The 144179-nt window shown below is 42.5% G+C and overlaps 1 protein-coding gene across 1 annotated transcript; it reads right to left on the bottom strand.

The window, feature by feature from the left end:
- Positions 1-37900: 37900 nt before the first annotated feature.
- Positions 37901-127903, bottom strand: LOC126252316 (myb-related transcription factor, partner of profilin-like). Its single transcript, XM_049953201.1, has 3 exons — positions 127762-127903; positions 126632-126791; positions 37901-38162 (listed from the first exon to the last, which is right to left on the bottom strand). The coding sequence occupies exons 1-3, from the start codon at positions 127901-127903 to the stop codon at positions 37901-37903; spliced, it is 564 nt and encodes a 187-aa protein (XP_049809158.1).
- Positions 127904-144179: the final 16276 nt, after the last annotated feature.

Raw genomic sequence — 144179 nt, 5'->3', positions numbered from 1 at the left:
GATTGTTTGTTTATTTACGTACAAGCATTTTCGGCCAAACTTTTATCTTCACATCACGTACAGGCATTATATTAGATTAAAGGAAGGTTGTCAAATTTAAGTATCTTCCGATGCATAAAAATAAACTTAAGACAAAACGAAATGACATAAGAAAAGGTACCGCAGGTTATTGCTCGTAGCCATCGGGCGGCATGGCGGGCGACATTTAGGGTTGTAGGCCACCGCTATCTGAAGCATCTCCAGACACGTCTTGGCTCAAGTCGAAGCGGAACTCATCACTGAAGACAATACCATTCCAGTCAACAATATTCCAGGTCGAAGACGTGTCTGGAGACGCACTTGACAGCGGTAGGACAACAGCATGAGTGTCATCTACCATACGGCCCGTCAACCAGGAATAATGGTCTGGGGTGCCATTTCACTTCATAGCATGAACCATTTGGTTGTCACCTGTCGCACCCTTACAGCACAGCAGTACGTCGATGATGTTGTGACCCCCTTTTTGTTGCCCTTCATGGGAAGACATCCTGGGTTTACATTTCAGCAAGACAATGCCCTCCCGCACAAGGCGAGAATGTCTACTGCCTGTCTTGGCCACCAAGGTCGCCGGGTCTCTCCCCAACGGAGAACATGTGGACCATTGTGGGTAGGGCCCTAAAACCAGCTAATGATTTTGATGATGTAACATGCCAGTTGGACATAATTTGGGATGATATCCATCAGGAGAACATCTAGCATCTCTATTAGCCAATGCAAAGCCGAATAACAGCTTGCATAAGGGCCAGAGATGGATCAACGCGGTTATTGACTTGCTCAGTTTCTGAAACTTTCTCTTTATTAAAACACGAAATTTTTCTGACATTGTTATTCGTTTTTCTGAACGTGCTCATCACATCTACTGATTTCCGTCCCACTCGGGTCATGCCTACGTGCTGCGAGGCTTTGTTTCTTCTTTTTTTTGTTGTAGAGTTTATTGAAACAACTTACGGGTATGCAGTCTTTGACGTCTTCTCCAGCTGCCAATATTTCGACAAGAGAACACTCCTTCATTTTCAAGGCACAAATGTAGCGAGACAGCTCTGTGCAAGGAAATTTGAACACGCGACAGGCGGGACTACATCGACAGAGAATCATGAAACAGCAGATGAAAGTAGAAAACACAGACACACCGTAAACAAGTAATGCCACCACACAACCAAAGTTGACGAACGTCAGAAGTTACTGATAATACTCATTAACTGCCAACGGGTGAGCCAGTAGCAGTAGCTCTATCCCTCTGTTGTTCGACCAAGAAGAGATCGGGATTCCAATACCTTCGTCCCCATTTGTAAGGTCACTTGCCACTTTAATCTCTATTACTTCCCGAATGACAGTATCGTAGTAGCAGGAGGGGTACACCAAATCTCTACGTTGGTATATTCCATAGGATGACCCATAAATATCAATGTTACACAACAGCTTATTTGTTCGGCTGTTGTAAGCATGCGTGACGCTTATGCTCTGCATATTGATCCTCATGGTTCAAATAATGTATCACATGATACAACTGCATGGGATACATAATCCTAAGGAATATAACACGGAAGATTTCGCGTGCACTCGCAGTTATTATGATAGTGTTATTGTGTATTGGTGTTTGTTAGTACTCGTAACTTTTTCTCTACCGGTATATTAAGGCTACTAACGTAATCATATTACTACGTATATTTTTATTTATAAGTTAGCGGCTTGATACGATGGCAAGAACATCGATGCGCATAATTTAGAAATAACAGGAAAATAATACTAGGGATTTTCGACGAAAATCTGGAATGTAGAATTCCATCAATAACTACTGAATCAAAAGAAAATAGCGAAAGAACTAAATCTCTCAGAAATGTACTAAGATGGAGCAGTATGCCAATTTAACGATTTATATGAGTTTACAAAGATAAAAGAACTCTTCGTTAATTTGGAAACCTGATAATTGGAAGTTTATTAGTGAAGGGAATAGCCGCTTTCTGTTCAAATAATACTTTTGAAATAGTCCAATGGTGACTTTTCCAATAGTTGGACTGTTTTATAACCGTCAGGAACTATTCGCTATACTTCTTTAGAATATGGACAACCATCAGTTGTATAATGGAATAAATACAAAGAAAACGGGGCTCAAAGTCGCATTTCCCGTTTATCACGCGCGGTCGCCTTACCATTCTCTTTTTGGTACAAAATAATTAAGTACGCATTCTCATGACAAATGAAAATAACTAACTTTCAACGTTATGCCAAATAAAAGAACTTCCGAATCTCAAGCTCTCAAACAGAGAAGGGTCAGTCGAAACCACTAGGCTATCCAAACACGCTCCAGGACCAGACCCAATCTTCCGTATGTCGTCAACCATTTGTCTACAACCTGTACTTGTAAATTCATTATGTATATTTCCGTAGAGGGGAGAAATTTTAATCGAATGTCACTTGCCCGATGTTGACGAATAAATAAGATTTTGTAGCAGTACTTGTGTTTTTCAGAATTACGACGTAGTGTTCCTTCGGACATACATGCATGGCCGAAGTAATATTGCATCGTAATTCTGAACAAGACAGGCACCACGGTATCGTATCTCGGGAAGACTGTGGACGGGGAACGGAACACAGATCGTCCAGTTCGTCGTCTTCAGCTCGACGCCACCTCGCTCGTACGGTGCTGACACAGGAATGTAGCATAGCGAAGCACTGCATCGTGACAGTAATACGTCACAAACCACACTGTGCTGCTAACCTGGTAGGTGTCACGGCGTGTTTTCGCGTTTGTGACTAAGAACTCATTTTGGAGCAGAAAATGAGTGAATATCTGGATGAGTCAGTAGGGGAGACCACCTGTCTGATGCGTGTAATCTGCGAACATATTTTTCATCAGATACTTTTTGACCGCGTTATTTAAATACATGACGTCTCTTCCATATTTATCCCGCTTAAGAGTACGGTAATGCCGCTTGTAGGCAGCGATATTCGTAACTGCTGTCCCCGGAAGAAAATTATTAGCTCATATTTCGTAGTAAATGCACAGGAACAGAGTGCGCAACACCTGATGCTGCATTTACTTTGTCTTCATTTGTGAGAGTCTGATAAAAATGTTCAGCGCACAACGAAATATAACTGCAGCAGTTTAGATGACCAGTGACGCTTTGTTGCTCAGTTTACGATTCTATTGCCCAGTGCATTTTTGATCAGAGTTCCAGAACGCTGTAATGCGAAAGTCTAAAAAAGCCTGAGCTCTTTTAATGCACTAAATACACCCTGTGAAAGAAGTGATTTGCATCTGGTTTGTTTTTAATACCAAAATATCTTCAGTGGTTCTTTCAAAAGATCATATTTTATTTCGTGTTTGTAATAAGATATTAAATAGTCCTAGGGTTTAGGTAGCCGATTTGTGTTAATTACAGATATTATTCTCTTACTTCGCTCAAGTAAGTTATTGCTCAATATAAGTTTCAGTTTTACGTCACACACTATACTGTATTAAAATTCTCTGTCATAGTATTACGTTGTAAAAATGCCGTTCCGCACAAAGATGTAAAACAGTCATTGCGATATTGCTGTGCCTCTCGCTTGATTTTCTATTTGAACAGAGGGCTTAAGGTCGTTTTATTTGTGAAATGTGAAATATGAGCGTGGAGTCAAAAAAATGGCTCTGAGCACTATGCGACTTAACTTCTGTGGTCATCAGTCGCCTAGAACTTAGAACTAATTAAACGTAACTAACCTAAGGACATCACACACATCCATGCCCGAGGCAGGAATCGAACCTGCGACCGGAGCGGTCGCTCGGCTCCAGACAGTAGCACCTATAACCGCACGGCCACTTCGGCCGGCCCGACCGTGGAGTCGTAAAAAACACAAAATATTCATGGATGAGTTCTGATTATCTTGTGTGTGAACTATGAGTGTGGAGTCATAACAAACACAAAATATCCATGGTTACAAAATACACTGTCTCTTCCATTTTAGGGCGTAGATAAATTTGGCAACTAAAATCTAATTCAGTAAGATACTTTTTATCATCGTGCTTACATGCTTCATTTGCATGCGCTTATTCGATGCCATTACGTGCCACAATATAAAAAGCCTCGAAACATTGGATTGCGAAGTAAGCTTTCCATATCCATTAGCTATATGAAGCTATGTACGTCATTTCGATTTGGAAGTGAAAAATTATTCGTCGAATTTTGTTGTACCATGTTTTAGGGCAACGTGGAGATTTATGAATCTCCCTAACGAAATGTAAGATTACCGGACTGCTCTCTCGTGTAATACTTCCTTTAATAATGCGCTTAGCGTCGTTAATAGAATAATGTAAGCGCATAAGTTTTTTGTGTCTCATTGTTGCATAATTATTGAACTAACCCACTCCTTCTATGGGGATGTGATTACTTCCAGCGTTTTTCTCTTGAAAAACGCTAACAGATTTTTAAAAGTATTTTTAAAAAGATGTTGAACAAATGACTTTGCATCTCCTACGATACGTGCTTTATTTTTTCTCCTTTCTTATTTAAATTATTCCAAATCCGGCACTTACAAAATTTCTTCGTTATCAATGCGTTGTCTGTTGTTACGAGTTACTGTTCTACGCAAGTAGACGGGCTTTATTTGCTTCAGAGATATAGCTAACGTCTTATACGAGGGTTGGAACCTAAATAGTGGCAACTATTTATTCACAACCGATATAAAAGAGTTCCATGCTTGCACCTGTTACTGTCCTTCAAAGTAGTCACCAGCGTTGTGTAGAACCCGTTGCCAGCGATTTGGAACGGTAGTATACCGTTAACATAGCCTGTTCTGTTGATGGTGCGAATGGAGCGGTCTACTGCCTGTCGAATCTCTGGAACAGCTCTGAAGCGAATGCCACGAAGTGGTTCCTTCATCTTCGGGATCAAATCAAAGTCACAAGGACTTAAGTTGGGGGAATGGTGGATTGTACAGTGCTTCCCAGTCCCATCGAACGAAAAGAGCAGCCACAGCTTGCGCTGTTTGCGCCCGTGAATTGTCGTGCAAAATGAAGGGTGGGTTGCGCAGGAAGTGTCGCCGCTTCTTTCGCAAAGCTGGTCACAGGTTCAAAATGGTTCAAATGGCTCTGAGCACTATGGGACTTAACATCTGAGGTCATCAGTCCCCTAGAACTCAGAACTACTTAAACCTAACTAACCTAAGGACATCACACACATCCATGCCCGGGGCAGGATTCGAACCTGCGACCGCAGCAGTCGCGGGGTTCCGGACTCAAGCGCCTTAAACCGCTCGACCACCACGACCGGCGCTGGTCACAGGTGATGGTTACTTTGATTTGATTCCGAAGATGAAGGAACCACTGCGTGGCATTCGCTTCAGAACTGTTCCAGAGATTTGACAGGCAGTAGACCGCTCCATTCGCACCATCAACAGGGCTCTTCTAACGGTATACTACGCCTTCCACATCGCTGGCAACGGGTTCTACACAACGCTGGTGACTACTTTGATGGACAGTAACAGGTGTAAACATGTAACTTTTTTGTATCGGTTGCGAATAAATAGTTGCCACTATTTAAGTTCCAACCTCGTACTTCGCCCTTGCTTGCCGGTGAAATATTATCTACCAACATCGTTTTGTTTTTGTGTTTTTCCTTAGCTAATGGTTTTGTACATATTTAAGACTGTTGCTGCTGATCTCTTCAGGGGGTATAAAATATGTCTTCAGTGGGTATAAAGTAGATAAAAGGTTATTACAATAATTCCGTGTGCAGAAGGAATGATGTTCTAGCCCCACGCTGTACACTCTTATCTTCCCATTGTTTTTTCTAATATTTAGAGGTATCTTACCTGGGAATAGCCGTGTCGGTGATCAGTTTCTTTTGCATTTCCATCATTAGTTGTACTAGGGATCAAGAACCTAATATTTTATTCCAGTACCATAATAACACCGTGAATTTCATTTCACTCGAGAAAAAATAATAATTGCGTCTTCCTGCATTCATATTCTGATCTTCCTTTTGCACTTTGCGCTCCAGTTCGATGTATCATCGTGTTTCATAATTCATCGGGTAAGTATCTGTTTTGAAGTTATGAGAGCCGATGAAATAGTAGAAAACTGGCACAGTAACGGCATGCATACGGGAGAAAAAGTATAGTGACGCGCTTGCTATTCCAGGGAAGTAAAAAATACTTCCGGAGTGGTGGTGTTTTTGTGTTCGGCACGCAACGACCACAGAAAATTTGTACTTCCGTCAACGACTTGCGAATTCTACACTTTTTATCGCCGGACGTTTTCCAGTGCTGTGTGGCGTGCGACCTGCAGGGCAGCTGACAGCCGCTGATTGTTGGTGACAGATATAGGGGCCCGCTTTCGTCAAAGTAAACACAGGGACGACGTGTTAATTGGGCGTTGGCGTGATGGTGAGCGATAGCGGGTCACGAGTTTAAGTCCAAGTTGGACTAGCAGCACGGAATATCGCGTCCACACCATGCGAGCATAGGGTCTCTGCTCAAAGAGCACGAGACGCTGTATTATTGGTGACCAACAGCTCCATACACAGCGTATCGGCATGGTCAAATGTTTTGAGACTTAGGTTCTCTTCTGTGAGAAATACATAACCTTGCTGGTTGGAACGCGATGGAATCTATCGTTACGAACTAGAAGCCAATAGCCGTATGCTTTACAGCTGCTGTTTTTTTTTCTGTTCATTCGTCCCCGTAGTCCCCCAAGAGACGTAGGGGAAGGGGTTTCAAATGGCTCTGAGCACTATAGGACTTAACTTCTGAGGTCATCAGTCCCCTAGAACTTCGAACTACTTAAACCTAACTAACCTAAGGACATCACACACATCCATGCCCGAGGCAGCATTCGAACCGCGACCGTAGAGGTTGCGCGGTTCCAGACTGTAGCGCCTAGAACCGCTCGGCCACTCCGGCCGGCCGGGGAAGGGGGGCCGTGTAGTCTGTCATGAGCAATACGTACACCCATTCTTCGGAAATGATTTAAAAACGTCAAAATGAAGTTAAAATACGCAAAATATATAAGTTAAAATAAGGATGAATTTGATCGAGGTTATTTAAAAAATAACCCGTTTTTTACAAAGGCCTAAATTCGTCCACTGGAGTTCCGCATATATGATTGTGATGGTAGGACAAGACTTTGGTTTGCAAAGTTGTGGGGATGAGGGGACAAGCGGAATGAATTGAGAAAGAAGTCGGTAACATCCAGTCAGTACAAAAAGTTTTGAGACTGAATAAATAACAATAGAGAAAGGCTAAGATGCTTCAGGCGTTCTTATTTCCCTCTCCCCCCCCCCCCCCCCCACAAAATGATTACAATGCACAGAATATTGATACAACCACGTGAAACTGCCAGAAAGAGCCTTCTTTGGGATGTTGTTCAAGTCGCGCGTCGCACTGACTGGAATGTCGATTATGTTATTAAAGCGTTGAGCCCTCACATCTGTTTCTGCATTTGGTCGTTTGGTGGTAAGTTTGTGTAGATATCACCAATCTCATCAACCGTTATCAATTTTTTCCAGCAAAGAACTGTCCGCCCTTTGCATTTCAGTCAAAAGGCGTGCGAAACCAACTTTGGACACACTTTAATCTTCTTCATAACATTCAGGAGCATGCCATGAACACTTGACTTACACATGTTGCTTCACTGAAACTGTGACACAACAACGTTGACACATTACGGCCACACGTCGACTAGTTGCCACCGCGTGCTCACAGCTGCCTGGTAGAATGCACATCTGTCGTTAGATTAGTTGTTGGTTCAAGCTTCCACTGTAGTTACTGCGCTGACGTCGCTAGTACGCCAAGAATAAAATCAGGCTCTGAAATCTTCGGACGCTGCAGATAAGGGTTTTTGTATGAAAGCATTTCTGGAAATGATACGATGAGAAACAGAACCGTGAATGAAAGTTTTGTAAGACGTGGAGCACGGAGAAGAACAACCGCTGACGAAGAGAGCTAGAATCAGAATACTCTGTTGAGACTGGAGACATGAGTAGACTCGTGGGTACGTTTCACGGTCAAGTAGGTCGTCAGAGCCAATAGAGTGTAATTCACTGATGTGCACTTGAACCGCCTGACAATTATCACTAAATTAAAGAACAATAATTTTTCGTGGCTATAAGGAAATCATTCATAGAATCTCGAAGCGTATTTCGGAGCACTGGAATCATCGTTAACTTGCCTACACAGTCGTTATCATCAGAACTAACTTCAGAAAAATGCATTTACTGAAACTTGCTGACGGGTTAAATCCGTATGCAGGACTGTGGCTCCAGCCCAGAATACTCCACATTATGGGCAACGTTCGCACTTCCTCAGCTACCTAAGCACGACTCACGACCTATCTTCATGGAACCATTTTGCCAGGACCTCTCTCCCACTTTCCAAACTTCATACGAACTCTGCTAAAGAAAGCTCCCCTGAGAGAAAGGATGTTGTGGAGAAATGGCATAGCAATAGCCTAGGCGTGATTTTCCAGACGAATGTATCACTATGCAGCAAGCCTTGCTGAGATTGGCCCTATTTCTTTACGAAGTTCCCTATACATTTCCCTTAGATTCATTATGCACATTTTTAGGGTATACGTAAAAGGAACGAATAACGGAAGGAATATTATCACTTAAAATGAAATGATGAAAGAGTGAATAGAATACAATTGACAGCTATCGTTTTATCGCAGTTGTGTTGCACTGTATGATTTCTTGTTTACACATACATTACATGATCGAAATGTCCAGGCACCCATACGTAAAGCAGAATTGCTAACTAGATATTACGAAAGGCGAACACGTCAGTATGAAAGGAGGCGGAGAGGTCTGCGTTGCCAGTAGGGATGCAGTAACAACGCAATCGGGCGGGCAGGGTAGTTCCTGAAATCGGACGTGGACTACTCATTAAATGTCATTTATCTAACAAAACCATTAGGGGCATTTAAACTCTTTTAATGGGGGTAGGACGTCAAACGGGCCGACTTGGAGCAGGAGAGGCATCACAGGACATTTTAATTTCCACTGTCTACACTTTTACAAATAAATTCATAAAACTTTGTCAGCATGACTAGGAAGGATTCAGGATTCAAACTCATTGCAGTGGAAGTTCGAAAACATAACAAAATAATTTTTTTACGTGTGAAATTTCATCATTTCTTCACTTACTAATGGCTGCATTTGTTGCTATAGGTACACTTTTCTTCATAAGTTAGAGAGATTCTTCGATGAATTTTGCACAGCATACATACAATACTTAAAGGTGTATGAAACTCTAGAATTTATTTAACTTATGAAAAAACGAATGGTCTGTTGTATTTTAAACTTCGTGTTTAGAAAAAACACAAATTTTGTAGTTAATTACTTCAATTTTTACCACAGTTTTTAATAGATTTGAAAATTCTACTTTCATACACCTTTAAGTATGGTTTGTATGCTGTGCAAAATTCATCGAACCATCTCTCTTACACCGAGCGAGGTGGCGCAGTGGTTAGCACACTGGACTCGCATTCGGGAGGACGACGGTTCAATCCCGTCTCCGGCCATCCTGATTTAGGTTTTCCGTGATTTCCCTAAATCGTTTCAGGCAAATGCCGGGATGGTTCCTTTGAAAGGGCACGGCCGATTTCCCTCCCAATCCTTCCCTAACCCGAGCTTGCGCTCCGTCTCTAATGACCTCGTTGTCGACGGGACGTTAAACACTAACCACCACCACCACCACCATCTCTCTTACTTACGAAGAAAAGTGTACCTATAGCAACAAATGCTGCCATTAGTAAGTGAAAAAAATGATGAATATTCATATGTAAAAAAAAAAATTACTTCGTTATGTTTTCGAATTTCCACTGCTATAAGTGTTAATTCTGAATCATTCCTGGTCATGATGGCAAAGTTTTATGAATTTATTTGTAAAAGTATAGACAGTGGAAATTAAAATGTCCTGTGGTGCCTCTCCTGCTCCAAGTCGGCCCGTTTGACGTCCTACCCTCCTTAATACTTTATCCATACGGACGTGTGACGCGATATGTACTATTTACTAAAACCTCTACAGAACTGCAGTTACGTGTCACAGAGTAGGAACAGGAACCACTATTATTCCAGAGTACAAAATGTCTAAATCAGGCGATGAACTCGCTTCTTATCTTTACTCCAAGTCCCATTCTGTGAAAGGTTTCATAAGGTTCCTGCCGTAATTCTTAGCCCACGTTCTTTTGTAATTCTACATCATCTCCAACAACTCCAGCAACCAAGATGATGACATGTTCATGTTACTGTATTTACGGTAACGAGTGAGACTGAAATCCTTGTTGGGCTATCTAGTCTTGTTGTTCAGTCGTTTCCCTAAACCAATTAAGGCGAAAGCCAGCGTGATTTATTAACAAAGTATGTATCTTTCCTCCTCTTTATATCCTCAAATGGCTCTGAGCACTATGGGACTCAACTGCTGAGGTCATTAGTCCCCTAGAACTTAGAACTAGTTAAACCTAACTAACCTAAGGACATCACAAACATCCACGCCCGAGGCAGGATTCGAACCTGCGACCGTAGCGGTCTTGCGGTTCCAGACTGCAGCGCCTGTAACCGCATGGCCTTTATATCCTCATTTCGACTGATGGTGAGGTGACCGTGAAGTGATAACGCGAAGAAGGAGCCACTGATAAACCACGACCAGCCATATGTTATTTACTGACGAACAGGGACCCTTTAACATTGCCGAGGCTCCTTGTTAAAAATCGGATGAAATCAGCAAACCGAATAACTCGTGGGTTCTAAAGCGCTACCAGCAGTCCAGGTATCACCACTGTTGTGCTGAGGGAACTAAAATGCTTGAGGTACGATGGTCAAGCAGCCTGCTGTGTAGTCAGTGCTATGCGGCTTATGAGGTGGTCTAAGTAGCGACGCCATTGGGCAAAAATGAGAGGAAACGAGTGATTTGTGGTGATTTATCACGCTATACCGCTATGTCAATCCGATGAAATATCTGGCGATAGCCTCGAGAACGTCACCTGCCGTCAGGTGCAGTGCCAACAGCGATGTACGGAGCAACTTGCGTTGGGGCACGGAGGCGATTTTCGTAGTCAGGGTGTGGTCCCCTCACTGTGCTTAAGAAAATGCTAAATTTTATAGCATTGTGTACTGAGTACAGAACAGTTCGAAAATTGGAAATTTGTGGTAAGCACTATGGGACCAAACTGTTATGGTCATGTGTACCTAGGCTTAAGCACTACTTAATCTAACTTAAACTTACTTACGCTAAGGACCATACACACACCCATGCCCGAGGGAGGACTCGAACGTCCGACAGGGGGTGCCGAGCGAACCTCGACAAGACGGCTACTCTCCGCAGCTGAACAGTTCGAGGACGATGCTTGTTTCTTTCCTTTTTTTTACCATGATAAAGCACCCCGTCATAAACCAGCATCTGTTAGCCAATGGTTGGTGAAAATAACATTCGTGAAATGGACTGTCCTTCCCAGAATCCCGACCTGAATCTCTGGGATGAGTTAGACCGTCACCTTCCCTGTAGATCACCACAACCTACATTACTGTATTCAGTGGTTTCTGCTCTTGAGGCAGGATGAAATTCTTCTACAGATAAAGGCGTCATTGAAAGTACGCCCAGCAGAGATGAAGCTGTCAGCAAGGCGAAGGGTGGAGACAACCCATGTTGACGTCCACTAATAGATTTCCGCATATTTCTAAATTTCTAATGAGAAACGGTAAACGTCTTCGGTAAACTGTTTGCGTGACTGTTTTATGTGAAAATACACATTCACGATTCACTGTCGGCTGTAACAGCGACCAACACAATTAAAAGAAAAGAATATTTGCTGTAGTCTAGAGTTACACTTTAATTTCGACTAATGATTGCTTATTTAGATACCAAGTACCATCGCCTATCCATGCTACGATAAGAAACTCACTCTACATATTTAATATATTATTTAAGAAACATTTACAAAATTATTTCTCTGTTACAGCTAACGTATGATATAAAATGCAACCTTGAAATATCGGCTGCCCCCTTACCCATGGCGCACAGTCATGGAGTTCGCTTACCCAGGTAAGAGTGTCGTAGATTAAAACTAAAGCTTGGTGCTATGCTTCAAATCGACGAATACTGCAACCAGAAGTGCGACAGTTCCGCACTATGAATACAGATTTTTCGGTTCTTAAGATAATCACATTGTAGAAGATGTCTATATACAAAAATCGTATGAGCCATAGAATGTAGGACAATAAAAATCGAAACATAAACAATGAGCCAATCCCCATTGCAATAAAACATTAAATTCAGTATAATACATTTTATATATTTTAATTCACCGTTCGTATGTGGTACGTACCACTAAAAAACATCGATCTGATCCTGAAAACTCTAATCACGTACGTGTCGTCCGTGATAATAGCATCTGGTACTGAAAATCAAACTTGCTTTTACTGTAAACACTTGCCGGCTCCATAGAAAATAGTGTTGCAGTGGTGCTGTGTGTTACTTCCCATTTGCAGTTTCCTACTTGCCTCAGAAATGTCTATATATATATATACGATGAAGCGCTTTGTCATTATTTTCGACGCGTTTCGGAGGCTTTACTCCATCATCAGGTGGCAGTTCCGGTGCTTAGATCAGGTCCATTTGTCAGGTGAAAACTAAGATTTCGAAATACACTGCCCGATAAGGCAAGTGAATCAAAAAAAGAAGAAAACCATAAACCAGCCAGAAGAAAAAGCGGAATCAAAAATTAAAATTCATGTTTTGAGAAAGTATGTGATGTTACATCAGTGATCACAATACAGAGACAAATTTACGAAGAACTTGGACTCACTTATCAGTATCACATTGCACTCCTTCTGGTGTGGATTCATGTACTGATTTGTTTGGCAAGGGTGTCATAAAGCCGTCCTACCATATCCTGAGACAAGCTGTCCCACAATTGTAAATCGTCCTCGGTATGCTGTATACTGGCAGTGGGACGGAGTTGATGTCCGAGCTTGTAACACGTATTTTCTATCGGGGGCCTTGTGCTGGCCATGGGACATATCATCTTAACAGTTTACAGGGGCACGTGCCACTTGTGGATGAACTTATCATTTTGAAAACTGGCACCAAGAGGCAGTCGCATGAGTGATGACACATGCAAACTCGCTATGTCCGTGACATACCGTTGTGTCGTCATATTTCCCTCAGTCACTACCAGTCGTGACCTGACGTCATGAAAGATGGCTCCCCCAGCCATAACGCTAGAAATAATACCTTTGGGCCCCTCCAAAACATTGGAGGAATGGGATCTCTCCCCAGGTCGCCACCGCCGGCCGTTGTGGCCGAGCGTCTCTAGGTGCTTCAGTCTGTAACCGCGCGACTAGTACAGGTTCGAATACTGCCCCGGATATAGATGTGTGTGATGCCCTTAGGTTAGTTAGGTTTAAGTAGTTCTAAGTTCAGATGTTCAGATGTTAAGTCCCATAGTGCTCAGAGCCATTTGAACATAATAAATAGAGCATTTGACACAGAAGTTTTCTGAATATCGCATCGCGTCATAACGTACAAAAGTATACTGGAGAGACGAAAGTTTTGGCTATGGTTACAGTGGCTTTCTTCTGGGTCTACTGATCAGCAGTTACGTTGGTTTCTCCATTATAGTGTTTTTATTTTATGAAGCGGTATGATACTCAGGAAACTCTTTTACCAACTGATTCTGGCTGCGGGAACCTACGAAAATATAATAGAAGATCTGATTATTGGTTGTGTGTTTTTATTGTCATTTAAAGCATTGTACTGTATTCATTTATAGTCATGCGTGAAACTTCTTTCGTACTTGCTCCACGGTGGTTAGCACCTTGCCCGCCATCTACATTTTTATTGGACGTGATGTACACATTACTCATGATCAATGCAAGTCTTTTACTTAATATCTGTGTCAGATTTCTAATGCGCATTCTATCTGTAATCAACACATCGTACTTTAATTAAGGTTATAGGTGTCATCGTCTTAGAAACGAGTGTAAATTTTCGATATACATCTACGTATACCAGAAAGTATTGTATCTTACTTCTGTTTTATAGTTTCATAATTGGCTTGGGTTGGGTCTTTCAAATTTCGTCGTTTCACATACAACCCATATCACTTTATGTGTGTATACCTCGGGCTACAGCCTTGTACGTATCAACATTATACGACTAAGTGTCGGTCAACATCAATATGCTGTGTTACTTCGTGAACCTTTCCGTTATTCACGAAAACTCACATATCATTGTACTTATATGATATGTGATGTGCATACGATTTCATGATTTAATATCTTGTATCTAAAATGCACACAAGAGACGTGATTTCTGAAAAAAATTTTAAATGTGAAAGCATTGGATTGCCGAATTTTATCCACCACCTGTTTCTATACATTCATGTAATCGTTCAACATCTGTTAGGTGAATATTGATGTTAAAATTACGGCAATGTCGAATGCTTTGCTGTTAACGTTTACACATCGTGTTGTTGGTCGAGGAAGTTCTATGGATTTTTGCTTGTATTCTCCCATGCTTTCTCATTTCAAATGAAGTGTAATTACACTTTGTTAAACTTTCACGTCTAATATATTTGTGTTTATTGGTATTTCGGACACTTTCATGTTTTTTTTATAGAACACAGTTAGTAAATATTACATGTATCTTACTGTTTCGTTTTGAACAGTTAATTAGTAATGTTGTCATTATACTAAATGTCCTTGTTTCTGCCCAAAGAAAAAGCTGACAGAACTTGTCCTCCTGTAAACCATGACGCATAGGATCGGATAGTTTTCTGCCTGCCGCAGCACGAGCTCTTCTTGGTCTGCCGATGCTTGTGTCTTGGGCGACACCTGATGCTTCTGTCCATATATGGAGGTTACATAGTACTAGTTTCTAGTGTGGAACAGGCATCTCGTTTTACATAGTCCATTACAGTCAATGCTTCTGACGTTGCTTTAGAATAATATAGTGTGGCAAGCTCGGTCTCAGCGATCACATAAGAAAAATGACCGATTCTATCAGTGTGCGTTACCTATGACGACCTTTTATTCTGGGGAATTGATGTACTCTCAACGTAAATTTCATTATTACATGTTCTTGCACTATATTTTGATAATTGAAATACGCTTAGGTTAGATAACATCATTGTTCCATCGAATAACAAACGAGTCTTCTCACACAAATTATGTCGATGTTTTCCTCCGTTTGGCAGTTTTACACTAATCAGTGTATTTTGTTATGGATTGTGTGATGTAACGTTTATGTTAATAACTTACTTTTCTCTAATTCTTAGATGCAATTTTCTGCAGTGCAGCTGGGCGGTTTTAATTACAGTGCAGCTACTCGGGGGTCAGTGTTGGCTGTAATTTTCATGTTGAGGCGAAACTTGGCAGATATGCAAAAGCGTTAATGCAGAACAGTTTTACGCTCGAAGAAAATTAGTTCCAGTTTCGGCCACCAGGTGCACATCTGGCACTGCACAGCACCTTACCGACGGTGCTCATATTGAACAAATTGTTAATAATAAAATCAACAGTCTGCCTTTCATACTTATTTGACCTTTTCTGCTTGCATCCCGTTCCTTATCCATTACATATGGAAACATTTATAGACGTCTTTCTTGTACTTAAAGTGCCAGATTTGCACCTGGTGGCCACAATTGTAACTAACTTTTTTCCAGCGTAAATCGGTTAGTCATTAACAAATTAGAATGTCTACAAAGTTTGGCTGTTGGCTGCCATAAAATAATGTCAGCCCACACTGCACCCCATTAAGTAGCTGCACAATAATTATATGGTAAACACCCAGTAAATGCGTCAAAACTAGCATTCAGTAAAATTCCATCTGTTGTTTTGGCAGTTAGGGATTTTTCTGAATCCACACTCTAACACAACAGTTCTCCAAATCTGACCATATCAAATAGTAAGATATATTTCTCATTTGGAGGAATGTTCTGTCCTTGCAACTAAGTGAAAAACAGTTTGTTTTGTGCCATACGCATTTCGCTTCCTATATTTATGAAGCATCTTCGGTGACTGCAATACATGTTTCTTTTAAGACATATATAATAAATGTATTATGTAGTAATCATAAATATTTTAATATGTAAATTTACTCATGTTTTTCTCCTGCTTTTTAGATTACAGACAACTTTTCTAGCTAGTTTCGTGACTTTTTTTCATTTTGTCTTATTTACGATTTCCAGTGTTGCTAGTCCATGTGGGTACGCTCGCACTTTCATTGTGTAATCAACATGTGTGTTTTTACAGTGCATAGTGTTGCTCTGTATGTTCATTTTCGTCCTTTGTTTGTGTTTTATGTGTGGTTTCGTGTTTTTCTTTTGTTTTCTGTGTGTATTTGAGGGAGGAGGGGGACGGGGAAAGACATATATATATATATATATATATATATATATATAGATATATAGATAGATAGATAGATAGAGAGAGAGAGAGAGAGAGAGAGAGAGAGAGTCATGTTGAGAGAGAAGGGATGGAGGGGAGGAAGATTCATTACTTATTTATTCTGGTTATGTTTCAGATTACTGTTATTGTTATAGTATTAGCTAACATGATCAGTGAGTTTGCTACATATATTGATTTGGTCATTAATTCAAATGGTTCAAATGGCTCTGAGCACTATGGGACTTAACATCTGTGGTCATCAGTCCCCTAGAACTTAGAACTACTTAAACCTAACTAACCTAAGGACATCACACACATCCATGCCCGAGGCAGGATTCGAACCTGCGACCGTAGCAGTCGCGCGGTTCCGGACTGAGCGCCTAGAACCGCTAGACCACCGCGGCCGGCAATTCAAATGGTTCAAATGGCTCTGAGCACTATGGGACTTAACATCTATGGTCATCAGTCCCCTAGAACTTAGAACTACTTAAACCTAACTAACCTAAGGACATCACACAACACCCAGTCATCACGAGGCAGAGAAAATCCCTGACCCCGCCGGGAATCGAACCCGGGAACCCGGGCGCGGGAAGCGAGAACGCTACCGCACGACCACGCGCTGCGGACACGAAGTCATTAATTACTTTCGTTTTCATTGCAAGCGCTCTTTGTATCTAAGTTTTCCCAAAATGTCAGTTTTTTGTTGTGACTGTTGACTCTAATGATTGTCATGTCTTGTTTCATGTTGGATGGTACATGTATGTTTTGTCAGAAGTTCAGCAAAGGTAGAATCGCTATTTTCCTACTTTCAGCTTCTTATATGTTTCTTATACTTAGTTTTGAAATTCCTGCGTGTCATTCCCAGGCAAACTGATTAACATTCTTGGCATTCTAACTTGTATATACCTTCTCCTTGGTATTTATCTGGTTTGTCCGTTGTTGTTTCTAAATGTGACTGCAGTGTGCTTCCTGTTGTGTAAGCAATGAATAAAACGTGTTTCTTTAGTATATTTGGTATCCAGTGTGTTGATTTATGTTTGTACGTTAAAGTGTATCATTCTTTCTCTTAGTCATGTCATGAGTGTTAATGATTTATGTTTCTGTGAGTGCTGTAATATCTAAGGGGTTCTATATAGAAAATCTTGATTGTAGAAGAAAAACTACTATCTAACATCACATTCGCAGTACTTACAGAAATGTATACAGTAAAGGCATTGATTTGATCTCCTCTAACGATATCACAAAACTGAAATATGGTCCAACTGCTCGTTTCCAGACATACATAAATGCAACCTGTAAGTCATCGAACACGTACTCACACATAAACAAAAACAACATATCACACATGAGCACCCAAAAGCACAAAGACTCAGAAGTCAACCTAAGGTTCACAAACGCCCTGTTGTTAATTTCATGAATGGACCAGTTTACCACGTGACAAACATGAACAAAATCTTAATGCAACACTATGAAATGAAGAACAGCAGAATAGTGAAAAACACTAATGAACCCGTAACACAAATGAAAGACTTATACATTACACAAACAGCAGTACTCATCTCTTTCTACATAGAAGACATGTAGGCCTACACCTCGATATTTATTGCAGACACAATAACACTAATTGGAGAAAACCTACTGACATACAGCAAACTATCTGCAGACAATATTAACGCAATAACCAATACTCTTAAAGCACTCACATCCCAAAATTACCTCCAATTTGAACAGAAATTTTACCTACAAAAGAGCGGCTTACGATGGGATCCTGAATATCAGGAACATTGGCAAGCATATTCATCAACCACTTGGAAAACACAATCTTCGAGCCAGTCACCACAAAGAAAGAATGCAAAATAGTTTACTGGTGCAAATTTTCAGCATGAAAAATAAACATAAAAGCAAATACATTTCTTGGGTATAAAGATAGAGAGAGGAAGTAATAACCACACATGTGACGTCTTCAGAAAGCCAACAGCCGCAGATACAATTATACACGCTTCATCCAACCACCCACAAAATAAAGCATTAGCGGCCCTATGGCACACGGTACACAGACTAAATAATATTTCATTCAGCAAACAAAACAATGAAAAAGAATTACGAAAGGTACAACTCATAGCCACAAACAATGCTTACAACACGCATATAATACAAAACTCAAGCAAACAATCAACATACAATCAAATAAGGATAAAAACGAGTAGAAAACACGAACAGCAAAGAACTGCACAGACATTACAGAACACACAGGAACACAAAAGTTAATATTCATGACATGAGGAACAGAAAAATGGTACACATCAACATACAAACACAAATCAACACACGGGATAGTAAAAGAAGCCGAAGAAACAGGGATTACACATTACATACGGAACAAGAAACTCACTCCAATCACATTTACAAACAACAACAGATAAACCAAATAAATACCAAGGAGCAGGTATATACAAATTAGAATGCCAAGAATGTGAATCAGTATGTCTGAGAATGACAGGCAGGAATTTCAAAACTAGGTATAAAGATCATATAATATGCTGGCAGTATGAAAGAAGCCACTCTACCTATCCTGAACATCTGAAAAACATGGCCACGTTGCATCTGACATGAAACGAGGTATGAAAATTATTAGAGTGAACAATCACAACAAAAACTCCTGACATTACAGGATAAGTTTCATTTACAAAGTGCCCTTGCAATGAAAAAGAAGGTATTTAATGATCTAATCAATAAAGCAGTAACTCACTGATCAGGTTAGGCAATACTATAGCAATAATAAACAGAAATCTGAGACATAACTAGAATAAATAATTAATGAAACTTGCCCTCTACCCGATTCTCCCTCCCTCCCTCCCTCTCTCTCTCTCTCTCTCTCTCTCCCTCTATCTATCTATCTCCCCGCCCCTCCCACACGCACTAAAGAAATAAAAACTACCAAACCACACATACAACAAAAACAAAAGACGAAAAATAAACATACAAAGCGACAGTTGGCAACACTACGCACAGCAAACATACACGTTTTGTTCACACAGAGGAAGCGCAAGGGATGTGTTGCAATAAATGTGGGTGAAAAAGTTGGCCAACTGATGGAAACTGAATGCGCACATCTGCAGGACCACACACATGGACTAGCAGCTCTGGAAATCGTAAGTAACACCAAATGATAATTGAACCTCACGAAACTAACGCTACAAAATTTGGTTGTAATCTGAAAAACAAGAGAAAGGTATGAGAAAATTTCACGTGGTTACATATTTGTAGCTACTACATAATACATTTATTACACATATTTAAAATAAAAAGGTATTACAGGCCCCTAAAGATTGTTTATAAATAAAAGAAGCGAAACGCTTATGGAAAAAAACAAACTACCTTTCCTTTAGTTGCAAAGGCGGAGCATACCTCCATGAAATTTGAAGCAACTGAGGAACGACGGAAAACGAAATAAAGAGAAAAAGACACATTGCCTGCTAGTACATGAACTGCACGATGTGCGGTCTATAGCTTCGCTCCCAACGGCGATGGGTAGGTGTTGGTGACAGTATTTAACACTCTCAGAGTAGCAGGACGAGCGGCAACATGCGCGGCAGCAGTGCTGCGCTGGTCGGCGCGGTAACGTTTCACGGATTGCCCTTTAGCGGTGCGCCCCGGGGAACAACAGGTCCCCGCGAGAATCGGCGGGTGCCCTAATCCAGGGTTTAGCGGACGAGTGTGGCCCGGCTCTGCCCTGGGCCTGCGCCTGCGCTGCCGGCATTAGGGCGGCACGTGTTCGCCGCCGGCCGTGCCCTCGAATGGAACTCAAAGCGCGCACCCAGCGCCGCTAGAGGAAACACGCTAGCAGCTGCCGCCCGCTGGCGCTGTGTCCGGACAGGGAACTCTTTGTCGACTCTAGCCTACACTGATCTTCACTTTAAAAGCAATACAATATGCAAACACCCTCCAGTACAACTACACAACTGCCCATTAAAATTGCTACACCACGAAGAAGATGTACTACAGACGCGAAATTTAACCGACAGGAAGAAGATGCCGTGATATGCAAATGATTAGCTTTTCAGAGCATTTACACAAGGTTGGCTCCGTGGCGACACCTACAACGTGCTGACATGAGGAAAGATTCCAAGCGAATTCTCATACACAAACAGCAGTTGAGCGGCGTTGCCTGGAGAAATGTTGTTGTGATGCCCCGTGTAAGGAGGAGAAATGCGTTCCATCACGCTTCCGACTTTGATAAAGGTCGGATTGTAGCCTATCGCGATTGCGGTTTATCGTATCGCGATATTGCTGCTCGCGTTGGTCGAGATCCAATGACTGTTAGCAGAATATGGCATCGGTGGGTTCAGGAGGGTAATACGGAACGCCGTGCTGGATCCCAACAGCCTCGTATCACTAGCAGTCGAGGTGACAGGCATCTTATCCGCATGGCTGTGACTGATCGTGCAGTCACGTCTCGATCCCTGAGTCAACAGATGGGGACGTTCGCAAGACAACAACCATCTGCATGAACAGTTCGACGACGTTTGCAGCAGCATGGACTATCAGCTCGGAGACCATTGCTGCGGTTACTCTTGACGCTGGATCACAGACAGGAGCGCCTGCGATGGTGTACTCAACGACAAACCTGGGTACACGAATGGCAAAACGTCATTTTTTGGATGAATCTAGGTTCTGTTTACATCATCATGATGGTCTCATCCATGTTTGGCAACATCATGGTGAACGCACATTGAAAACGTGTATTCGTCACCACCATACTGGCTTATCACCCGGCGTGATGGTATGGGCTGCTATTGGTTACACGTCTCGGTCACCTCTTGTTCGCATTGACGGCACTTTGAACAGTGGACGTTACATTTCAGATTTGTTACGACCCGTGGCTCTACCCTTCATTCGATCCCTGCGAAACCCTACATTTGAGCAGGATAATGCACTACCGCATGTTGCAGGTCCTGTACGGGCCTTTCTGGATACAGAAAATGTGCGACTGCTGCCCTGGCCTGCTCATTCTCCAGATCTCTCCCCAATTGAAAACGTCTGGTCAATGGTGGCCGAGCAACTGGCTCGTCACAATACGCCAGTCATTACTCTTGATGAACTGTGGTATCGTGTTGAAGCTGCATGGGCAGCTGTACCTGCACACGCCATCGAAGCTCTGTTTGACTCAATGCCCAGGCGTATCAAGGCCGTTATTACGGCCAGAGGTGGTTGTTCTGGGTAATGATTTCTCAGGATCTATGCACCAAAATTGCGTGAAAATTTAATCACATGTCAGTTCTAGCATAATATATTTGTCCAATGAATACCCGTTTGTCATCTGCATTTCCTCTTGGTGTAGCAATTTTAATGGCCAGTAGTGTATTATATATAGAACGGCCGGTTATAACATGTTAATAAAGTAAACGTCAAAGTTGAATCTGGATGCGTGCAACTTCAGGCACACTTTTGGAAAATGTCATGATTCGTTCATTGAGCTGCAGATAAAAGTCTTTATTGGAGAACCAGTTACGTTAGTCAGACAATCATTGGGTTACTACACTGATGAACCAAATACACTCCTGGAAATGGAAAAAAGAACACATTGACACCGGTGTGTCAGACCCACCATACTTGCTCCGGACACTGCGAGAGGGCTGTACAAGCAATGATCACACGCACGGCACAGCGGACACACCAGGAACCGCGGTGTTGGCCGTCGAATGGCGCTAGCTGCGCAGCATTTGTGCACCGCCGCCGTCAGTGTCAGCCAGTTTGCCGTGGAATACGGAGCTCCATCGCAGTCTTTAACACTGGTAGCATGCCGCGACAGCGTGGACGTGAACCGTATGTGCAGTTGACGGACTTTGAGCGAGGGCGTATAGTGGGCACGCGGGAGGCCGGGTGGACGTACCGCCGAATTGCTCAACACGTGGGGCGTGAGGTCTCCACAGTAAATCGATGTTGTCGCCAGTGGTCGACGGAAGGTGCACGTGCCCGTCGACCTGGGACCGGACCGCAGCGACGCATGGATGCACGCCAAGACCGTAGGATCCTACGCAGTGCCGTAGGGGACCGCACCGCCACTTCCCAGCAAATTAGGGACACTGTTGCTCCTGGGGTATCGGCGAGGACCATTCGCAACCGTCTCCATGAAGCTGGGCTACGGTCCCGCACACCGTTAGGCCGTCTTCCGCTCACGCCCCAACATCGTGCAGCCCGCCTCCAGTGGTGTCGCGACAGGCGTGAATGGAGGGACGAATGGAGACGTGTCGTCTTCAGCGATGAGAGTCGCTTCTGCCTTGGTGCCAATGATGGTCGTATGCGTGTTTGGCGCCGTGCAGGTGAGCGCCACAATCAGGACTGCATACGACCGAGGCACACAGGGCCAACACTCGGCATCATGGTGTGGGGAGCGATCTCCTACACTGGCCGTACACCACTGGTGATCGTCGAGGGGACGCTGAATAGTGCACGGTACATCCAAACCGTCATCGAACCCATCGTTCTACCATTCCTAGACCGGCAAGGGAACTTGCTGTTCCAACAGGACAGTGCACGTCCGCATGTATCCCGTGCCACCCAACGTGCTCTAGAAGGTGTAAGTCAACTACCCTGGCCAGCAAGATCTACGGATCTGTCCCCCATTGAGCATGTTTGGGACTGGATGAAGCGTCGTCTCACGCGGTCTGCACGTCCAGCACAAACGCTGGTCCAACTGAGGCGCCAGGTGGAAATGGCATGGCAAGCCGTTCCACAGGACTACATCCAGCATCTCTACGATCGTCTCCATGGGAGAATAGCAGCCTGCATTGCTGCGAAAGGTGGATATACACTGTACTAGTGCCGACATTGTGCATGCTCTGTTGCCTGTGTCTATGTGCCTGTGGTTCTGTCAGTGTGATCATGTGATGTATCTGACCCCAGGAATGTGTCAATAAAGTTTCCCCTTCCTGGAACAATGAATTCACGGTGTTCTTATTTCAATTTCCAGGAGTGTAGATTGGTACACCTGGCTAATGTCGCGAAGGGCCCCGCGAGCACGCAGAAGTTTCGCAACACGACATGGCATGGACTCCACTAAAGTCTGAAGTAGTGCTGGAGGGAACAAACACCATGAATCCTACAGGGCTGTCCGTAAATCCGTAAAAGTACGAGGGGTTGTCGATCTCTTCTATACAGCACATTGCAAGGCATCCCAGATATGCTCAATGATGTTCATGTCCGGGGAGTTTGGTGGCTAGCGGAGTGTTCCTGGAGCCACACTGTAGCAATTCTGGACGTATGGGGTGCCGCATTATCCTACTGGAATTTCCCAAGTCTTCGGAATCCGCAGTGCACATGAATAGATGCTGGTGATCAGACACGATGGTTACGTACGTGTCAGATTCGTATCTAGACGTATCAGGGGTCCCATATCATTCCAACTGAATACGCCCTACACCATTGCCTCCACCAGATTGAACAGTCTCCTGTTAACATGCAGGGTCCATGGATTCATGATGTTGTCTCCATACCCGTACACCTCCATCAGCTCGATACAATTTGAGACGAGACTCGTCTGAACAGTCAACATGTTTCTAATTATTAACAGTTCCATGTCAGTGCTGACGACCCCAGGCAATGCGTAAAGCTTTGTGTCATGCAGTTATCAAGGGTACACGAGTAGGCCTGCGGCTCCGAAAGCCCACATCGATGATGTCTCGTTGAATGGTTCGCACGCCGACATTTGTTGATGGTCCAGTACTGAAATCTGCAACAGTTTACAGAAGGTTCTAGTTCTGTCACGTTGAACGATTTTCTTCAGTCGTCGTTGGTCCCGTTCTTGCAGGGTCTTTTTCCGGCCGCAGTTATACGGTATTTCTGATATTAACATTACATTCGTGAAATGGTCGCATGGGAAAATACACACTTCATCGCTACCTCGAAGATGCTCCGTCCCAGCGCTCGTGCGACGACTATAACATCACGTTCAAGCTCGTTTAAGTATTGATAAAGTAGCATTGTAGGACAAACAAAACAAAATTTAAGTATTAAGTAATTCTATTATAGCGCGCTGAAGACATAATACAATTTTCTATCTGATATAATCTACCAGCACACCAAGAAATGCACACAATTTCACAGATTTTCTAACGCAGGTTGCCAAGTAATCATCAATTAACTAGTTTCGTTAACGAAAAAAGTCTTTAACGCTTATACGAGTATGTTCGTAGAAATACTGTAGCAGTTTAGCAACCTCGTTATGGATACGTAAAGGCATCCTGGACAGTTGTCTTCAAAATGGGAATTACCTTACAGATCAGTTTATTCTGCACATGCACAGGAGTGCTTTCAGTTGAAACGGCAAACGCTATCGAAAACAGCTCAAAAAGAGATAGACGACTGAGAGTGTACTCAAAACGTTTAGGTACCTATAACATCACAACGAATTCTTCAAATGTGTTTCCCTTCATGCGAGTGAGCTAAGAGAATTAGTTTGTCTTTGTCAGAATGTGTCACTTCTACAACGCGATTTTCTTTTTAAATTCACCCCTGTCGAATCACAGACAAGTTCTCACCATACAATGTCTTAATGTGGACAGTCTGCAATGAAGTGCAATTAAAATGTGAAGTCTTCACTACATTTTGAAGTTCTAATCATCATTTCTGTATTCCTTCTCCTTTATAAATTCTATAGCAGTGAGCTTTAAATCTAAAAATGGTTCAAGGCATGATTCTTGACTTAACCAACGAAGTTTACGGTAATATTTTCGCTGAAGCGCCAAAGAAACTGGTATAGGCATGCGTACTGGAATACAGAAATATGTAAACAGGCACAATGCGGCTTTGCGGTTGGGAACGCCAATATACACTCCTGGAAATTGAAATAAGAACACCGTAAATTCATTGTCCCAGGAAGGGGAAACTTTATTGACACATTCCTGGGGTCAGATACATCACATGATCACACTGACAGAACCACAGGCACATAGACACAGGCAACAGAGCATGCACAATGTCGGCACTAGTACAGTGTATATCCACCTTTCGCAGCAATGCAGGCTGCTATTCTCCCATGGAGACGATCGTAGAGATGCTGGATGTAGTCCTGTGGAACGGCTTGCCATGCCATTTCCACCTGGCGCCTCAGTTGGACCAGCGTTTGTGCTGGACGTGCAGACCGCGTGAGACGACGCTTCATCCAGTCCCAAACATGCTCAATGGGGGACAGATCCGTAGATCTTGCTGGCCAGGGTAGTTGACTTACACCTTCTAGAGCACGTTGGGTGGCACGGGATACATGCGGACGTGCACTGTCCTGTTGGAACAGCAAGTTCCCTTGCCGGTCTAGGAATGGTAGAACGATGGGTTCGATGACGGTTTGGATGTACCGTGCACTATTCAGTGTCCCCTCGACGATCACCAGTGGTGTACGGCCAGTGTAGGAGATCGCTCCCCACACCATGATGCCGGGTGTTGGCCCTGTGTGCCTCGGTCGTATGCAGTCCTGATTGTGGCGCTCACCTGCACGGCGCCAGACACGCATACGACCATCATTGGCACCAAGGCAGAAGCGACTCTCATCGCTGAAGACGACACGTCTCCATTCGTCCCTCCATTCACGCCTGTCGCGACACCACTGGAGGCGGGCTGCACGATGTTGGGGCGTGAGCGGAAGACGGCCTAACGGTGTGCGGGACCGTAGCCCAGCTTCATGGAGACGGTTGCGAATGGTCCTCGCCGATACCCCAGGAGCAACAGTGTCCCTAATTTGCTGGGAAGTGGCGGTGCGGTCCCCTACGGCACTGCGTAGGATCCTACGGTCTTGGCGTGCATCCATGCGTCGCTGCGGTCCGGTCCCAGGTCGACGGGCACGTACACCTTCCGCCGACCACTGGAGACAACATCGATGTACTGTGGAGACCTCACGCCCCACGTGTTGAGCAATTCGGCGGTACGTCCACCCGGCCTCCCGCATGCCCACTATACGCCCTCGCTCAAAGTCCGTCAACTGCACATACGGTTCACGTCCACGCTGTCGCGGCATGCTACCAGTGTTAAAGACTGCGATGGAGCTCCGTATTCCACGGCAAACTGGCTGACACTGACGGCGGCGGTGCACAAATGCTGCGCAGCTAGCGCCATTCGACGGCCAACACCGCGGTTCCTGGTGTGTCCGCTGTACCGTGCGTGTGATCATTGCTTGTACAGCCCTCTCGCAGTGTCCGGAGCAAGTATGGTGGGTCTGACACACCGGTGTCAACGTGTTCTTTTTTCCATTTCCAGGAGTGTAAGATACCAAGTGTCTTGCGCAGTTGTTGGATCGGTTCCTGCGGCTACAATGGCAGGCTATCAACATTTGAGTGAGTTTGAACGTAGTGTTACAATTGGCACACAAACGATGGGACACAGCATCTCCGAGATAGCGATGAAGTGAGGATTTTCCGTACGACCATTTCACGAGTGTACAGTTAATATCAGATTTAAATGCTGGGCCATGAACATGTGTCAGCGTGCGAAGCATCCAACGAAACATTATCGGTATGGGCTTTCGGACGCTAAGTCACACTCGTGTAGCTTTGATGACTGCACAACACAAAGCTTTACGCCTCGCCTGGGCCCGTCAACACCGACATTGGACTGTTGATGACTGGAAATATGTTGCCTGGTCGGACGAGTCTCATTTCATATTGTATCGAGCGGATGGACCTGCACGGGTATGGAGACAACCTCATAAATCCATGGACACTACACGCCATCAGGAGACTGTTCAAGTTGATGAAGGCTCTGTAATGATGTGGGGCGCGTGCAGTTGGAGTGATATGGACCACTGCGGCGGACTTGGGCAGGAGAACAGTGCGGCATCCCACACGTTCATAATTGCTACATAGTGGCTCCAGGAACACTCTTCTGAGTTTAAACACTTCCGTTGGCAACCAGACTTACAGACTTGGTCATTATTGAGCATATTTGGGATGCCTTGCAATGTGCTGTTCAGAAGGGATGTCCACCCTCTCGTACTCTTACAGATTTATGGACGGCCCTGCAGGATTCATGGTGCCAGTTCCCTCCAGCCCTACTTCAGACATTAGTCGAGTCCAGGCCACGTCGTGCTGCGGCAGTTCTGCGTGCTCGCGGGTGACCAACACGATAATAGGCTGATGTACCACTTTCTTTTGCTCCTTAGTGTAAAGTCTCCATTCTCTTCCTTTAGTTCCACGGAAAGCTGTTGCAACTGACAGTAGAATAATGCGTGTGACTTCAGAAATTTCACTATTCGTACCAAGAATTCTACCACGTGCTCCATGTCTGCCAATTTAGTACAAAGTGCTTCTTGATGTATCAGACAATGAATTCTGTCTAGTGATAGTTGCAATATTTTGCTGTTTCATCAAAAACTAAATCTTTAATTTTTTCTGCTGTTTTCATGGCGAATTTACATTACCCTTCGCTTATGCGAGAATTCTCATCCCTCTCTTTTGTCATTAACTTTCATTTTTAGAAACTTATGAAAATAGATAGCCAGACTGCTGTTTTTTGTGCAAAAAGCCACTGGACCGAACTGAAGACTTTTGCCGACCTAAAATTACCACACAGCAATACTGAATCAAATGTCGCTCTATACATAGTACTTCCAAGGAGGGTCGAGTAATGCTGAGCCCCGGATTGCTCGCGGCCTGCACGCCAGCCATTTTGACATTTGGCACATCGTGGCCGGCACTGATGTAGAGCATTATATTAGGCGATTATAAAATAATTAATGTCAGATAACAAAACCATGAATTTGTCTTTTGTGTCACACTCACACCTCTCAGGGGACATCATGCAAATATAATGAAACAATGCCCCTAACGTTGATTGTGGTCTCAGTTCAACGAGATAAAGAATCCAAAAGTTTCTTCGTCATGCACTGTATAGCGAAAAGAAAGCGTTCATGACTGGATGCCATAGAGCTAGTAAACTGCGTTTATACTTATTTTCGCGTTTAATGCGCTGTTCCAAATAGTCACACACAGGTGATTTAGAGGGCCAGTGGAGGTGTGATATGGTGCCTTTATGTTCGTCAAACCTGGAGTGAGTGCAGTACCTCTCTCTCATATGAAGCTCGAGTACCGCGTCAGCTCACGTCTGCCATGAATTTTCTGTTTACGGGAAGACTACAACCAAAAATTTAACTTTTCTTCTAATTTTCATTTTTCAACCGGGTTTTCAAATCATGTCCCGCACGCAAAGGCTTACCAGTACCCAAATTTTTAAGCCCAGAACTTAATTGGTTTTTGAGCTTTGAATTTTAATACGATTTTAACGGTATTTTTGAAAACCATATTTTGGCACATATACCTAAATTTTCATATTACAGATTTTTATTTAAATTCACAATGCATAATTCAATAGTTCTATGTGTACATTTTGTTAGGAATGTTATTAATTTACTTTCGGTGTTTTCTTAAAATTTCAAACTTAAATTTTCTTTAATTTTCGGTGTATAGACTTGATAAAATACACAGTCCACATTTACATAATATTAATAGATAGAAATATGCAAATACCTCAAAACTACTTTCTGCAAAAATTTCGTTGAGGTTAGTTACTATTTAGGACAAAAACGTTGGCACTTAACTTAGAAAAACAAATGGGAAACCTAATTTTGAAATTTCATCAAAAATGAATGCTAGTTCGAGACACATAGGCATAAAAGTTCATCAGCGCAATAGGTTTTTCCTTCCTGCTCCTGTAAGGCTTCTTCTTCTTCTTCTTCTTGTAATTTCAAGGACAGGGTGCCATTCATCTTGAGTTTTTCCTTCTGTAAGAAGCATCTTGCGGAGTGATTTATTTGTCGTTGATTTATAGATTAGCATATTTTCTTTTGGGAGGGTGATAAAGTAGTGCTGGAACTATTGCCTTCCTCTGTCTTCAAAAATTTCATACTGCACCGAGAAGCAGTTTCTTTAAGACAGATAAGCAGTGTTTTTCCTTATTTCTTCTCCAGTTTCTTTGGAGCCCTTGGACCCAATGCCACTGTACAAACTTTCATTTCCATTTGTATCCTGCCGTCAGCGTGCATCAGATGCAAGTCTCTGATAGACATATACTGTCTTCACTACTTCGGCAACTATCAGTGTGCAACGGCCGATCACGCAGTCCTTATTTCAAATGTTTCTTAGGCGTACTTGTAATTCGAATACAACCAAATCGTTTTGGGATATAAGAACAAGCCGCCCGGAGTGACCAAGCGGTTCTAGGCGCTACAGTCTGGGACCGTGCGACCGCTACGGTCGCAGGATCGAATCCTGCCTCGGGCATGGATGTGTGTGATGTCTTTAGGTTAGTTAGGCTTAAGTAGTTCTAAGTTCTAGGGGACTGATGACCTCTGAAGTTAAGTCCCATAGTGCTCAGAGCCATTTGAACCATGTAAGAGCAAACACTCCAAAGATGTGAATTAGCTATTAAAGTTTTATAGAAAAAAAATTAGTTTTTGGATGGAGTCCCCCTTAATTTAGTAATTAAATGTGTAACTGTCTGAATAATATGAAGCGACGTGGTTCAGTGGTTACCACACTTGACTGGTGTGCGATAAGAGCAGATTCAACTCCTTCGAAACCTTCTTGCGTTATGTTTCTTGCGGTGTTACTGAACTATTATGTAAACCTTGTGATTACTCGTACTAAAAGCCTCCCTCTATCATTATCGAGTTGGGTTAGTTTTTCACGTTTGCGTCATCGTCGAGGTATCAGATCTTGTACTGTCTCATGTATCTCTTTCATTCTTTCATTTTCCGTAACTAAATCATAGGACATAGCTACGTCTGCTGCGCTTATTCACTTATTTCAAGTAGAGAAATAAAATATTTTCCTACACGGCTTGATCTGGTATTCATATCATGAACGCAGCCCCGAAAATTTAATTGACATTTCATTCTATAACTTATGGAAATGAGTTTCGACAAAATATGTAATTTGAGAAGTTGTTTTTTGCTGCGCTTCCCTGTGATATTTATTCGTGTTTCGAATACATCTCTTTTGGATCGCGGGGCCGTTCTCGTTAACTACAGACCGCCAAGTTTTAAAGTCATCGCAGAGCGCTGCGATTTATCACACCAAAACTTGAGGCAACACGGTTGCCTCACATAACCAAATTTATACTTCGCAATTTGTAACTTCTAAGTATCTCGCACAATCGATCAACACGAGTCTTAACTTTGCCCAACAGGAGAGAGAACTGTCAGAAGAATTTTAAATTAAGTGGAGACGATGATAACCCTGCGTAGTACGTATCTTTCACAGTCCGACGAACGTAAAATATGATGCACTTTTCACTGGAAGCAATCATAAAACATCTTTTAGTTGCAATGCAGAGATTAGACATGGAATCTGTTTGAAAGAAGATAGAGGCGTTACTACAAGACTAATAATTGTGGTAAACCATTCTGCTTCAGGTAGGGGAACAAGTTATATGAATTTGTCGACAGGGACCAAAACTGGCAGAAAGTGTCTGAATAATACAGGATGTTTCTGTAAGAGCGTGCAAAACAAGACAGAGAGAATGTTCCTCTGATCAATTTGAGGTACGTAACCTGGGATCGGAGAAGCCAGTTTAAGGAGATATGAAAGTAAACTTGTCTACCGCTCTGTCTAGCATTACTGTTTTCTAGTTTATTTACAACTAATAAGTGTACAAGTTCACTGTACAGTGCTATTTATTTACATCTACGTTCTTTATTTCCTGCAAGGAAACAAGGAGTACAAGCCAGATTACAAGGAAGTCATGATGCAGGTTTTGTTTACTTGTCCATAAGGCGGCTCTGTTGTACTGTATTTACATTGTCCAATGACAGAAAGTGCTATGAATCAACGAGAGACCTATTCATCACTCAGTGCTATTCAGAGACGTACAGTACAATAGGATGGGGCAATGCCGGTACAGTTTCGCAGAACTCACTTACGTGCATCTTGCATATGTTGCAATGCTCTCGCTGCTGAAAGGCTGTACAGGGAACGGTTTCCCAACAGGTATCATCCGTCACAACGAGTGTTTATTTCTCTCTATCGAGGAATGCGCGGTATTGGTTCATTGGAAAGAAGAAAGGAGGGACCTGGCAACATGAGCACCACTTGCACACCCGGCATTGAACAGGAGGTGCTGGAACATGTTTCAGCGGACCTACCTACATGTATTCGTTGTATTGCACATGACACGGGTGCTGCACATACTAGTGTGTGGCCAGTACTCGACGAACAGCAATTTCACCCATACCACCTACAACGAGTCCATGCAATGCTTGTGACTGACTTTGCACCAAGAGTCGAATTGTGTCAGTGGTTGCTCGAACAATGGATTGGTCGACCAGTTTTCCTCCAAATCGTGCTGTTTATTGACAAGACCTCATTTGATCATGATGGTATTTCGAACAGCAGGAATAGCCATGTGTGAGATGAGGAAAACCCTCACGATGTAGTGGAGTCACACTATCAAGTACGTTTTGCTGTGAATATCTGGGCCTGCACTATAGGCGACAGTCTCATTGGGCCATATCTTCTACCGGTCCCTCTGAAAGGCCACATGTACTTGAGATTCGTGCAAAGAGCTCCACCTGACCTGTTGTAGAACGTACCCTTGGCTGTTCGTGAGTGTATGTGGATACAACATGACGGTGCACCATCTCACATCAGTATGAATGTCCACTATTATCTCAATGCTGTATTTCCTGGTCGCTGGATTGGAAGGGGAGGTCCTATTCCATGGGCTGTGAGGTCACCTGAGCTGAATCCCCTTGATTATTTCCTACGGCGACATTTAAAGACACTTGTATATGAGACCCCAGTAGATACGGAGATAGAATTAGTTGCCTAGAATTGTAGCTGCCTGTGGTACAATTCGAAACACACCTGTGATATCAGAATGCGTCAGAACCTTGATCTGCTTGCATTTAGATTGATGGCCGTGAATTTCAGCACATTTTGTAAGATACATTACAAATGGTATGTTCATCTTGCCAGTGATGGTATTCGCAGTTAAGAGTACCTAATGTAAATAAAAAAGTACACAGTAATGTGATTTTATTCCTATTATTTTCTTAAGCTGGCTTTTCCGACCCCTGCTTCAAATTTTTCAGTGGAGCATCCTCTATGTCGTGTTAAATTTTTGCATGCTCTTACGGAAACACTCTGTAGGGTTTTACTACTAGCGCTGTCTTTGGACGAAGTAAAATTATGCTTTATTATGTTTCTATTGCTGCACGATGTCGGCATACATTTACAATTGTTTGTTTAAGTACTATCAATCGAAACGAGTAAATAAGGAGGAGTAAAGATACATACTTTGTTAATAAACCTCGCTGGCTTTCGCCTTAATCAGTTTAGGGAAACGACGGAACACCAAAACTAGATGGCCCAACAAGGATTTCAGTCCCACTCGTTACTGTAAACACAGTAACTTGAACATGTCGTCATCTTGGTTGCTGGAGATGATGTAGAATTACAAACGAAAGGGGCTAAGGATTTCGGCGGGAACCTTCAGAAACCTTCCAAAGAATGTGACTTGGAGTAAAGGTAGGAAGCAACTTCATCGCCCGATTTCATGATTCTGTACTCTGATTGAATAATAGTGATTCCTGTTCCACCTCTGTGACACGTAATTGCAGTTCTGTGGAGATTGTGGTAAATAGTACATATCATGTCACACGAACGTCAAACGGGCCTAGCCGGCCGCGGTGGTCTAGCGGTTCTAGGCGCTCAGTCCGGAACCGCGCGGCTGCTACGGTCGCAGGTTCGAATCCTGCCTCGGGCATGGATGTGTGTGACGTCCTTAGGTTAGTTAGGTCTAAGTAGTTCTAAGTTCTAGGGGACTGATGACCTAAGATGTTAAGTCCCATAGTGCTCAGAGCCATTTGAACCATTTTCAAACGGGCTGACTTGGAGTAGGAGAGGCACCAAAGGACACTTTTATTTCCACTGTCTATACTTTTACAAATAAATTCATAAAACTTTGTCAGCATGACCAGGAAGGATTCAGGATTCACACTCATAGCAGTGAAAGTTCAAAAAAATAAGAAAATAATTTTGTTACTTGTGAAATATCATCATTTTTTCACTTACGATAGGCTGCATTTGTTGCTATAGGTACACTTTTCTTCATAAGTATGAGAGATTCCTTGATCAATTTTACACGACATACAAACCATATTTACAGGTACATGAAACTCTAGTATTTTCCAAATCTATTAAAAACTGTGGTAAAAATTGTGATAACTAACTATAAAATTTGAGTTTTTTTCTAAACACGAAATTTAAAATGTAACAACTCATTCATTTTTTCATAAATTAAATAAATTTTTGAGTTTCATACACCTGTAAGAATGATTTGTGTGCTGCGCAAAATTCATTGAAGAATCTTTCTTACTTACGAAAAAATTGTACCTGTAACAACAAATACAGCCAGTAGTCAGAGAAAAATGATGAAATTTCACATTTTAACAAAAATATTTTGTTACGTTTTTGAACTTCCACTGCTGTGAGTTGGAATTCTGAATCCTTCCCGGTGATGCTGACACAGTTTTATGAATTTATTTGTAAAAGTTTGGACAGTGGAAATTAAAATGTCCTGTGATCCCCCTACTGCTTCAAGTCAGCCCGTTGACGTCCTACCCCCCCCCCCCCCCTTAAAAGATTATAGAAATTTTTAGACAAACAGTATAAGCGATAGGGAAAGATGTGTAGTAACAATATATTCGAGGGGAGTTCAAAAAGTAAGTTACACATGTCGTCCCAAGCTTAGAACATCGTGCGCTAAGAACGGCACCTTGTCAGAGGAAAGTGCATGTTGTGGGTTTCCTACATAAACAGTTCTGCTGCGGTAAAGATAACAGGTGCGTCACAAAGTGGGAGTGAACTGACGAGGCAACTGCAAACGTATTTCCGCGAGACAGTGCGATTCTCATTGGCAAAACGTCTAAACTGCGCACAGATTCTTCAAGAAATTCTGGCAGTATATGGCCCAAATGCTTTGTCGCTTCCAGCGTTAGTGAAATGGCGCCAGCAGCTTAACCAAGGCTGCAGAGACATGGGCGACGCTGATCGGGAAGGACGTTCATATCGACAACGACCACAGACGACAATGGTCAGACAACCGAGTGACTATCTCACAGCAACCGAAGATTTTCCGACGTGCAGGACGTTCACGCAGCCGTTCTCCAGTGCCTCCGAGACCACAGAGAGGATTCCTGTCGTCGGGGAACAGAAGAATTCTAGAATGTTTCAAATGCATTTTACAGACACTTCGTGACCATGCTGAAAAGTAATGTCATGTATCTGTCTCACTTTGAAGTGGAGTGCTGCATCCGTAAAAGTTACATGGTCTGCCATAATAACTTGTAACTTATTTTCTGAAGTCCCCTCTTACAAGAGAGTATAGGAATGATGAGAATGAGAGACCAAGAGAGAAGCACGTGGCAGATGATTTTAATGTAAGATTCACTGAGGATAGCAATGGCATCAGCTAAAGTGAGGAAGCAGTGTAGGAACTGTTGAATGGAATGAATAATCTAATGATCACAGAATATGGTTTCAGATTACATCAAAGAAAGACGAAAGTAATGAGGAGTAGCAGAAACGAAATTAGATATAAACATATAACAAAAGAAGCGAAAGAGATCTGTTATCTTGGAAGCAAAATAACGGGTGACCGAGAAAATAATGAACATATCATACTCAGACTACCACAGGAAGAGAGGTTAATCCTTGCAAAGGGAAGTCTACTACTACCAAACGTTGGTACTAATTTGGGGAACATATTTGTGGGACTGTACATCCGGAGCCCAGCATTGTGTAGAAGACGATCATGGACTGTGAGAAAAAAGGAACATAACAGACTGGAAGCTTCTGAGATGCGTATTATGGAAAGTTGCGGAAAACTAAATGGACTGATAATTGACTTTTGGAAAATAAGAAATACGATTACATTAAGCTTATCCATTAAGGATATTGTAAAGCCCCTTGACTAAGGAAACTAGATGAAGAAAATAAAGCAGTAGATCATGAATGACTGGTCCGATATTTCTGTAATTACATCAATACATATCATAAAAAATGAATGTAGGAGGAAGGACATCATCTTTACGCCAGTGACTGTTATAAGTTTTTATTACACTATTGCAATTTCGGCCATAGGCCATTATCATGTGATATTATGGATTTAAGCCATGTCAACGTAATGTAAGCTGACACGTTTGTATTTCGTTGTCAATACTGTTAAATACACTCGTGACGTTGTTACACAGTGCGAGCACACGTATTCATACATCGTAAAACACCATAATCTGTGAGTGCACATGTTCGTTAAGCCATCACTAGTCACAAATGCATTAGGCAACAGCTGCAGATCACTGTTGGCAGGTCTCGATTAAGCCAGAGACCTGACACTGTCGAAGTCCTACTTTTGCTGGTACCTGTTTCTCCTTTGTTACAAATAGCATATCACGATATTCTCACATAAAGTCAAAATTCAAATGACATATTGGAATGAGAAACCAGTTGCATCATCTTCTGTATCACAGGCAGATGTTGCCGCTTCTGTCTACTTTGTGCGATTGCGCTGAAATGCGAATCATTTTCTTATCAAACCAGACAATACATTCCATAGCACTTTGTTGTATGCTGTCTTCATGTTTTTGCAGTTTAAACGGCCAGCAGTCTAGTCAATGAATAATTATTTGAATAGAAAACACTTTTAATATTACACGCTTTTAAATCGCACTAAAAAGCATAATATAATTTCTCCTGGCCTAATACAGATTTCGGAACCGATACAGATAGTCCGGAAAATTGGTGCTTGTGAATCTGTAACAGTTACAGAGAATGCTTGTTAGAATTATGGTGAAAAATGTGGGGCACTTGCAGTACATAAATAAAACATGGAAAGTTCATTCCCTATTACGAGGGCTATTCCGAAAGTAAGGTCTGATAGGTCGCGAAATGGAAACCACGGTAAAAATCAAAAATGTTTTATTTGCAACAGTTAGATACACCTTGCAGCTACTTATCTCCATAGTCGCCGACCCGACTTAGACGTGTATCGTAGCGTTGTACCAACTTTCCCATACCCTCGCTATAGAAGGCAGTCGCCAGTGCTCTCCGCCAATTCTCTACGCTGGCCTACGGCTCGTTGTCTTGTGCCGAAATGTTGTCTTCATAACCAGCGGTTCATGTGACCTGAGCTGAAACTCAGAGGGAGACAATTACGGGCTGTATTGTGGGTAATCTCACATTTCCATTTGAAAACGATGCAGGAGCATCTTCATTGCCCCTGCAGAATGCGGCTGAGAATTGTCTTGAAGACGAAACAGCACGACAGTTATGTAATGTTAGCTGCATAGCTTCAGGGGAAATTTCTCACCAGGCCCCCGTACTTGGCGGCAGACACTATGTTCTAGACATCTTTACGCACTCACTGCGAGCTCAGAAATGAGAAGAGCGACGTGATGCTAACTGGGGTTATACTAGAGACACTACCCAACACATCTGTGCAAAGCTTTATCGGATTTTCATAGTCGTTTCCATTTCGTGACCGATCGGACCTTACTTTCGGAATAGCCCTCGTATCTGTTGAATGTGGCCCATGTTTTTCCTTACAAATCTAACATACATTGTCATAATTCATGAACACAAATTTTCAGGGTTATCTGTCTGGGGTTAGGAATCAGTATGGGGTTAGGAGAAATTATTTTTAGTCTGATATTGTATTAAAAATTTATTCTTATTTGAATAATTATTTTCTGCTTTTTCGTCTTAAAATTTCTCAATAGAATTTAAACATTTTTTGATGAGATTGTATATTTTCATACAAATAAAATTACTTAGTAGTTTTCACTTGTGTGTGTGTGTGTGTGTGTGTGTGTGTGTGTGTGTATGTACATTACACATAATTAACGCGTCTGTTCCTCCCCCATAGGGCCTGGATCACATTCCGATACTACCTGCGCAACATGCCAGTCATGCACGGTAGTCGTAATGTCAGGTGTTGTAAAAATTTTCAGTCTCTCCTGCATCCCTATAGAAAAGACTGATGACAAAGCGAGTTAATATTGCACTGTCTCAACGTGATGTCAAGTCTCCAGCTCACTGGGAAGTTAGTTTAAAAACACCCAAAATTTGTACCAAATTGACAGGCATGCACAATAGACAGACAAGAAACTGACCTGATAAAAGCGCGTTAAAATAGAGAAGTATTTGTAATTATATTTCATAAGAGAGATGGAGGAATGTACTCTTTTGACATTTGGCATTTAGTGGGTATCTGCTGCAGAACCTTAATTATCTCATCGCCTACTGTGTCATTCACGAAAGATATCTCAGGAGGATGTAGGCTTTCTTCCTTCAGCGTAGCCAGCAGTCGGAAGGACACCAGTCTCTACTCTCTCCTATCGGACGAAAAAATGTTGGGAGATGGCAGTGAAAGGGAACTCATCTCGGCGATGCTGAATGCCGATTCCCGATGGACGAGGCCAGTAAATGCGAGCACGGCGGCGACTGGAGGTGTAATTATGACGTCGGCGCTGGCGGAGGACAACAGACGAGGAGGCAGTCGGAGGCGGCGGCGGTGGCTTGATTAGTGGAGGCGCTGCGCAGCTGGCGCGGCCGGCAGCCAGCAGCCGTGTCCGTCACGGCGCATTTCCGTCGCGGCGGAGGCGGAGGAGGCGGAGGAGGAGGAGGCTGCAGATGGCCCCTGGGCGTGGCCGGGGCGGCGGAGGGAAGAGCAGGGACCACACAGGGCGACGCCCGCGCCCACAAGCCCACATTGTTCCTGCCGCCACGGCGCCCGCCGGATGCCGACGGCGTGAAAGGCTTACCTGCCCCACAACGGGCGCTACGGAGTGACGGGTCGCTTGTACGACCAGCGTGGGTTTCTTTGTGAACAGAGGTGACATGTGGCGGACAGAGAGACGTGGAAGTTGTCCGTAACGAATACTGGTACAAATGAGAGCCAGGGAGCCAGGATGCACCCTCTTGGCCCTGAATATCTGAGTAGCTAAATAACTCTTCTACACGTTGCACATCAAAAGGAGGGACCGTATAGGGAGTTCCCCTCACTTCGTTACATTGGCTACAATGCTCTTTAGCCCACACCAGCAACAATACTCTTCATCTTGAGAGTTGGTTCTTAAACGGCAACTTCCACATTTAATTTTCTGTTCTACAATTAAGAATTAAAATAGGATTTAATGTACCGTACCATTATACTCTGTTATATGCTGACGACAAGATAATTAAAAAGGGGGGAAAGAAAATACTCTACCAAGAGCAGTATATACAGTGATCCCAAAACGCAATATACCAGGGTTATCCAGAAAGTAAGTTCCGATCGGTCGCTAAATGGAAACCACTGGGAAAATCCGGTGAAGCTTTGCACAGTTGTGGTGGGCAGTGTCTCTAGTAGCCCGTCGATCGTGTCGCGTCGCCATTTTCAGTTTTGAGTGAACAGTGAGCACGTAAAGATGCCTAGGGAATAGCGTCTACCGCGAAATATGAGAGCCTGGTTAAAGATTTCGCCTGTGTCGTGCAGCCCACATAACACAACTGTCGAGCAGTTCCTTCTTCAAGCCAATTCTCGGCTCACACTGCAGGGGCAATGAAGACGCTCCTGCAGCGTTTCCGAGGAGAAGTGTTTGATCACCCACAATACAGCCCGTAATTGGCTCCCCCTGAGTCTCATCTCTGCTCACAAGAACCGCTGGCTATGAAGACAAAATTTTTCTACAGACAACGAGCTGCAGACCAGTGCAGATAACTGGCCGAAAGCACAGGCGGGTGCTATCTATGACGAGGATATTGGAAAGTTGATACAACACTACGACAAAAGACGAAGTTGGAGCGGCAACTATATACAGAAAAAGGTGGAAGGTGTACCTAACTGTTACAAACAAAACTTTTCTGGTTTTCACTGTGGTTTCCATTTCGCGAACGATGGGAACTTACTTTCTGGACAACCTTCGTATTACAACTTAACTATGTCTGCAAATAGGAGAAAGATCATTGCTTTCAAAGGAAAGAAGCTTGTCATATCGAAGATAATAATAAATGTAAATATTTTACAAGTATCCCACTTAAATTATATAGCATGTGATATGAGTTTTAACTATGACAAAGACCTTGAGAAGAAACTTAATATCAAACTATATGCGGAACAATTGGAAGAACTTTAGGAAGGAAATCAAGAAAAGAAACAAAAATGAAATTCTGTACAGTCATGGCTATACCTATTCTTGATGGTTCCGAATCGTGGACAGTAATGAAAAAGGAAAAATTACGTATACAAGCCACAGAGATGAATTCCATGAGATACGTAAGAGGCTGTATTAAAATGGATAAAATAAGGAATGAAACAATAAGGTAAGGTTCAAAAATTTCTTCAGTTAAAGACAAGATAGAGGAGAATAGAATGAAAAGGAAGGTGTATGTTGACAACATGACAGAAAAGAAATGCCAATAAAGATACTGATGTATCGTTCGACAGGAAAGAGAGAATTAGGTAGACTTCGTAAGAGGTGGATAGATGGATGGATGACTCAGACCGGAACAGCTGATTACAACACCTAACCCTTGGAAGAAGAAGAAGAAGAAGAAGAAGAAGAAGAAGAGAAAGAAGATGATGATCTATAATTCATTCATTTTCGCGTAGTGCTTACTTCAGTGGTACTGTAAAGACGCAGTTATGCACCTGGTATCCACTATAAAAGATTCAGTTATCTTTGGAGTTACTCTCTGAGCCTTTGTAGTGGAACGCGAAATTGAAGCGTCACCCATCCACCCGTGTCAGTCCAGTTTGCAGGTGAATATAAGTTTAATTTTGTTTTTTGTTGATGTATTTTTGTAATATTTGTAATGGTTGTGAATTGTCTAAAGTTTTGTATTTAATTTTTATGTTTCATTTACGGAGAGGGCGGCGCAATGAACGTAGACAGCATCTTCGCTGCCGGGACCAGAGAGAAAATTGCTGGCCACTATACGTCGCGGGTCGACAGCCAAAGAGCAACAGAAGATCCTGAAACCGAGTTGTTGCGTCGTGCTTCCAAAAATTGAAAATTAAGAATTTGTAATGTTTCTACAACAATGACGTCATAGAAAGTTTAATCATGTTGTAAATGTTCAGTTCTATCTTGTCAAGGCTCAGGTTCACGTCTATATGTAGGAAGATAATAAACTAGTGGATGCTACTAAAGTTTAAATACGTGTTCCGAGAATTTATTTATGAAGAATTATGTTACGTAATTTATTTGACAAGATTATTAATTTTTGACAGCGTTCATCGCGAGTTTGAATCTCGAAAGTTTATTCAAGGTGGTTCTAATATCTATTAAAGCACATAACCTGCATTAATATAATTTCTGTGGAGAAACAAACGACATTTAAACTGAAAAAGTTTACGCAAACCAATTGGACTGAGTGACGTAATTCTGCGCATACGACTCAAATGATGTTGTTTTAATTACAGTTTCGTTCAAGAACCATTTAGAGACAATTTAAAAAGAACTTAAATAATTTTGAAGTGTGTTGTAACTGACGTAGGTGACGAAGTCTGCACATGGTCATATGTCAAAAGAAAACCATTTATACAAAACTTACGTCGTTACACTACAGCTTCCAAGAAATCACGTTTGAGTTTCAGGTGTGCTGACCAACCAGGTCACGGCCCACTTGCTGGGAATTTTGGGTCATGAGTCTGAATAGGCACTCTCAAGTTCCGTGTAGTTGAAGGAGGACATGCTTGCTATTGAATGCCGTGAGTTGTCGAATGGTGGACAGTGAAGTCAGATGTAGCTGGGTTCTGTGCAGCAAGTGCGCACTTCCTGTGCAACATCATCATTTGTTCACGTCGTACATATCATTCATGCTTAACTATCTCTTTATTCGCAACGTGAAATTTTCATGCGCTGGACTCCTGTTGACATGTCATGCGTTGAACAGGTTTTGAGACTCGGTGCAGAATCTGATTCCTATTAATTTACCCGAATGGTAATGCAGTCAATTTAATGAAACACTCTATCAGTCAAGCTTTGCGGGTGCTTCCCGATACGTATGGATCATAGTTTCTTTGCTGACACCTTCCTCACAACAGATTTCAAACCAAATTGCGTAGTTTCGGATTATCGTCTCAGTTGTGGGACTGGACTTACATGTTGAAAGGGTACAGTACCGCCCGACATTGAAAATAGGTACAACTTACTTCATTATTTTTGTCAGAACAACACTTTTTTTTGTAAAATAACTCAATTTCAATTAATACAGCGAAGCCGGATACCAGTGTGGGGAAGAATGACAATTTATTTATTTAATTGATCACATGTGCACTCCTACAAAATAAATCCCTACATCCAGTTTGGTGAGATCTGTGAAATGAATGAATGTATGGTCGTCTGCTAACCACAGATAGTGAATGGGAATATATGATCATCTTTGAGTCGATCCTTTGGCCACCTTTGGTGGGACCAAAGAGATGAAATTTACCAGAGCTTTGAGCGCCTGAAATGTGGCTGACCAATACGATAGCCAGGTGCTTCCCCCACCTCGACAGAGATGGGAGATGACCTAGAGAACGGCCATATTTCAGCACTCTGCCGCTGGATCTTGTGCTGTTAAGACCTGTTTTAGTTGTGCTCCGTGATGACGAAAGAGTGGAGACATGGTATGCATGTGGAATATTAAAGAGTAGTTTGAAATAATAATTTCTCTATCTCAGGAACTGTTGTGTGGGATTGTAGTAATCTTCGGAGGTGATCAACGGTCACAATGAAACCACGTGTAGCTATAAGTTGAAATACTTCCGTGTGCTTAAGTAAAGCTGAACTACTAGCGTGTGTACAATAAGTTGAAATATTTAAGAAATAGCGTGTGTATCATAAGCTGAAATATTTAAGAAATGGCGTGTGCAGGACTTGAAATTAGAGACGAGTACTTCCACGTGGTGAGTACTGTGTGAGTCTCAATCTGTGTATGAGACAAAGGATAAAGAGAAGTACTCGTCCATGGTATCAGTTGAGGACTCGCGTGTGTGATGATTATGTTCTTAATGTTAAACTGCGTGTTATGATTCCGTGTGACGCTAGATTTAAACTCTGAGAGAGAATCAAGGTGAGTCGGCCGTCTATCCAGCAACGCCACTTGGCTTGCATTGCACAGGAAGACGTGCATATATCTCCAGAATTCACAGTAGGAAAGTAGAATTACAAAGTGGGGCAGTGTCGTGTGAAACTGGGATGAATATTAATTGAAGTTGGGAAAGTTGAAAGTGATAATGTTGTAACCAATCTCTGTGTAGTATTTCTTATTGCAGTGTGATGTATGTCATGTAATTTGGGTATGTGTGGTTTGCATGGGAGAGTAGCAAGGTAGTTTCAAAAGATTTGTGGGTTATGCTTGTTTCTTCTGTATCGCTCGATCTGGAGGAAAGTTTCGTGATGATGATTGTGAGAGTCGAAGCGTGAGATATAATAAAAGATCCACCATCCTATCCAGAAAATGCAATGTAGAGTTAAATAATTACGAGACCATAATATAGAGATTCACCATTGTAAAGCCATGCCCACTGGGCGGAATTTCTCATGTGTTATTGTTGTAGGTTATAGAATTTGTGTGTTTAGGTTAGAGAATTTATCGGAATAAATAAGATAGTGAAAAGAAATAGATTGTTGGACTTTTCCTTCGAATTGTATGTTGTCATGATGTCCCGAATTTATAATGTGTGCGCCATTCATATTCAGTACGGTGGCCACGTGTTGACAAAAGCCGTTAAATAAAAGACAAAAAGAAAATGTGGTATTGCCAGTGCGTAGTGTACAGTCAGATTTCTGTAAATAACTGATAGTCAGATGCGTGTTTCCGTTGCGTATTAATCATACAGGAGGATAATTTGTAACTAAATTGTGAGTACGAGAGTTCATGTTACTCGATAAATTAAGAATGAATCCACTCGCTTGGCAGACCACTCATCTTGCAGGCCTGACTGCTTGATGCCACAGTATGAGCAAGGCATGTGGGTGCCTCTCAATGTCTGATCGTAACGGTCAGATTTCGGAGCAGTAGACGGACGGTCACAGAGTAAAACACAAATAATATCTGCCATTCTCCAAAGAAGTTATATAAGAAATCTGCTATTCCCAATTTGTATACATGATTTAGGAGACAATTTGAGCAGCGCTCTTAAATTGTATGCAATTTAACGTCTATCAAAATAGTCAGATTTGCAAAAAGATTTAGACGAGATATCTGTGTGGTCTAAAACCTCACAATTGACTCTACATAACGAAATCTGTGAGGTTTATGAATGTGAGTAGTAAAAGAAATACGTTAAATTTCGGTTATGTGATAAATGATATAAGCCTAAAGGCTCTCAATAATTATGAACAACTTAAATTGGAACAGTCATATACATAATGCTGTGGGGAAGGTGAACCAAAGACTGCGTTTTCTCGGCAGAACACTTGGAAGATGCAGCAGGTCTACTAAAGAGGCTGCCTAAACTACTCTAGTCTGCTCTCTTCTGGAGTATTGTTAAACGGTATGGGATCCTTACCAGATACGATTGACGGAGGACATCGGAAAAGGTCAAAGCAGGGCAGCTTGTTTTGTGTTATCATAAAATATGGGAGAGGATGTCACGGATATGATCGCGTGTTGGGGTGGCAATAACTGAAATAAAGATATTTTTCGTTCCGGAGAGAAATTGTTCAGGAAATTTCAGTCACCATCTTTCTCCTCCGAATATGAAAATATTTTGTTGACGGCCATCTACATAGGGAAAAATGATCATCGCAATAAAATGAGAGAAGACTTCGCATGGAAAGAATTTAAGTGTTCGTTCTTCCCGCGCGCTGTTCGGGAGCGCAACGGTAAGAAAAAATCTCTCAAAGTCGTTTGATGAACCCCCTGCCAGATACTTATGTGTATAGTCGTATATGTAGTTATCAAATGGTTCAAATGGCTAAGCACTATGGGACTTAACATCTGAGGTCATCAGTCCCCTAGAACAACTACTTAAACCTAACTAACCTAAGGACATCACACACATCCATGCCCGAGGCAGGATTCGAACCTGCGACCGTAGCGGTTGCGCGGTTCCTGACTGAAGCGCCTACAACCGCTCGGCCACGAAGGCCGGCAATGTAGTTATCGGTTGATTTTGTTACGTTTCGGACTCTATGTGCCATTGTGTTATTATGATCTACTTGCTTTTACAAGTCAGTTATATGTATTAACATTCAAACATTCTTTACAAGCATCGTCCGTGCCATACATTTTCCTGCTTAGTTTAGGACGACTAGCACTCAGTAGCTTGGTACATGAAGTGCTGGCCACTGAATTCATCTTTTTGCTTAAACGTGTATGTTAATAAGAAGCCTGCAATCAAGAGTGTGGGACTTCTACCAGATTGAAGTAACTAGGAATACTGAATGTGTACAAAGAAGGCCAATGCAAAGCGTGACGCTTGTCTGCAGGAAAGCATCACCGGAAACCGAAAAACCTGAAATGATAACGCTTAATAATGAAGGCAGCAAAATTTCACAGCGGCTCGTGGAATATACTATAATCTCCTACGTAGCACTTACGGATCCCGTCGACAAGATTAAACTAAGTGCAATGCGCAAAGCCACGATTAAGGAGTTATTCTTCCCGCGCTCCATATGGTTGTGGAAAGGGAAGATGTGGTACAATGGGAGGGGTCGTCTTCCATACCGTTCATAATCGTTTGCACAGTATGTAGTCTATGTAGATGTTGGTGGAAAATCCATTTTAATAATCCACTACTGTCCAAAATGTGCAGGTGACAGAGAAAACAGTCAGAGAATTGGAAACGATATTGTGGGATGGTAATTCGCAGAATAGAGGCGAAGAACCGCAAGCAGCACGGCAGGTGGACGAGCTGAATGCGCCATTGGGTCTGGCGGGTCGCTGCGGGCAGAGTACTGTGTGTGTGTGTGTGTGTGTGTGTGTGTGTGTGTGTGCGCGCGCCTCGCCGAGCTGTCGGCTCGCGACATTAGCGAAGCGCGCGTCGTGTTGGACAGCCGGCCGCGGTCTCGCAATTAACATCGGCGAGCCGGGGGACTGGTGCTGCGGTGGCGCGGCGTACCGTACGGTACGTCTGGATTAGCGACCGGCGTAGTGGCAAGAGGTGGGGCGGGGGGGGGGGGGGGGTGACACGTGCAGTGCGGCCGCACACCACGTGACTAAGCTCCGCCTCCGTCGTTATTCCGTGGCCTTATACGTTGCGGCAACTACTGCACCTCGTCCCGCAAGGCAAATGCAGAACACAACGCCATGTCCAACCGATTACCTATGTCTTAATGTGACCGCCATCTTCAAATTAGTGCCTTTGGGAACGAATGTACCGATCCCAGCGTATCTGCCGCGTTTGAAATACGTCCTGGAAGCCTCCATTTGTTTCGGTGTTTAGTACCCTATGCACCTTAGTACCCTTGGTATCATCCAGATAAGAGAAACAAGTCTTGTGTTTACGGAATAGATAGACGACTCCATACGTATGTGTGACGTGTTCACACAAACTCTGATCAGTTTGATGATGATGTATAAATCGAAACCCGTAATTAAAAACAACAGTCACCATACAAACTGTGACTGTCACATATTTTATACCATTCACTGTAGCACCGATACAACCTTAAAATTACGCAAAAATGAGCGCTTGCGTCTTCTTTGACTTCACATCTCTTAATATGGTTGCCACACGAACGATAACAAAATCGGGTTAAGTGATTTTTTTAACCTTTCATTTTCTTCGAAGTTGCTTGATTACATACTTGTACAGAAACATAAAAACTGCGATTAAATGTAACAACACAATAGACGTTAGAAGGTGCTCATTTAGGAAAGAAATTGGAGTAGCTATGATATGAACCCAGGACTTCCTGCATGCGAAAAACTGAAAACACTATATTTTTTGTAACTTTAAATATGTCTGTTCAATTGCAGTGATTGCAACATACTGATCGTAAAATGAAAAAAAAAAAAAAATCTTAGACGCGTTTGTTTACTGTTGTGGGTGTTTTCGGTCAGTAAATCATAGACAAATGTGAAGGAACGTGGAAAGCAATACCAAATCGTATCTGTCAATGGTGAGCAAGGCCTTTATTCAGCACTTGACGGATGATATTCAGAATCACTTCGATGCTCACGTCGCTCCTGCCTAAAATTTCTCCGATTACGGTGAACAGACCGAAAGTCACAACAGTTAATTAATTTCGATTGTTTTTCACGATCACTTTTGCTTTCAAGCGTCTTTCATTCTGCAGAACAAATAAGTTATTTGTCACTGATTTTGTATCATGTCCAACGCTGCACTTTTCTTGGTTCCTCTTTTGTGTGCGCCGGGAAGTTCGTGTTTTCTAAGCGTGAAATGTACAGTATTTGCTGTTAGCCAATTTATTAGCTTGCGACACATGCACGAAGCAGCAACACCCTATCTTATTTAGCTGTCAAAGATTTTCTCTGGCAGAACGCATTATAATAAACAGACACTTCACCAGGTGTAGAAGTATGAAACCCTAATTTCCCTACAGATGGTGCTAGCCGTCAGTGTAGGGCCCGTGAGAACGCGTCTGCAGCGTCATCTGCTTCCTCTAACGGCTGACGTGGAATGTCAACACACTGTCACCCCAAGTTCCATACATGGGTATCTGTTTCAAATCCGTAAACGTATCAGGTTTTGTGCCTACGAGAAACGATTTGCGGACAACATTGGTTTTCTGTTATCATTTGAAGAAAACTGCTGCAGAATCGCATCGAATACTTGTCGAAGCTTTCTCTGAACACGGTCTTGGGAAAACACAGTGTTTCGAGTGGTTCAAAAAAATTCAAAAGTGGTGATTTGGACGTGAGAAACGATGCGCGCGGGAAACCACCGAAAACCTGGTGAAACCGTTAACACTGATCGCTACCAACAGCAAAAGATCGATTTAAAACGAGGATTACGTGAAAAACGACCGGAGTATGGAAAAAGGCAACACAAAGTCACATTGCTCCAGGACAACGCCCCATCACACACAGAAAAACGGGTCAGGGACACGATCGAGCAGTTCAGTTCGGAAATAGTAGGGCATGCGGCTCATTTTCCAGACTTGGCAGCGTCCGATTATCATCTATTTGTACCACTGAGACACGCTATCGCTGAACAACGCTTCAATTCGTATGAAAATGTACGAAAGTGGCTCGCTGATTGGTTCGCTTCAGAAGAAGAACTGTTATTTTGGAGTGCACATTCATAGCCTGCCGGAGACATGGAAGAAATTTATAAACAGCAATGGAGATCATTTTGAATGACCAGCCAGGATAGCCGAGAGCGCTAACGCGCTGCTTCCTGGACTCGGGTAGGCGGCCGGCCCCAGATAGAATCCGCCCGACGGATTAACTACGATGGGCGGTGTGCCGGTCAGCCTGGATTTGTTTTTTAGGCGGTTTTCCACATCCCGCTAGGTAAATACTGGGCTGGTCCCCACGTTCCGCCTTAGTTACACGCGTCGCAGACATTTGAAACACTTTCGCACTATTTCATGGTTTACACTGGATGCAGACAGCTGGGGTACACTGATTCCATCCCAGGGGGTATGGGGTGGCTGCAGGAAGGGCTTCCGGCCACCCCTCAAACTAACCTTGCCAAATCCGTTGTAACCACGCCGACCCTGCGATCGCTGCGGGACTATGGCGTAAGCGTAAGGAAAAAAAGGAGATTATTTTGAATGAAATATTGTTTATCAGTTTCAAACAAGTCATGTAATTATTGCAACCAAATTCCGGCTACATACTTGTACATCTGGTATGCAGGTAGTATTCCACTACCAGCATATACGCGAATTCCAGGAAAGTCACATGTCACATCATCAAGAACTGCTGATAAAATGCACTGTTTCGATCAGCCGATCGTCTTCAGGTACGACAAAATTATTTATATCAACAGTATGGGAAGCTTCTTAGTTTAGCATTCTTACCATTGTCAGTAGTTTCAGTGACACAAGGTGCCTCTTATTTTATGTGACGCCACAGTAACAACACATCCATACAGGATGATATAAGTAATTTTATGACACCTGATGATGATGGTCGATTGATCCAACCTAGCAGTTAATAAAGATTTATTGAAACTCTTGAGGACTTTGTCCAAAAAAGAACATACAAATTTCGCATTTTCGTAGAATATGTGGATAGAAAATTGAAAAGACGAGGATATTTATTTTGTGGTTCACTCGTGGGTCTGTGGTTCCTACAACCGTCGCAGAAGACCTTCTTCCATAAAGGCCACCGCGGAGAGCGCGACGACGGGCGGTTATTGGCGCGCAGGCCAGCACGTCGGACTGCGCGCCGGATGCCGGCGCGCGACTCTCGGTTCGTCCGTTTTTTCTAGCGCAGCGCGTGGGAAGCCGTCTGGGATGCCGAGCGAGGGCGGGGTGTGGCGCGGAGCTGCGCTAATAGGCGTCGGATTCCATTCCGGCTGCGTGCCGCGCCGCGCCGTGCCAGCACCTGAATAGCACACATCGCCAGTCGCCGCGCGTCGGCAGCCGGCTGCGACGCCCGGACCTCGCGGCAGCTGCGACAGCGCGGTGCTGGGCGTTTGTGGGGTGGGGAGGGGAGCGCGCGGTAGCAGCGCCGTAGTCGACCCATATCCTCTATTCTCCTACTATTCTACACTACTGGCCATTAAAATTGCAACACCAAGAAGAAATGCAGATGATAAACGGGTATTCATTGGACACATATATTATACTAGAAGTGACATGTGATTACATTTTCACACAATTTGGGTCGATAGATCATGAGAAATTAGTACCCAGAACAACCACCTCTGGCCGTAATAACGGCCTTGACACGCCTGGGCATTGAGTCAAACAGAAATTCGATGGCGTGTACAGGTACAGCTGCCCATGCAGCTTCAACGCGATACCACAGTTCATCAAGAGTAGTGACTGGCGTATTGTGACGAGCCAGTTGCTCGGCCACCATTATCCAGACGTTTTCAATTGGTGAGAGATGTGCTGGCCAGGGCAGTGGTCGAACTTTTTCTGTATCCAGAAAGGCCCGTACAGGACTGCCAACATGCAATCGTGCATTATCCTGCTGAAATGTATGATTTTGCAGGTATCGAATGAAGGGTAGAGCCACGGGTCGTAACACATCTGAAATGTAACGTCCAATGTTCAAAGTGCCGTCAATGCGAACGAGAGGTGACCGAGACGTTTAGCCAATGGCACCACATACCATCACGCCGGGTGATACGTCAGTATGGCGATGACGAATACATGCTTCCAATGTGCGTTAACCGCGATGTCGCCAAACGCGGATGCGACAATCATGATGCTGTAAACAGCACCTGGATTAATCCGAAAAAATGACTTTTTGCGATTCGTGCACCCAGGTTCGTCGTTGAGTACACCATCGCAGGCGCTCCTGTCTGTGATGCAGCGTCAAGGGTAACCGCAGCCATGGTCTCCGAGCCGATAGTCCATGCTGCTGCAAACGTCGTCGAACTGTTCGTGCAGATGGTTGCTGTCTTGCAAACGCCCCCATCTCTTGACTCAGGGATCGAGACGTGGCTGCACGATCCGTTACTGCCACGCGGATAAGATGCCTGTCATCTCGACTGCTAGTGATACGAGGCCGTTGGGATCCAGCACGGCATTACGTCTTACCCTCCTGAATCCACCGATTCCATGTTCTGCTAACAGTCATTGGATCTCGACTAACGCGAGCAACAATGTCGCGATACGATAAACCGCAATCGCGATAGGCAACAATCCGACCTTTATCAAAGTCGGAAACGTGATGGTACGCATTTCTCCTCCTTACACGAGGTATCACAACAACGTTTCACCAGGTAACGCTGGTCAACAGCTGTTTGTGTATGAGAAATCGGAAGGAAACTTTCATCATGTCAACACGTTGTAGGTGTCGCCACCGGCGCCAACCTTGAGTGAATGCTCTTTGCATATCACAGCGTCTTCTTCCTGTCGGTTAAATTTCGCGTCTGTAGCACGTCATCTTCGTGGTGTACTAAATTTAATGGCCAGTAGTGTAGACATACAGGATGTTCCATTTATCTTCAGCACCACAATAAGTAAAGGTATCAACTAAATGTTGTAAGTTTCCAGGGTAATATTAACAAGCATGATTGTCCTCCTCGTAGCTTTGTCCGTTACGAATATACGAATAGTAGTTCTTTTTTTAACAGCATCCTTTATATTTTTCATTAGGTTTTTCACTTTTGTCTTCTCATGACCGTTTCGAAAACGTAGCCACGACAGTATTAATAACATTTCACGAAATGGAAATGCCAGACTTAAATTTTTTACCAGATTATTATTAGTAAATTCTGTAACGCCTACACGCAGGCGACGTAATACTGTAGATACAGGCGTGAAAATAAATGAAACCTGGATCCTCGTACTGTGACACAGTCTCATGAGGGTCTTCACGTTTCCCTTTCTTTTTGGAGTGGAATCTCGTAGAGACAAAACCTAGTCAGACACAACGTAAATGTTTTTTAAGCAATAGAGATTTTGGTCGGTTACAAAAATATTCTGCTCAGATTATCTTGTAACAAACATCACCAGAAAAGTTTGTTACGTTGCGAAAACTCGGTCTGAGGACAAAAAATCATCACACTCCCAGACCAAATCTTACCATAAGCAGTCACTCCAAAAGCTTTCCATGGCCTCTGATAAGGCCCAAATCCGAGGAAGTTGACAAAAAAAAAAAAAAAAAAAGTGTGTGAAACCTTACCGGACTTAACTGCTAAGGGCATCAGTCCCTCAGCTTACACACTACTTAACCTAAATTATCCTAAGGACAAACAAACACACCCATGCCGGAGGGAGGACTCGAAACTCCGCCGGGACCAGCCGCACAGTCCATGACTGCAGCGCCTCAGACCGCTCGGCTAATCCCGCCCAGCAGCTGACAACATCCGCTCTTGTTATTATTGCGCAGTGATGATTGTTGATGGGCAGTAATCGGAGTATTTGACACCATGAACCTAAATACTACGTTCGCTAAATGTCACATACATGGGAAGTCGTTCTGTGATATGGAGAACAATATGGTACTAATCTGAGAGTGTTAAAGATCTTCTGGAAAATACTTCAGTTTGGCAGGTGTGTGAAATACATCTTGCAAGCTAATGACTTTTAGGAGGCTAAAAATGTTAGTTGATGATTAGCTAATAAGTCGAAAATGGGTTAGAATTATACAAACAGTTGTGGGAGAAAGAGCAGTAAATTTGAAGCTCAACTTTAAGTACTCATTTGGACCTAAAAATTACTTTTGAATGTTGAGAAAAGGTCGTCTTATGCCTCATGTAACAGCGAAAAACGTCTAATAGTGTGAGACGGATTTCGATAGCGGCAAGATCTTGTTATTTACAGAGCAGTTTATAGTTCCCATTACGAGATATTGCTATTTGTATTGGTTCAGATACCACGACATAAACTATGGCTTCAGGAGGGCCATATTCAAGTCCGCAGCTCGTCGTCTCACGGTCGCGTTCTCGCTTCCCGAGCAACGGGTCCCGGGTTCGTTTCCCGGTGGGGTCAGGGTTTTTCACCAGCCACTAGATGACTCGGCGTTTGTGTTGTGATCATCATTCATGCGTGGCGAGATTGGACTCAGTAAAGGTTGGGAGTTTGTACGGGCGCTGACAACCGCGCAGTTGAACGCCCCACAAACCAAACATCATCATCATCATTCATATTCAACGTCATGCACTATCAAGCAGTGACGAGCTCATCTTTCACCATGGACACAGAAGCAGTGCCGCATTTTCTTTTCAAATAGGTACCATTTCTGTGTACAGCATCACGATGAACGTATCCATGTATGGAGAAAATGAGGAGAACGGAAGTTATCAGATCGTATCAAAAATGGCTCTGAGCACTATGGGACTCAACTGCTGAGGTCATTAGTCCCCTAGAACTTAGAACTAGTTAAACCTAACTAACCTAAGGACATCACAAACATCCATGCCCGAGGCAGGATTCGAACCTGCGACCGTAGCGGTCTTGCGGTTCCAGACTGCAGCGCCTTTAACCGCACGGCCACTTCGGCCGGCTCAGATCGTATCAATCATCGCTGTAAGAGTCCAACATCTCGAGTGATGGTAGACAGTGCTGTTGGACGCACAACACTGTAACCTCTGGTTGGCCATGCCCTTGATTTGGACAGCACATCGTAAGTGTTTAGAGCGGTAACCGAGTCCTATCTTCGAAGTCCGCACGACATTTTCTTTCAACAAGACAGTGCTATAACGGAAGTTCCCTCTGTCCTGACCTACCTTGATACAGAGAGCATTGGCGTAATTCCCTGATCATCGCGTTCTACAGATCACTCACTCAGTGAAGACAGCTTCTCGAGGACTGGCGAGACACAGGCCTGTTGCCAGTCCCTAACTACTACGAGTGGCGAACTCTAGTATAAAGCTGAAGATACAAGGAACGATGTAGGCGTATCAACTGTTATCCATGCTCTGTTTGATTCATTTCCCAGTGGGATTAGAGCTATTGTTGTGGCCAGAGATGTACTGAATGTTGCAACCTGTATATCCTGCAAATTTAATAACATGCAGGACTATTAGTAAGCACATCCCGGGTTTAAAAGACTACTGTATAAAAATTTCACACATACAGCAAACAGATATAGACCAGTGATTAGCGTGTCTTTCCACGTTTTTAATTAATATTACAGATGCTCAAGAAGGGCACTCTTTGTGACACTGCAAACGTCAATATGTGCGTGAAATTCATTGAAATTACTGACACGAATTGTCTTGTGCGGTACTGCCGCAAGCGCTTTGGTAAAACGTTGGTTCGGTTCCTATCTGCAGGTGCGAACTAATACGATGCGACAATACGAAACAGTCGATTTGCCTGCATTGGGGCTGCCCAACATTTTGGCATACCTGAGGCGCATTGGAAGAAGACTAGTGTTTTCAGGCCATACATAATGGATCATTGAGAGAATAACATCATGTGGCAGGAGATTGAAATTGAAAATATTCGATTTATCATAACTTAACATAAGCAGTATTTCATGGATTTCCTTCTTTTATTTTTGCACCAGTCATATGATAGATGCTCACTTCTTGGGCCGCACTGATAACTGCTTCGGGCGGCATGCGGCTCGCCGGCCGCTGGGTGTACATCCCCAGTCTACATCTTCTGACACATCTTCCCCGTACTCCTCTATGTCACAAATTAAACTTAGGAAGATGCTCTATCTACTGGTAAGTGTCCTTCATCTGTATTCCTAGTAGTTCTTGCACAGTTGCCGTCTGAAATCGCGGAGGTAGTTATGAATGAGTCACTGATTTTTAACTAATGATGACGATAGCGGAGACATCTATTGAAAGCTCGAGGATTTTGTGCGAAACGATGTGGCTTGTGAAAGCTAGAAGACTTTACTGAAGTATGCCAGTGCGATAGACTTCGAGGAGACATGCTCATGAATAGCCCCAAATTCTTTCCACCATGATGTATACGTACAGTTTTGTTACTTGCTTTTCCCTCTCTGGTCTTGCAGTTTTAATGGCCAGCATCAGGTATTGGACTTCATCTGTTTTTCTAAAATATTCTGAGGAACGGAAGTGGACGCGTTTATAACTCATCTACAGTATGGTTGTATTTAAACATTCGCTACTTGAAAGGGCCCAAATAATAAACGTGTGATCCTACGACAACAGAATTTTGTGGAAAATTTGTAAGCACACGTGGAAGAGAAATAACGAATAAACCATTGGAAGAAACACATTTCTATTTTCATCTGAGACAGTAACATTTGTTAATTACGTACCAATTTTACGATCCAGGTTACAGACGTTGTTCAGCGTGACGACCGATAGCATCTAAGACAGCCAGGAACTTTGTACGGACACAATTTTACATTTGTTCGCAACGCTTCTGGAACGAGGGATCATGGAAAGTTTAGTTGTCGTGAAACAGCACGTGCATCGCTAGACGATCAAACATTGCGTCCAACATTCTCAGTCATGGCAACAGTAATTTATTCAACAATTTGTTGCGCAATTGGCCGTCGGCCTCCCCCCAGGAAAATTTCCGCTTCCGAATCATGTTCTTCAACCTTTAATACGTAGATACTAAAAATGGCTCTGAGATCTATGGGACTCAACTGCTGTGGTCATAAGTCCCCTAGAACTTAGAACTACTTAAACCTAACTAACCTAAGGACATCACACACATCCATGCCCGAGGCAGGATTCGAACCTGCGACCGTAGCGGTCGTGCAGTTCCAGACTGAAGCGCCTTTAACCGCGCGGCCGCTCCGGCCGGCACGTAGATACTCGCAAGCAGTAATAGCGCTATTACTGTTGTGAATAACGATAACAGCTCTCAGCACTCAATAATCATTCAGATTATCGTAAAATTATCATAAGAATTATAGCAATTAAAAAGTCAACAATGATGAGGTGTTTCCAAAAGCCGCATAGCTGTATGAAGGTGCTTTATTTGCAACTACCGATTTCACATAACTATAGGCGCATCTTCACGTTTATAAAGGTTATAGTTCCATTAGGTAGATGGATAATTACAGTGTTCCAGGTATCGAGAAGCTGTGCACGTTAAGAGTCAAACCACATTGGTGGGTTAAAATGGCTCTGAGCACCATGGGACTTAACATCTGAGGTCATCAGTCCCCTTAAACCTAACTAACCTAAGGACATCAGACACATCCATGCCCGAGGCAGGAATCGAACCTGCGACCGTAGCGGTCGCGCAGTTCCACACTGAAACGCCTACAACCGCTCGGCCACACCGGCCGGCCCGCATTGGAGGGGTGTCATAATATAATTTATTACCCCCAAAAGATTCTTGTCAGAATCACACGGGATTTTAAGTTTTACTTATACCGGTCTTATACAACTGGTGTCTGCTGGATCTTGTAATACATTCTACGGGGTTTATCCGGCCTGGCTAATTCAGCTGTCATCCTTTGCACATTTTGACCTCTTTTGGGTGTACTCAATTGTCGGCCACGGTGGCCGAGAGGTTCTAGGAGCTCCAATCCGGAACCGAGCGACTGCTACGGTCGCAGGTTCGAATCCTTCCTCGGATGTGTGTGATGTCCTTAGGTTAGTTAGGTTTAAATAGTTCTAAGTTCTAGAGGACTGCTGACCTCAGTTGTTAAGTCCCATAGTGCTCAGAGCCATTTGAACCATGTTTGCACTCAATTTTATTATGACAACACACCATCGTGGTTTGATCTTTAACGTTTGTAACTTTCCAAAAATTGGGACTCCGAACTTGTCCATTTTCGTTGTATAAATATAAACCTTACAAACCGAGGATGCATTTTACCGGCGTGAAACCGGTAGCTGCGAATAAATCATCTTCATACAGCTGCACCGGCTTCTGTGGCCGTGCGGTTCTAGGCGCTTCAGTCTGGAACCACGTGACGGCTACGGTCGCAGGTTCGAATCCTGCCTCGGGCATGGATGTGTGTGATGTCCTTAGGTTAGTTATGTTTAAGTAGTTCTAAGTTCTAGGGGACTGATGACCACAGATGTTAAGTCCCATAGTGCACAGAGCCATTTGAACCATTTCATACAGCTGCAAGGCTCTTCCAAACATCCCATCACTTTTGACTTTTTAATTGTTATAATTCTAATGATAATGTGAATGCTGTTTGAGTGTTGTCATTGTTGTTATCCTCAATATCTCCTAGCTCTGGTTGCCCTCTTCAGAAGGCTATTGCTGTTGTTGTGAGAAAACAACTTTAATAGTATAGCCCCTTGTTGACTTCCTGCTACTCTAATACACACTGACGGTTATATTTCAGCCCTACGTCACCGTACGACGAGTACTTACTCCTAACGGCACGTCATGGCGCTAACACTACTAACAACGCAAACCCTGCAGCGCACAGGCTGAACATCGTTCCTATGAAGTTGGGCACCTTTCGCGGTAAATAGTTTTCCGCCTATACTGTCTCAAGTAACGAAAGGTTAATTATAACTATCGTGTACTTTAATGGAGAGACTGGCAACTCGATAACACACTGTCAAGAATCGCTGTAGGCTTCCATTCAGTGCTGCCTAGAAACTGAGCGGACTGCACGAGATTGCAGGCGATATTACCCACGCCGCTGTAATTTCCGCCGCTAGTACAAGTAGCTCACATAGGCCGGTATCGGGGGCGGCGCCCTCGAACGGGCGGTAATAGCTGGAGGCACGGCAGACGGGAGAGGCGGTCCTCGACGGCCACTGCAGATGGCGGCCCCGCTACGCCTCTCGTCTCTCAGCGCGGCCACTTAAGGCGCCGGAGCACACTTTGTTTTTAATCGAGTCGAGGCGGGCTTCAAAGTGTCTCCAGGCCTGGAGAGCCGCCCCCGAGCCCTGGGTCGCGGCCGCTCTTCAAAGGCCACGTGTCATCGAAACCGTTTTTCATCTACCCCGCCGCCATTCCACTCTTCGCGACCCTCAGACTACCTCTGGACTTGTTTCGTGAGCAACTCGTTTCGCTCCCATACTTCACCTTTCCCAGACCGTATCTACTGCCTTAGCCCCTCTTTTGCTATTTTTAGATAGTTTCGGGTTTTAATTTAACAAACATTTAAGAGATTCTGGTCAAATGAAAAGTACACCAATTGAAAAGCAGTCAATACATTCACTATGCGATCGCAATGGTGCTGCTGCTGATGACAGTACCACTGAAGCAGACTTACTGAAAACGGTTTTCCGGGATCTTTTCAACAAAAGGTAAATATTCCACATTTCGGAATCAAGAACAACTACCATCGAGAATATACAGGGTCTATGAAAAAGAATCATCTGTTTTTTAAAAAAATCATAACTATTATGTTATTTGAGATATTGGAAAGAGCAAACTCTCGAGTTTTACATGAGCCCCGCTAGTTAGCAGCACTGTGTGCCCACTTCAGATCTAGTAAAAATGGTGTCGGGACAACAGAGAATTTTCTGTTCTATGTTTTGCCAGTGTGGGTCAGTAATAACTGTTTAGCATGACTTTCGTACTAGGTATGGTGTGGATCCTCCCATAGCATTAGACGATGGTATGAACAGTTCCGAGAAATTGGTTTTTTGTGTAAAGTCAAATCGTTGGGCTGTCTCCGAGTATCTGACACAGACGTCGAACGCATCCGCCATAGTTTCGTCAAGAGTCCTCAGAAATTAGTTCGCCGTGCAGCTCGACAGCTCAGAATGCCCTCTATGTCCGTCTGGCGTCAGCGTTTAGACACGAAACCATATAAAAGTCAGCTACTGCAAGCTCTTCGTGAAGGTTACAAACCACAACGTGTAGAGTTCTGTACTTACGTCCTTGGCAAGATGGAGGATGACAGTTTCCTTCCATCCTTAGTGTTTACAGACGAGGCAACATTCCATTTAAATGGAAAGGTGTAGCGTCATAATGTGAGAATATGGGGTAAGGAGCACCTACATCAAGTTGTACAACATGAGAGGGACTCTCCAAAATTTAATGTGTTTTGTGCAGTTTAACGGGAAAAGGTGCTTGATCCATTTTGATTTGCTGAGAACACTGTTACAGGAAGCACATAGCTCGATTTTCCTCAGAACTTTCTTTTCCCACAGTTGGAGACTTACCCGAACGACTTCATTTACCAACAGGATGTGGCACCGCATCACTGCCATCTGGAAGTGCGAGAATTTTTAAACCAAAGAATTACTGAACGATGGATCACTCGCACTGGTTTCAGCCTAACATTACTGGCCTCCAAGGTCACCGGATCTGACTGAATGTGATTATTTCTTGTGGGATTTTATAAAAGACTCTATTTATGTGCCTACGTTACCAACAAAGATTAATGAACTGCGACATCACATAACAGCAGCTGTGCAAGCTGTAACTCAAGACATGCTCGCTGCAATGTGGAAACAATCTGAATACCGCATTGACATATGCCGTGCACCTCACCTCAAGGGGAGCATATTGAACACCTATGAAAAGGTATGAAAAATAGTTTCTGAGTTTCCATTTCATCAAAAGACAAAATTATTGTATATGTTTATTAGTTTCAGAAGTATAGATATGCCAAATCGAATGAGTCTTTTTGATACACCGCGTATTAGAAGTAACACCCTCCGTGTGGCGAAGGAGCTTAAACACTCAAGGAGGGCAAAGTCCACGGCCCAGATTGTATGCCTTTCAGTTTCTTTTCAGAGAATGCTGATACAATAGCTCCATACTTAACAATCGTATACAAACTTTTGCTTCTAAAGATATCCGTACCCAAAGGTTGATACGTTGCGCAAGTCACACTATTATTCAAGTAAGGTAGTAGCAGTAATACACTGAATTACAGCCCCATATCATTAATGTCGATATGCAGCAGAATTCGCTGAATTACAGACCCATACCATGTCCATTTGCAGCAGAATTTCGGAACATATACTGTGTTTGATCTTCATGATTTACCTCAAAGAGAACGATTTATTTACAAGTAATACCAATTCAGAAAATATCGTTCCTGTGAAACAAAACTAGCTCTTTACTCTCACGAACTAATGAGTGTTACCGACAGGAGATGTCAAATAGATTCCATGTTCCTAGATTTCCAGTAGGCTTTTGTACCATTCTTCTCAAGCGACTTCTAATCAAATTGCGTGCCTGCGAGGAATCGTGTCACATGTGTAACGGGGTTCGTGATTGCCTGTCAGAAAGGTCACAGTTCGTAGTAACTGACAGAAAGTCATCTATTAAAACAGGCGTGATATCTGGCATTCTCCAAGGAAGTGTTATACGTCTTCTGCCGTTCCTAAACTCTATAAACGATTTAGCAGACAATTTGAGCATCTCTCTCAGATTGTTCGCAGATGATAACGTCATTCACCGTCTCGTAAATTCATCAGATGATGAAAAACAATTGCAAAATAATTTAGACAATAGATGTGCATGGTGATAAAAGTGGAAATTGACTATAAATAGTGAAATGTATGATATGGACCACATGAGTACTAAAAGGAACCCGCTAAATTTCGGTTACACGATAAATCACACAAATATAAGGACTATGAATTCGACTGAATACTTGAGGTATTACAATTACGAATAATTTAAATTGGAACGATCAGACAGATAGTGTTGTGGGGAAAGTAAAGCGAAGACTGTGTTTTATTGACAGAACACTTAGAAAATGCAACAGGTCTACTAAAGACCCTGCCTACACTACGCTAGAGTACTGTAGGGTGTATGGGATCCGTATCAGATAAGACTGACGGAAGACATGGAAAAAATTCAGAGAAGTGCAACTCGTTTTGCATTCATGCGAAATAGGGGTGAAAGTGTCATTGATACGATACGCGAGTAGGTGTGGCAATCATTAAAATAAAGGCGTTAGTTGTCGTGGCAGGAATTTCTCATGAAACTTCAGTCATGGGATTTATCCTCCGAATGCAAAAATATTTTGTTGGTGGCCACGTACTGAGGGAGAAACGACCGTCATTAAAAAAAAAAAAAAACGAGAAATAAGCTCTCGGATGAAAAATTCTCCCGCGCGCAGTTTGAGAATGAAAAGGGAGAGAAATAGCTTGAAGGTGGTTCAATGAACCCACTGCCAGGCACTTGATTGTGAATTACAGAGTAGTTATGTAGATACAGACGTAGAGACAATGGATATTTCGAAAGTTTGGTGTTGTAGTTGTCAACTTCGACTTTCTCATGTTTTACACAGCTTTTAAGCCAGGAACATTTTTCGTTACGATAATCTGTCCTCCTCATTGGTGGATACCTCTCGAGTATACAGTTATTGTGAAGAAGTCATATGGCCATGGTTTCATTTACGAGTATTATTCAGTAATTGGCATCCCACTGTGATCATTTGCCTACAGTATGTTTAATTATTCAGTAAAAACTGCTTTTCATGTGGTACATTTTTTCAGTTACCGGATGATTGCATGCATTACTTTTCGTAATATTCTTGATTCTTGCAGGTTCGAGGAGGCAAGTTTTCATCGAGATCTTCGGAGCAGCATATACTCTGCTAAGTTCCTTGTAGTTTTCTTCGAACATACAATGTTTTCCAGCTGTCTGTAGGATTTTAAATTATCTTGACTCTCCATCGTAGTGGATGGTGGGAAGGTAACCGTATACGAGAAGTAATTATAAATGAATGGGCCTCTGGCTGCGAAGTTGATTTTATAAGTTTTCTAGCACGCGATCGATTTCTGGAGCGCTGGTCACATCCTCAGATGAATACTTGCGCACAATTTTGCTGTGCACACAGATGCATCTGAGGATGGACAAAGCAGGCTCGGAAACGATCCTTTATTGAAAAACGCTGTAAAACCAACTGTGTATTCAGAGTCAATTTCATTTATAGTCGTTTTGAATAACAGTTTTGAGCTAACACTCTGTGCTGATGCCTTGCCTACAAGGTGAGGCATATTAAATTTTTCTAAGGTCAAATGGTAGTGCTTTCGTGAACCTTTAAAGTGAATTACACATTCCCTCGTCATAATTTAACCATTCGGCAAAACAAGTGTTGCCGTGTTCATTTATTCACGAATTAAAGTCAGATCGCACCATAATAGTATCATACAATTATAGTATTTTAAAGGTCAACATTCATAGAGGAAAAAGGGCATTTTAGGCAGGGCGGAATATTTGTTCCGTTCTTCGTTTTCTAATCAGACGGAAATGTAAATAACAACGCATATTGCTAAACATTCTGTCTTGTATTACATTCATACGAAATGCTTAGATGCAAATAGCATACAGCGGTACACGAATCTAATTCCTTCGACTCTGTAACCTACAACAATGTCAATTATGTTACGCCAGAATATTGTGCCTTCTTTATTCGTTTGGGTATACCAGTATCTCTTGAAGACTTACGTCGTTGATGAATTATTAACTGACATTTAACGAAAAGAGTGATGTGTTTGTGACAAAATTTCAATGTGCCGTTGCCTTAAAACGACATACTGCAAGTTGTACGTACAAAACAACTAAATACGTCAACATAAATACGGCGTCTGCCGCATCGAGTCACTTCCTCACGCCGGCCTAAGTGGCCGATCGGTTCTAGGCGCTACAGTCTGGAACCGCGCGGCCGCTACGGTCGCAGGTTCGAATCCTGCCTCGGGCACGGATGTGTGCGATGCCCTTAGGTTAATTAGGTTTAAGTAGTTCTAATTTCTAGGGGACTGATGACCTCAGAAGTTAAGTCCCATAGTGCTCAGAGCCATTTGAACCACTTCCTCTCGGAGCAGATGGGTGTTGCAGGTTTAACGCCTTCACACCACAAGGGGAGTGAAAAGAAAATGGGGTAGCCCATTGTTAAGGGGTAACATCACTGTAGAATTTTCATATAATCATTGTTTTTATTGGCGTGAAAGATGATTTGAACCTACTAGAATATAAAGCAAAAGTCCAATCCCTGAAAAAGGAAATTGTTCTGTGGACTCCGAGCTGCTCCTCTAGCGCCTCGGAGGACCCAAAACAGCCTCTTGCGCCAACTCGATACCCCCTGTAACGTCCGGTTATAGTTAAAGACATTTTAAAACAATAACAATACGTTAGCTTCGAGTCCGCAAGCGTCAGTAAATGTACAAAAAAGAAAATTCTTTCGATTCGAATCTTGATCTTTGCGTGCCATATTGACTTTTGATAGTTTACTTGGATCTTATAGTAAACAGTTTTGTCTTTCAAGTAAGAATGAATGATAAAAAAGTGAAATAGAGCAGATACGGTACGAAAACATTGTACACGACACGGTATGTCACCAATGCACCCAACGAACAGGTATGAGGCTGAGAGCAATTCAGAATGAGTCAGTGCCTCTTATAAGAAACTGAAACACGGTGGCCTGGATTTTGATGTGGATTGCGGATTGAGCTGTAGCATTACAAATTTTCTTGCCGTTTTCTTTTTTTGTTTCTCAACACATGAAATGAGAACATGCGATGCAGACTTTGTGTTACAAAAAGGAAATCCTAGAGACTTCGGCTTCACAATAATTACTGCTTGTCGAAACTGCCCAGTAGTAAGTTGATGCAGAACGCATATGAAATCAATCGTCGAATCGTGGTAACAACGCGCCTGCTGGAGTAGTGCTAAAAATGGAACTGCAAAGTTTTATGCGTTCATGGAACTGACATACTGATATTTCATTCTTTTTTTGATAAACTATTGGATATGATTTTGATCGCAGCGGGAACAGTACAATAGGGCAGTCCTGAGGTGGCGGATTAGTGGTAAGAGTTTCCTAAAAGTAGAAATTTTTTTATTTGTTCGTGTCTATAACACATTTCAAAACTTCAGACAAGTTTTTCTCGGAATATGACTTTCCTAAACGCCACGCAGAATAATCCCAACAATTTCCAATCTTTTTATTTGGGAACTTAAAAACAACTCTGAAATAAATTTTCAAAGTGAACGACTTCAGAGATTTTCGATTAGCTATTTTAGACAATATTTATTAACAAATGATTGCTCTTTTTTGGTGAAAACTAAACGACTTTATTGAAACACTTGCCAGTTACACAAAAATAAATGTTTCTGAAATTCACTACGTGGTACACTAGCTACATTGGCGTAGATTACATAGACCTATTTACTTTTTTGCAGATTCAAACTGGCACCAGCTGTGGTGCGTGCCACAGAAGGAAAGGCGATGGAGAATTAATACTTAGGGTAGTTATTGAGCATGTGTTTAAGTATATCAGAAAGAAGATTCTCAAAATATTACAAAATGACGTTGCAGAAACTCTCCCGAGATATGTTGAATTTGACGCGATCTGTGGCATTCACTATAACTGGTGCCAATTTGAATCTGGAAAAAAGGAGAAAGGTCTATGTAATATACATCAGTGTAGCTAGTGAACGACGTAGGTAATTTTAGAAAGATTTATTTTTGTGTGTATAAAGTCGTTCAGTTTTCACCAACTTAAAGTATTGTGAAGTAACCTTTTCATCATAGCAGAACTGTTTCACTCATCATCCTCTATGATCTGTTTTGCCTGTTCTAGCATTCGACTGCCCCAACTATTTTTCCTTTCTGCCACTCGTTCCATCGCCACGTAAATCTTTACTGGATATCTTATCACATGTCCCACTAACCTGTCCTTTTCGCGGGTAAGGCTCTTTCACAGACTGTTTTCCTCACCTATTCTTTGACTCACTTCTTCATTTCATCCTCTATCCATACACTTAATTTTTAACGTCCTTGAAGAGCACTACCTTTGAAATTCCAGCCGTTTTTCCTGTTCCGGATCTCCCATAGTTCATGTTGCACGAGTACAAAAAAATGGCTCTGAGCACTATAGGACTTAACTGCTGAGGTCATCAGTCCCCTAGAACTTAGAACTACTTAAACCTAACTAACCTAAGAACATCACACACATCCATGCCCGAGCCAGGATTCGAACCTGCGACCGTAGCGGTCGCGCGGTTCCAGACTGTAGCGCATAGAACCGCTCGGCCACCTCGGCCGGCGCACGAGTACATAACGCCGAACTTCAGACCTACACTTTCAGGAATATCTTCCTCAGTTCGGTATCAATAACAAATGTCAGTAGAGTTCTTTTGTTTGAAGAATGTTTTCTTCACCTTGGTCTGTTCTTGCTTGTTTTAGCCTGTGTAGTGTTGCTTCCTGTATGAAATAATAACTTCATCCAGTAGTGAGTCGTTTCCAAGTATTATTTAAATAAAGTCGTGAATCTTCATTAATTTACAGGTCGGGTAAAAAGAAAGGTGCAGTGTGTGAGCACGCGCACATTGTCGTTTGTGAGATACAGTAGCGTTTAATGACTCAAAATTGAGTAATTACACTAAGGAGATAAAATTCACGGGATAGCGAATTGCACTTATACAGATGGCGGTAGTATCGTGTAGAATAGGCATAAAAGTGCAGTGAATTGGCGGAGCTTGCATTTGTACTCACGTAAATCATGTGTAAAGGTTTTCGACGTGATTATGGCCGCACGACAGGAGTTAATATCCTTTGAACGGTACTTGATGTTAGGCTCATGGGACATTCATTTCGGAAATCGTTAGGGGATTCAGGATTTAGAGATTCCGAAAATAAGAAATTTTAGGCATTACCTCACACTACGGACAACGCAGTTGCCGACGGCCTTCACGACTGAGAGGAGCCGCATTAGCGCTAAGTTTTGAGTGCTAACGGACAGGCAACACTGCGTGAAATAACCGCAGAAATCAAAGCGAAACGTGCGAAGAATATATCCGTCGGGACAGTGCGATGAAGTGTGGCGTTAATGGGCAATAGCGGCAGACGACCGACGCGAGTGACTTTGCTAACGGCCTGACATCGCCCGCAGCGCCTCGTGGGCCCTGGTCCACATCGGTTGGACCTTAGACGATTGGAGAAACATAGCCTGGTCATATAAACCCCGATTACAGCTAGTAAGAGCTGATGGTAGGGTTCGAGAGTGGCGCAAACCTCACGAAGCCAAGGACCTAATTTGCCAACAAGGCACTGTGCACTCTGGTGTTGGCTCCGTAATGGCGTGGCATGTGTTTACATGGAATGCAATGCGTCCTCTCGTGCAAGTGAACCTATCATTGACTGAAAACGGTAATGTTCGGGCTGTTGGAGACCTTTTGCAGCCATTTAAGGACTACATGTTACCGAGCAAGGATGGAATTTTTATGGATGACAACGCGCCATGTCATCGGGACACAACTGTTCGCAATTGGTTTGTTTTAGTCACCCAGATCGTCCGACATAAATCCCATAGAACATTTACACTACTGGCCACTAAAATTGCTACACCACGAAGATGACGTGCAACAGACGCGAAATTTAACCGACAGGAAGAAGATGCTGTGATATGCAAATGATTAGCTTTTCAGAGCATTCACACAAGGTTGGCGCCAGTGGCGACACCTACAACGTGCTGACATGAGGAAAGTTTCCAACCAATTTCTCATACACAAACAGCAGTTGACCGGCGTTGCCCTGTGAAACGTTGTTGTGATGCATCGTGTAAGGAGGAGAAATTCGTACCATCACGTTTCAGACTTTGATAAAGGTCGGATTTTAGCCTATCGCGATTGCGGTTTATCGTATCGCAACATTGGTGCTCGCATTGGTCGATATTCAATGACTGTTAGCAGGATATGGAATCGGTGGCTTCAGGAGGGTAATATGGAACGCCGTGCTGGATCCCAACGGCCTCGTATCACTAGCAGTCGAGATGACAGGCATCTTATCCGCATGGCTGTAACGGATCGTGCAGCCACGTCTCGATCCCTGAGTCAACGGATGGGGACTTTTGCAAGACAACAACCATCTGCACGAACAGTTCGACGACGATTGGAGGATCATGGACTATCAGCTCGGAGACCATCGCTGCGGTTACCATTGACGCTGCATCACAGACAGGAACGCCTACGATGGTGTACTCAGCGACGAACCTGGGTGCACGAATGGCAAAACTTCATTTTTTCGGATGAATCCCGTTTCTGTTTACAGCATCATGATGATCGCCTCCGTGTTTGGCGACATCGCGGTGAACGCACATTGGAAACGTGTATTCGGCATCGCCATACCGGCGTTTAACCCGGCGTGATGGTACGGGGTTACACATCTCGGTCACCTCTTGTCCGCACTGACGCCACGTTGAACAGTGGACGTTACATTTCAGATGTGTTACGACCCGTGGCTCTACCCTTCATTCGATCCCTGTGAAACCCTACATTTCAGCAGGATAATGCACGACCGCATGCTGCAGGTCCTGTACGGGCCTTTCTGGATACAGAAAATGTTCGACTGCTGCCCTGGCCAGCACATTCTCCAGATCTCTCAGCAATTGAAAACGTCTGGTCAATGGTATCTGAGCAGCTGGCTCGTCACAATACGCCAGTCACTACTCTTAATGAACTGTGGTATCGTGTTGGAGCTGCATGAGCAATTGTACCTGTACACGCCATCCAAGCTCCGTTTGACTCAATGTCCAGGCGTACCAAGGCCGTTATTACGGCCAGAAGTCGTTGTTCTGGGTACTGATTCCTCAGGATCTATGCACCCAAATTGCGTGAAAATGTAATCACATGTCAGTTCTAGTCTGTCCAATGAATACCCGTCTAAAATCTGCATTTCTTATTGGTGTAGCAATTTTATTGATCAGTAGAGTACGACACGTAATTGAGAGTCCAGGCCGGCCGCGGTGGCCGTGCGGTTCTGGCGCTGCAGTCCGGAACCGCGGGACTGCTACGGTCGCAGGTTCGAATCCTGCCTCGGGCATGGGTGTGTGTGATGTCCTTAGGTTAGTTAGGTTTAAGTAGTTCTAAGTTCTAGGGGACTTATGACCTAAGATGTTGAGTCCCATAGTGCTCAGAGCCATTTGAACCATTTTTTGAGAGTCCAGTTTGTGCACAAAATCCTGAACCGGTAACAATTTCGCCAATACGGACGGCTGTAGAAGCAGCATGGCTCAATATTTCTGCGGGAGACTTCCAGCGACTTTTTGAGTCCGTGGCACGCCGAGTTGCTGCATTCCGCCGGGCAAAATGACGTCCGGTACGATATTAGGAGGTATGCCATGACTTTATTCACATTAGAGTACGTCTGCTGAAAATCTGGAACGTTTAGTCTCTTCTGCCAATGCGACACTCTTGTTGAGCGATGGTCTTAGCGAGGGACGACATGCGTAATTTACTTCTTGACACGATGCGTTCCTCGGCATCGGTGGAATGATCACATTTCGAGACGGTCAGCCATCCCCGCTGCACGACGTGCCGCAGGCCCCTGCGACGATGACTGTTCGTGTCGGGGGGAAACCCGACCGCAAAGGGCGCAGATTCGCGCACTGTGGCATTGACCGCCCACCCCCAGCAGGAGCACAGGGCGCGGTTTAAGCACCGCGGCGGCCAGCGCCTCTCGCCCAGGGTCCGACCGCCCCCGCGGCCGCTGGTTATTTGCATTTTTAAGGCGGGGGTGCATAACTTAACGGCAGCTATTGTTGCGGGCGCCCATTGTCACAACCTTGGCTGACCCGGTCGGCCGCAGATTAGGGACAAAAGCGGCCCGGGGCTGTTTTCTGCGGCGCTGGAGCCATTGTGCCACTGGGGAAAAGCGGGCGAGGCGCCGTTAATATTGCATCGCCTTCGGGCGATTATTTATTTAGAGCAATGCCGTCAAACAGCGTTCGCGGTTCCGGAGTCAACGGGACGAAAAGGAGTGCCGAGAAAAAAGGAACCATTTGATTTTGCGGTTCGTTAACGGTAATTACACGGGCCTGTGCGCAAATGTTTTCTAGCTGGTGAAGCTGACGCACCAACAACTGTCAGTAAGTTTTCAAATGTTTCGAAAATGAAAAGTGGATACAGTGTATTTTTTTTTATTGGTGGCCGGTTGCACCCTCATTCATTAGTCCTTACCCGAATGAAAGCTCCTGAGTTTAACAAGACACAGCATAGATTAAATAACTTTTTACTGTTGAAGAACACTTTCTTTATGCTCACTCGAGACACGGTAACAAAACAGAATCGAGAAATGTCTTCACAAGATTATTCTACCATCAGTGTGAGTTTAACCCATTTTTCTAAGTGACTAAAGCAGGTTTACTGAATGACAATTACTCAATATAATCCTATTCTACTTCGAATGCTCGTAATGATCCGGATGCAGTGTACAATTGCTAGATTTCCTAATATTCTGAAGTGTCATGATAGACTGTGCGCGTAATTCAAATCTGTTTTGCGCAAATCACTGGTTAAAAAATGATGTTTGTTTAGTAGGGAACGAAAGTTGGATACTCGTACGATCACCATGATTTACTCGAATGAAATCCTTCTGGGTTTGGGGCCGCATAACATGTTCTAGAACTGCATGCGGGTTGGCTGCTGTTGGAGGCTGCCTCCAACAGCGAGGGATAAGTTACAACCGAAACCTTGACAGTTGTATTACGTAGACGCTTTCGCGCAAGCAGAAGGATTTTTATTGAAATGAACTCCGACAGCCAGAGACTACGCTCGTATACCCTGATTTAGTTTTCCTGTATTTTCCTAGACCACGTCTGAAAATAGGTCCAACTCCCTGGGCGTTTGACCCTAATGTAAGCATATCGTGGGGCTGCAGTCACGTTGACCGTGACCTGACGTCTGTGGACCGAAGCATAACCGCAGGTTTTGCTCCGATATACAGGGTGGCACTACTAGGAACTGTTCAAAACCATTCGACGATACTTTCATGGGGGCCGAATCAGCAAATCGTGTTCGTGCCTTTCCCGCCCTCCTGTTTTGCACCCTCCAGTGACGTGATCACTAGCGGAGGAGGAAAGGGGGGGGGGGGTTGTTAGGACTTGCAATATTCACACATGCGTCAATGTTAAGCAGTTATTTCAACTTGAGGCGCCTATGAGTTCTGGAAATCAAAAATGGAAAGTCCCAACCCCAATCTTTAATAGTAATCTGGATCTGATTCTCATCCTATTGGATATTTTATTTGAAAACGTAACAGAGACCGTCTACGACTTCCCAGGTTGGCAATATCCTCGCACTTTGGAGGACGCTTTAAAAACGTACCTGTACAGAGCCCTGAACAACAGCCGTTCACTTGATTAGCAATCTAGCGCCTGAGGGGAGGCAACCCCATCGACACCTCTTCGAAGGAGTTGCCTTCTCTCAGGCACTAGAGCAGCAGCGGAGCATCACTTTGGTGAATGGGTGTCGAAGTCTCTGTACAGGTACATTTTTAAAGTGCGCATCTTAGGTAAGTACGTGAGACCAAGCGTGTTGCCGAAATGAGGGATCTTATTGGGACTATTTCCCGTTTCATTCACGTTTCAAGTTTGTACTCCCCTCCCCCTTTCCCAAGATTATGCCATAGGAGGGCGCTAAAAAGGGAAGACTGAGAACGCATAAGCACCCTTTGCTGCTTAGGATCATGTTCAGATTTCGTCAAATAGTTTTGAACGATCCTTAGCGGTTCTGTGCTGTACACCAGAGCAAATATTGTAGTCACACTACTCTCGAAAGGGGTCAGATCATTACCAGTTGGGTTGCAACTCTACGATGTCCTTAGAGAAGGGTTGAATCGTTCGTGGGTTGTCAGTGGTGTCGAACGTCTTTCTGTTGCTCATGGCACTGCGAACTATCGTTTTCAATATGTGTGGGAATTAATGGCCCATGAGAATGGGTGGTTTCACTGACGCCCTTTATACCACCTCCTGGGGCTTTTTCGTGTAGATTCGGAGAGGCGTTGTGTCTGAAACGTTTTCCTCGGGTGTCCATAGGCCTCGTGATTTGATTGTTGGGCGTCGCAATTTTTGATCCCTGTGGCAGAGGTGTCAAAAGACAGGGTGAAATATGGGTAAGAGCCTGTGTGACGACCTTCCCAAAAATGGTTCAAATGGCTCTATGAGACTTAATATCTGAGGTCATCAGTCCCCTAGAACTTAGAACTACTTAAACCTAACTAACCTAAGGACATCACACACGTCCATGTCCGAGGCAGGATTCGAACCTGCGACCATAGCAGCAGCGTGGTTCCGGACTGAAGCACCTAGAACCGCTCGGCCACAGCGACTGGCCGACCTTCCCACCGTGAGACAAGTCGACCATGGCGTTGGACAGATTTGTGGTGAAATTTGTTGCCAGTGTGACATCATTAACTCACTTTACTCATCTTATGAACTTCTGAGCTCCGGACTTTTTTCGGATGTGTCGACACCTTGCTGTTTGAAGCGCCGCCGAGCCCTAGGGTGATGTCGCAGGGCAGTAGGTTTCTGCAGTTGCACCAATTTCAGCCGACGTTTTAATTAAGGTAATGTATAAGAAAACGACAGAACTATTCGGTCTAAGGAAAAGGTGATAACATTATGCTTGCAGACTACAGTTGCCGTCGGTGTATAATCGCTAAGTCTTAGTGATATAAATGTTACAATATCAGCAAATGTGGAAATAACGTTAAGTTGCCAATTTAACTCTAAGAGAAATTGGAATTTATTTAATGGTATTTTTCTGTTTCAGAATCATTGTTATCCATTATGTTGAAATACTCCCAATAGCAACGAAACATACTGCATGGCTCCACTGCATTATGTTAATATCACATAGCGTCATTACCGAAGGTTGATTAAGCTAACTTTGCGCAATTACTCGTAAATTTGTAGCAAGTAATTTCCTTCTGTCGCACAGAGCATGGGGTCCCGAAGTAATGAAGGCTTATAGCTGAGATTACTGCAAGTACCATAACCCAGCCCGTAATATATGTGAAATCACGACGCACGCTATTCAGTGGCTTTCGTAGTTTATATGTACACGTAGTAAAAATTACTCCATTCAATCGTGTCAGAGTGCTACTACAACCACTTTCGAATTACTTCAGTATAAAAACTCTTCTGTCTGCGAAATTATTTAATATCAATGACACTTTTTACCCTTTTGGGCATCATTAGAGTGTATTAAAGTAGTTACATATGTAACCCACCCGTCATAAATCCATATAAAATGGAAGGTGGACGAAACAGTAATCACATTACACATCTAGTTACTGTTGCATACATTTTCCATTTTATATGGATTTATGGCGGATGGGTTACATATCTATCTACTTCAACACAATCTGATGATGCCCCAAAATGGCGAAACGCGTCATTGATATTATGAGTTAATAATTTCGCAACCAAGAGTGTGTTTATTCTGTAGTTGTAGCATTTGCTACAGGAAATTAATGCTTGTCCGACGAGAAAATGAAAAAGGAAACTATGTCCTGTACCTTAACTTCGTCAGAACTGCGCGTAAAGGAATACACAAGGAAACATTCATGACGCATGAATTGTTACCAAATGGTATGGCCTCTCAAAACATCTCTGACCTTAAAATCTCGTATTCATGACTCGCGAAGTTACGTAATCCATTACAGGGCGACACATAAAAACTTGTGCCGTAATTCCGTAATGGCCGGTCTGCAAATTTAGGTTCCCGTATTCATGGCAGTCGCCGTTAAATCTTCATGCTTGCTCAAGCACTGTCAACATTTCCGCGTTAACGGCCTGGTGATTTCGGCAGCAGATTTATCGGCCGGCCAGACCGGTACACGGAACTGCGGCAACTCGAACACACTGTTGGCGTCAGTGTAAAGCATTGCTCGCCAACTCTCACACTCATATTATTAATGTTTTTCGTAAAATCATCCACACTATTTCAACGATATTCAAAACCTAAAAGCTCTCTCTCTCTCTCTCTCTCTCTCTCTCTCTCTCTCACACACACCCACACCCACACACACACACACACACACACACACACACACACACACACACATGGGCCAATGGAAAATATTGTCCCACAAAATAAAAATAGTTCCGGTCCCTGGCCAAATCCAAGGTTTGTGGGACGTTTCCTTTGGTGGTAAGGAAAATGCCGAAACCTTCAAACCATTACCCTAATTCAACTATCAGCTTGCCTGAAAATTAGCTGAAAAAAACCCGCAAGTCAAACATCCAGTTCTGCTCTTTCCACCTGAGACTTCAGAAGAAAGAAAGTATTGCTAGTCGCCAAGAGTTTTTCCTCAGGCATACTTCAGCACAAGTCGGGCGAGTTACCTGACTTACTCTATTAAATACATCAGCATACACACATACAGGCGTATTACTCCTTCAGAATGTTTTGCTGAGCTCTGTTGTCCGTAAAACGTTAAAGAAAAATGTAATCCACCTAGTGGGTTAGCTGTGCTATGGGGTAAACGCCAGGATTAGATATCCTCTCCAGCATATTTTTAATTAAGAACCCTTTGGCCCCATCCCATTCGATGAGACACGACTGCTGGAAACAACCCAGGCAGATAAAGGGCAGAATCCCGAACAGTTCTCTCTCTCTCTTTCTCTCTCTCACTCTCTCTCTCTCTCTCTCTCTCTCTCTCTCTCTCTCTCTCTCTCTCACACACACACAGAGAGAGAGAGAGAGAGAGAGAGAGAGAGAGAGAGAGAGAGAGACGCACGTTTCGACTACAATGATTTATATCTCCTAGTTTCGACCGTGAATTTTGGGAGGTTTTTCTTGGTTGTTCTCAAATGCTGGAGCTGGAGAACGACTGCCGATCGGTGCAGTTAGGGAGCCCTCTCGCCCTTCCTCCTTGTTCTTCCTCTGCCCCAAGCTACGGAGATACTATGGCTTCTTACCCTTTGAGTGGAATGCTGAAACCTCTCTGAACGGATCCGACCTTTAAAATGTGTGGCGATCTCAAACAGCTCGGAATAAAAATTGCTAAAATAGTTTACATAATTGTTACTGAAAACTTTCATTACGGAGTCTGTTTATTTGAGGAAAAATTCTATAACATAAATTTCTCAGCGACAAGATAAACTGAGTCATTTTATTGCTCGAAAACAGGAGCTTGGCGTTCTTCCATGTTGTGTGGATGATCAATAGTGCAATAGATTCATTAGTACCTCTAATCTACGAACGGAAAGAAAGATAAACGCTATAGAAGTGATGCCAACCTTTGTTGTCGGACTAATTTTTCGTGATTACTTTTGCCTTTGATCTTTCGCGCTGATGTTTAGTCAGAAATTTAATTTAGCTAGGTTATCCTTATGGACTTCATATTAAACGCTATTTTCTTGGAGGCTGAGATACTGAGGAGGCTGTAACGGCAAGTGAAGTAAAAATAGGTGACCAAGTTATATATTTTCTCCTGTTGCTTATTTCGTTGTAGAAGGCTAGGGAAAAATATTGTCTTAATTCAATTGACATGAAAGTTTTAGCAATGCTACGGAAGGTAATATTATAGCGAGGAAGAGAACGAAACTAAAAGAACAGAATAACTTCACAAGGTAAAATATTGATGTAGACCCGCAAAACAGAAAAGTAGGGATTGTGGGCATTGTGATAATTAAAACGAATCTCGGAGCTCGTCTTAGTGGAAGTGGTTCCGTTTTATTGGCTTCTAGAACCTCCTTTAATTTTACAGTGTCTTTAATTAGAAGATAAAGTCCACCGAAGTTAGAAAGAACAACGAAGTTCAGCAAGGTGTTATCCTAGATGGATCCCTTTTTTCATGGAATTATTATTCTCAATATCGTTTCAGAAACTTCTCGTCTGTGACTGCGCATGTGTAGACCACAAAAATTTCGTAGGTCAGATTTTAAAAACAAATTTTAGAACTCGATTTTGTTGAAATTGCGGAGTGGACCCTAAAAACGACATGTCACTTTTTTTTTAATAGAATCCAAAGACAGGTGTCTACGTTACTTTCCTGGTATTATTTTGTTGTTACCTCTACAATAAAAATTTTAAAATTTCATTTTTGTGGGGGTCCACAGCTTCCACATGTTCTGAGAATGAAAACATGGTCCATGTATGCTGTAATCATTTTATTATCTGAACGATCGGCCAGTTTCAACTTTGGGTCTTTTTCAAGTACGTATCTTAGGCTTCCAGCTTCATTTCACATTGTAATACATCGCTTGTACATGTGGATAGGAATACGTCTTACTTCTGTGCGTAATTATATTACTTTTGTGTCACTTACGCCCATAAGTAAGACGTATTCATGTCCACATATACCAGCGATGTATTCTAAACATTTTCTTAGCTGTCCACACTTGTATTCTGATAGTTACTAGTAACAGGTTAAACAATATTTTAATTAGACCTTCATATTCCTGACTTGGCTTTCATTATGCTGTTAAAAATAGCGCAAAGTAATAAAACTGATTAGTGTCACTTGTTTATCACAAAAGTAGTGACGTTAATACTTTTATTTGTTAAATAGGTGGAATAACATCCCGACGTGGTTAATATAGACTCTTAGAAACAAGTGGATGTGAATGACCTGTATTTAATAATACCTGATCGAATACAAAATGAAGACTGTGTTGTTTGAGGTTTGAAAACAAATGATAAGAAGTGTGGTTTGGCGGGTCGAACAGGGCTCACAATTCCACACAGCAAGTGAACTGTCTCCTGGCAGTGCAGATAACTTAGATTTAATTGTTAGGGAATATCAAGCCGAGAACTGAATTAGTAGCCCACATGGAAAGCTACTACTTCCGAGTCATTCATTCGTCCCTTCAGGAATGTGGAAAGAGCCGAAATCATATAAACTTAATCCGTGTACTGTGTTAACAAAAAACTGTTACTGTACTGCTTCATAGTTTTCAAGCTTATGCTAACAACATTTAATCTATTAATTAAAAGGATACCCAGGTAGGTGCTATGCACTACCGGTAGCTTAATTTTTACTTGATTATAACTTTTTTCCGAAGAAAGAATTTACCTGCATCTGCACTTAATGAGTTCTATTCACTGTTTGTTATTACTTGTGCAGCTTTGCACAAATACTGTTACTAGGAATGCAACTAAAACGACTTTTGGATACCTAAATCAAGTACTCTGCGTCAGTCATGGGAATAGATATTATCAAAAAATGAAACTTTCAGGGTATATAGAATAGAAAAACCGAAAAAGAATACTTCGAAAGTATGTTGGTCGATGAAGTATTTAACGATCAGGGCGAAATTTTCTACATCTGCATCAATACGCCGCAATCCACATTACGGTTTGTGGCTGAGAGTACTTTGTGTTACACTGTCACTCCCCACTTTTCCTGTTCCAGTCGCTTATGGTTCGTGGGAAGATCGATTGATCGAATTTCTCTCATTTCATCTTGGCGACCTTTCCGCTAGATGTATTTAGGAGGAAGCAATATATTCGCTGACTCTACTAGGAAATGTCGGAACTTCAACAACATACCGCATCCTGATGCAGAACATCTGTCTTGCAGTGTCTGGCACTGGAGCTGACTGACGATCTCCGAGACAGTTACTAAAAGACCAGCAGCGTAACGTGCTGCTTTTCCTTGGATCTCTGTTCCCTCTATTCTATCTGGTATCGATTTCATACCGAAAAGCAGTGTTCGAGTACTGGTCGAACGAGCTTTCTGAGGATTATTCCAATGAAACTGTCTGACATCTGAGTTGCTAGCAAATAATTTTATGTGGTGGTTCCACCTAAAATCAGCCAATACATCCAGATATATTACGGAATTGTCTGGTACCAGTGACACTTCCACATTTTTTAAATCTTAAAATGAAGGTTTCGTGGATATGCATTTGCTATACATTGCATTTGTTTATGTTGAGTCTCAATTGGTACTCCCTGCATCAAGTATCGATCCTCTGCCGGGCCGGCCGCTATGGCCGAGCGGTTCTAGGCGCTTCAGTTCAAAACATGGTTCAAATGGCTCTGAGCAGTATGGGACTTAATTTCTGAGGTCATCAGTCCCCTAGAACCCAGAACTAATGAAACCTAACTACCATAAGGACATCACACATATCCATTCCCGAGTCAGGATTCGAACCTGCGACCGTAGCGGTAGCGCGGTTCCAGACTGTAGCGCCTAGAACCGCTCGGTCACACCGGCCGGCTTGTCGCTTCAGTCCGCAATCGCGCTGCTACTACGGTCGCAGTTTCGAATCCTGCCTCGGGAATGGATGTGTGTGATGCTCTTAGGTTAGTTAGGTTTAAGTAGTTCTAAGTCTAGAGGACTTATGACCTCAGATGTTAAGTCCCATAGTGCTTAGAGCCATCTGAACCAATTTGAATCCTCTGCCGGGCCTCCTGCGTTTCAGTACAATTTCTAGTGTCGCAGCTTCTCAGTATACAACAACATCACCCGTAAAAAGGTCATAGAGCTTCCTAAGTTATCTACTAGGTAAAAAAAATATATACTGTGAAAAGTAATGGTCTTGTAACACTCCAATAGGGCACGCTGGAAGTTACTTTTTCGTCTGAAAACTTTTCTCTGAATGACATGCTGTGTTCCATTTGCTAGAATCTATTCAATCCAGTCACACACCCGGTCTGATATTCCTTACGTTCATATTTCGTTCATTATGTGGCAGTGTGGAGCTGTTTCGAATGCCTTCCGGATGTCGAGTAACACGGCATCTAGCTGCTTTGTGTGACTCTGGAACGATTGGGGCGAGCAGGGTTTCACAAGTCACACAATTGTCGTTTCCGGAAGCCAAGCTGCATCCTACAGAGAGGAACCAATAGGCGAGAATAAAACCTGGTCCGAAATTCTACAACAGACTGACATCAGAGACAGTTCTGTGCGACTGTTCGACGATCCTTTGAAAAAGGTATTGACGTGTGATTTTTCCCAACGATGGAATGCTTCACTTCTCTAGAATCCTACGGTACACTGCTGCAAGAAGAGGGTAGATTCTTTCACATGTGTAGAATCGTATTGATATCCTGTCAGTTCCAGCGGACTGTCTTCTGTTGAGTGATTTTAGTTGCTTTCCTATCTCCTATCACTTATCTCGATATTTGTCATTCGTCGTTCGTGCTACGATTTTCTTGTGAGAAACAGTCTTGAGAAAAGACGTTTGCTGTTTCAGTCTGTTCCGCTTCTTTCTGCTCCAGTGCTGTTATCGTCAGAGTGTCTAGGCAGATGGATTCGATCTATTTACTGACTTAATTTAAGACCAGAACTTTCTGGGATTCCTGTCAAGCTGGTGGGTAGTTTCATTTTCGTATCCGTTGAACGCTTCTCACAAAGCCCTCTCTGCGCTAATTTTGGCTTCGTTTTTTGTTTTCTATCAGGCTTTGGATACATTCAAACTTGCAGTAAAGTTTCCTATTTTCCTTTCGTAGCAGCTTTCTAACACAGTTGTAAAACCACGATGAGGCTTTTTCATTCATCACAATTCTCATCAGTACTGAAACGTCCCCTTCAAACAATTATACATGACTGTGCTTAAACTGACACACAATATTTTTGGCGCAACGCAGTCTGACTTTCAGTAATCCCAACAAAAGAATGGCCCTGACTAACATTAACCTATACGTTTCACAAATCACTTACCTCACAAAAATCTTCGTTACTCGAACTACTGCAAAACAGCGAGCGCCACTACTGCCAGCTAAATAAAAGATTCAAACTATGGAAGGCACTAACTACTGATAGGCATATTTAGCAAATGAAAGATTTTAATAGAGAGATCAAACAATGTATTTACCTTAATAGTATTGAAAAATCATAATATACATAGCAGTTCACGACATACAGTCTTACAAATTTCAAAACTCCGCCATTTCTCTCCCCACATCCACCACTGCTGGCGGCTCACCTCCAACTGCGCAACGCTACGAGCTGTTCACATCCAGCTGCCGCTGCCCAACACTACAATGGCAGACAACAATGCAAACTAGCCACAGACTGCACACAGCACAGCCAGTGATTTTCATACAGAGCGCTACGTAACGTTGCCAATAAGAAAACATAAACAGCCTACTTACAGTACATATATCTGTCTAAAGCATGATGTACGATGCTATTAATCTCTGTCCATTAATGATGAACATTGTCAGTGTTGGACATGAGATTTTCGTGATGACCTGTCAATGTCACTCTTGCTAAAAAGAAGTATCTTCTTGCCTTTCTTTCTATTCCCATTTATAGCGGTATTCAGTGAACCTGTAACAGCCTTATGATGACTAAGCTTCTCTTCTACGCTACCCGAGTCGAAATGGTCAGGTGTATTTGTCACCAACAGTTCTAAGATGTTATCTTCATGCGTCGGTTCTCTAATTACCTACTCAAGGTAATTTTTGGATAAGGCATTGAAAACGATTTAACACGATTCCCAGTCTCTAATATCCATCCTAATCACTTTTTCCTCCCAGTCTGTAGCTGGTAAGCTAAATTTTCACGTCAAACTATAACATGGCCAGCAAATTTCGCGAAACATTTTCTAAGTTTCCTCTCAGCTGTTCCGCCGCTACTGTTTCTGAGGCAGGGGTCTACAAAAGTATCTGATTACCGTGTTTAAATCACATTTAACAATTTATTTTCGCTCAAATTATTTGGCATTTTGGGTCTGTAATTATCTCATAAGAAATTATCGTATTTTTGATTGCTATAAACACGCCTCCACCACCAGCGTTCAGCCTATTTATGCGATATACATTCAGCTCTGAGTTTGTAATTTCCTTTCTATTAACCTCTGGTATCATCCATCATTCTGCCCATGGAACTATGTGGGCGTTGTTATCATTTACAAGCGAGCTTACTTCTGGGACCTTTCCACAGATGGTCCTGCGCTTAAGAAATACTGTATTAACATTTTTTTTACCAGTATGCTGTGACGAATGTTGCTCTGTCTGGACCCAGACTTGTTTAAACACACTGAATTTAACTGCTGTAGCAAATTTTGCTGTACAGCTGAATATAAATTGCGAGTCTTCAGTGTCACGACAAAAGCGAAAATTGCTACTTGGACTACCTGCTTCTCAACAGAATAAGTACTTATATCCTCTGAAATTTAGTCGGTCGGCTCTTGCCACACAGGGCTCGTAGTAAGTTTCGTGCTGAAGAGCAAGAGTCACATCGTCGCTCATACTTTGTGGCAATTCATTAGCACTGGTACAGTTCTCCGCTTTTCACCTTTCGTCTCAACGTCGCTTTAAGCCGGCCGTATCTCGACGAGCCAGGTCAAGTCTTCCCTCTCGACTCCCACTCTTGAAGCTTTTTGATGTACGACTTCCCCCTCCCCCCCCCCCTTTCCCTACACCGCTCTCCCATGCTAGCTTCATCAAGACCTACACAGTCCTGTGAACTCTCTCCACACCCACCTATCTATCCACCCCCCGCCCGACACACACACACACACATCCACCCACACACACACACACACACACACACACAAGCCCGAACGAAGCACAGGTGCCACGTAAGCTCCTCTCAGTTGAACACTTACCCTGTACCTGACGCTCTTTTCGGGATACTTAATGACATTGCTAATATAAATTTTTATCCTAGAAGGAGCGAAGAACAAAAGAGAGGAAATTACGGGAAGTAGTAGTACCGCCAATTTACTTTCTAGCAACTCTTCAGCCAGTATCAGGAACCACTTTATTCAGATGTGACATAGCTCACAGACGAAGCACACGCAAGCGGTAACCAAACGAGAATACGGATAAATTTAGCCCCGCTTCTTTGGTGGGAACACAATGTAATAACTACGGTACTACATTAATAAGGTTACACGAATAATGTATGCGCCAGCCTCGTTCATTACCTTGTCCTATCCGTGAATGAGAATAATGCCCTTTAATTTTCCGGATGGAATTAATTTGATATTCATAGCGTGCTCTACCAGTATTTTGTTCATAATGCTTTATATTAAAACACAAAAGGATCTGTGCTCTATGGAGACCTAATCCGTGACCCATAACAAATTCATTACCTGGTTTTTGTTTATCAGCAGGTAGTTGCACCGGGAGCTTATTTCACGGAAGAGGCGGGAACACTCCACCCGCCCCTCCATCTTAATCCGCTTAGAAAGGCTAAATTACAATTAAGTTCCCCTCGGCGTCGCTGTAAATAGAACTCACACGATCTCTTCCGCCGCAGTACTGAGAACTAGCGGAAGCAAGGTTAGCCGTAAAGTGTACTTTCCTCGTATCTGCCTCCAGTGGTGCCGATGCTGTTGGTTTCGCTGTGTAGCATCATACATCAGCGAATGTTGTAATGACAGCGCTTCTCCACTACCCCCATCCCTACTTTTACAGTTGTACTATAAACTTTAAACAGTGTGGACTAGCACAGGGGTTAGAGCACTGGCTCCCACATTTGAGAGGTACGGGTTCTGTCCCTGTCTCCACTTGCAGTTTTAGGGTCTCATGAAATCCTGAAATCGCTAAAGGCGCCTATCAGGGCGGTTTCCGTGACAATGAGTCCGCCTGTTCCCTTTTTCGTTCTACCCCAATCAATGAATAATCTTTGTCTGTAATCCCATTGTCGACGACACGACGAACTCTAACCGTCCTCTGTTTCATTCGTAAACTTTGAGAACTCATTCTAAATTTTGCGAAAGCACAGATATTAAAGAGGTGGCAAGAGCTCTAAATTAATGAAGCCCACAGGTGATAATTACACAAAATAACGATAAATGAACAGGGAGTTCAGAAACAGTATGAAAAGCTTGTAATGGAGCTGCACATTAGGTTATGCTGACAAATAATTGTTAAAGGAAAAAAAGTGGAAACGTTGCGCCGTTTCCACGTCAGTTAACATTTCGCGCGCAAATTAAAGTGGCCCCATTGTCAGTTTGCCAAAGGTGTTTTTATTTGGTTTCCTAAAACCGAAGAAGAGAGCGATACGAAAAATGGACATGGGATGGTAGTCAGGATCGAACCAGAGCCCAAGACTCAGCAGTCTCGTGCGCTCTCTCTACAGTATGACAACAACTCATACTGATCAGGCGTGCCGCTTGAGTCTGCACGCGCAACAGCGCGCTTGCCTAACATCAATGCTAATTAACTCTGAAACGGCCCAATGTATCGAATTGTTTTTTCTTAATATTATTTCTCAACATAATCTACCCTGAAACACCCTCACAAGCTTTTCAAACTGTTTCAGGCCAACCCTGCATAATAAAAAGCGAAATCTAACATAGGTGAAAGTGAATGATAATAGAAATAAGAACTATACACGAGTCTGCAAATGAGCCGTTTGTGAAATAATTCCGAATGTGTGGTTCCTAGACGCCACTCTTCAGTACGAAATACCATCCTAGTTAGCAAAACTTTATTTGCAGTTTAAAATTTTCAATTAATTCCCCCCTCTAGTTATGCTCAAATTCAACCTGTTGACTACCTTAACAAGGAATACGATACTGCTTCAGCATGTTACATGTTACAATTTACCGTACATATTACATGAGGTGTTCCACGAGCCATCCTTGGATACAGGTCTCACAGTGTGCTCACCTTTGCAATGAATTACCAATTCTATCGAACATACTGGGCCACCTCGTAAATGGATAATATTATACATTTCGCTGCAACAGATTTGCAACGGTGCTATCGGGAGTGCTACAGATTTCACTTTTGAGATGATCCCAGACAGGGATATCGAGAGGACAGAGGTCAGATGATTTTGGAGACCAAGATGTAGGTTCGGTTCTATGTATCTTTCTTGGACCATACTGGGGCTTTAGATACCGGCTTACATCAACAGAAAAGTGTGCCACATACGCTGAGGTGACAAAAGTCACGGGATACCTCCAACTATCGTTCTGGAGCTTCTTTTGCCCGGCGTAGTGCAGCAAGTCGACGTGGCATGGACTCAACAAGTCATCGGAAGTCCCCTGCAGAAATATGTAACCATGCTGCCACTACTGCCGTCCATAATCATGTCGGGAGATGTGGGTGGCCAAAGCATTTTCTCGAACTGTCGAGAATGTTCTTCAAACCAATTGCGAGCTAGTGTGGCCTGATGACATGTTTGGGAACGTGAATGACTGTAAATGGTCTCCAAATAGCCGCACATAACTATTCCCAGTCAATTACCGGTTCAGTGTGCGCCCCCGGTAGCTGAATGGTCAGCGCGACAGAATGTCAATCCGAAGGGTCCGGGTTCGATTCCCGGCTGGGTCGGAGATTTTCTTCGCTCAGGGACTGGGTGTCGTGTTGTCCTGATCACCATCATTTCATCTCCATCGACACACAAGTTGCCGACGTGGCGTCAATTCGAAAGACTTGCACCCGGCAAACGGTCTACCTGATGGGGGGCCCTAGTCACACGACATTTACATTTATTGGTTCAGTTGGACCAGGGAACCTAATCCATTCCATGGAAACACAGCGCACACCACTATGGAAGTACTATCAGCTTGCACAGTGCCTTGTCTACCACTTGGGTCCATAGCTTCGTGAGGTTTGTGCCACATTCGAACACTACCTTCAGCTCTTCCCAGCTGAAATCGGGTCTCATCGGACCAGGCTACCGTTCTTCAGTCGTCGAAGATTCACCCGATATGGTCACGAGCCGACGAGAGACGCTGCAGGCGATGTCGTGCTGTTAGCAAAGACACTCCGTCGTACGTCCCACATAGATTCTGCATCTACATCTATATCTACTTCTACATGGCTACTCTGCAAATCACATTTAAGTGACTGGCAGAGGGTTCATCGAACCACCTTCACAATTCTCTATTATTCTAATCTCGTATAGCGCGCGGAAAGAATGAACACCTACATCTTTCCGTACGAGCTCTGATTTCCCTTATTTTTAATCTTGGTGATCGTTCCGCCCTATGTAGGTCGGTGTCAACAAAACATTTTCGCATTCGGAGGAGAAAGTTGATGAATGAAATTTCGTGAGAAGATTCCGTCGCAACGAAAAACGCCTTTCTTTTAATGATTTCCAACCCAAATCCTGTATCATTTCTGTAACACTCTCTCCAATATTTCGCGAAAGTACAAAACGTGCTGCCTTTCTTTGAACTTTTTCGATGTACTCCGTCAGTCCTACCTGGTAAGTATCCCACACCACGCAGCAGTATTCTAAAAGAGGACGCACAAGCGTAGTGTAGGCAGTCTCATTAGTAGGTCTGTTACATTTTCTAAGTGTCCTGCCAATAAAACGCAACCTTTGGTTAGCCTTCCTCGCAGCATTTTATATGTGTTCTTTCCAATTTAAGTTGTTCGTAATTGTAATACCTGGGTATTTAGTTGAATTTACGGCTTTAAATTATACTGATTTATCGTGTAACCGGAGTTTAACGAGTTCCTTTTAGCACTAATGTGAATGACCTCACACTTTTCGTTATTTAGGGTCTACTGCCACTTTTCACATCATCCATATGTCTTTTGTAAATCGTTTTGCAGTTTGTTTTGATCTTCTGATGACTTTATTAGTCGATAAACGACAGCGTCATCTGCAGATTATATAGATAAGAAACAGCAAAGGGCCTATACGACTACCTTGGGGAACGCCTGAAATCACTTCTGTTTTACTCGATGACTTTCCGTCAGTTACTACGAACCTCTCTGACAAGAAATCGCAAATCCAGTCACATAACTGAGACGATATTCCATAAGCACGCAATTTTACTAGGAGCCGCTTGTGTGGTAGAGTGTCAAAAGCCTTCTGGACATCCAGGAATACGGAATCGATCTGAAATACCTTTTCACTAGCACTCAGCACTTCATGTGAATAAACAGCTAGTTATGTTTCACAGGAACGATGTTTTCTAACCCATGTCGCCTGTGTGTCAATAGACCGTTTCTTTCGAGGTAATTCCTAATGTTCGAACACAATATATGTTATAAAATCCTGCTGCATAATTTAGTGGGTTACTCCTACTAGCCGGCCGCTGGTGGCCGAGCGGTTCTGGCGCTACAGTCTGGAACCGCGCGACCACTACGGTCGCAGGTTCGAATCCTGCTTCGGGCATGGATGTGTGTGTTGTCCTTAGGTTAGTTAGGTTTAAGTAGTTCTAAGTTCTAGGGGACTTATGACCTCAGTAGTTGAGTCCCATAGTGCTCAGAGCCATTTGAACCATTTTTGGTTACTCCTACTACCTTTCTTGAAAATTGGTGTGACATGTGCAACTTTCCAGTCTTTGGGTGCGGATCTTTCGTCGAGCGAACGGTTGTATGTTAAGTATGGAGCTAATGCATCAGCATAATCCGAAAGGAACCTAATTGGTATACAGTCTGGACCAGAAGACTTGCTTTTATTATGTGATCTGAGTTGCTTCACTACTTCTCTATTTCACTGTTTCAGCGATTATTTCACGCAGTGTTGCTTATCTCTTAGCACTGACAACTCTACGCAAACACCGCTCTTCTCGGTTTTTACGTGAAGGCTGTCGCAGACTGCGTTGTCGGTGGTGAGAGCTAGTGCCTAAAATTTGGTATTCTCAGCACACACCTGACTCTGTGGGTCTCTGAATGTTGAATTACCAAACGATTTTCGAAATGGAATGTCCCACCTGTCTTTCTCCATCTACCATTCCGCGCTCAGAGTCTTTTCATTCCCATCGTGCGGCCATAAGCGCGCCGGACATCTTTTCACGTTTTTTCACCTCAGTGTTTACCTACTACATTCTCCAATCATGGACCACTAGCGAAATTTGAGACCAGTAAGTCGAGACTTCATTAGAAAGTTGACACTATAAAGATATACGAACTAATTATTTGGAATTTCGTACTGCAGACAGTGGTGGTACATAACGATACATTAACAATTCTCTGCGTGCTCTTGTTTACTAGTTTTTTTTCTTTTTCTCTTTACTTAAGTTACCGTAATCCTCCACTCGCTTCAGCAAGGAAACATAAGAGTTTGCACCCTGATGAATCAACCGGGATCGACTGACCACCGTATCATCCTCTGCCAATGACATCATTGTATGCTGTATGGAGGGGCGTATCTACAGCACACCGCTCACCCGGCCGTTGTCGGCTTTCTTAATCTTAGAGACACTACTTCTCACTCAACTAGCTCCTCAGTTGCCATGGTGAAGCTAAGTGTATCCTGCTCCAGTCCTCTCACCAAGGGAGGATTACCTGGCAGTACCAGGAATCTAAACCAGGTCCTCTGCATCTCTGCCAGTCACGCTACCAGTGGGCTACTGAGGCAGACCACCCGTATCAGCTTTTTCTGTTAATTATGATACAACAAGTACCTTTTCCCCATTTAGCTGCGACTGGCATAAATACTGCGATATTTGATATCTTCATTTTGACTGAACAATATTCATGGTTGTTACATGCTGATTTCAGTCCTTAATGTTGTTCAAATGGGCAATGATTTCGACATTAAATGGACGTAAAAATTAAGCTTCCGTGTGTGCAGGGTTGAGTAACTACTTAATTGTCTTCCGGTGATAGTTTTCCATTTACTGTTTAACCCTGTGTACAGTTTTCCATTGCGACGGACAGGTGTTAATGTCGCTTCTTTGGTTTCTTTAATCAATCCTGAGGCTGCAAATACACCCAGGGCACAAAACCAATAGGCAGCATCTATTGGAGTGGGCTGTGTGCATTTACAGCCACAGGACTGACCAAAAACGCCAAAAAAGTGACATTAACAGCTGTCAACCGCAGTGGAAAGCTACACCTCGGAGTTAAGGGATACATCTCGACAAATTTGACCTTATCAGAAATTCATTATTATAAAATGAAATTGAAATTTAAAGATCATTTAACACAACCAGCATACTGTTTATCACAAAAAATCACTAGATACCACATCTTTAGGCAAAAATTTGTAGTTATGCTGGATATTCTCATTCTATCCAAGTTTGTGTGTGTGTGTGTGTGTGTGTGTGTGTGTGTGTGTGTGTGTGTGTGTTTTTGCGTGTGTGTGTGTATGTGCACACGAGCCCGCACGAGGCTGAAACGGGTGACAACTTTAGAACACTGATTTCCAAGAGGATTCTCGGAGATCTACGCAGCATATCCTGATCCGAGAGTTAAGAAAAATTATAATTATACTTGAATTTGTTGTTGTTATGTTGCACTGAGAGTTACCGTAGTTCAGACGTTCAAACATCTTTTAGCGTTTCTCCATATTCTTAAAGAATCCTTTCGACAGATGTTTCACGTCTGCTTTCTTTCTGCGAATTTAGTGCAATGAAAAAGTTTCCCAAATTCCTGTTTGACGTCTCTCATAGTACATCGCTAGTACTCAAGAGATTTTCCTATCATTTCTATCCATCTATAGTAGTCCACAGCACTTACCAGTTCCATGTTTTTCTGTCAAATTAGGTTTATCATAACTCTCTGATCACCCCCATGAACCATGGACCTTGCCGTTGGTGGGGAGGCTTGCGTGCCTCAGCGATACAGATAGCCGTACCGTAGGTGCAACCACAACGGAGGGGTATCTGTTGAGAGGCCAGACAAACGTGTGGCTCCTGAAGAGGGGCAGCAGCCTTTTCAGTAGTTGCAAGGGCAACAGTCTGGATGATTGACTGATCTGGCCTTGTAACAATAACCAAAACGGCCTTGCTGTGCTGGTACTGCGAACGGCTGAAAGCAAGGGGAAACTACAGCCGTAATTTTTCCCGAGGGCATGCAGCTTTACTGTATGATTAAATGATGATGGCGTCCTCTTGGGTAAAATATTCCGGAGGTAAAATAGTCCCCCATTCGGATCTCCGGGCGGGGACTACTCAAGATGGTGTCGTTATCAGGAGAAAGAAAACTGGCCTTCCACGGATCGGAGCGTGGAATGTCAGATCCCTTAATCGGGCAGGTAGGTTAGAAAATTTGAAAAGGGAAATGGATAGGTTAAAGTTAGATATAGTGGGAATTAGTGAAGTTCGGTGGCAGGAGGAACAAGACTTCTGGTCAGGTGACTACAGGGTTATAAACACAAAATCAAATAGGGGTAATGCAGGAGTAGGTTTAATAATGAACAGGAAAATAGGAATGCGGGTAAGCTACTACAAACAGCATAGTGAACGCATTATTGTGGCCAAGATAGATACGAAGCTCACACCTACTACAGTAGTACAAGTTTATATGCCAACTGATGAAATAAAAGAAATTATTTAGATAGTGAAGGGTGACGAAAATTTAATAGTCATGGGTGACAGGAATTCGGTAGTAGGAAAAGGGAGAGAAGGAAACGTAGTAGGTGAATATGGATTGGGGCTAAGAAATGAAGGAGGAAGTCGCCTGGTAGAATTTTGCACAGAGCACAACTTAATCATAGCTAACACTTGGTTTAAGAATCATGATAGAAGGTTGTATACATGGAAGAACCCTGGAGATACCAAAAGGTATCAGATAGTTTATATAATGGTAAGACAGAGATTTAGGAACCAGGTTTTAAATTGTAAGACATTTCCAGGGACAGATGTGGACTCTGACCACAATCTATTGGTTATGAACTGTAGGTTAAAACTAAAGAAACTGCAAAAAGGTGGGAATTTGAGGAGATGGGACCTAGATAAACTGAAAGGACCAGAGGTTGTAGAGAGCTTCAGGGAAAGCATTAGGGAACGATTGACAAAAATGAGGGAAAGAAATACAGTAGAAGAAGAATGGGTAGCTTTGAGGGATGAAGTAGTGAAGGCAGCAGAGGATAAAGTAGGTAAAAAGACGAGGGCTAGTAGAAATCCTTGGGTAACAGAAGAAATATTGAATTTAATTGATGAAAGGAGAAAATATAAAAATGCAGTAAATGAAGCAGGCAAAAAGGAATACAAACGTCTCAAAAATGAGATCGACAGGAAGTGCAAAATGGCTAAGCAGGGATGGCTAGAGGACAAATGTAAAGATGTAGAGGCTTATCTCACTAGGGGTAAGATAGATACTGCCTACAGGAAAATTAAAGAGACCTTTGGAGAAAAGAGAACCACTTGTATGAATATCAAGAGCTCAGATGGAAACCCAGTTCTAAGCAAAGAAGGGAAAGCAGAAAGGTGGAAGGAGTATATAGAGGGTCTATACAAGGGCGATGTACTTGAGGACAATATTATGGAAATGGAAGAGGATGTAGATGAAAATGAAATGGGAGACACGATACTGCGTGAAGAGTTTGACAGAGCACTGAAAGACCTGAGTCGAAACAAGGCCTCCGGAGTAGACAACATTCCATTGGAACTACTGACGGCCTTGGGAGAGCCAGTCCCGACAAAACTCTAGCATCTGGTGAGCAAGATGTATGAAACAGGCGAAATACCCTCAGACTTCAAGAATAATATAATAATTCCAACCCCAAAGAAAGCAGGTGTTGACAGATGTGAAAAGTACCGAACAATCAGTTTAATAAGTCACAGCTGCAAAATACTAACACGAATTCTTTACAGACGAATGGAAAAACTGGCAGAAGCCGACCTCGGGGAAGATCAGTTTGGATTCCGCAGAAATACTGGAACACGTGAGGCAATACTGACCTTACGACTTATCTTAGAAGAAAGATTAAGGAAAGGCAAACCTACGTTTCTAGCATTTGTAGACTTAGAGAAAGCTTTTGACAATGTTGACTGGAATACTCTCTTTCAAATTCTAAAGGTGGCAGGGGTAAAATACAGGGAGCGAAAGGCTATTTACAATTCGTCCAGAAACCAGATGGCAGTTATAAGAGTCGAGGGACATGAAAGGGAAGCAGTTGTTGGGAAGGGAGTAAGACAGGGTTGTAGCCTCTCCCCGATGTTATTCAATCTGTATATTGAGCAAGCAGTAAAGGAAACAAAAGAAAAATTCTGAGTAGGTATTAAAATGCACGGAGAAGAAATGAAAACTTTGAGGTTCGCCGATGACATTGTAATTCTGTCAGAGACAGCAAAGGACTTGGAAGAGCAGTTGAATGGAATGGGTAGCGTCTTGAAAGGAGGATATAAGATGACCATCAACAAAAGCAAAACGAGGATAATGGAATGTAGTCGAATTAAGTCGGGTGATGCTGAGGGAATGAGATTAGGAAATGAGACACTTAAAGTAGTAAAGGAGTTTTGCTATTTGGGGAGCAAAATAACTGATGATGGTCGAAGTAGAGAGGATATAAAATGTAGACTGGCAATGGGAAGGAAAGCGTTTCTGAAGAAGAGAAATTTGTTAACATCGAGTATAGATTTAAGTGTCAGGAAGTCATTTCTGAAAGTATTTGTATGGAGTGTAGCCATGTATGGAAGTGCAACATGGACGATAAATAGTTTGGACAAGAAGAGAATAGAAGCTTTCGAAATGTGGTGCTACAGAAGAATGCTAAAGATTAGATGAGTAGATCACATAACTAATGAGGAAGTACTGAATAGGATTGGGGAGAAGAGAAGTTTGTGGCACAGCTTGACCAGAAGAAGGGATCGGTTGGTAGAACATGTTCTGAGGCATCAAGGGATCACCAATGTAGTATTGGAGGGCAGCGTGGAGGGTAAAAATCGTAGAGGGAGACCAAGAGATGAATACACTAAGCATATTCAGAAGGATGTAGGTTGCAGTAGGTACTGGGAGATGAAGAAGCTTGCAAAGCATAGAGTAGCATGGAGAGCTGCATCAAACCAGTCTCAGGACTGAAGACCACAACAACAACAACATACCTCTCTGATATCAAACAGGAGGTTTTCTTAAATTTCCGAGTTTACGGTAGTTAGCTATTTTTCCGCGTTACCTTATCGTATCCTTTTGTGCTCGACGTGTAAAGCTCGAGGAATATGTTCCATAACCTCAGTACAGGACAGAAACGTACTTCTAGTATGTAGGCCATTGCATCCTTCACTTCCATTCATGAAATTTCTCTTTGATTCTAGAAATTAGCCGTTATGATAACAGAATTTATTTGTTCGTTGATTAGCATTTTATAGTCGTAAGCTTTTACCGTTTCATTTTTTGGCAAACTTCATACGTTTTCCTTTATTGCCTTGTTGTTTCGTTATCGTACATGTGTAACATCTGCAGAGACCCATTTAGACCAGTTCTATTCTCTTTACTTTTCTCTTCCTCGATCTTCTGAAACATTTAACGCTAAACGTTTATGAAAGTATAGCACTGTTACTCATCTGCCGATATTCCTGTAGTTATGTCTAAAAACCAAAGAACAGTATGAGGTATTCTTTCAGACAACAGGAAAACAGTTGTTAGAAAAAGTAGAATAATTATTAAATCCAAACTGCTGAACTTGGAAATTGCATTGAACTTTCCGGCTACATTACAGTGTACTGGGTATGGGTGAACAGTTACTATCCAGCGTCATTAATGGAAACTTAACGCACTACATAATACAACGTCTGTGATATAATTTAAACTCTGCTTTGATTCGTATGTGTTCTGACAGGAAGTAACTGGGAGCTCACAGTACCTTACGTAGATAAAATTCTCGAAAGGAGACTCTGTTTTACTCTCTCTTCGAGATTGTGGTGATCAGCAGTGGAGCACAAGAAGTGATTAGACAGTGACAGGGCATGGAATTGAATATTTAACGAGATGTCGAAGCAGAAAAAAACTGAAAGAAGAATTAGTGTTTAACGTTTCATCGACAGTGAGAACAGTAAAGACGGAGGAAAAATTCAAGTTGGAAAAGAGTGGGAGAAGGAAATGCATCGAACATTACTCTGTCCCATCTCAGACCACTAGTGACGCGAGGATGCTCCATCAGATAGAGGATGAGGCTAGCTTTACACGCCTGCAGAAAAGGCGCGTAGAAGTTACGCCGCCGGCATATGGCCCGTGCAGTCTATCGCTGGGTGTTGAGGGTGTAGGAAGGAAAAAGCACATTGGGGGAATCTTTCCGAATGTGCGGAGCAATATCTAGCATGCCAGATACTCTGAATGTGCATTTGAACGTAGATCAATGAGATGAAAGAACGCTATCTACGCCACATCCCCGCCAACTCCCTAAGTAAATAATTGAGTGACGTAATATTGGTTTTCATTTGAAGTTCTTATGTATATTTGACGTTTGTAAGCCCAAGAATTTGAGTATCTATCGAAAACCTGTTCTGATCTATTGTAATAAAATGGCGGGAAACGTCGTATTGGTGAGTAAAGAATTGTTGCGTATTATAAAAGTATGCCGTATCAAGGCAGCGGCACACTGAAGATTCATCAAAAATGCATTGTTCTTGTTACAATTTGCTATAATTAAATGTCACTTAATGACATATCTACGATTAAAGCTTTCAGGAGACAGTAAAATGCAAAGTATGGCCGTAAATTACTGATGGGTGGCGTAACACAATGAAATAGTCGCTGAGCTGGAAAGTAACAGATGACGTATTGCTGGATCGCATCTCGTTGACTGAAACATTTGTTTTTGTGTGTGTGAATTCCTAAGGGACCAAATTGCTGAGGTCATGAGTCCCTAGACTTACACACTACTTAACCTAACTCATGCTAATAACAACACCCACACCCATGCCCGAGGGAGGACTCGAACATCCGGCGGGAGGGACCGTGCAGTCAGTGACATGGCGCCTCTAACCGTTCGGCCACTCCGCGCGGCTAACAATTGCTTGGCCTATGTCGTATCTTTTGTCAAGCTCTTTGTAACAAACAACAGTTGTATAGCACATGCTGGGTGCTGGTGACGTTTCGCTATCACGGAGTAAATGTGTACAGATTGTGGAAGAGTGTGTGAAGTGATGTACCACCAGGCCATCAAAATGGAAACATACAAATGGAAACTAACAGAAGTAAAGCCACGCATACTCTCGCAGTAAGTGCAAAGCTAAAGTCCATATCGACAGATAAACAGCACTGAAGGCGACAAAGTAAAGCATGTTCCATCTTTGACACAGAGCCAGCACCCAGCATTATGCTAGAAATAGTGATGTAACTTCCAGAAAACCATCTGAAGATGAACCTGAAAAGGTTCTAAAATCGGTTCATTGAATAATAAATAACTATTCAAAAAATTTCTCGTTGCAGTTTTATATATTTACATTCAGTTAACAAACACGGGTTCTAAAACATCCGTAATTGATTAGCATAATCTATCGTTTTACTACCCTTCGCGATTTCTAGTAGGTTCTGATACTTTCTTATTAGTTTGATAAAAGTGTATTATACAACTTTCGATAATGAGTAAATAAAAGTGCGGTTTTCCTGAGGAATGCGTTTTTTCGACTGGCGTAATCTACAAGACAACTTACAGTAGTTGCATTATTGTATTAAGATATTACGTATATTCTTCTTTTAAGTTTTGCATTCTACATGTTGTAAAGATTCAGCTACTGAATAGGAACGGCGATAAAGTAAAAAACACTGTAGAGGTCTTACTAAAAAATGAGAATTATAAATAATTTTTATCTTATATGGAGAAGTATTGTACATCTGTATCCCAAATCTTGCAATGGAAATTTTATAAGGCAGTATCCTTATTGACTGGACCCGGTAATTTCCTTATTGCTCTATGACATGTTCATGGATACTGAAGTATTTATTTAAGTATGTTACAGAAGGAACAACATCAGTAGCATAAGGGCAATGGCGGAAATGTGCGTTTTGACAGAGCTAACGTAGGAATTTTACGGCCGTCCATTTCATTTCATAAGCAGTGTGATTTGCGAGCCACATACAGACAACACCTGCAGCTGGAGTGCGCTTCGATCGCTTATAGTGCGTTGAGGCACACTTGTCGCGAGCACATACGTCACATCGTTTCTGAGCGTTCAGCAGCACATTGAACTCGGCACGCTCAACGTTGACGCTCGAAGTGACGGACGGTGTAGCGACGCCTCTAGTCTGCAAGATCCATTCCCCACATTGGCGCGAATAGGGGCCTGAGTAGCGATATATTTATTTTATGAACAATGTTGGCGAATTAATTACTGTATGTTTGATTAACTTCTCATGGTTGGAATTCACAGTCACACAATATTTCTTAAATGACATCATAGTCGTCGTTGACTGTATAAATTATCTATTATTACTGTTGCAATTTCGGTCTTATGGCCATTTTCAAGCAACACTGCAAAAGTTACTTTCTGTCAGAATATGAGATCATCTGACATGAGTACATGTCGTCCTCAAAATGGAGCCTTTTGACTTTGAGATTCCCACAGGATTCGATGAGTACGACACTTATTACATCGTAATATGTTGTTAAATATATACTGAACTGTCGATGTTACCATCGTTCTATTAATCTATCACATATACAAGTTCAGGTGCACTGACAACATGTGGGGCTAAGTCAGCACTGACAACATGTGGGGCTAAGTCAGTTGGCGCGAAAATACATTTACTAAAGATACTGCCTGTGCACGTAGCAATGATGGTACACACCAATCATACACTGCATTTTGACGACGACATGTACTGTTGTTGTTGTTGTGGTCTTCAGTCCTGAGACTGGTTTGATGCAGCTCTCCATGCTACTCTATCCTATGCAAGCTTCTTCATCTCCCAGTACCTACTGCAACCTACATCCTTCTGAATCTTCTTAGTGTATTCATCTCTTGGTCTCCCCCTACTACTTTTACCCCCCACGCTGCCCTCCAATACTAAATTGGTGATCCCTTGATGCCTCAGAACATGTTCTACCAACCGATCACTTCTTCTGGTCAAGTTGTGCCACAAACTCCTCTTCTCCCCAATCATATTCAGTACCTCCTCATTAGTTATGTGATCTACCCATCTAATCTTCAGCATTCTTCTGTAACACCACACTTCGAAAGCTTCTATTCTCTTCTTGTCCAAACTATTTACCGTCCATGTTTCACTTCCATACATGGCTACACTCCATACAAATACTTTCAGAAATGACTTCCTGACACTTAAATCTATACTCGATGTTAACAAATTTCTCTTCTTCAGAAACGCTTTCCTTCCCATTGCCAGTCTACATTTTATATCCTCTCTACTTCGCCACCATCAGTTATTTTGCTCCCCAAATAGCAAAACTCCTTTACTACTTTAAGTGTCTCATTTCCTAATCTAATTCCCTCAGCATCACCCGACTTAATTCGACTACATTCCATTATCCTCGTTTTGCTTTTGTTGATGGTCATCTTATATCCTCCTTTCAAGACGCTACCCATTCCATTCAACTGCTCTTCCAAGTCCTTTGCTGTCTCTGACAGAATTACAATGTCATCGGCGAACCTCAAAGTTTTTATTTCTTCTCCGTGGATTTTAATACCTACTCCGAATTTTTCTTTGTTTCCTTTACTGCTTGCTCAATATACAGATTGAATAACATCGGGGAGAGGCTACAACCTTGTCTTACTCCCTTCCCAACCACTGCTTCCCTTTCATGTCCCTCGACTCTTATAACTGCCATCTTGTTTCTGTACAAACTGTAAATAGCCTTTCGCTCCCTGTATTTTACCCCTGCCACGTTTAGAATTTGAAAGAGAGTATTCCAGTTAACATTGTCAAAAGCTTTCTCTACGTCTACAAATGCTAGAAACGTAGGTTTGCCTTTCCTTAATCATTCTTCTAAGATAAGTCGTAAGGTCAGTATTGCCTCACGTGTTCCAGTATTTCTACGGAATCCAAACTGATCTTCCCCGAGGTCGGCTTCTACTAGTTTTTCCATTCGTCTGTAAAGAATTCGCGTTAGTATTTTGCAGCCGTGGCTTATTAAACTGATAGTTCGGTAATTTTCACATCTGTCAACACCTGCTTTATTTGGGATCGGAATTATTATATTATTCTTGAAGTCTGAGGGTATTTCGCCTGTTTCATACATCTTGCTCACCAGATGGTATAGTTTTATCAGGACTGGCTCTCCTAAGGCCGCCAGTAGTTCCAATGGAATGTTGTCTACTCCGGGGGCCTTGTTTCGATTCAGGTCTTTCAGTGCTCTGTCAAACTCTTCACGCAGTATCGTATCTCCCATTTCATCTACATCCTCTTCCATTGCCATAATATTGTCCTCAAGTACATCGCCCTTGTATAGACCCTCTATATACTCCTTCCACCTTTCTGCTTTCCCTTCTTTGTTTAGAACTGGGTTTCCATCTGAGCTCTTAATGATCATACAAGTGTTTCTCTTATCTCCAAAGGTCTCTTTAATTTTCCTGTAGGCAGTATCTATCTTACCCCTACTAAGATAAGCCTCTACATCCTTACATTTGTCCTCTAGCCATCCCTGCTTAGCCATTTTGCACTTCCTGTCGATCTCATTTTTGAGACGTTTGTATTCCTTTTTGCCTGTTTCATTTACTGCATTTTTATATTTTCTCCTTTCATCAATTAAATTCAATATTTCTTCTGTTACCCAAGGATTTCTACTAGCCCTCGTCTTTTTACCTATTTGATCCTCTGCTGCCTTCACTACTTCATCCCTCAAAGCTACCCACTCTTCTTCTACTGTATTTCTTTCCCCCATTCCTGTCAATTGTTCCCTTATGCTCTCCCTGAAATTCTATACAACCTCTGGTTGTTTCAGTTTATCCAGGTCCCATCTCCTTAAATTCCCACCTTTTTGCAGTTTCTTCAGTTTTAATGTACAGGTCATAACCAATAGATTGTGGTCAGAGTCCACATCTGCCCCTGGAAATGTCTTACAATTTAAAACCTGGTTCCTAAATCTCTGTCTTACCATTATATAATCTATCTGATACCTTTTAGTATCTCCAGGGTTCTTCCATGTATACAACCTTCTTTCATGATTCTTAAACCAAGTGTTAGCTATGATTAAGTTGTCCTCTGTGCAAAATTCTACCAGGCGGCTTCCTCTTTCATTTCTTAGCCCCAATCCATATTCACGTACTACGTTTCCTTCTCTCCCTTTTCCTACACTCGAATTCCAGTCACCCACGACTATTAAATTTTCGTCTCCCTTCACTATCTGAATAATTTCTTTTATTTCATCATACATTTCTTCAATTTCTTCGTCATCTGCAGAGCTAGTTGGCATATAAACTTGTACTACTGTAGTAGGTGTGGGCTTCGTATCTATCTTGGCCACAATAATGCGTTCACTGTGCTGTTTGTAGTAGCTTACCCTCATTCCTGTTTTCCTATTCATTATTAAACCTACTCCTGCATTACCCCTATTTGATTTTGTGTTTATAACCCTGTAGTCACCTGACCAGAAGTCTTGTTCCTCCTGCCACCGAACTTCACTAATTCCCACTATATCTAACTTTAACCTATCCATTTCCCTTTTCAAATTTTCTAACCTACCTGCCCGATTAAGGGACCTGACATTCCACGCTCCGATCCGTAGAACGCCAGTTTTCTTTCTCCTGATAACGACATCCTCTTGAGTAGTCCCCGCCCGGAGATCCGAATGGGGGACTATTTTACCTCCGGAATATTTTATCCAAGAGGACGCCATCATCATTTAATCATACAGTAAAGCTGCATGCCCTCGGGAAAAATTACGGCCGTAGTTTCCCCTTGCTTTCAGCCGTTCGCAGTACCAGCACAGCAAGGCCGTTTTGGTTATTGTTACAAGGCCAGATCAGTCAATCATCCAGACTGTTGCCCTTGCAACTACTGAAAAGGCTGCTGCCCCTCTTCAGGAACCACACGTTTGTCTGTCCTCTCAACAGATACCCCTCCGTTGTGGTTGCACCTACGGTACGGCTATCTGTATCGCTGAGGCACGCAAGCCTCCCCACCAACGGCAAGGTCCATGGTTCATGGGGGGGGGGGGGACATGTACCATAGCCTTATGTACATGTACTATAGTCTCATATTCTGACAGAAAGTAACTTTTCCAGTGTTACTTGAAAATGGCCATAAGACCTAATTTGCAATAGTAATAATAGATATTTTATACAGTCAACGGCGACTATGATGTCTTTTAAGAAATACTGTATGTTTTTTTACAGAGACCGAACTGAATCGTTAACAGCAATTGGTGACTCGAGTGAAGTTGAGAACAGTGTGTGCTTTCATGTAAGTTAAGTGGACACTAAATAGACTTACGGACCTTCTTTATAAACTCAAGATACAATAAAGCAAGTATGAATCATTAAGTAGTATCATGATCCTTTTTCAACATGCTCTGCTTTTTTTTTGCTTAGTTATATTGACGAATGGAAGTAGTTGAACTACTAGAATCTCAGAAACGATCGGACAACTTACAATTTTCTCTTCAAAGGAACCATTCGTGAATTCGCTTAAAGTTATTCAGTGCAGTATTGAAATACTTAAATTTACAAATATCTGACACTGCCGGCTGGAGAGCGATCAATGAATTCAATGTAGACGAAACGTCTGATGTGAAGTTTTTTATTGCCTCGATTGCGTGTATGTGCACTGGATTACTACTTTCGACAGGACTAAGCTTCCGTCTTGAGATGTGAAGAGTACAGTTTATGAAATAATGTTGTGCGATAAGCCAGGCTAGCTGATATCCTGCCGTATGTAGCATTGTGTATCCAGGCCAGATACAAGCGGCACTTCATGATGCGCCACACTTGTATCACTGTCTTACTATGAAGACGGAGCTATAATTTTTAATGTTCTAGTCTCTTTTTACTATGTGTCCGTTTCGATGGCACGGAAACAACCTGCGGGTTATCGCGCAGTATGATTGCTGACCCTGTGCTCTGTCGATCTGAAGATGGCACCTTAGCTCTCACGAAATTTGTAATTAAGCATACACACACGCGATCAACGCAAGAAAAACTTCATATCACAAGCGTTCTTTGTTGTTGTTGTTGTTGTTGTGGTCCTCAGTTCTGAGACTGGTTTGATGCAGCTCTCCATGCTCTATCCTGTGAAAGCTTCATCTCCCAGTACCTGCTGCAAGCTACATCCTTCTGAATCTGTTTAGTGTATTTCATCTCTTGGCCTTCCTCTACGATTTTTACCCTCCACGCTGCCCTCCAGTACTAAATTTGTGATCCCTTGATGCCTCAGAACATGTCCTACCAACCGATCCCTTCTTCTAGTCAAGTTATACCACAAATTTCTCTTCTCCCCAAATCTGTTCAGTACCTCCGCATTAGTTATGTGATTTACCCATTTAATTTTCAGCATTCTTCTGTAGCACCACATTTCGAAAGCTTCTATTTTATTCTTGTCTAAACTATTTATCGTCCATGTTTCACTTACTTACATGGCTACACTCCATTCAAATACTTTCAGAAACGACTTCCTTACACTTAACAAATTTCTCTTCTTCAGAAACGCTTTCCTCGCCATTGCCAGTCTACATTTTATATCCTCTCTACTTCGACCATCATCAGTTATTTTGCTCCCCAAACAGCAAAACTCCTTTACTACTTTAAGTGTCTCATTACCTAATCTAATTCCCTCAGCATCACCAAATTTATTTCGACTACATTCCATTATCCTCTTTTCGCTTCTGTTGATGTTCACCTTACATCCTCCTTTCAAGACACTGTCCATTCCGTTCAACTGCTCTTCCAGGTCCTTTGATACCTAATTGTTTTTGGTCCGACAGGTATTTGAACTCCTTTTCGGAAGGGCACACACTGAATCTGTGAAGAACTCGAATTGTTAGGATTTTGTAACCAGTTATAGGGATGTCAAGTCAAGAACTGGACATTGGCACTGGAATGTCTTCTGTGACGACAGTCACATACCGCAGTGCGATATTTGATAATTTTTCTACTTATTTCTCCGTTGTTTTTTAGAAGAGTACATGCTTTACTAACTCGGGAAGAAGGCTTCACATTTTCCTGTTACAAACGAGTGAGCCCAGGTGTTTGCCCAGTGGTCTGGCTTGGCTACAACAGGTCGATGTCAGACGCTCTACAGGAGGGACTTGAGCCCAGAGCAGTGCATTTCGCAGAAGTCGGTTGTGGTAATCTCCTGCTCTGCACTTTGTCGGCAAATGCGTGTCACTGAGCACGAGGAAAACATCTCCCTGTTCGCTGCGACTCAGTTTGACCATCATGAGAAAATTCATAGCTTCGTACTACAGATTTTGTTATCCAATCAAATCCATATCTCGGCACGAAGGGACCGAGCAACTAGCGAAACATGGATAACAGCTGTTATCAATCTCCTGCATTTTAAGATGCATTCTGTAAGGCAAGAATGTGATATTTCTGCAGGGTTCCCCTGAATTCATATAAATAAAGCAACATTTAGGTGGTTCCATAGGCAGTAAGTAGCGTTCACTTACACCTTCCACGTGAAGTTTTCAAAAAGTGGGGAGTTAGGTTTAAAGTCGCTTTAGAGGAGGATGTTTTTCGGATACTTGCGGTCTTACCGTAGGGAGAGAGAGTGACTTGTGGTCCTAACGCCGATTGGGCGATCTTTATCCGGTGACAATCGGTGTGGTTTGGCGACGTTTGCCGAGTTTCGAATGTGTGTCGCATTTCGAGTTAGCGCTGTCCACTTTCTGAGCTGCTCAAAAATTGTTGGAGTGGCTATGCAACTTGTGTTACTGATTAATTATGCTGTTTTGTGGATGTAGGACTCGTTTAGTTTGGATTTTGCGAGCTGCACGTATTAGGAAGGTTGTAGCGTTTCTCATGCTATCTTGTACGTAAATAAGGTAGCTCCTCTCAATGTTTACAGGACCCTTTTTTTATTATCAGCCTATTGGTTTGATGCGGCCCGCCACGAGTTACTCTCCTGCGCCAACCTCTTCATCTCGGAGTAGCGCTTGTAACGTACGTCACCAATTATTTGCTCCATGTATTCCTCTACAGTTTTCACCCCCGCGGATCCCTCTAGTACTGTGTAAGCTATTCAGTGATGTCTCAACAGATGTCCTACCATCTTGTCCCTTATTCTTATCAATTTTTCCATTTTTTTTTCCTCGCCGATTCTTCGGAAAACTTCTCATTGCTTGACTTAGCAGTCCACCTAATTTTCAGTATTCTTCTGTAGCGGCTCATCTCAAATGATTCGATTCCCTTCTGTTCCGGTTTCTCCACAGTCCATGTTTCACTGGCATACAATGCTGTGCTCCAGGCGCACATTACCAGAAATTTCTTCCTCAGATTAAGGCCTGTGTTTGATTCTGGTAGGCCTCTCTAGGCCAAGAATGCCATTTTTGCCTGTGCCAGTCTGCTTTTTATGTTTTTCTTGCTCCGTCTGTCGCGAGTTATTTTGCTGCATAGGTAGCAGAATTCTTTAGCTTAATCGATTTCATGATAAACAATCCTGATGTTAAATTTCTCACTGTTTTCAGCTCTGCTACTTCTGGTTACTTTTGTCTTTCTTCGATTTACGCTGACTCCATTTTTGCACTCGTTGGACTGCTCATTCCATTCAACAGATCCAGGTAATTCTTCTTCACTTTCAACGATAATAGCAATGTCATGAGCGGATCTTATCATTGATATCCTTTCACCTCGAGTTTCAGTTCCACTCTTTTGCCTTTCTTTTATTTCCGACATTGTTTCTTCAAAGTACAGATTCAACAGTAACGGCGAAAGAGTACATCCCTGTCTTACACCCTTTTTAATAGGAGCACTTCGTTCTTGGTCATCCACTCTTATTGTACATATCGTATGTTACCCGTTGTTCCCTATAGGTTACCCCTATTCTTCTGAGTATTTCAAGCATCTTGCACCATTTGACATTGTCGAACACTTTTCCTGGTCGACGAATCCCACTAACGTGTCTTGATTTTTCTTCCGTCTTGTTTCCATTATCAACCGCAACGTCAGAACTTTCTCTCTGGTGTCTTTACCTTTCCTAAAGCCAAACCGATCATCTAACACATCCTCAATTTTATTTTCGCTTCTTCTGTATATTAGTCTTGTCAGCAGCTTGGATGCTTGAGCTGTTAAACTAATTGCGCGGTAATTCTCGCGCGTGTCGGATTTTATATCGCCAGACTCATAGATTCTATCCCCTAAAATGAGTGGTCGTTTTGTTGCCGCTTCCTCCAGTGATTTACGCGATATTCTGGATTAAAGTGAGATTCTAGAGAGATTTGTGTTTAAATATTTCCGATTACTGAGTGCTCGTTGTGTTGGAGAAATTTCTTAGCAAATTTTACAAGTCTGTATTCATTTTTTAGAAACTTATTCTATCATTTTAATATGTCGAGATCGTGGAGCAAATAAATGACTTATTAAATTATGACTTGATCTGAATCTCAGAACCAAACTGTTATCCTACCACTGATCCTGGCTAGGCGATCCTCTAAGAAAATTAAAATAGCCAATTGATCTGCATTTATAACTAAGTTTCTCTCATTATATTCCGACGGAATACATTGGCCAAACCATCTGATCAGTGAGTATGTTCGCAGATCTTATGATCAGTTGTTCAGCTGATGCATACCGTGCATTGCACTTGCTCGTCTAACATGCTGTTAATGCTATCGTAAGTCAAGTCAGTTTGCATCAACAAGCAACAAACAGAAACAGACGGCGCTTACAATTTATCTCTATCCTGATCCAAGGAGTCACAATTGTACATTTTAATCAGCAATGAATGTCTTTCAGTTCGCTCTTTGTAAAAAGTTCTCGACATCTAAGAAACATTAATTCCACTTCTCCAAAGAATCAATTTCCTTTTCTTTCATCTAGATGGTTCTGACACGAAAGTACTTTTACCTTCCAAGGCTGAAACGTTCAAAGCTGAAGATAATTCAAGGCGCAAAGTTTCGGACCTAAGTTCGCGGGAATTCTCGAAGAGGATCTGAGAGCTATGTAAATTTCAAGAAAGGCTTCTGATTCAAACGTTAATGTAAGGTAGAGTATAACATTGTTCCCTGCAGCAGTCAGTTCCTTTGCAGAAAGAATCAGGTTACATTCATATACAGCAGCAGGCAAATAATATGTTCTCTATTTTAGAACATGTATCATCAATTTAACACTGTTATGTAACTTCATTTGCCTTTTACTTCTGAAAGAATTCATCATATTTCCCATTTCCTCTCGCTGCTTTGAAGACAAAATAAATTTCTCGTGATAAATTGCCATGAAGAACAAAAAGTACATACATTTGACAATCGATAGCTGTCTTTAGCGAATTAATCTATTATTTTTGCACATAAACCCCGTATGATCTACCAGTAACCTATTGCAAATCAAATGAAATCGTGGTGATGTGTTTCGGCATCGTGATGCCATCTTAAAGAGTCTACACATAAGTAATCAATGTGAAAAGTGAAACGCTGAATGAGTGAAATTCCAGTAGCTGTTAGCCTCGTCCAGGCCGAGTTATCGAACGTGTAGAAAATGCGAGTAGAAGATGATTGCTCTCTGCTCCTACAACGGCATCAGCCTCCACTATTAAAAGGGTCCAAATTTTGGCGGACAAATGTCATATAGAGCGCCGCCTACTTTGTGCTCCTCAGTAATATTCGAGTGTGTCGCAGGGATGATGACATGCCATTCCAGTTCAGACTTGTACGTAAATAGCCTAATCACATTATGAGTGCATCTAGTTCTGCAGCAAAACTTCTTGGAACACTCAGACATCCCATGAAAACTGCATGTAACTCTATACCGAGCTTTCTTTGTTACATCACAAAAGCCACAGAACCTTAATCTCATCATCTCATAACTTGCGCTATTGAATTTTTGACTTCTGTGTGAATGAAGTAAGTACACAGTGGCAATTAACCATTCCACTAAAGCAGAGGTCACCACAGTACGGCCCGCGGGCCTGATACGACCTGGGAAGTCAGTTGATTCGGTCCGCTGACGGTACATGAATTTGCTCGATGAAAATATGGAACACGAGACATATATGGCCCACAACTGGTGTTACTAGGAACATGTGCAGCCGCTAAATCTGACAGTGGAGCTTTTTCAGCATTGTTCTTGTATAGTGAACAACACAGACTCCTTCGTAATTTTTCCAGAAACAGCGTGACCCTCCGAGAACTTCCGTTCCCACTGCAACAAGTCAGGAGCTCCATTTCTAACTTTCACCGTCGTTAGCAACCCGACATACAGACACGGATATCTTCGTACACATTTCAAGTCAAGTTCCCTAAAGACTCTGTCAAATCACCCTTATGAACACTGTGGTCCCTTATCCCGTATTAACACGGAAAGAACACACATAATTCAGAGTGACATCCTGTTTCAGAATGCGTTTAATTACAACCTTGATAATGTCCCTGTAAGACTACAGTTGCCGCTCAATGATGTCAAGTAAATGCCTTGTTCAAAGAGAAGAAAGACCTGTTGAATTTTACTGCTGTTCACCTGCTGATAAGTTTCCGAGACTGAAGAAATTTTGCCGGTTGTATGGCACCAGTGTGTGGAACAATTTTTGTCTGTGAGCAAAAATCAGCACATCGTACTTGACTGAATGTTGAAGATCGGAGAGTAATTCTCTTGAATGGATGCAGAAATGTCACATCAAGCATTAATGACATCTTGAAAGCTAGACGTTAGTTTCACAAATCTTATTAACTTCTATTCCTGCTTAGTCCGTGAGGTTCAGATAGTGTGATGTACCTATCCTTTTGCTAATGTCGCTTTCTTTGATAAAATTTTTAGTAATAATTATATGTGTTGGTTGTCCTTGTCTTCTATTAACTGCATGCTACTCATCCGTGATTAACATGGAACGCTGAACTTAGTTTTTTCTCCTTTTATTTCCAAGAGCTTGCAGGCTTAGTACAGAAAGAAGACGGGACCCGCGCTCGTCATTTTGTCAGCTATCCTGCCAGTTATGAAAGAAGTTCGGTGATCTCTGCTCCAGATGAATATCAGATTATGCCAAGTCGATGTTTCATTCAACGGTTGAATGATGAAGTGTGTCTTATTGAGCCAATTTTGAAATTTCATACTATGGTAAGTATATTCGAGCTACCTGATCACGATTTCAATTATAACGTACTGGGCAAATTACATTTTTATCCATATGTAGCAGGGAACTTTACAGGAATTTACTGTAATTTTGAAATGCTGTTAGAGGTTAGAGGCTCTGAACAAAAATCTGTCCTTATAGATGAATGAAATGAAGTTACTCGATCATGTTCAAAGCTCACTGGAGTGCCGATGCTCTGCCTATACCCAGGCGGAAGGTGAACTCTTTTAACACGTTGAATGAGATGTTCTCTTTGTTGCACGCTATGAATTATTCAAAAGTGAATTCTTGTTTCAACTGCCATACTAACCTTTACAGTGTCTAAAGGTAGGTTAGGTATTCCCAGATTCACGTTTTATATCATTTGATCACATTTTAGTAGAAGAATCACGTCCCTAAATATTATTAATAAACTTCTACATACTCTTTATACCCTTGTACAATCCGCCTCAGTAGCCATGGTCCCTAACGTAGGCTTGTTCTGAGGCACTCAGCTGCAACAGCTGCAAGCTACCCGATTCGGATCCTGCTGGTGAGTAAGACAGAGGTGGAAACAAGACGCTCCTGATAGCCGGACTTCCCTCCATTATCCTGGATTCAATTGCAAATCTGTTTGCAATGTTTCAAGAAGCGAGGACATGTAGCTCCGTTGATGACAATCCGTTGGATGGCGATGTTAAGTTCGGCTATCCCCATGGTTTATTCGAGAGGAACTGTGCTAGTACACCTTCTCCCTTCTCTCATCCACACTATCACAATAGTCATTATCATCAACAACAACAGAAATATTACGCAATGTATACACGAATTGTGGTCACCTACACGAAGATACTGGGACGTCACTGACCTAAATTTTAAAACGAGCGAAGTGATCCAGCGGTTAGGACATGGGACTTCGGAACAAGAACTCCGTTTTAAAGCACATTTTCCCCAGGGGCTTCTGGCTGGTACAAATATTGTTAATTATTTTGTTCAGACTAACAGTCGTAGGCTGCAAACCGAATTCATGATGATGAAACTGTTAAATACCACCTCTCATTGTAACCCTTACACTTGACTGTATGATCTTGTCTAATGACAACGACCTACGTAATTTCAGTTTTAAGATAAGTACGGAATGGTCTCCCGATGATAGCTCTCCAACTATTATTGGAGGGATACACATTGACAAAAGAATTTGTCGGATACTGAAGGTATTATTTAAAAATTAAATTAAAATTTAAGAATCACGATGCCCAAGCTTCATATTGGTCATTAAAAAATTGGATTTTACATGTTGAGGTAAATTTGTAGTTATAATTCTCCTTGTCTCACAACGGGTGAAACGAGTAACAACTTAAAGGTACTGGATTCAGAGGTTCGAAGTTTCTCTACGCTTCTGAAACAGTTATAATTCCTTACCTGCGAACTGAGGCAGATTATAGGGCGAAGGTGTTTTGAATGTAAGTTACGCAGGTAGGTTCAGTTTGGATTGCACCAAGACATAACCCACAGAATTTGATTTCTTTTTGCCTTGTACAGACAGTTGTACAAACTGTAAAATATGTACTGTACTAGAGCATGTCTGTCTCATAACGAGTCACGAACATACTGTCTGTGTTGTGGACGACCAGCGTTACATCCTCCCCACCCATCCTCATGTTAAACCTAGATCATAGGTTCCCAAGCACTTCGTCTGTCGGAATATTTTGAGAGCCGTGGTACTATGAGAAATACCTTGTTTATTTTGAAGATTAATAGAATTTTGGAACAAAAGAATAACTTTTTCTATTCAGTGATTACTTCAATTCTAGATCAGGACTAATGACCCAAAACTCGTAACAAAATTTTAAAATAATTGTTGTCATAAGGACGAAAACAAATCGTCATATTATTAATAGTTCTTGGTGGAGCACTTATTTGCTAGCCCGTTCCGTGGAACACAGTTTTAAAAACCCTGATCTAGACGGTCCATCTGGACTAGACGAGACCAATGTTAGCCGTCGGCACATGGACTGTGCAATCGAACGTTGAGTGTTGAGTATGTCGAGTTTCTAACATCACAGCGCGGGAAAGGCGCGTTGGAGAGTCTTTCCGAACGTGCAAAAAATGGTTCAAATGGCTCTGAGCACTATGGGACTTAACATCTGTGGTCATCAGTCCCCTAGAACTTAGAACTATTTAAACCTAACTAACCTAAGGACATCACACACATCCATGCCCGAGGCAGGATTCGAACCTGCGACCGTAGCAGTCGCGCGGTTCCGGACTGAGCGCCTAGAGCCGCTAGACCACCGCGGCCGGCTCGAACGTGCAGAACAATTTTTAGCATGTCGGATATTCTGAACGTTCGTTTGATCGTAGATCAACGAGATGGAAGAACGCCACTCAAGTCACGTGCACGCCATCTCTCTTCAGTACAGTAGAGTTACGGAAACTCGTATTGGCTTTCAGTTGAAGCCCATATGTTTACAGGTGATCCAGCCGTTTCAACGGGTGTCGTATTATGCAACCCGCGTCGTTATATCTGGCCTTCATAAACCACGCGCGAGGTTTTCATATTCTCTCACTCCCAACGTGCAAACTATTAGTCCTATAGAGTGACAAACAGGACCTTTCTATTGGAAATTTAATGTAGTTAAATTTTGTTCTGGGATACGTTTTCGCTAGAGGTCTTAGATACCGAGTTATTAAAAGAAAAGGACACCTAACATAGGTAACCTTAAAATGCTCTCTCACTCCCAGACTCAGCCCCACCGGCGGTCAGGACATCTAGTACGTTGCTCATGTCACTCCCTTCTACCACTGTACAAATCTGTACAACCATTTGCGACTGCATGAATTAGTTTTCACATTTGACCTTTTTCGGTATTAACTGAATGGTCTAATTACGCTTCTGGCTTAGTATAGGAATTACAAATTGTAAAATTGATGTTTTTGTAAGTCTTACCTCACAATTATGTGAATTTGATCATCATAAAATAAACAATTACATCATTGTATTCGTCACGCCTTTTGACTGCGAAACCACTGTGCTTGTAAGGGTTAAGTTTGGACCGAATTTTCACCGTAGTTTTAGCGTAACGTTCACAAAGGCCGTTTTTCGTTCCTTGCCCTCATGGACACGTTTAAATTAATAATGTTAAAAAAGTAGCTGACGATGCTGGTGGCATAATAATCTAATCAATAGAGACCAAAAAAGGTCGGATATTGGGAATAGTTCGTGTAGTTAGAAATTTTTCTACAGTGGTAGGAGGGCGTGTTACGAACAATATATTAGAAATCCTGACCCGGTGAGGGATGAGCGTGGGGTGGAACTGCGTTCGAAGGTCACTTTTGTACGTTTTTCTGGAATAACTCGGAGCTGTGGCCTCCAGCAAAAACATATCCCAGTACAAAATTTAACTACGTTACATTTCCTACAAAAAAGTGCCACTCTTTTTTTTCCGTAGGACTAATAGTTAGCGCATAGCGAGAGAGAGGATATGACAGTCTCTCGCTCTTGGTTTATGAAGGCCAGCTATATCACTGCGGGTTGCATGAAACAGTAGCGGTAGGGACAGCTGAATCACCCTGTGTATGTCGTTTCTAACACTCAAACCTCCAGATGTCAGACACTCAGGTCGATACCAAAACTCCGATATAGTTCGTACTACGTGCTACCGTGCAGCAGAACGGGCGTAAACTTTAATTAAAAGTAACACCATAACTAGAGAGCACATCAAAAGCATAACCGTGAGTAACACATCTAGTTGCTTCCGTTGAAAAGTTGATAAAGCGTTAGATTCTCGTACCAAAGGTCCTGGAATCAAACCCCAAAGACGATAACTTTTTTATTGTACTGTACGTGGAAGTGTTATATGATACAACGTGTTTGTGACACGTAAAAGGGCTGTTTGGAGTTTACAGCAATGTTCTCTTGGTAGTCTGCTTCCCTTTCGGTTCTTTGAAAGTAGTAAACCTACAGAGCACATTTGTAGTTTCACAGAATATAAAATCCAAACAGAAAAATAAAGAGAAAATTGCATCACGGGTGCTGAAGTAATAGTAATAATAAAAATTATTAGTAAAGAAACTAATAAGTTCAATACTATTCAACTAACGAAGCGAAAGTAGACTGCCAAAAGAACATTGCTACAAACGTCGAAAATTCCCTTTGAACGTCAGGGAAATGTTCTCCCATATAATAGTTTCACGCGTACACAGCTAAAAAAAAATTACCATCACCGTGGTTTGAAAGCTCGACCTTCTCGCCTACACGAGATCACCAATACGATCACTGACAGGTACGCTTTTCCTGTGATACGTGGCTCTGGTGATACCGCCGGCCGAAGTGGCCGTGCGGTTAAAGGCGCTGCAGTCTGGAACCGCAAGGCCGCTACGGTCGCAGGTTCGAATCCTGCCTCGGGCATGGATGTTTGTGATGTCCTTAGGTTAGTTAGGTTTAACTAGTTCTAAGTTCTAGGGGACTAATGACCTCAGCAGTTGAGTCCCATAGTGCTCAGAGCCATTTGAATTCTGGTGATACCTTTAATTACCGTTTACGCGTGTTCCACGGGACGACAGCACACAGCACGAATTAAGTCGTTGTTTCCATTCATACTCTATCGATATACAACGTTTGGTCTCGATCTGAGTGTTTGACATCTGGAGGTTTGGGTGGAAACGCCACGAAAACTCATCAGTTGTCTGATTTGTTGTAATAAAATGACTAGACTCTTCATGTTGGTGGTTAAATAATTACAGCCATTTGCGTATTATAAATGTAGTGCAGTTTGAGGGTAATGGCACAATGAGGATCCATCAGAAACGCATTGTAGTTGGTAAAATTTGTTTTGATTAGATGTCAGTTAATAATATATACAATATTAAAGCTTTCAAGAGACAGTAAGACGGTGACTATGACTGCTTACCGTTCGTGGTCGGCGTAGCGTAATGAGTAGAGGTATCAATTTGGCATTTTCTACTAGGTTCTGATACTTTCTTATTAGTTTAATGAAAGTATAATCTCTAATATTCAGTGTCATGTAAATATGAATATAACTGTGCATTTTCTGAGTGAGTTTGTCCGACTGGCTTAAGCTACGAGACAGGTTGCACTACTTTCAGTTGCCCACATCTCGTAGTCGTGCGGTAGCGTTCTCGCTTCCCACGCCCGGGTTCCCGGGTTCGATTCCCGGTGGGGTCAGGGATTTTCTCTGCCTCGTGATGGCTGGGTGTTGTGTGCTGTCCTTAGGTTAGTTAGGTTTAAGTAGTTCTAAGTTCTAGGGGACGTATGACCACAGCAGTTGAGTCCCATAGTGCTCAGAGCCATTTGAACCATTTGAACTACTTTCAGTAAGATATTTTCATATTTTCACTTTCTTGTTTTAAGTTTCGCATTTCACATGTTCCAAAGATTCTGCTAGTGAATATGAACAGTAGTCAAGTAAGAGTGACGTCAGGGTTTTATAAAAAGTGGAAATGATGAAATAATTTTTATCTCATGTGGAGAACTATAGCCAATTTGTGTCCCACTGTTTGGAACGGATCGTTTATAAGTCGGTATCATTACTGACTGGACGCGGTAATTCCCTGTCTGTCTTTTAACATGTTCATGAACATTGATGTTTTTTCGTCATTTTTTCTGTTTTCCGTCTTTCCTAAGTTGCTTTAAATTCGCGGAGGTATGTTCCATCCATGCAACTAATTAAAGGCAGTCTGTTTTTTGCCATACACGTTACGCTTCTTTTATTTGGGAAGCGTCTTCAGTGGCCTGTAATACATGTTCTTTTTAAACATACAATTAACATATTATGAGGTAGATACAATAATTTGCTATGAAACTTCCTGGCATATTAAAACTGTGTGCCGGACCGAGACTCGAACTCGGGACCTTTGCCTTTCGCGGGCAAGTGCTCTACCAACTGAGCTACCCAAGCACGACTCACGCCCCGTCATCACAGCTTTACTTCTGCCAGGAAGCTTCATATCAGCGCACACTCCGCTGCAGAGTGAAAATCTCATTCCAATAATCTGCTATGTTAAATTTTTCTGTGTTTTGCTTTGCTTTTTTCGGTTAGAATCAACTTCTGTAGCACAAATTTCGTAATGTGAAATTGTCGTTCAGTGTTACGATTTCGAGCGCTGTTCACTCGTGCGTGTAGTCTTGGAGATGTATTTCTTAGTTTCCATGCTGCAGACGGCCGATTTCTGGCGATCTTTCACCCACATTTGTCACATCGTATATATCACTTGCACTTTCCATTTTGTTATCAACATACGTACGTTTTCAGTGCGTAGTGTTTCGAACTGTTGTTGTGTTTATCTGTCGTGTTGTGTTTATGTAGTGTCACCGCCAGACACCACACTTGCTAGGTGGTAGCTTTAAATCGGACGCGGTCCATTAGTACATGTCGGACCCGCGTGTCGCCACTGTCAGTGATCACAGACCGAGCGCCACCACACGGCAGGTCTCGAGAGACTTACGAACAATCGCCCCAGTTGTACGGCGACTTTGCTAGCGACGACACTGACGAAGCCTCGCTCATTTGCAGAGCAGATAGTTAGAATAGCCTTCCGCTAAGTTCATGGCTACGACCTAGCAAGGCGCCATTAGCCTTACATAGCTTGTATCTAAAGAGTCTCACTTGTATCGTCAAGAGCGATGTACAACAAGGATGGATTAAAGTTAAGTATTCCAGAAGCTACGTACTTTTCTTTATAGCATTAATTACGTATCCTGTTTCAGACCTCTCTAGCCTGCGTGAGCTTAACGCGTGCCTTTCGGCTACTTCCGAGTGGCGTGGCTGTCTTGCTACGCCACAACAGTTTATGTTGTGTGTGTGGTTTAATATTTTTCATTTGTTGTGTGTGTGTATTTCCTGTGTGCAATTGTGTCGTTCTATCTTGAGAGAGTGATTTTTTAAAATGGATATTTGTGTGTGTGTTAGTATTTTGCTGTGAATGTATCATCCTAAGTAACACAGAACAATAATTTCATATTACGAAATTAGTGTTACAAAAGTTGATTCTAACAAAAAAAAAAAAAAAAAAAAAAAAAAAAAAAAAACAAGAGCAAAACACGACAAAATGTACCACAGCAGCATATTGTATCCACCATATAATACTTTTATTGTACGTATAAAAAGAAAAATGTATTACAGCCCATTGAAGATACTTCCCAGAAAAAGAAGCAAAAAGCATATAGCAATAAACAAACTGCCTTAAATTAGTTGCATGGACAGAATATAACTCCATGAATTGATGCTGTTATTTATATACTACAGACAGAACAACATGAGTAGCACATGGGCAAGGGAGGGAATGTGCGTTATAATAGCGGAAATGTAGGGATTTTACGCCTTTCCATGACAGTGTGACCTGCGAGTCCTGATACAGCTGACATCTACCGCTGGGGCGTTCTGCGATCGCGTATACCACGTTGAGGCACGCGAACCGTATGCACAACTCGCTTCGTTCCCGAGCGTTCAGCAGCACATTGAACACGGCACGCTCAACGTTGACGTTCGGAAGCACGTTCCGAGTGCCGACGGCCTTGCCGTTCTACAGGCAAGCTTCGGCCTGGAGTCTCTGGCGTCTGGACCTCCTGGCGGGATGGTGGTGGGCGGGGGTAGGAGGTGCCAGAAAGGCGGCTGAGCGGTTTTAATTAAGTTTCGCCAGCAAGTTTGGACACGGCTTCGGCGGGTTGGCGCGTCGGTGAACACCGCTCAGCGACAGGCAGCAGTCCGCAGACTTCCATCAGAGCCGCTGCAGAACACTCGCAGCTTACGTTTATCAGAGAACTGCTGTTTGGATGTTCCACTCGTGTTATATCATTTAACGGAACTTGACTGATTAACAAACATTGAGGGAAAAAGAAGGTTTAATGTTGGACGCATAATGATGTAATTTATGTAGTTCCAATGGTTCCAATGGCTCTGAGCACTATGGGACTTAACTTCTGAGGTCATCAGTCCCCTAGAACTTAGAACTACTTAAACCTAACTAACCTAAGGGCATCACACACATCCATGGCCGAGGCAGAATTCGAACCGGCGACCGTAGCGGTCGCGCGGTTCCAGACTGCAGCGCCTAGAACCGCTCGGCCACCCTGGCCGGCAATGTCTGTAGTGTATCTTTCTTTGTAAAATTGACTGACAGCCTTAATTGTAACCGTTGTCTGATGAGAGCGACATCGCGCTGGAAGTTTTCAATTTAAGACAGTATTTCGGGGTAGTCATCCTCACAACTGTGATCCGCTGCTTCGCATCGCTACGTTAAAGCTGCACCTCAATATATAGTTAAGGTTAGGCAGCTGACTTCGACTGGCGCGTGTTTTAGTAAAGTCTCCAGCAATGTGACGGAGCGAACCATCTCATTCGTAATTGTATTTTTTAGGAATTTAGTTGAATTTACGGTCTTCAGATTTTACTGATTCATCGCGTAACCGAAATTTAACGGATTCCTTTCAGCGCTCATATGGATGACTTTACAGTTATCATTATTTAGGGTCAACTGCCAATTTTCGCACCATACAGACATCTTTTCTAAATCGTTTCGCAATTTGTTTTGATCTTCTGATGAATTTAGTAGACGATAAACGACAGCATCATCTGCAAAAGACCAAAGACGGGTGATCAGATCGTCTTCTAAATAGTTTAAATAGATAAGGAACAGCGCAGGGGTACAACACTATCTTGCGGAATTCCAGAGATCACTTCTGTTCTAGTCGTCAATTACTGCGACCTCTCTGACAGGAAATCGTGAATCAAGGCACACAACTGAGATGGTATTACATACGCACGTAATTTCACTACAAGCCTCTTTCGTGGTACAGTGTCAAGAGCCTTTTGTGCTTTGCCACCAAGTTCATCGGTTTTTATGAAACTTCCCAACGCAAAACCATGTTTGATGACAATAGCACTAACGCGCTGAAACACTACGACAGATACAACAACTCAATAACTGCTTCGATCAGACAAACATTTTTTTAGACCAATAAAACGTAACACACCACTATCGTTGACTGAACGTACAGTAACTTAAATGATACTAAACAGACAATCTATTATGAGTAATGCTCTTGTTTATCTTTATATTAATTTGAAAAGATAGCAGATAATACAAGCCGCACGAATGTCTCTGGGATTATAGTAAGAATAGTTGTAGTAAATATACCTTACACACCTGTTAATCATATATAACGCACATCTTATTATGAAGTAAATATATAGCGGAAGAAAGATCTGGATAAGCGAACAGTAATACAGTACCGGAAACACTAGAAGGAGAGCCCGCCAACTGGAAGAAACACACAGGTGGTGAAAACCGTCATAGGTATTTAAATGGCGAAAAGCTTATTTTAGCTAGCAAAGGCATATTTTAAATTCGAAGGAGAATTTTCTGTTTTACGAACTACATAGTTTCATTTTTATCGAAGAAATTTTTCTAAGATTTTTGTTATGTTTGTCATGGAATGTTTTCTATTTTTGGAAAGAAAATTAATGGAGCAATGAAAATGTCATCTCAAAATAGCAAACAGATTTTGCATTCAAGAAGGACATTTTTTAAAAGCAAGGATTTTGTGTTTGTTTTAAAAAAGGAAGAACTTTCGGTTAGAAAAAAAAATACTTTATTAATGATCAAAGCCGTTCCTTTTTTGCCACGGTGATTTAATATTTGCTGTTTAAAACAATCTCAACCCCCCCTCCCCCCCCCCCCCTCTCGCTCTCTCTCTCTCTCACACACACACACAACACACACATCTAAATAATTATACTTCTAGCCGTTGCTATGTCACGTCTATCGTAACTAAGCAAATCAAAACATTGTATCTTAGTAGACGAAATCAAATAAGCCTTATTAGTTCAAAAATGGATATGAGCACTATGGGACTTAACATCTGAGGTCGTCAGTCCCCTAGAACTTAGAACTACTTAAACCTAACTAACCTAAGGACATCACACACATCCATGTCCGAGGCAGGATTCGAACCTGCGACCGTAGCGGTGACGCAGTTCCAGACTATAGCGCCTATAAACGCTCGACCACCCCGGCCGGCCCTTATTTTTGTTCACCAGATAAAGAGAGCGAATGTAATGTGTATTTTGGTGAAACAACACAAAATTTACAACGGAACAATTTATCAGATGATATGTAGAAGAGCTGGTTCAGATACGAATATTTCCATTTAGAGCTACAGATCTGCAGCAAAGCAATTTCACACTGAGTTAAGGTAGTTGTGATACTGGAAACTGCTTTGTTCTCACTGTGTTTCGTCTGAAGAATAAACCATTTTATTGGTCGACTGTAATGCTACGAGAGCAATCTGGTGCGCTTGGCGGCGCCAGCGAGATGAACTGCGACAGGAAATGTTGCTAGCTTCATAGGGCAGAAGACGTGATGGAGTGGCGGGTTGAGGGATTTGAAGGGACCGTGGTGCGGGACGTGTTTGCGTTCCGGCGCGCCACTTACAGTGAAACTGGGAACACACATACGGCACGTTCTAGTTCTGATATCATACTGCATATTACAGCTCGAACTACTTGCTCTTGTTGGCACAGCTGACTGCGCTTGCTGAGATGAGATAGCGAAGGGTCACAGGCCTTAGTACCGTCATAAGAGTTGCTGTTTAAGATCTCGATTAACTCTGAGCACTATGGGACCCAACTGCTGAGGTCATTAGTCCCGATCTCGATTAACTCTAAGAGGCTTTGTCAGGTAACCATGGTGCAGTTGATGCACCCTGTTGAGAGAAAAATATGGATCGAACTTTGCTTGGAAAGAAACCATGTGGACGGATCTGGTATTCACACAAATTAATAAACGGTCTGCAAGGTGTGTGGTCATTGATTGGAATGGTAGGAGCATCTACCCGACAATGCGAGGTCCGTGTGTTATGCATACTTCCCAGGGCACGTAAGGACAAGAAACCAAGCTCCAAGTTAACAGACAAATCATCTTCTTCCTTTCATGTACAAAGGCAAGTAAGAAACTTACAAACCACGACATGATCGCGATAAAGACAGTGCGCCGGAAAGCGCAGAATTTGTTTCTGCGATTTCAGTCGATGATCACGAAAGTTGGGGTTAGATTACCAATTTTGACCAATAGTGACTACCTTCAGATGTGATTAAAACATATGACGCCTTTTGTTATCCTAATGCAAATACGCTAAAGTGGCATTTTCAAGAGACAGCTCTTGACGACAGGTTTTGCGATCGTCGATTAGAATTAAAGAAATAAGTTAGAAATTGGCAAGGAAAGGAACTGTTCCAAATCAGGAAACTAAGAGAGAGGTACTGGCACAATATAAGGTATGAGGCTGCGTCCTGAGACTTGGCTGAACAGCTCCTTGGCTAAGATCATTATCTACGACAGGCATTGTTGCGTTTTCGTACAAACATCTGGCACATGGTTTTAACATGCCTTGATGTATCAATGGTATATGAGTTGTAAATACTCTGTTTTTTTTGTTGTTGTTGCATTACAGCGTTCAGCCTGCATTATCTTAGATTTGCTTGTTGAGAACAGGTGGTCTGATATGTCTAGGTGACGTATCAATAAATCAATATTATTTGGTGAAAGTAGGGTTTCGTTGTTGGACAAGACGCTGTAAAGTAAACAGAAATTAGAAAATGAGAATCTTATAAGATACAGTAGTGTGCATGTTATAAAGCGGGTGCATGATGCGTCCTGTGCGGAAAATGCCTAATTTGCTAACTGATAACGCTGGAGTAGACGTCACACTGGGCCAGTGTATCGGCTTTTGCCTCTCGCTGGATAAAGTTATCTGCTGGGAAAACTATCGCTGTAGCCTCTTCACTTACTACTTGCTATACGCCACCCACAATGAAGTCTTGGGACAGTCTAGGTCGGTGTTTCTAATACGTAACTTTTGAGTGTAGTGTTCCAATTTCATGACTGTGCAAGTTTCCGTACAGTGAGGGTCGATACTGAATGGATTTATTAGTATAAAGTTTGATTTTTATTTTCTCACTTGATGTCCGTCAGTGCCTTTTGCCTGGCGGTAAGTTGCAGCTTCTCAGTCACACTGCCCAGAACCGGATAAAAAAATGGTTCAAATGGCTCTGAGCACTATGGGACTTAGCATCTAAGGTCATCAGTCCCCTAGAACTTAGAACTACTTAAACCTAACAAACCTAAGGACATCACACAACACCCAGCCATCACGAGGTAGAGAAAATCCCTGACCCCGCCGGGAATCGAACCCGGGAAGCCGGGCGTGGGAAGCGAGAACGCTACCGCACGACCACTAGGTGCGGGCAGAACCGGATAGAACCACCCTGAAACTCACGTGTAGAACCATCAGTACTTAAACGTACGTGTTGCTGACGAAGTAACACTACCGAACTAAGCGTCTTACGATCTGACCGACCAATAGGGAGACTTGGAGGTGGTCAAGTGGGGGTGGAACAGCAGACGGCTGCCGGGAACGGACACGCCGTTCGCTCTCTGCTAATGGCAGCTTCCAAACCGATCAACTTCCAAACCGATCAGACGCCCTCCTCACCTGCAATCTTGGGCGGCCATCCATTCAGTCTCGGCGGCTTCTCCAGGCCTGCCTCTCTTAAGGCATTAAAACTTCATACAGTTTAAACTATGTTTTAATCTTCACCTCAATGGGTGCCTACTGATTTCCCCTACAGGCCAATCCTGACGCATTAACATTTTTAAAGAGTCAGCCTCGGTAGCTGCGCGGTCAGCGCGGCAAACTGCTAACCGAAGAGGCACGGGTTCAATTCCCGGCCGGGTCGGAGATTTTCTCTGCTCGAGGACTGGCTGTTGTGCTATCATTACGTTCGTATCGTCAGAAATGGCTTTCCACTTTGTGATGGCTGTATAGGCACGTCTTGAAAGTCAATAATTAAAAAAAAATCTAAATATGGAATTTTCCTGTGTCTCTGAATGTAGTGGTGCTGAACTTTCTAAACGCCATGCTTTCAGTGTAATATGGAACGTGACCGAGCTCTGTGAGTGATAACATGGTAACTATTGTTCGTTCACTCCAAAACTTATCAATCATTGCTATTCTGCTACTGTCAAATTCGTGTACTAAATCTAAAACAGCACAACCTAGTATCTGTTTGCCTATTCTCTTGAACTTAATTACGTTGGACTGGAAAAAATAATTAACGAGCTTTTCCTTGACTTTAATAATCAGCTGTTTGCCCTGTTTACTGTCGTGAGATCAGTGGTTACTCCTTTAGAATTATATAGAAAATGATAAATGATCTTTGCTCCCTTAACACGTCCAAGAATATGAGCGTAAAACTATAACATGATCTGCGCAACGGGAGCTGTTCCCCACTCTGTCATAGCGCCTGTAATAAATCATTGAATAGCTTGTAGACTTAAAGTGCAGTGCACTAATCAGAATTTTACCTCCACGTAATAATCAGCCTGAAGCATGTTGCGCCAATGTTAGCGATCACAGCCAAATGCAAAATTTATGACATTGAGAACCTCACTATACAAGTTGATTAAGCTGCCGCTAGCTTTGTGTTTTATGCAACCTGCAACATCTTCAAAGACCACTCGCAACACAAACTATTAATCGTACCGAAAAAACAAACAAGACCCTTTTGTAGGCAATTTGATGTAGTGAAATTTTGTGCCGGGATACGTTTCCACTGGAGACCACAGTTTTCAAGGTATTTAAGAGAAACCTACGAAAGCGACAGTCAAACTTACTTTTTTTTTTTTCGGGACTAGTAGTTGTTTACCTGTAGCGAGGTAGAGAATATGAAAATCTGGCTTATCTTGCTTGTGACTTTTAAAGATGTTGCAGGTTGCACAAAACTCATAGGTAGGGACAGCTGAATCAACCCTGTATATTTACCCTGTCGGAAAAAAAATGTACGCCCTTTTAGGAGTATCCAATTTACTCAAGGTTTACTATTGCAACAATGCATATGGAGTAAATGGTGGTTCTGAGGTACTACGTATTGATCCATACTGAAGCATCCATATTTGTACGTGTTGTGGCCCCCACAGGCAGCAATGCAGGTGCTGACACAGGCATGCAGTCGACGACAGAGATCCCGAATACTGTCCTGGGACATGTTATTCCACTCCCGATCGACCTGTTCTTTAAGAGCTGTTGGTTGACAAGTCACACGAGTCACTTTTTGTCCCATCACATCCCACACGTGCTCGATTGGAGACAAGTCCAGAGATTGAGTTGACTGGGGAAGCTGTTACACGTCTTGCAGTGTATGTTGAATTTCACGGGCCATGTGTGGGCGAGCATTATCCTTTTGGAACAACACCTCATCTTCCTGTGGCGAGAACGACAGAAGAATGGACCTAACAATACTCAGCACGTACCAAGTGTTGGTTAGGTCCCTTCCAGAAACGCCAAAGGTGAACGTGAGTTGTAGCTTATGGCACCTCAGACCAAAATGCCTGGGACGGGGCCAGTGTGTCGCGGACGAATGCACTCTACGAGACAGCGCTCATCAGGTGGCATAAATGGAAGACGGGTTGGAATTTTACTTGCTCGTAGTCCCATTGCTAACAACCAGTTCACGACAGGTCGTGTTGACACGCCTGGGTTCACAAGCCCTCTTAACTGTGCTGCAGTAGCTGTACAGCTGTACGATCTGCCACTACTGCCCTTACAGTACCATGATCCTGGCGGTAGTCTGCGCTACATGGACATTGTGGCAATTCTCCAAAATCACCATCCCGCCATTCTGAAGGCCACAATTTTACCCTTTTGAAACTGCTCAGTTGGCTATAGAGAGCACGAGTGTATCTCCTTTGCAAGGTTGCCTACAACTTCATACGTTTGCACCACACTCAGCATTCGGGCTGTGGGCATTCCCTATTAAAGGGAAGACAAAGAAGACGTTCTGGTAGTTACTCTGCTATGCTATATGTTGGCGGACGACGTTCAAACCATTATCAGTACATGCAGTACCCTCAGGTAGCGTATTCCGTCATCAGATCAAAATCGACTTCGTCTTTCCAGGTGTACTAACTTTTTCCGGCAGTAAATATACATACATGAAAGACAGGATCGCGAAAATAAGTCTTCAGCCTATGGGTGTCAACAGAACAGGGTAAATAACTTGGTTGACAAGACACAAGTGACTTCATCCAGAGAAACATTAACTCTAGTTGCCTTAGAGTTTTATTCCACTCACGTGAACTTGTGTAGAATTCCATGTAGCAAAGAGAAGAAAAATAACAGCCACTGCTCACTAATAACTCATTTTACACACTAAACTGGCTGAGTGTCTTCACCATATGTAAAGTAGTCGAAACTCAACTTTAAATATTATACGCGTACGTCGAAGCGGCTGCTAGAGTTGAAAGTGGTCGGGGCCGTCGCTATATGCTGGCCTTATGGCGTAGTCACACCACGTAACACTACATGTCTCACAAGTTCCAGCTAATGTCTCCGGCGGGGAGCGCGCTGCTATTTCACACCAATTTAATACTCCATAGCTGCGTGCTTAAATATAATCAAGATCACGATAACATAGACAAAGTTAAGGATCTCAGTGGGTACCTCTCATTCACGTACTGCTTTTCTGCCAGTTCCCGGACGTAGCCGAACGTTCATGATGTGTGTCAGGCAAGGCAACTGTGTGACATCACAAGTTCGTTGCTGGATACGCATTTGTAGCGGACCCAGCAGGCGGTAAAACGCTGAACGCAGTTCCTTGAAAAAATTGTGCTGTGAACACACAGAATTATCTATTTCCACAGTGTGTAAACAGATGAAAGCGTAACGAAATGTTAGGCTGTAAAATCTGCATTCTTCCGTGACCTAAATCCAGGACGTACTGCTGGACAGAAAAAAAGACCTAGAACTTACACTAAGGTGGCAAAAATCATGCGATAGCGATATGCACATAAACAGATGGCGGTAGTATCGTACAAAAGTAGAAAAGGGCAGTGCATTAGTGGGGCTGTCGTTCGTACTAAGATGATTCATGTGTAAAGATATACGATGTGATTATGGCTGCATGACGGGGTTTAACAGACTTTGAACACGGAGTAGTAGTTGGAGCTGGACGTATGAGACATTCCATTTCGGGAATCGTTAGGGAATTCAGTATTCCGTGCCGCAATGTCAAGGGTGTGTCAGGAATACCACGGACAACGCAGGGCTGACGGTATTCACTTGACGACCGAGAGCAGCGGCATTTGCGTAGCGTTGGCAGTGCTAACAGACAAGCAACACTGCGTGAGATAGCCGCAGAAATCCACTGCGACGTACGACGATGTTATCCTTAGGACAGTATGGCGAAATCTAATGGGCTGTGGCAGCAGATGAGCGACGCAAGTGCCTTTGCTAACAGCACATCACCTGCAAAGCCTCCCCTGGTCTCGCGACCATATCGGTTGGACGCCAGACGACTGGAAGATCGTGGCCTGGTCAGATGAGTCTTTATTTCACGTGTTTATAGTTTTTACATGTATTGCAGACCCAACGAAGCCATGAACTCAAGCTGTGAACAGGGCACCGTGTAAGTTGGTAGTAGCTGCACGATGGTATAGACTGTGTTTACATGGAATGAACTGCGTCCTCCGGTCCAACTGAACCGATCATTGACTGAAAATGGTTACGTTCGGCTGTTTGGAGACCATTTTCAGCCATTCATGGACATCGTATTCCCAAAAAATGATGGATTTATATAAATGACACTGCACCATGTTATCGGACCACAACTGCTCGAGATTGGTTTTAAGAACATTCTGGACAATTCGAGGGAATGATTTGGCTACCTACGTCGCCCGACGTGAATCCCATAGAACATTTAACAGGTCGGTTTGTGCACAAAATCCCGCTCCGGAAACACTTTCACAGTTATGGTCTGCTGTAGACGCAGCATGGCTCATTGTTTTGCAAAGAACTTCCAACGACTTTTGGAGTCTATGCCACATCAAGCTGCCTCACTACGCCAGGCAAGAGGAAGGAAGGAAGATTCATTGAATGTTCCGTCGACATTGAGGTCATTAGAGACGGAGCACGATCTCGGATTATGTTAAGGATGGGAAAGGAAATCGGCGTTCTATTCCAAAGGAACCAAAAATGGTTCAAATGCCTCTGTGCACTATGGGACTTAAATCTGAGGTCACCAGCCCCCTACCACTTGGAATTCCTTAAACCTAACTAACCTAAGGACAACACACACATCCATGCCCGAGGCAGGATTCGAACCTGCGACCGTAGCAGTCGCGCGGTTCCGGACTGAAGCGCCTAGAGCCGCTTGGCCACAACGGCCGGCCTCAAAGGAACCATCACGGCATTTGCCTGAAGCGGTTTAGGGAAATATCGTAAAACCTATATCTGGATGGCCGGACGTGGGATTCAACAGTCGTCCTCCAGAATGGTAGTTCAGTGCGGGCAAAAAGGAGGTCCGACACAATAGTAACAGGTATCCCATGACTTTTGTCACCTCAGTGTGCAACGCGACACCTGTGAGGCGAAAGTGCAAAAGAAGAAATTAAAACCAGAAAGTGAATTTACAGAAGACGTCAGAGAAGAGTCTTGGCTGTGGGGCCTCCACGGAATTCAGTGCGACGCAGTCAGTCCCAGCAGCGCCTCTCCCCTGGTGGCCTTTGGCTAAGAGATCTGTGTAAACAAGCCACGCCGGGCCGCGCCCACGGCAGGAGCCCGCCTCGCTGTCCGAGAGCAAAAACAACGGACGCGCGATCGTTGTGTGTCCGGACCGAGCTGGGCACGCCAGCCTGTGGGTGGCGAAGTGGCAGGGTGCAGAGGTTGCGAAGTTTTTCTGCCGTCTTGCGCCTGGCAGCACTGGGTCTCGTGGACCTGCAGCCACTTCTAAGGGATGCCCACGCTAACCGAGCCGGAAAGTGTGGAAACACAAGGTAACCACAAATTCTGACAACTGGAAGGGTGGTATTACTTTAAGAAAAACAACCATCAGCCACTTTTTATGTACCTATATAAATACAAATAAAAATCTATAAAAAATGGCTCACTGCTGTATTTTTTAAGCAATATAATCATGGAAATCAGCCATCAATAAAATAAATAAAACTGTGGTTAAAATTGCCGCTTAGCTTTATACGTCATTCAAAGGCCGTGCCGTCGTGGACACACTAGTCCCTATCATGTCACTGAAATTAAGCACCGTCGGGTTTGGTTGGCACTTGGATGGGTGACCAAATGGGTTGACATGCACTGTTGACGTACTGGAGTGAACTCTGTCTCGTAATGCCAACTGAGTAGTTACCTGACAGTGTAGGTCACGAAGACTGACAACGACGGAGACAGCCGTCTGCTGACCTCACGCTCCTCCATATTCGCATCCGATGACGCCATTTGTGGTGAGAATGATACGGCGGTCGGTCGGTATCGTTGAGCCTTCCGAGGTCTGTTCTGAGAGAGAAAGTTTCCAAACACCAGCTAGTTGATTTCCCAGCGTGAGTCAGTTATCCATTATTCTATTAGGCATGCAAAGGAATCAAATGTAGCCATGATGTAAATGTAAATTACTTATTCACAACAAAATTTTATTGTCCGTCTAGATTTCATACATGTCTCAGAGTACGACCAATGTGGGATCCATTGAGCCATCTTTAGATCTATAAATAAATGTAAATGTCGTTTGACTAGTGCCTCCCGTCGGGTAGACCGTTCGCCGGGTGCAAGTCTTTCGATTTGACGCAACTTCGGTGACTTGCGCGTCGAAGGGGATGAAATGATGATGATTCGGACAACACAACACCCAGCCCATGAGCGGAGAAAATCTCCGACCCAACCGGGAATTGAACCCGGGCCCTAAAGATTGACATTCTGTCATGCTGACCACTCAGCTACCGGGGTCGGACTTAAGATCTGTAGATGTAAGACATAAAATAACTGATCATCATGTGCTCGTATAGCAATTAAAGCCAGACATTCTGGACAAAACGTTTCGACTTAAGCCACACTTGGATATTGCGAGACTTCGTTCTCAAAAGCCACAAAAATGAAAAGTTACAGCTTAACTTATTTGCTTCGCCCTGAAAGTGATTTCCTACTTAAAGACTGACTGACAGCTGACGGATGCGGCTGAGCACTGAGCACCAGAGATATTTGAGCAGAGGCTTGAAAGAATTTCCGTTCTAAACAAACGGGTTTGTTATTAGCTGCCACTTTCTTGATGGCTCAGCTACGGTTAAAACCAGAATTAAGTTCTCGATGTTTGAGATGATTTTATACGCCTCTTCATCGTAAATGCGTATCTTCCAGCTCAGGGAACCTAACATATTTTAAAAACAATTGAGTAGTTTTGTCAGAAGATACTGTAAATATTTGGGAAAGTATTAACTGTCAGCAGCAAGATTGTACGTACCTGTTATTCTCGGAGGATACATATTTGTTAATACCATTAGCATCCAGAAAGTGTGTGCACCTGTGATTGTCATAATTTCATTTTGGGTACCCTTTTGACGTCCAAAATTTATGTCGCTAGTGGAAACTTCAAGGAGATCCCCACACGGATTGCCAAAAGTCACAAGGGCTTAAGTCTGGGGAATTTGGTCGATGGTAAACTACTTCCCAGTGCCATCGGGCGAACAGAGCAGCCACAGTTTGCACTGTATGGGCCCGAGTATTGTCGTGCAAAATGATGGGTGGGTTGGGCAGAAATTTCCGCCGCTTCTTTCGCAAAGCTGCTTGCAGGTGATGCTCCAAAAACAAACAGTAACACGATTTAAGTCCTTGTGACTTTGATTTGGTTCCGAAGATGATGGAACCACTTCTTGGCATTCGCTTCAGAACTGTTCCAAAGATTCGACGGGCAGTAGACCGCTCCATTCGCACCATCAGCAGAACAGGCTCTGCTAACGGCATAGTGCGCCTTCCACATCACTAGCAACGGGATCTACACAACGCTGGTGACTACTTTGAAGAACAGATGAAAACATGTAGCTCTTTTGTATCGGTTGAGAATAAATAGATGCCACTATTTAAGTTCCAACCCTCGTAAATACAATATTTTATGTGATATCAAAAAGTAGCAAACATTCAAATACATGACAAAATCAATAAAAGTGAATGTAGATACGCGTGTCTTTTGATTTTATTAGATATCAAATGTAATATATGTGAAATAACATGACTAGTGTTAAAAATACAAATAAAAAAAATCCAGAATGGGATCCGATTCAACTACTGATTCCCCGATTACGGAGCTTCGATAGTAACCACATGATTGCCACCGTTCGTGGGCAGGCTTGCAAGTAAGCAGTACATTACTGACGCGTGTAAATTCTCTTGGAGTTTTCTCGGATTCAGTGCGCCTTACTACTTGCGTGTTACGTCGTCCTACTGGACTACTAAAAATGTACGAAGTTTGAAGTAAATCCGTGATCCTAACGCCGTGGCCCCCCTCGACAGTAACTCTTCTTAACTGCAAACACCTCTTCGAAACTGATCACGGTGAAAGCAAACAACAGGTCCTCGAATCTTCTGCCGAATTCCTTCCTCACATCGGTAAACTGTCTACAGCGCGTCCCTTTCGGCAGCTTTCTCGCCGCTCCACGTAGGATGGCGAATCTCTTCATTTCTGCTATTCATGCTTCCTGCCTGTACTCCGTTGCTGCAGTAGGTGCCGCATTACCCACGCATATTCGGGCCATCAACTCCAGTTCAACACCCACTGCCCGTGGTCCACATCGCGACACATCGTCATCATTTTTTACTTCTTTTTATGTTACCTCATAAGCATTAGTTAAAATATGCTCTCAATGGTCACAAGCGTCCCTCTACTCTGCCGCCGTAATATTTCCTGCTAGGTGAATTTTCAGATTATAGATGTCTTGCAGAAATCACCAGAATTACTTTGCGAAAGAAAAGCAAGAGTTTTCAACTAGTGACCCACATCCTTTTTGTGTCACCAATACCCTCGGAATTTCCGTAGCCACTGTTGCTAGTCCCAGTACCGCCAGAACATCGTAGTAAACAGTATAATACTGCTTTAACCGGCGTGCTCTCGGCTCCTGTACTTGTCACTGCACCATGTACTTAGGTCTCCCTCTTTCAACAAGAGGCATTAGCCAGGGAGGTGATACTCTCTCCGCGGCTGAAGTGCCATGGAGACTACTGCACATTTCCCATAAGATCTTCAACAATCGATGATATGTACTGACGAGGAGAACAAGGAAGTGCCATATCCTGGTTTCCCAGAAACTTTGCTCGGTGGAAGAGGTGTGGTGGTGGTGGTGGTGTGTTGGGGCTTATGGGCGCTCAACATCGAGGTCGGAAGAGGTGTCAAACGACCGAACACGTGTCGCGGCTTATGCGCAGATATACACCGTCTCTCAGAAAACTACGGTCAAAGTTTTCGAGGCGCTGTATTTGCCTCTCGGAGAGTAAGTAGATCAACCTAAGTGGTCGCACAGTCGCTAACGTCGCGATTTCACACTTTCGCGTCCTGCGTTCAAAATTCGCTTATCATTTTACTTCTATTTGGATATTTCATTTATCTACGCACGTCCGTAGGAGATTAGTACACAAATGTTTTCCAATTTATACTGAAATAACGTCGTCCTTATTAGTCTACTAATTGTATGTCTGGTGAATGAATTAAAAAATTAAGAGAACAGAATAATTAAAGAATGAATGGAGAAATTATTTGATCTTCTTTTCGGTGAAATTCCTGTAGTGTATCTTGATTCACAGTCAACTGCAAGCACCAGTTTTCGGAAAAGTGATGACTGTGCGTGGTTTGCCGCGAAATCATTACCGACACGTAAAATCTTCAGTAGTGTTAACGACGTTCCTTTCACGGGAGAATCATAAGAAAAAATGTCACTGTCGAAAAATTGCCACGCACGAAGCTCGTGGTGTACGGAACTTTTGTGTTCTGAATGTTTCTACGATCGGTATCTTCCAAGGGAATGCACCAAATTTTCATGGAGAATGAACGTAAGAGTAACATACAAGAGTTAAAAATTTATATACGAATAAAATATGGGAATACGAGAATTTAAAATGATTGTTACCTCCAAAAATACCATACACATATATTGTATAATGACACGTATCTTGCAAAAAAGCCCTGGTAACTTCTAACTTGATCAGAAGCATTCAGCCGGCCGCTGTGGCCGAGCGGTTCTAGGCGCTTCAGTCCGGGACCGTGCTGCTGCTACGGTCGCAGGTTCGAATCCTACCTCGGGTATGGATGTGTGTGATGTCCTTAGGTTAGTTGGGTTTAAGGGGCGTCAAACGGGCTGACTTGGAGCAGGAGAGGCACCAAAGGGCATTTTAATTTCCACTGTCTATACTTTTACAAATAAATTCGTAAAACTTTGTCTGCATCACCAGGAAGGATTCAGGATTCACACTCATTGCAGTGGAAGTTTGAAAACATAATGAAGTAATTTTTTTTACCTGTGAAATTTCATCATTTTTTCACTTACTAATGGCTGCATTTGTTGCTGTAGGTACACTTTTCTTCATAAGTTAGAGAGATTCTTCGATGAATTTCGCACAGCATACATACCATACAGACAGGTGTATGAAACTCTAGAATTTATTTAATTTATGAAAAAACGAATGAGCTGCTATATTTTAAACTTCATGTTTAGAAAAATCACAGATTTTGTAGTTAATTACCTCAATTTTTACCACAGTTTTTAATATATTTTGAAAATTCTAGAGTTTCATACACTTTTAAGTATGGTTTGTATGCTGTGCAAAATTAATCGAAGAATCTCCCTTATTTATGAAGAAAAGAGTACCTATAGCAACAAATGCAGCCATTAGTAAAAAAAAAAAAAAAGATGAAATTTCACATGTAAAAAAAATTACTTCGTTATGTTTTAGAACATCCACTGCTATGAGTGTGAATTCTGAATCCTTCCTGGTCATGCTGACAAAGTTTTATGAATTTATTTGTAAAAGTATAGACAGTGGAAATTAAAATGTCCTGTGGTGCCTCTCCTGCTCCAAGTCGGCCCGTTTGACGTCCTACCCCCCTAGTTCTATGTGTAGGGGACTGATGACCTCAGATGTTAAGTCCCATAGTGCTTAGAGTCATTTGACCTATTTTTTGAGAAACATTCATGCAGAAACTTTGTACGGACACTGGTGGATAAATGAATAAAATAAAATAAAAACAATCAGGTTTCGAGCAAGTGACGCAAAAGTGGTAAACCGCGGCGCTAGCCAGTATGCCGCCAGTTGAGCTAAGCTTATCGCATTCTTAATGACATCTAAAGTACGTCCACAGCTTTAACTGTCATTTTCTCAGAAACGGTCAAATATCTATAGATACATGTTCGCTTATTTTGGTTCCTCCTCCACTGAGCGAAGTTTCTGGGAAATCGGATTAAGGCACTTGCGTGTTCTCCTCGCTAGCTGAAACATACCAGCGAAATAAATGAAATGTCGCTCATGGATGGGAGTTCAGTAGCCTTCTAGAAGAGTGTGCCAAACACAGCTACTCACCGGTGCTGGCTGGAGATGGTGTTGTTCTTGGAGGCGGCGATGCTGTCCGCCTGCAGGAAATCCTTGGCGCCGGCGGCGGTGACGGCGGCGGCCGCTGCCCCAGCGGGGGACTTGGGTGGCTTGGCTGGGTACGTGCGCGGGCTGCCCGACATGAGGTACTCTGCGAACAGGCAAGCAACGTGCCACGTCAGCGACAGTTATCGCACAGGGTGGTACTTGTATTATCAGCAACGTAAGTTTACAAGTTTTCTTTTTGTTCTTTTTGATGACAACTAAGCCGTAGCAGGCAAAAAAAAAAAAAAAAGCACACAGGAGTAGTTCGCTGCTACATGTGATGTAACAAAGAAAGATAAGGTGATGGCATTTCAAGGATTAGAACCAATGAGCAAAAATTTTAATAAATGGACAAAATATCGAATAATAACTCAATTTAAATATTTGATGTGTAATCTTGACAGTACAAAATCATTAGGTAAGGGCAGAAGCTTAAGTAATGAATTAAAATTCGGTCTCAGGCAGGACTTGATCCTAGATTTCCTGCTTATTAGGCAAATATGCTGTGACTACTACATCTGTATGGTTTAGTCTAGTCCGATGCCCTCTCTAACAGAAGCTTCAGTTCACGCCTTCTGGCCATTTCCCCATTTTTAAATCGTCGGTAATGCTGTGGATCTCCAATATTGGAATAGCACCCCATCTTCGAATGAAGAAATCCTGCCTGTACCTAAGGCATAGGTGACCTATTGATCTTTTAGAATTACATTTTCCTGCAGACGTAAAGTTGAGACTCATATGTCTCCAGGAAAATGCAATCCCATCAACGCCAAATGTGATGAGGTCAAAACGAAGTTCCAAGGATTCAGAAATTTCTATGGCACAGTTCGAATAGCATTAAAACGTAAAATCTGAAAGAAGATCCTACTTAAACTGTACAACATTGCAGCTCTTTCGTTATTGAAAATATACTTAATTTCCACAAATAAGGATCGTATAGAACTCGCTGCCGACAAGTACGTCCAATTTCAGCCCTCCACTATTGTTGTACGAATGCAACAGATGGATTCAAAGTTCTGACTGAATAAGAGAAACTGAAATGAGGTTTCTCTATTATGTAGCGTCATACACCCTACTGGATCTGAGACGTGAGTGCTCTCGTTTCGTTTGCTGGCGCTCGCTGAACTTCTCTGGACTTCGTTTCCTAGCCGTGACTTCTATGGCGTCCCGCGAGGTTACAGCCTTGCGGCGGCTCTTACGTTTGAGCATAAGTTGCATGTGTCTTAAGCCCTGAGCTGAATCAAGCAACAGTGCTCTGTATGGGCTAAGCTCAAGCCAGTAATCTCGCTCTGACTAAAGGATTTATTTTCAGCTTCCTTTTAATTATTATTTAAATCAGTTATTCTTATGGTGTATGTGTGAGGTGTACATTTTGTTATGGTTTTTTAAGAGTAAGTCAGATTTTAAAATTTCAGATCTCCAAAAAATAAAAAGAGAGGTGTGAAAATATTTCCTCAAATATTTAAAGATAATATCTGAAAGATTATTGTGATTAAATTCTTCTCTGTTGATTAAATTCTTTTAAATTTTCAGAACTTAAATGCTATTCAGTGATCCTAAGGCAAAATAAAGAGGTAAAACGTTTGTATTTGGTAAGTGCATCTCCTTACCACCCCTAAAGCCAAGGTACCTACTATTTCAAGTCCATAACAATGCTGATGGTAGACTCGGATTAAATGTGAAGTTAGTTACTGATGTTATAAATAAATATAGAATAAACTGATCTGGTCCAGAGTATGGAAGATTGTAGAGTCACTAAGATTGCTTTGCTGCAGTATCCCAGAGTAAAACAAATTAATGACCACCCTTTAAAAAGATGGAGCGAACAGTTCTGAGCCGGAACTGGCCAAATGGTCTAATCTGTAATATCGATGATCGCATAATCTGGTTGAGAGCTCATATAAGTGGCTTCTGTCCAGAGTAATAAACAGATCAATCAGACAGGTAACTGTGGCTTTCTCATGGGAATCAGCTCTGAGTTTAGAAAAAGAAAATGAATCACAGACGCATATCAGCTGTTGTTCTCGTTAATGGCAAAGAAAGAAAAACCGAAGATGCCTTTCTAAGATTTGGCGACCCACAAAAACCGTCAGAAAACGTAAGATGTTGCCAAATGTTTGGAACATTGAGAAAAATGTGTATGCGCTATAGTGAAAGATGGGAATTTTGATGTTCTTTGTCCTGAAACAGGGTCATTGTTTTCAGCGTTTTAGAGACTCGCCTCAGGGTGCTTTTATGGTACTAAAAAGAACGTATAGAGATTGTCACGGCTGATTATTACATAAGGGTAGTATTCTGAGTCACTGAGTGACAATGTTGGCTTACTGTGTTGTTAATCCTTGGAACACCAAGAATTGTATCACCGGTTTCGTACTAATTCATTTTGACTGTCGAAAATAGATATCGTTTATTGCTATTGAAAACGTTAAGCTATACGATGGATAGCTGTTACCTGTATATTGTGTTAAAAATATGGTACTCATTCTTGGTATGATAACGATGGCAGGAGCACTGCCAAGTATTTAACTGCAAATCATAAACTAACCTTCTAATCTGTCCTTCTCTTCGACTTCAGTTGTATACTATTATCACAGTATTGTATTCTAACAGAAAAATAGATTTATGGCAGTCATATCAAGCAATGCGCATATCCAATACGGTCTGTTATCCTATGGTCCCAGCCGTTCAATAATCTCTGCAATGAAATTACCACTCTGTTGTGAGGAGAGTGATAAACCTTTATAGTTTGAAACAGAAATCTGCATTCTAATCAGCAGCTGTTCACTGATAGTAGCGGAATCGTTCTTTGGGAGACCGTGGGCGTGCAGGTGGCGAGGGGGTGGGAAATTGGGAAGGGTCCTAAAGTGCGATGACATCAGCATTGCTTTCGTTTAGCCGTCGTATTTACATGTAGATCTAGATTAATATTCAGTGGTTTATGTTTATGTAAGCCATGCAGATTACCCATCAACCATCCCAAATTCTAATGGGAAAGGGTGCATGTTGCAATTAATCGCACCAATACAGGATTTCGTTTCACGCAGTTTGTAGCTTCTGTTATTCTGAGTGGAGCAAGAATGTGTTCACAGAATCAAATTGAACCAGACAAACAACATGTAACCGGCACTCCGAACACGATCATCCAAGTAGGAGAGCTGATTTTTCATTCATTGGACAATACAGTATCTTCTATCAACTTTTATGATCCTACAGAAAGAGGAAGGAAAGGAAATTCACGTTCGTCTTTTGACAAAAGCACAACACGAACAATAAATCATACCTACAAAGTATTGCAGTTTTTGAAGATATATGTAAATAATAGTGATGTATTTTACTGTTCATCCTTAGTACAATGTTTCGAATACAAACATTTGTTCTAGTACGAAAACAAATATAACTGAAAATAAAAGAGGACATTGTAACATTAAGTATTGGATTATAGCACTAAGTAGTGGATTACCCTTGAAAGTACTGTTATTCTCGTTTAGAAGTCAAGAGTGATTAATCTAATGGTTGCCGGATTTTAAAGAAGAAAAATTGAGAAGAAGCGGAAATTCTTTAGAGAGCTGTAATGATTTACAACTCAGGATGATGCTAGTAAAATACAAATAACGGAGAAGATCTAAATCCTATAAAATTTTAATTATTAACTTCGACGAAAATAAAGACATTGATTAATACTATTCTGCACAAATGGGAGATGCAGCATATCTGTTTACGGCATTTTAGTCATTGTACAAAAATAATAAAATAAGGACCCGTACTGTAAGGACGGTGATAGACTGCCGATATTAATCAATGAGTCAGACAAGGCGGCCCACTGTCCCCCAAACTTTCCAATGTTTACATTGGCGATATCATTCGTAAACGATTGATTCTGTTAAATGAAGTATTAAGAAGTGATAACTTCAGTGCTATGACGATGCTATTTCCTGATGATGGAATAATAATAGGAGAATATGGACAAAAAGGTTTAAATTGCAGCCTAATATGGAATGAGAATATCAACAGATAAAAAAGTGATAGCATTTCAAGCGTTGGAACCCATGAGAGACAAAACCGTTTTAGATGATGGTGATGATGATGACTATCCTATATGATGGTGGTACTATTTACTGAAATGGTAAAGATAAAAGTGGTAAGTGCATTAAACAAAAAATGAGAGCTTTTTTTTGAAGGCTGATTAGCTGCCTCAGTTAGTTTACTGGAGCATTTGCTTGGGTAAGTTTAGTATAATTACTGTTCAGAGGCTGAAGTATGGTTAAAGGTCTGGGAGGATAGAGCAAGTATACATCGCGAGTGTTGATTGCACCATGCGTTGCTAGTAATGACGTGAAGATGGTGTCATATCACGTCTAAATTGGTGGCATTGGGTAATACATATAACAACGAAGGATACATTTATAAGAAAATTATGATTGTGGAAGGAAATTTAGTTTTTGTAATGTATTGTATACCTGATGTATACAATTTTAATTTCATAATAGCTCTTCGAAGTCACTGAAATGCAATCAAAGCTCAAGTTTCCGTTGAGGCGGGGCCATCAGAGACGGAAGATATTCTCGTATTGGAAGAGAACTTGTTCTTTCCAAAATAACCAATTAGTAATGTTTCGTCCAGAGAGTGACGTAAAGAGAACATTAATCGCAAAGGTAGGAAAACTATTTATGCTAACGTTTCTATCGGAGGTCTCTTATGCCTATAGAAATCTGGGCTTCATTTTATAGTTAGGAATTTAAAAAGAAGTAGGACACGGAAATAATGTGCCCCGTTCCTGCAAAAAGTTTCGAGACTATATTAATTTAAAAAAAGGGTTGGTGACTTTAATGTTCCACACGCTTTACATGTCTCTCACAACTTGAATAGGGAAAAGTACTGTACTGGAGGGATAGTCTACCTACGAACACATAATGACGTTTTTGGTCGGCACTTCAGTCTAGTGACTGATTTTAGAGTCACGTAAAGGAATGCGTACGAGACAGCGCCTCAAGCAGTTTCCACCATTTTGTACAGTTTTTGTTGTTAGGACTGAAGTTGCGTCTTGCGTAGAATTTGTTAATATTTAGAGTTCTATACATTAAAGTTCTGTATAATATAGTAAAGCTTTTCGTTAATTCTTCATGTATAGACCGTTATGACAAGTAAAATTTTACAAAATTTTAAAATTATCTACTAAAGTATGGATGTTTAAGAAATAATTCGTTGAAACTTGTGATACTTGCAAATTAACTGAGTTTCGTTAATGTCTAACAATTTAACTATCTTGAAAATGGAAGTTTACTTCAATTTCCAATAGCTTCAGCTTGGAAATGTATTTAAGTTTATATTGCTTTTTTGACACTACTATGTCTAATTTTGATCGCACTTACCGATTATTGGTGTTTAGAGGTGTAATTAATGTGATAATTAAACGACGAAGTACAGTACTGACAAGATTTTTTTTCTCACCGAAACGCTTTTAAGTATCAAGATAATATTTGCTCCTGGTTACATGACCTTGTTGTGCGTTGGTACGTGTTTTCGCATGTGGAGAAACGTTAATTTTCCAGCATAATTTTTTTTTAATTTCGGAAAGTGACTACAGCACATAAAAAGACAATACCACCATTCCAAAGTGGTATAGGATATTTTATTGAACTGCTGTTATAGTGTTGGCAAGAGGCGAATGTCTCGAAAGGATTCCAAGGTACAATACACTTCCCTACAATGTACAGAACGTTCATATTCATCCTTGTGAAACTTTCAGAAGAGTACTTCTTTGGGATACTGAATTCGAATGTCACATTATCTTAGACGTCGTTGTTTTTGTTCTGGAGTCAAGACATGCCTTACAAACTTTGCAAAACGTTCCGGAGGGTACCTTGTAACTTGACTTAGCGATATGTTGCTGCTTAGAGATTTTTAACTCAAGAACGTTAACACGCCACGGCTACACATCCACGAATTACGAGGAGAACATGTCAAGTGCCATAACGCGATAACCCAGAAACTTCGTTCTGTGGAAGAGGGGTCAAAGTAATCGAACACATGTCTCGGCCTGTCCGTAGATACTCGACCACTTGTGAGAAAACAACGTCTATTTTTACATTTATCTACGCATGTCCATAGAAGATTAATACATGAACCTTATGTAATTTATACCGAAATAACGTTGTGCTTACTCGTCTACTAATTGTATGGCAAATGAATTAAAAAGAAAAAAAGATAATAAATGAATGAAAAAATTGTATGAAATTACTTCCGGTGTTTTCATATGGTGTATCGTGATTCATAAAGAATTGCAAGCCCCCATTTTCGGAAAAGTGGCCCATTATGTATTCTTTACCGAGTGAGATTCATACCAAAGAATGTCAAACGTACCTTAGCGCAATACTCTTATTTTCCAGAATTTCTATGTTTCTTATATTTCTACGATCGGTATCATCTAAGGAAATGCAACAAATCTTTCTACAGAATAAACATAAGACTAAGAATTAAGATCTGATATAAGAATGAAATGTAAAAAATACGAGAATTTATAAAGATTCTAAACCCATAAAATAGCATAATAGATATATAATAAACATATGGCACTTATCGTGAAACGCAGTTGTAATTTTACAATTAATCTAAAGCCCTTTTATTCGATAACGTGATATGTAACACTCGTGTAGTCACCTTCTATGGACATGGATAGATAAATGAAAAAACAAAGTAAATAAAAACAATACTCTCGTTTCGAATACGGGACGCAAAAGTGAGAAGCCACTCCGCTAGCTACTGCGCCACCAATTCGGCTGAGCACATCGCGCTCTAAAAGGTATCTACGGAACATCGGAAACATGGACGGTCCTTTTCAAAAAAGCGGTCGAGTATCTACTGATAAGCTGAGACACCTGCTGGCTTAGTTTGACTCCTCTTCCAATAAGCGAAGTTCCTGTTGAATCGCGTTATGGCACTTGCCGTGTTCTCCTCGTTAGCACTGTCTGCTGACTGCCACTGTCTGACCTCATGCACTGTAGTTTACTGCGCTTACGTCGCTTGTACGCCAAACCAGACGGTATGTACGTATTATGTGCTGTTCGTCAAAGGATGAAAGCTTAATAGAATCTCACCATGACGCCACTTACCCCCTATTCTGGATGGTGACTTCGGAGGCGTATATTTGCAATTGCGTCAGTGGATTCGTTGATGGAACAGCGTGGATTACTAATAGTAGCTGGCACATTAGCAGTAGTGGAACCCGCGCAATGTACTCTCAGCGGACACTGCCTCGATTCGCTACTAGAACAGTTCAATTTGCTAATTAAAGTGGATACCTGTGTGGCCGGTTTGCCACTGCCCTTGCGCGATTCAGCGATGCAGCAGACACACAGAAAGGCCGGAAGGCAGTGCGCAGGGGTGCCGCGCTGGATCCTGCGACCAGTAACATTAGCGCTAATGAAATGACGCCGTATTAACTGCCGGGGGCGCCCTTCTCCGAGCTGCTTTTGACAGCCATGCACCTCCAACAACGGCCGGTATTATCACGCTATTGCAACCTGCATACCAGACGAGGATCGTGGCGTGTAACAAAAGTCGGGTCCAGTGCGTGTCCACAGTGTGGTGGGGAACAACAGCGATCATCTGCTACATGCGTCACAACCAGCGGGTCACACACACTCCACAACTCTTCCTGCGTGCAATATGGACGACCGCAGGATCGGCTATCGACTTTTTAAGAAGGAGGAATATGAATATTAGTGCTTCTCGATGGTTCGTCGGAGAGATCTAGCGAGTGTATCAGATCGCCGGATCACGTAGGTGGTTGACGGCCGGCCACTGAGGAAAAAACCTAAGACATACCACATATCCGGAGGCGATAATGTTCTGATAAAGAAATTAAAGAATGACTGTGCAATTTACTGTAGACCGTAAATCCAAAAAGTTGCGAGAATGATTTTACTCTCGGCGTATACACTGTGATCCACTAACTAGGGTGACAGCTTCCGGCGTATGCCTTATGTCAGCCACAAACTACGGTGACAGCTTGAATTACCAATTGTAAACAACGTAGCTGCATTCGACCATCAGCTGCGAGCAGTCAGTGTTATGTAATGGGCGTGTGGCTGGTGTGTTAACATTGTTGTGTCACAAACCGCAATAGAGCAACACCTCTAAATCAAGAGTCCAACTCATTCTCCAGAATGTTGTGAAGGAGAGAAAAGGGTGTGCAAAATCTGTATCGCACCCCTTGACTCCCGAACAAGAACAACGACTTCTGGATGCCTGCCGTGACTTGACTGAAAATCAAAACGAGAACAATTCTTCGCAAAAAGAATTGTCACGGGTGGCAAGACTTGGTGTTACTAATGCGAACCTACCACAAAACGACAAAAGTAAGGAATTCGCTTGTAGGGTCAACTCTTTGAAAACATGCCAAAGGATGACTTTCTTACAGTTTCAAATGGTTCTATGAACATTCTGTACTGAAGAAGGGGGAAGAGGATGAGGGCTATGTTGAGCATCTGAAGCATACAAACATCATCTTAGCGTTTCTCTATTTTTTAATTAAACGAGTCTCGGAACTTTTTGAACCAATGGGGTGGCATGGAATGAGTTGAACCTTTTATTACGTGGTCTATCGTCGTATATCGTTTGCGAAAATAAACTCAGTTTAATTGTTTGTGAATGTACCTTATGATCATTGAAAGATACATACAGGTTTGTATATCTACTAAGAAGATAATTTCCTTAGCATCTATGATGGAATTTTAATCAGTTGGTATATGAACAAAGCTTTTAATTTTGTGAAGTGCTAAAAGTTTGAATTATATCTTTGGTTTTGTAATAATCCGACGACGAGTATTTACAAAATAACATTTTGGTGTTTTAAGGATCGAAAAGAGCTTTAAACAGTTTGTAAATGAAATGTATACAGTCCGAATACCTGAGAAATAACGTTATGATATATTAATGATTGCAAGTTTGAAGTTGAAGTATGACCGCGAGCGCAGGAATCAATGGTTCACCAATTTTTTTAATACTTGTTTCAACAGCGTAGGTGTTAATCTGGGCGCCGGAGAAAATCAGTAACTCAATTTTATGACAATTTTTGAAAGAAACTATGGAAAAGAATTTTCCTTTCTTTAGAATAGTCTTCCTCAAAATGGCTCTGAGCACTATGGGACTCAACTGCTGAGGTCATTAGTCCCCTAGAACTTAGAACTAGTTAAACCTAACTAACCTAAGGACATCACACACATCCATGCCCCAGGCAGGATTCGAACCTGCGACCATAGCGGTCTTGCGGTTCCAGGCTGCAGCGCCTTTAACAGCACGGCCACTTCGGCCGGCTAGTCTTCCTCAAATGAGGCGAGCTCGCAAATATTCACACCAAACATACAGCCAAACTGCATCAATTTTCCGACGAAGTTGTGGTTGCGACAGGGTAGCACGTGCTCTTAACGTTATAATCTTTACCAAAGATTCGTAGTGAGAAGGGACCCTCTAAACCATCAAACTCACACCGCACATGCGGCGGACGAAACGGGATGCTAATTTAGTTTCATCATGTCGAAGCTCTCAAGCCAGCCCCCCCTCCCCAACCCAAGCGACAGAATCTAGCCACGAAATAGGGACAGACGTAAGAGGGTTAGTTTATTCTCTTTCAACAGTTTCATTATGTTTCGATCCATCACTAACACATACGCTTTTCTGCATTTTTCAGGATTACTTGTATGAAATTTTGTTATTCCCTAGTGACATTTGTGGTAGAAATTGTTGAATTAATGTCATAAGCTGCAAATACACTGAAGGGCCAAAGAAACTGGTACATCTTCCAAATATCATGTAGGACCCTGTGAGCACGCAGAAGTGCTGCAGCACGACGTGGCATGGACTCGACTAATGTCTGAAGTAGTGCTGGAGGGAACTGACACCATCAATCCTGCACGGCTGTCCATAAATCCGTAAGAGTACGAAGGGGTGGCGATCACTTCTGAACAGCACGTTGAAAGGCATTCCAGATATGCTCAATAACGTCCATGTCTCGGGAGTCTGGTGTCCAATATGGAAGTGTTTAAACTCATAAGAGTGTTTCTGGAGCCACTCTATAGCAATTATGGACGTGTGGGGTGTCGCATTGGCCTGCTGGAATTGCCCAAGTCCTTCGGAATGCACAATGGACATGAATGGATGCAGATGATCAGACAGGACGCTTAAGTACGTGTCACCTGCAGAGACGTGTCTAGACGTGTCAGGGGTTCCATATCACTCCAATAGCATACGCCGTACACCATTAGCGAGCCTCCACCAGCTTGAACAGTCCCCTGCTGATATGTGGGGTCCATAGATTCATGAATTCATGAGTTTGTCTCCATAACCGTAGAAGTCTATAAGCTCGATACAATTTGAAACGAGACTCGTCCGACCAGGCAACACTTTTCCATTAATAAACAGTCCAATGTCGGTGTTAACGGGCCCAGGCGAGGCGTAAAGCTTTGTGTCGTGCAGTTATCAATGAGGCCCATATCGATGACGTTTCGTTGAATGGTTCGCACGCTGACATTTGTTGATGGCCCAGCGTTGAAATCTGCAGCAATTTGAGGAAGGATTGCACTTCTGTCACGTTGAACGATGCCCTCCAGTCGTCGTTGGTCCCGTTTTGGAGATCTTTTTCCGGCCTCAGCAATTTCAGAGATTTGATGTCTTACCGGATTCCTGATGTTCACGGTACACTCGTGAAATTGTCGTAAGAGAAAATCCCAACTTCGTCGCAACCTAAGAGATGCTGTGTCCCATCGCTCGTGCTCCGAATATAACATCACGTTCAAGCTCACTTAAATATTGATAACCCGCAATTGTAGCAGCAGTAACCGATCTAGCAGCTGCCCCAGACACTTGTTGTTTTATATAGGCGTTGCCGATCGCAGGCCGTATTCTGCCTTTTTACATATACCAGTTTCTTTGGCGCTTCAGTGTATCTTGAAGTTGCAGTCTAGATGGCTCTCTAGAAGCTCCGCCGTTCTGGCTTCAGACTGGTCCATCGGGAGAAACCGACCGCTGTGGCATCCTCCGCCAACAGAGTCATTTGGAGGTGGTACGGAGGGGCGTGGTGAAAGAACATCGCTATCTCAGTCATTGTCGGCATTGCAGGCCTTGGAGCCGATACTCTTCATTGAAGTAAATCCTCAGTTAGCATCACGAGGACGCATGTATCCCGTTCCAGTCCTCCAAACAACAAATCCATGGCAGTGCTAGGAATTGAATCCTGGTCCATCGCGTGGCAGTCAGCCACACTGGCAACTCAGCTACAGAGGTGGACTTGAGTAGCTGTATTGGAAGCTAGTGGAGAGGTTTCGTTTTGAAAAATGGAATTATATTGTACTCCATCACCACGGGTGAATGTTTGGATGTGATGATGAGCTACACACACATATGGAGCAACAAGACACTTAGTTAAGAACAAATATATTAAATGACTGATGAACGAGTAGTGGTTATTAAAGATGTATTGTCAGTATATTTCGTTTTTAATTCACGTTACATACACATATGACGCTGTGAAAAGGAGCAGAGCAAATAGAAAAGGAAAGGTGGCAGAAATCCAAGCGGACTCCACATACATGTTTTCAACATGTCCCCAATGAAGTATATCAACGCCTGGTGGCACCTAGGGTGTTCATTTACTTATCATTTCATTATAGAAAAGCTGCATTTTCATCTACAGTAACTGTTCTTTCGGGAACAGATACTACCGTCATGTAGATGTATGAGTTGCCTAGAATTTCCCACCTTCTCGAGATTTTTCGGATAACCAGCAGAAAAATGTATGTTGACAACCTGGTTAAATGATTTGTTATGTTCTGAATAAACAATAGAAGGCGATGTCTACAGCGCAAAACATTTATTTAGAATGCCTCCGAGAAATTATCGTCACATGTACAACTACTCAACGTGTCTCACAGATATATCCGGCACTCGTGGCAGATTAATCTACCAAGTCCCGTACGATTTCGTGCATAGCGTGTGCGTTCGCACAAGAAGGTAAATGACCGGGAAGCCATATTTTAACTATATATGACCGTAGTATCTGTTCCCGAAAGAACAGTTACGCTATGCCCGAACTCGTATTGGACTTGGTAGATTAATCTGCCACGAGTAATGAATATGATGGGCAAACATCTATTAGGCGCACTACGAATGTAGTGGTGTGGACATGTTGGGAATGTGCGTCTCACGGGGAGCGTGCAAGGGATAAGTCCCTGCAGGCGCACTATTCTCTGTGCCCTCGGTGGCTCAGATGGATAGAGCGTCTGCCATGTAAACAGGAGATCCCAGTTTCGAGTCCCGGTCGGGGAACACATTTTCAACATGTCCCCAATAAAGTACATCAACGCCTGGTTGCACCTAGGCTGTTCATTTACTTATCATTTAACTCATACTTTCGATCAAGAAACTGTAAAGTCTCAACTTTTCTGCTTCTTATAGGAACAACAGAGCACTCGCCGAACCTCCTTCTTCTTATCTCTAGACATAGCAAAGGCCTACGACCATATATGCCATTGTGACGCTCTGTTCGAACTCCAGCTACCAGGCAACAAATCTTCCGAAATACATTCTTTCTAGCTAACTTTTGATCCTATGTCAGACTCTCTCATATCTTCCTGCCAACTGCAGAAATGGCGCTAGGATCCGCTTGTTACTTTACCTTGTACACAAAGCCGACATTCCTGAGTCATCCCTTCCCAAGTTTCAACTGCAGTACTGACGACACAGATTTCCTAGCTGTCCAACATCCTTCATTTGTCCCAACTATCCTTCGTATTTGCACCTCAATAATTACATCTTCTGCAGTGAACAGCGACCAAGCAGAAACACATTTAATGGTTACAGGAAAAATATCTGAGATTTCGGTTCACGAAACCTCTACCTGACACCACAACCGCCCAGTTCACCTAACCAAAACACCGAAGCTCCTTGGAGGAACAATCGATTAAAATCTTACTTCGAATCCTTACTACACATCCAAAACAAACTCCACTGAACTAAAACTATTTATCAGCCTAACTCGGGGACTAGATCCCTCGACTACAATCCATGTCCACAAGACACTCACAAGCTCCATCAACACCTGTGCAAATGCTCATGGATATCTGTCCCTACTAAAACTTACTACTCGTCTAAAGTTCTTGAACGACTTCCACGCCATCTCGCTTTCCGTATCCTTATACCCCTCCCCAACAATACACAATAACAGTTAATAAAGTTTCGATAACCGCTCAATCTGGAATACCTTCGCCAGTCCAATATCTTCCGCAGAAGTCTAATCTCTGCACCCCAATACATACCCAATCGCTTAGTACCCCGGCCGGTGCCATGCCTCTGTCACCAGATTACATGTTCTTTGCTATTCCACACATGTCCTTTCCCACGATAATTTTAACCGCCTTTTCCACCTAGCGCATGAAATCATTCCCGACATCTATTGATTCAACTATAACCCATCATACCTTTTCCATTTGAATCGAAGCCTCCGACCCATCTTTCTCTGTGCAACTGTAATGCTACCCTTCAACTACCGTATACTTCCTCTCATTATCCACTAGTATTCTTCATATCGTCTCTTTTCCACTCCGATATGCATCCAAGTTCACCTAGTAAATCTTGCCTCAAGCCCACAGCTCCATCATCCATAGAGATTTTGAAGACTGTATTCATCACGTGATCAAACGCAAACTTCTATTTTATTCTTGGCAATACTGATTTATGGTTTTATGTATTTTAATTGTTTTAATCAAAGACTGAGAAGGGGTGACATGGCCGCTAACAGATCGATCCTTCAAGTGAGAGAACGCAAGCAATACATAAATAAAAATGTGTAAATGGTTTAAAGAAGATTACTTTGTCTCTTTGCCTTAGGTACTCGAGATAATATTTGTCGTAAGGACGAGTAGCTGATGGAATATTCCTAAAGAGTATTCTTAAAAAAAAATTATTAATTTTTTTCTGAGCATAGCAGAGGGTTCTCTAACGTTGTAAATAGTGTTGTTGCCTACGACAGACCGTAACAATAAATATAGGTAGTATGAATAGCTCAAGTTGTACTATGACATATACTAGGAATATTTTTGCATATTCCGTTTTACTTAAATTTATTTTAAATAGGTTCCAAATAGCTTTCAGAATATAAGGGCTTGCGTCATTATACAGCTTCTACGAGCAAACCTCAGTTTTCGAGAGTTTTTAGTGTTGAGTGTTCGGGTTTTTGTTGTCCACATAATCGAATTTCTTTCTTTTGATTTTAGTTTTCGAAGGAGTTGAATGAAACTGAGAAGTACGAATTTTCACACAAAAAAGCGAGAGAAACGATGTTTTTGCATTGGTTTGTGACTTGGTGTAATTTTTGTTAAACACAGCCGCATCCAAGCGACTTATTAACTACTTTTTAACAGTGCATAGGTGTGACTCACATTGATGAGAGTTAGAGATACTCATGAAAAAACCAGACGTTGAATCTACTGTCATTATGCATTTACGTGCAGCAGATAGTATCAGCAGATCATCTTTACAAGCGGAATACTCGAAAACCGTAACAATTAAAACATTGATTTCCACAATGTAACTGAAATTATATATTTTTGCTGATTCCGCGTGGGGACCATAAAGAGGATTACAGCAGTGTAAAGCACGCAGTGGTACAATTTCGCCTGCTGAACATATTGACTGTAAGCATTAGTTTCCATTCTCTTCGACTGATATTTGGTTTTTCTCTATTTCGTAGTCAGCTTCATAGATGATCTTCTCTTCGGGATACCACAAGTTATTTGCGACTGAATTCCTACGGATGCCTAACGGACAGGTTTAGTCCCTAGCACAAGAAGCCCGACTTCTTGGTCGCTAGTACTAGCTTTCAAATGTCGAGCTACTTTTCAAATTGCAGTTCAGAAGTCTTTAGGTCAAGCGTCCCGGCTCTAGTCTTCCCATCGAAAAAAAAAACTGATAATTGTGTAAGAGGTACCGAATTACGATTATCCGAGTGGTTAGTCAGTAATGATAATGGTGCGGCCATGTAATTCAACAGCAGTTACAAAAGCCACGGCGTATGTCATACGGCTATTTGTCTGTTGCCTTTCCTATTATAGACATACGTGAAAAGAAAAGAAAACACTCACAGATTAATATCTAATCCGTTAGTGCAACGAATCTAAACTTGTGAAATAAATAATACAGTGATGCCTGTTAGAAGCTCGCAAACAATTATCCCTAAAACAAAGATTATCTCTGCGGGAGATAGAAACAGGATGACATCTGCTTGTCTTAAGATCTCATGAATCTCTTCCCTGTTAAGTTATTTCTTGCTCTGATGCCAGGTTTCTCATTTGTTTACAGAGCAAGCGCATTTACAATACTTGATTCCGATTCCGTCGAACGTGCACCATGGCTTGCGCGATATGATGACGAGCAGTGGCTTCTCTCCTGATAAAGGAGAATTAATGGAATGCTGAGTTGACAATTTTGTTCAGTTCCTACCCATTCCAATTTTGATGGTGGGCATATGGTTCAAATGGTTCAAATGGCTCTGAGCACTATGCGACTTAACTTCTGAGGTCATCAGTCGCCTAGAACTTAGAACTAATTAAACCTAAGTAACCTAAGGACATCACACACATCCATGCCCGAGGCAGGATTCGAACCTGCGACCGGAGCGGTCGCTCAGCTCCAGACTGTAGCGCCTAGAACCGCACGGCCACTCCGGCCAGCGGTGGGCATATGGAGCAGATCCTAATGTAACTGTTTTTTTTGTATCTAAATGGGTTTGTATTTCTTTGTTAAGCATTATCTCCCTGCATGGGAGAAACCGACTGTAGAAAACGAGGAGCTGGAATGTGACTTAAAATTGGGGAACAGTGGATTGGTGCTATTTTGATAACGCCAGCAGTCAGTCTCATCAGTGTTTTATGTATATAAAACAAGAGTCTCTGCAAGAATACTTTAATATCTTTACAAGTAGATTATCATACAACAAAGGTGAGACAAGGTTTGTGTGCATCAATTACGCTTTCCTACGCGGACGACTTTATGAAGAACTGGAGGGATGAGTAACGATCAGATACTATTACAATACTGACATAATCCAAAATTATCCGTAATACCGTGATGATAATGACACAATAAGCTGAAAATAAGTTGCAGGAAATAGTGAAGAAGCACATGTATTCCGTCAAGGTCATGGAGCATCAGCATCTAAAACCAAAACAAAAGTTATAGGACTGTTAATAGAGATACTGATTCATAACAAGAACCATTGATTTCAGTCATATGTGAGGCACAATACAAAAATTAGATAGAAAAGAGGATGCAAGTGTAAAATTAACAAACCAATATCAATTCGGATCGTTCTATTCGTAAGGCATACATGTACCTTTCCAAAAACGATAGCAACGATGGTGCAGGTCAGTGAAAAGATGTGCCTTTGAGTTTTCCTTAGTGCTTTTGAGCAGAAACGGTCGAAAATTAATACGTACGCGATGAATTAAAAGTACACAACATGCTAAATAGAAAAAATTCTAGACCCGCTATTTTACATATATGATGCCGAGATGGCTCCCCTTCAAAAAATTAGCTCTTAGCCCTAAACAATTCTCCGATATTCCGTTAGCATTTGTACTTCATTCTTATTCATCTCTCCCTTCTAGCATACTAGATTTTCAATTCCCTCGTTCATTATAATTGGGGAACAATATCAGTAACAGACCGGCGACTTTAGAGAGCTCAGCGATCAACGCCCTTTGTGAGCTTGATACCGGTCTCGCTCCCAAGTATTTGAAAACAGTTTGCTTGTTAAGTGACCGTACAGTATCTGGCAATTTGTAAAGGAGTAAGTGTTGCTGGGAGAGTGTGGTGAGAGAGTGATTTGATGTAAAATTCTTCCGACGTATGACTGTTACTGTGCAATAGGAGCTTTTCAAATGGCCATGGAACATAGAGGAGAGCAGCCGTGTGATTATTCACGTTGTTTGATGGGAATTTATCTTTGCGAGTGTATCATTTACCACTTCGACTAATGCGGTGAAACAATACAAGTAAATGGAAGGAGCTAGCTGTATTATTCTACGCTGCTGTTTAGTGTAGATGAATGTTCTTGAGAAACTGAAGATAATGATAGATGATTAATGAATGACTTGGGTGTAATGCATATGTATGACTTGCTATCAGAATTAAGTGAGAGTTCAATAACTCATAAAACTGTAGAGTACGGGAGCTTATTGTTTTAATCTTAAGGTCGTTACATCTCTTCATATAAGGCGACCGTTTCTAACGCACTTCATGGTCACATTACGGAGATATATTTGTTACTGCAGTAACTCGTCATCTCCTTAAATCACAGCTTACTATACTCAATTGTGTACTGAACTGACAAGCTACTACGCTAAACGGCAATACGGACTAAATATTGCTGTGAAGTGCGTTAGAAACCTATCGTCTTAATAAAGAAAATGTAGCGGAATAACAAAGAGCTTTATACATTATT

This window comes from Schistocerca nitens, chromosome 4 (assembly GCF_023898315.1).
Source record: "Schistocerca nitens isolate TAMUIC-IGC-003100 chromosome 4, iqSchNite1.1, whole genome shotgun sequence".
NCBI lineage: Eukaryota > Metazoa > Arthropoda > Insecta > Orthoptera > Acrididae > Schistocerca > Schistocerca nitens.
Note: the sequence above shows the minus strand (reverse complement) of the source record. Positions and strands in the feature narration are given on the sequence as shown.

Coding starts and splice junctions, on each gene's coding strand:
- LOC126252316 (XM_049953201.1), bottom strand. CDS start 127,903: ATGCAACTTATGCTCAAACGTAAGAGCCGCCGCAAGGCTGTAACCTCG. Junction 126,792..127,761: donor GCACTCACGTCTCAGATCCA/GTAGGGTGTATG, acceptor GCCTGTTCGCAG/AGTACCTCATGTCGGGCAGC. Junction 38,163..126,631: donor ACCATCTCCAGCCAGCACCG/GTGAGTAGCTGT, acceptor CCGTGGCGGCAG/GAACAATGTGGGCTTGTGGG.